The following is a 142,132-nucleotide window of genomic DNA, read 5'->3' as shown; positions in this document are numbered from 1 at the left end:
TCAGTTAGTGGGGATGCTCCAGACAGTGTGAAAGTAACGTGACGACGTTCCCACTGGCACTCACGAAACAACAGAGAATTCAGATTCACTCCTCAAAGAAAGGAGGTTCGGAGGGACAACGGGCACAGAAAGAACCAAGCAAACAGTGTCTCGTTCGGAGCAGGGCTTGGGCTGAAGGCCAGGAATGGCAGTAGGTGCAAGCTTGTCTACAGAGATGCTGCCTGTCAGTAATATTTATGAGAAGGCAGTACGAGGGAAGACGAGACCTCATGTGAAAGCGTGATGACATGCCCAGAAGCTCAGAAAGACAGATTCCAGAAAATTCTTAAAGTGATTAGAGAATATATTGAGTATAATCTATAACAAATTTTTGAATCATTATATGGTACAACTGAAACTAATAAATATTATACATCAATAAAAGAACTTTTAAATAACCTAAAATGAATATTTTGCAAGTCAAAAAAGAGAATACATTGGAATTTACTCTTCCCTCCGTAAGAATTATGTATTGGGTGATGTTGCAAAAGATTTAAACTTAATAATAGATTGATCCGATTAAATATAAAAATGAGCCTTGAATACTTACTTGGAAGAGCTAAGATGAAAATGAAATTTTTAGAGTGAGGATTGAGTTACAATTACCTTTTTCTCCTTAATACAAACTGGCTGTGATATGACGTCAGGACTTTTTTCTTCACACTGTTTTTTCTGGTAATGTGGGACATCTTTCCCTTTATAAACAGTGGTTTAATTTTGTTTTCTTTTTTTATTGCGTCAAGGACATTTTTAGTGGGAAATTTCAGACTTTTAAATAACAACTGCAAAGTAGTTGCTTAGGTGCCTTCATACAAGTGAGTCCAAGGGGAAGGAAATCTGTCAGCACACGAAAAATCACCCCTCTCGCCGCTGGGTCTGACATGACCAGCAGTGCTTTCGAGGGTCAGCGGTGACAGGGCCACATTCGCTCAGGGGAGCCCCGACGCCCCTCACCACATCTGCAGCTGCCCCTCGGGGTCCATCCCCGTGGTCGGCTCGTCCAGAAGCAGCACAGCCGGGCTCCCCAGGATGCTCAGCGCGAAGCTCAGCTGCAACAGAGAGGAGCTGGGTCGGCGCCGGCCTGGGGGCGCACAGGGGAGCCCAGCCCGGTCCTACCTTTCTCTTGGCCCCCTCGGGTAAGGCCTTGGCGGGGAGTGCCATCTGGTCTTGCAGCTTCAGCGCGTCCGCCAGCCTGCGGGAAGCAGGGGGAGTCAAACCCACAGCACCCTGCTCAGGGTGGGGGATGCGTTGGAGAGAACCGGCAAGTCAGAACAGATGCAGAGAGTTTAAATGAGGCTCACAGTGAACCTAAAATTGAAACCACCTAGGGTGTTTTATGAACCCTTCTTGGCAGCCAGACTCATTTCTGCAGTAACTTCTTTCTGTACTGAGAACAGTGAGTATATGATCCTATACGATCCTGCAAAGATCCTGCAATCCCACACTAGGGCAGACATCCAGAAAAGACGAAACTCTCCATCTGAAACCGCACGTGCACCTCAGCGTTCACGGTGGCTCTGTTTACAGTAGCCAGGATATGGAAACCACCCAAATGCCCATCAGTGGTCAACTGGTTTAAGAAGGGGTGGTGCACAGAAGCAATGGGAGATTACTCAGCCGCAAGGAAGAATGAAATATCGTCGCTTTCAGCAATGCGGATAGATCGAGAGAATATTACACACCGTGAAGTTAGTGCGAAGGAAGTCAGACAAAGGCAAGTAGTATATGATGTCACTTATACGTAGAATCTAAAAATATAATACAAGTGATTCTATATACAAAACAGAAATAGGCTCACAGAGCTAGAGAAACAAGCTTGCAGTTACCAAAGGGGAAAGGGGTGAGGGGCAGGATAAATTAGAACTTTGGGTTTAACAGATACAAACTACTATACATAAAATAGCTATGCAACAAGGATTTCCTGCAGAACACAGGGGACTGTATTCAGTGTCTTGTAATAGCCCGTGATGGAAAAGAATCTGGAAAAAATATGACTGAGTCGCTCTGTTGCACACGTGAATCTAACGCCATATTGTAAGTCAACTATATATCAGTTAAGAAATCATAACACATGGCCTTTTTCTCTCCAGGCGTAAGGCTAGCGAAAACACTGAACTGGGGTCTAGACGGTCCGCAGCATGGAGCTATCAGCACCGCCCGCCTCATTCTGTGTGAAGGTGTCTCAGCCCAGGTGGGGAGCAGGTGAGGCCCCCCCCCCCCACGCACCTGGTGATAGCGGCCGCGGCATCCGCCCTCCGCAGCCCTTTCACAGCAGCCGACACCTCGAGGTGCTCCCTCACGGTCAGGCTGGGCCACAGCGCGCTCTCCTGGGGGCAGTACCCCAGGAACCCCGGGGGCGCCCCTCCGCTGCCCCCTGCGAGCAGCACCTGCAGAGACAAGGCCATTCTCACCTTCCCTCCAAAATCACGCGTGTAGGCGCTGAGCATTATTTCAGCGGTGTCCTCCTGCTCACTCGGGGCCAGGAGCCCAGAAGTGCGTGGGTGGTCGCCAGCTCTGGGGAAAAGACGCAGACACTCCACGCGGTGACAGGACAGCTGCTCTCACAGTTTGGACTTCGGTGTCAAGTCCATGAAAGAGTCCAGGGTCGCGTACTTGGTTGTCTAACTGTTGTTGTTTAGTCACTATGTGGTGTCTGACTCTTTGTGACCCCAGGCACTGTAGCCCTCCAGGCTCCTCTGTCCCTGGGATTTCCCAGGCAAGAATCCTGGGGTGGGTTGCCATGTCCTCCCCCAGGGGCTCGTCCCGATCCAGGCAGCCAACCCGAGTCTGCCTCCTGCACTGGCTGGCAGATTCTTTACCACTGAGCCACCTGGTAAGCCTGGTTGTCCAATGCTTGACTTCGTTTACTGATCCAAGCATCCCTAGGAACAGGTATTTGTTGAAGATTCCGTTTTTCCAAAGTTAAAACCGTTACAATTACGGGATATTTCACAAGTATTTTGTGAAGATTAAATAAGCTAGTTTTTTCCAGCCCTCCTGCCAGGGGACATCTGGCCTGTACGGAGACACTTGGGTTGTCCTGGTTGAGAATCTAGTGGGCCGAGGCCAAGGATGCTGCTAAGTACCCCGCAATGCACAGGAGAGCCCTTCACAACAGGGATGATCTGGTCCAAAGTGACACTGGTGCCACACTGTTGATCACCTAACGTGACAATATGGGATAAAAAGCTTAAGAACATGGATGGACCTAGACACGGTCATACTGAGTGAAGGAAGACAGAGAAGGAGATATATCGTATGACATTATGTGTAGAATCTAAAAAGAAATGATACAAATGAGCTTCTTTAAAAACAGAAACCTCAGATACACAGAGGACAACACCCTTATGGCAGAAAGCGAAGAAGAACTAAAGAGCCTCTTGATGAAAGTGAAAGAGGAGAGTGAAAAAGCTGGCTTAAAACTCAGCATTCAGAAAACTAAGATCATGGCATCCGGTCCCATCACTTCATGGCAAATAGATGGGGAAACAATGGGAACAGTGAGAGACTATTTTTTTAAGCTCCAAAATCACTGCAGATGGTGACTGCAGCCATGAAATTAAAAGACGCTTGCTCCTTGGAAGAAAACCTGTGACCAACCTAGACAGCATATTAAAAAGTAGAGACATTACTTTGCCAACAAAGGTCCATCTAGTCAAGGCTATGGTTTTTCCAGTGGTTATGTATGGATATGAGAGTTGGACTGTAAAGAAAGCTGAGCGCTGAAGAATTGATGCTTTTGAACTGTGGTGTTGGAGAAGACTCTAGAGAGTCCCTTGGACTGCAAGGAGATCCAACCAGTCCATCCTAAAGGAAATCATTCCTGAATATTCACTGGAAGGACTGATGCTGAAGCTAAAACTCCAATAACTTGGCCACCTGATGCGAAGAACTTACTCCTTGGAAAAGACCCTGATGCTGGGAAAGATTGAAGGTGGGAGAAGGGGACGACAGAGGATGAGATGGTTGGATGAAATCACCGACCCAATGGAAATGAGTCTGAGTAAACTTGGGGAGTTGGTGATGGACAGGGAGGCCTGACGTGCTGCAGTCCATGGGGTCACAAAGAGTCGGACACGACTGAGTGACTGCAGTGAACTGATAAACAGAAACAGACCCACAGATGCAGAAAAACACTCATGGTTGCCAGGGGGATGGGCTGGGGGAAGGGATAGTTAGGGAGTTTGGGATGGACACATACACGTGGCTCTATTTAAAATGGATAACCAGCAAGGACCTGCTGTCCAACACAGGGAACACTGTTCAGTGTTACGGAGCAGCCTGGGTGGGAGGGGAGTCTGGGGGAGAATGGACACAGGTGTGTGCATGGCTGGGTCCCTTAGCTGTCCACTTGGAACTATCACAACACTGTTAATTGGCAATGTGAAATAAAAGACATTTTTTAAGTTAAAAAAAAGAGAAGATAAACAACAAAAACAAGCATCCTCGCCCCCCAAACCCCAACATGTCCCCAGGGCCAAACCTGAGAAATCCTGAGCTAAGGCAAATGGAAGCTTCTCAGCACTAGTCTGGCACATAGGAATCTATTAATACATGCATTTATAATTTTTTACGAGCCAGAGAGGGTGCCATATAATAATAATAACAGGTATGTATGTTTATCAGCGCTTACACTTTCTGTGTTTTAAATTATTTTAAAATAATAACACCCGACCTGACTGGGGCATTAGCTGGATAGGCCTGCTTCACACGTGAGGAAACAGACGAGCCTCGTTTGTTGGAATCGTGCAGGGGGCCGCTCGAGGTAGAGCTGGGAGTGGGAACCGGGGCCTGCCCCGGGTCGGCAAGCCCTTGACGTCGGGGCTGTATCGTCTCTGCCCAGGACAGAGGAGGAGAGCCCTCGCTAACCTGGCCTCCGAGGGCTTTCAGTCTAGACAGAGAAACAGGAAGCACACCAGCGAGCACACGCGCGAGTGAGTCACGGCGCCCGCCGAGCACACGCGCGAGTGAATCCAGATCCCGCCGAGCACACGCGGGGTGAGTCACGGCGCCCGCCGAGCACACGCGTGAGCCCGCCCAGCACACGCGTGAGTGAATCCAGATCCCGCCGAGCACACGCTCAAGTGAGTCACGGCGCCTGCCGAGCACATGCGTGAGCCCGCCGAGCACACGCGTGAGTGAATCCAGATCCCGCCGAGCACACGCGCGAGTGAGTCACGGCGCCCGCCGAGCACACGCGTGAGTGAATCCAGATGCCGCCGAGCACACGCGCGGGTGAGTCGCGGCGCCCGCCGAACGGCCACACAGGTGTTAGCCCCGAGGGTCACAGGGGAAGGCCTCTGGGGACGTGGATTTTAAAGTGACGAGAAGGAGATGAGCGGACACTTGAAGAGCCGAGGGCGGAGCACTCCAGCCCCCGGGAGAGCACACCCGAGGGTCTCGCAGTGGGAAGACCACCGAAAGCTAGCTGGAGGCAGGGTCATCAACGGAGCCCAGACCCTACAGGGCCTTTTGCGGCCCCGGTGAAGGTTCTGCACGCGCTCCAGCCGCGAGGTTATAAGAGGGCGATGGTATGAGCACTTCTGCGTTTTCCTAAGGACCGCTCTGGCTGCCGTGGAGTGAGAGGGGGAGGGAGACCAAGAGCGCCATCAGCTTCTCGTGGTGAGCGCGCCCTCCCGCCTTCACCTTCTGACCAGTGCTAGCAGCGTCTGCCCTGCAAATGTGCGACACTGTGGGACTTCCTTGGTGGCCTGGGGGCTGAGACTCTGTGCTCCTAACGCGGGGGCCCAGGTTCAATCGCTGAACCTGGGATTGAGCCCTGTAACTGCAGGTTCAGTGCCTGAATCCCAGTTCAATGCTGTGACTAAGACCCATTGCAGATAAATAAATAAATATTATTTTTAAAAAGAACAATGGAAAAGACAAAGTTGCAATACTTCAGTCCTCTGTCCATTACTTTCCACAACTTGGCCCAGACATAGCACCTCACTGTATTTATATACTATTGTGGTTTTTTGCTTTGGAACTTGGAAAGTTTTTCACTAATCTAAGATTTCTATTTTCTGAATAAATCCTGGATCTTGGCAGTCCAGTTCAACAAGTTCTCAGGATATATAACTAAAAAAAAAAAAAAAGAAAGAAAGAAAAGAAAGACCATGAACAAAGCTACTGTTTAGCTTTACTTTCCCAAACGTTTCCTGCGAATGTGTCTATTTTTCACTCAGTAAAAGGCATCGTATAGATAACACGTAGGCTTCAGTGCCTAACTGTTTTCGGAATTAAGGGGAGACAGTTTTCATTAATCCTCTTCATTCAGTGCATAAATCACACTGATTAACAAGAAAGGACCAGATATATATTTTTAAGATTGGCCCCTGTGGCCACTGGAAAACGTTTGCTCTGGGCAGCACCGATTAGCGCATTTCCACGTGTTCACTGACCTGCCCTGCGGTTGGCCGCGCGTCTCCGGTTATCATCTTGACGGCTGTGCTTTTGCCTGCTCCGTTGTGTCCCAAGAGCCCTATAACTTCACCTGAAGGAAACAGGTACACTCAGAATTTCACCTTACAATGCAAGTCACACAAATGCTGTTCCATGGCTCACCGCGTGCCAAGCCACAGGCATTATTTCACTTCTTCTTCACACACAGGCCTGAGTGTTGCCACTAGCTTCATTTTGCAGGCAAGGAAACGGAGATGCAAAGAGAATGAAGAGGAAAATGACCAAGGTCATGCAGCCAATCTGAGATTGAGCTGGAATCTGAAGCGCTTTTTTTTTTTTTTTTGGCATTTAACCAATACGCTGCAAAGCCTGCTGTTTGTGAGGAAGGATGCACTGCGGTACCCCAGGGGGTTCCTTCCTGGGAACTAATCCCTGTTGTAAAATTCATTATATCACTTAAAAAAGAAGTCCATCCTTCTTAACAGAAGGACCGCCTCCTTTTTGGTCATTGTTCTTACCATTGCTCTTTTCTGTGTGTCTGTCTGAATGGAACAGAACTGTCTTCCTATGCAAGGAAACACCATTATAATTATAGCTGAGATTTTCCATAGCCTGGCTCAGCTGTAGCCTGTGGAGGAGGGCTGGCTGCCCTCTGGGTTCCTCTGCAGATGGCCCCAGATTCAGACCCTCCCAGGCCTTTCAGGAGACCTCACGGTCCCGGGTCAAGATGGCTCTGCCAGCAGAATGAGTGGTTCCCACCTTTTCTCACGCAGAAGGAGACATTTCTTATGGCTACTTTTTTCTTCCTCTTGGCAAAACAGTTTCTCTTTCTGCCTGCATATTCCTTCCGTAGACAGCTGGCCACAATGGCAGGTTTCTGGAAAAGCAAGGGGAGTCCGATGCAGCTTCATGCTCACTGTGAAACGAGCGTGTGTCCCCTCCTCCCCGGGTCCAGATCTCTCCTGCTCGATACCATGAGTCAGACCAGCCCTCCCCTCTAGAAACGGCCATTTTCCAGCAAACTCCCCCAGTCTTATACATTCCTTCAGGGAAAAGACATCTGTACTGTATCATATGATTCCTGCTTGCTCTTCCTCTGAAGACTGGAATAGAGACATCCACTCAACCAGTAGGTCTGTGAAGATGTGTGTTCACGCACACAAATATACACAGAGACACACAGACACACCCAGGCACACAAACACACACACACCTCAGATGAACTATCTCCCCTGAACTGCTTGCAGTAAACTTTACTCAGTGTAGAAAACTTACAAAGCCTCGCTTTGGTTCTGTGATGATAAGCTTTACTTGCCAAAACTATGACTCTGAAAAAGGCATGAAGAATTCAGTGTGTGTGTTCCTCGGTTCTCTCATCTTTGTGGGCACTGCATATTCACAGAAGTCAAACGATGGGCTCCACATGTAAGAACTAAAGAGCCTCGCGTGTTTTCGGAAAAGTAAGACTGCACACTGGCCCCCTTGCCCCTACAGAGTCAAGCATCCGACGCGCGATTCCACGGCTCTACCTCCTCCGAGTCCGGGGCGGCCACGGCGTCTGCTGTTCTCCTTCTTTCCATCTGGACGTCTTCATCCTCTCCTTCGGGTTTCTCTGGGTTTGCAAAAACAGCACTGCTCCTTGGCGAAATTCTACAAGCAAAACAGTGCGAATCTAAGAGGTTTCCAGCTGAAAACTGTGTACCAAAGTGGTGAATTCTGCATGTACTGCGATCAATTATTTGGACAGATTGAGTAGCTGTGGGGCTTTCCTTGTGGCTCAGCTGGTAAAGAATCCACAGCAAAATCTCTAAGTTTCCAGTCGACACTGTTCTCCTTTCAAACAGCCTTGCTCCCATCGATGATGCTTTCACATCATCCTGGCTTTCTGCCTGAGCGTAACGCTCCTTACTGGTCGCGACTTCTTTTTAAATAATAAAACAGTCCGCACTTCTCTGGAAAAGGCTTTTGAGGCAGGGTTGCACGTGGAAGGAACCTAGGAACTATAATTTTAGCACAGATACTTCAGAATTCTGAAGGCTTTGGGGCAACAGTGGACCAAAATGCTTATCATCGGAGGCATGACCTTCAGAGCCCAGGACTCGCACTCACCAGTAACTGAGCACCGTCGCTTCTTGGGAATGTGTTTCAGAATCACCCTTTTCTGATTGCTACCCACCGAATTCTCTCCTCCATCGTCCCACACCCCTGGTTACGGCTGCTCCCTCTCTCCCAAACTTCCGCTGGCAGCCAATGCCCTAAAACAGAGCTGTCTCCCCGCCCCCTCCTACTCTGCTCACTTAAGCTGGACTTGAGCTTGATTCCTCTTCTGAGTAAGGCAAGGTTTTCAAAGCACATCTGTCCTCATCTTCCATCGTGTAACTTTCAAAACCCTCCTTAAGCGTCTCTACCCAAGACCCTTCAGTACCGAGCTTCAGGTTAGGTTTTCATGGTCCTGCACCACAGGCCTCTAAGTTAGTTCCAGCGGCCTTCTCAAATCTGCAGGAAGCTGGTGTTTATTCCAACTTTCCTCCTTTTGCTCAGCTACTCCTCCTTCCTGGATGCCTAGACTTATCCAGCTGCTTACATAGATGCGCCCAGGAGTTGGTGATAGACGGGGAAGCCTGGCGTGCTGCAGTCCACGGGGTCACAAAGGTCGGACATGACTGAGTGACTGAACAACTCTACACAGTCCCTTCAAAACAACCTTACACAAGACTTTCTGTGCAACTAATTAGACGTATTAAAATGTCTTTAAACAATGAGTATTAAAATAAGACTCGAAATAGTATTTGAATTTTCTTAACCTGAACACAGGATCCTTTCTCATTGGTTTCTTCCTAAATTTCATTTCCAGACATCGTAAGATAAAGAGGAAAATGAAGAAATGAAGGTAAGGCTGGGGAGAGAAAGACAATCGCAGTGAGCATCAATATAAAAGCAACTTCCACACTGGAACTGATTTAAGGAGCTTGATCATGTTCAAGGTTTTTAAGGATTCATAACATTTTCACAAGATTGAAAGATACTACAGTTAATATTTTACGAAGCTCCCCTAGTCTGTGTTACTGTGCTTGAGAGATCATGACAGAAATAGTAAGCTGGGCTTCCCTGGTGACTCAGTGCTGAGGAATCGGCTGGCCAGTGCAGGGGACGTGGGTTCGATCCCCGATTTGGGAAGATCCCACGCGCCACAGGGCAACTGAGCCCGGGAGCCGCAGCTACACAGTCCTGAGCACCCTGAGCCCGTGGTCCACGAGAGAAGCCGGGGCAGCGAGGAGGCCACGCGGCCCAGCTAGAGCGCGGCCCAGCTCTCTGCAACCAGAGAGAGCCCATGCAGGCTTCTCTGTTTATTTTTAAGTAAATGAATTAAATTGTTGTAAGAAAAGAAATAGTAATGCGTTGATACTAGCACTACCGACACTACTGAGAGTTCGGGCTTCCCACTCAGTATCAGGAGATGAGTGTTAACCAGTGGCCAGATGCCGGAAGTGAGGAATTAAAACTGAAGTGGCGAAATCAAAACTGTTCATTTAACATAGAGCATACAAAGCTGTCCCCTCAGGCAAGAACATTTAAATGAAAGCATCTTCTTACGATCAGCAAGGTCAGAAATGCAACCTGCTGTTCTGAAGCCCCCAGGTAATCCACCGAGTCGGGAGAAATCTGTGAAAGGAAGAGAAAGGGGTGTTTACATGCACCTTGACCTCTGTGTGAATCTCTTCCCACAAAAAATGATGCCCGTTAAGTGGCTCATCTACCTGAGTCCTCTTCTGCATCAAGTAAGAGTCAGTTCCTAACTGCGCCTTCCTTGCTTCCAAGGTCACTTGGCGACCTACCTGCTAACCTGAGTTTGGCTGTAGCTCAGGTGCGTCTGGGCAGGGGTGAGCAGGATTTGCTCTGCTGGCGGAAACCTGGTGTTGTGGGACCCACTGAAGCCAAGGGCAAGACGTGCCTGGACTTGCCCCCGGCCTGCTGCTTTTCTCGCCACGCCTGAGCTATAGAGCCGGCGCGCTGCCCCGCCACCCGCTGCCCTGCTCTGGAGGACGCCTGTGACCGTCCCTCGGCCAGGAGACAAAGTTCTTCACCTGGCCTTTCACCTGCACACACTCAAAGGCGTGGTTTTCATCAGGACTATTTAAAAGGTCTCCCAACTCTTTTGTGAATGAGGGCCAAAGGATCTGTTTTGTTTCTCAAGCTGTATCTCCCAAGACTTCTTTTCTGAGCATCTTTAATCCGATGTAGTAAATCTCTAACCACCACAGCCATCCAGCGTCTAAGATGATTGTTTTCATATTGGATGACCTGCCAGGATCCTGACGTCATCTTGCTCAGGTCCAAGGACTGGGTCATATCCAAAATCGACTTCAGGCCCCCTGGTCTTTGCCCTGTCTGCCACCAGTTTTATTCCGAGCATCCTTTCTCTATAACTTGGAGTTGGTGACGCTCCACCCACCACTCCTCTGTCCACAGACCCCCTCGTCTCCTCCCTTTCCTCATTCCCGAGCTTAGACGCCACGGTCCGTTGTCCTGACCCCTCTTTATACAGAAACGCTGCCTCTGACCCTTTGCTTCATCAACTCATCTGGCAAAACCCTATCCCTGGTCAAACCTAACTCTCCGCTTCTCCTGAGTTACACAGGAGCAGCAGACAAGATTACAGAAACAACTGCTGACTTCACTTAAAAGTAGGGTTGGGGTGGGGGGTCCTCTACTGCTGTCTCCGTTCTGCTGACCTGCCCTCTGAAACAATTTTTCACATCTTTCTTCTACCTTCAAAGTCCCAAGACCTCCCTTCGCTTCACTCAGATGACAATGTACCCTTTCTCCTAAGAAAGGAGAACATTTCAGTTTCCATATGCTCTGGTCATGATCTTTTTTTTTCCTGTGGCATCTTTTTTTAAATTGGACCGGGCCAAGATCAGTACAATCTCTTTCCAACGTTGTGTTGGTTTCTGCTGGCCAATGGAGCGAATCAGTTACGCGAATATGCATACCTCTGCTCCCTGTTGAACTGCCCCCCTCCCCAGCCCACCCTCTAGGTCATCACAGGGCGCTGAGCCGCCGTCCTGTGCTACACAGCAGCTTCCCGCCAGCTCGCTGTCCTACACGCACTGGTGTGTACGTTGTCAACGCTACTCTCTCGACTTGCCTCACCCTTCTCGTCCCACAGCCCCGCCCTGGGTGCACACGTCCATCCTCTCCATCTGCGTCTGGAAGACTCCAGCTTTAGCGACGGGACCCCTCCCACCCCCGGCAGCTTGTGCTCTCTATGCCATCTTTTCCCAGATCGTCAAGGACTTGGCTTCCATCTAAAATTTCTCTCAAAGCAGCACAGCATCTCCTTTCTTAAACCTAAATCTATTCTCGCTCATCCACGCTTCCATCTCACTGGTGCTCGTTTTAGCAAAGCTCCTAGAACTATGCGTCTATAACCACCTCACTAGCTCTTCACTCTGCATTCTGCACTAAGCTCGCTCCTTCTGAGCTTTCGTGTCCACCCTTCCACTGACACCTGTCTTGTGAACATCACCAAGGACTCTAATCTGGTCCAGCCCAGCAGTTTCTTCTCAATTATCATCTTTCTAGACCGCTCACTAGATGACTCCCTCCGTCCTTCTTGAAGCATGCTTTGTTGCCATCCGACACACATCCTTATTTATCCCAAGTGTTCAGGGGGTTTCAGAGATGAGATTCTGGTGCACAAATCTCCTTTTTTTCTCCTCCCTCACAGGCTCCTTCTTAAACTGGTTTGTGGAGTCCTCTTCCCAATCTTTAAAGTTTGTAGTTCAAAGTCAAATGCTTCATCTTCTTTTCAATCTATTAATGCTTACTCTGTAGATTATACAAGCTAGTCCTGTGGCTTTAAACATCACTCATAAGCATGTGAATCTCAGGGGTTCAGCTTTTGTTTTGAACGCACACACTGAATTTTAGGCTCCTATGTCAAGTGACCACTCGCCATTTCCCACTGCACATCCCTTAGGAAACTTAAACTTCATGTGTCCGGAATGAGTAGAAAAAGGGCATCTCTGGCACCTCCCAGTAGGTCCTTTGCCCCCAGGTGTGAGTGATCAAGAGAACTGCAAAATTCCACCACCGAGCCTTTGCCTCTGACCTTGATAAAGCATGGCGGGGCTTCCTCCTGGAGACTGTGACCCTCGCCTGTGGGAAGTGAAGTGACCTTCTGAAGACAGGCATCGAACGCTGACCGGCTGAGGGCTCTACATACATTGTATCATATCCAAGGTTTTCTCCAACGACAGCAAATTTCATGATCCCAGAACAGACGTGAAATTACTCACCTCAGAAAAAATGAGTAGAACACCAATCAGTGTGAAGGGTGGTATTAATATGGTGCAGAGAAACAGCCCTAGGAATCCGTGTTCATTCAGATAACTAGCAATAATGGCGAAGAGGGTGACCTAAAATAAAAAGAGCATAGTTTCACCAAAGTATAACATCCTGAAAGCAATATTAATTTACCACCATGCTTACTACAAAGATTGAAATATATATTCTCAGAATTATTAAAAATAGTTTAAAAATAAAATCACACGCACCATATACATACTTACAAGTAAGAAGAAGAATGACCAAATGCCACTATTTTTCCTCCCATGGCGAAAGATGAATGAAATCACATATGTCAAGAAAACAAGAGATGAGACATAGCCAATTATACACAGGGTCTGAAAATAGAAATATTACAGTCACCTAAGGTAAATGCTATCTAAATACAAATTTATTTTTAAACCCTAGGACACAAGGAGATCAAACCAGTCCATCCTAAATGAAATCAACCCTGAATATTCCCTGGAAGGACTGTTGCTGAAGCTCTAATACTTGGGCGACCTGATGTGAAGGGTTGACTCATTGGAAAAAATCCTGATGCTGGGAAAGATTGAAGGCAGGAGAAGGGGACGACAGAGGATGAGATGGTTGGATGGTATCCCTGACTCAATGGACATGAATCTAAGCAAACTCCTGGAGATAATGAAGGACAGGGAAGCCTTGCATGCTGCAGTCCATGGGGTTGCAAAGAGTTGGACACGACTTAGGGACTGAACAACAACTTAAAGTCAGCTTTCCAGAACTAAGCTATAACAAACAGAATGGGACGTTCTTTGGTTGAAGATGAATAATGTAACTGCATTCATGAAAAGCAGTCTAGGAAAGCCTTTTGATAACTTTTGCCACTTACCTGAACTGCCAGGTTTTGAATGATAAACACAAACTCATCTGGACTAAAAATGTAATCCATTATTTGCATTAGAAGGAGGATCGAGAGGTACAGGGGAACATCCACCAGCGCCTGCCCAAACCAGTAAGCGGAAGGGTAGAGGCCTGAAATCCGCAGCTGGGAGTGAACTTTTTTCTGATAAAGAAGCAGAAGAATCGTCAAAAGTTTTTGAATAGTTTAGGCTGGAGAAATCGCAAATATGCAGCCCAAAAGCATTCGTTTCTATGTCTCTCTTATATATTATGCTAATTTAGCAAATGACACTGTGACTTGCCGGGTTCCTATTTCAGGGGCATTGATAATGCTGTATGCCAGCTTGTCTCTAGGAAGAAGGGATCTACACAGCACTGTGGCGGTGAGAAGATTCTTATTCTTTTCTTGTAAAGCTACTGATGCCTCTGACACTGTGGAGCTTTGCAAGCTGCACAGAGTTTCAAGAGAAGAAGGTGCACAATTTCCCGGAAGATTCTTAAGCTTTATGCCGAATGTAAACAGCACACTTATAATTGGCATCTTGCTTTGCTTCTTATGGGAGAAATTGCTCAAGAGAAGGATAGTTTAAGAGCAGGGTAAGTGAAAATTGATTTGAGTCCACCAGCAGCACCTGCTGAACTTTCACAAGGCTCAGCGGTGCAGAGGGAACCCCAGCGGAGGACGCTAAGGACGTGGAAACGCGAGGAGGGAACTTCTTTGGCACGGAAGCACCGTGGATGCAGAGGAAGTCTATCGTGGGTTCCTGACATTTTTATAGAATCTTCGCAAAAAGAAGCTTTAATGGGACACTCTTTTCCAGCAATAAGCCAAAGTACTCTGGTGCATTGCTTAGGGCTGTTACACCGGAGAACCTCGCCTCCGGTCTGGAACGGGGGATGGTGTCAGCAGGGAAGTAGAACCCGCCAGACAGAATCCGCGGTTCCCAGCCAGCTAATGGTACCTTCTGAGCTACCCTTCCTGAGGTCTCTCATTGAAGGCAAATAGCGTCTTCCGTATATTCGCCAAGCTTTTATTCAAATGGTTGACCCTCCATTGTTTCAAGCATTGTTTAAATTAGGTGCACGATGCACGTATACGTGCGTGGTCATAAGATGGGGGCGGGGTCGCGGGGTGCTAAGAACAGAGCAATTGGGAGAGTAGCGCTGACCCATATAGCTACCGTGTGAGGCAGAGAGCCGGCGGGAGCTGCTGCGCGGCGCACCGAGCTCAGCTCGGGGCTCTGGGGTGACCCAGGGGAGGGGGGGAGGGGTGGGGGGAGGGGTGGGGGGAGGGGTGGGGGGGGGGAGGGGTGGTGGGGGGGGAGGGGTGGGGGGGAGGGGTGGGGGAGGGTGGGGGGGGAGAGGAGAGGGGTTGTGTGGGGAGGGGGAGGTTCAGGAAGGAGGGGATATATGTGTACATACGGCTGAATCACCTTGTACAGCAGAAACCAACACGACGTGGTGAAGCGGTTATACTCCAATAAAAAAATATAAAAGAACAAATAAGGACTTTTGCTTTTTATTATCATTACTACTTAGTATAGGAAACTTTTTTTCCCTCAGGGAGGAAACTTTGAGAAATTTTACTTAATCCCTTTTGTTGCATTTTTTCTTATTTCTCGGCTTTTATTAATGTTTATTTTATACAGGGGTATAGTTGATTGACAATGTCGTGTTGGTTTCAGGCATGCGGCGGAGCGACTCAGTCGTCTGCATGCATATGTCCCGTCTCACTCTTTCCGTGTGGGTGTTACAGGGCATGGAGCAGGGCGCGGCCAGATAGCTGCTCTTACTTTGTAGTCACCGATGCTGCCCATGGCGATGTACGGAGCGAAGCAGGCCACCCCGGGGATCCAGAAGAAGGCCATGCCCAGGTACCCGTGCTCGTAAGACTCGTGCTCCTGAAATCATGCCGGACACGTCAGCCGACGGCGGTCAGATACAGACGTCATTTATACTATCTCTAAACCAAATCATTTCAATGCGTGAAGCGGTCTAACTACCCAGAGCACTTCTCAAGGTCCTGTTTGCAACTTTGCTTCTTTAGTCGTGTGTTACAGCGGCTGGGACATTTGAACATGCATCCTGATTGATTCACGAAGAAGCAAACTCCATTGCATCGAATGAACTGACTAGACTCCCATGGTTAACAAAGGGAGACGTAATCACACAACCTCTTCTCCCCAGCTCTACGCTGACTGCATTGAGGCTGACATTTTAATAGACAGAGGTTGTGGGCTGTCAACAGGGGAGCTACTCTGCTATGTTCAGAACCTGAGACCAAGTCAGTTCAGCTCAACATATAGGAGGAATCATTTCTCTCGTTCAACACAACTGAGAAAGCTCAAATGCCTTCAAAGTGCCGGGGGGTATGAATGATTGAGTAGGTAGGTGTCTGGGCTTGGAGAAAAATGGTCAGCCCACACTCCACATAAAAGCATTGAGTTAAAGTGACTCAAAGTCCTGTACAGGTTAAAGAGGGCTTTGGGTCTGGCTCGAAGCCTTGCTCTCATTGGTGACTGGTTGCCTCACTGCTTTGCTCATCGTCTGAGGTCGGGACCCTGAGCCTTGAGAGCTGCTTACACTCTCTCAGCCCCTCCTAAAAGGAGGGCCCCTCTGAGCTCTTGCAGCAGGTCAGCACTGCCTGAATAGGGATGCACATGCGGAGATAAGGGGAAGAAAGTGCACCCAGGTCCGCCTCAGCGTCTCTGATCTCTGCCTGTGGTCACCCCTGCTGGCTTGCCAGATCTGGAATATCTTCAGTGTGTGTTAGTCGCTCAGTCATGTCTGACTATTTGCGCCCCATGAACTCTAGCCCACCAGGCTCCTCTACCCATGGGATTCTTCAGGCAAGAATACTGGAGTGGGTTGCCATGCCCTCCTCCAGGGGATCTTCCTGACCCAGGGATCGAACCCAGGTCTCCTGCATTGCATCAGGTTCTTTACCCTCTGAGCAACCAAGGATGCTCTTTGGGAATGGAAAATTCACAATTAGTCTCAATGGCTGACCCCTCACTCGAAACTTGGTTCATAAACATCACATTCTGTCTGTGTTAGAGGACGTGGATCCGCGGGCAGGGTGTGTAGAGCTCGGCCTGGAGGAGCCCACGGAGACTCCTGATGCCAGTTGGGTGGTTGGTCAGGTGGGGGCATGCACGGTGGCCAGTGGGGGACCCTTCAGGACACTCTGATGGATGGTTAAAGGCATGAGTGGGGTCGGAAGCGAGCTCTGTGCCTTAGACTCAAGGCAGATGGGCTTGTAGAATTGAAGCAGACCAGGAGTGGGGGCGGGGAGGAGTCGACAGGGTTCACGCTAAGAGAAATTATCTGCACAGGTACCCAAGGCCAGCTAGGCGGGTAGGTAGCAGACATTTTGTAGTAAACCCATTTTTTAAAGTTACCACATAATTTAATGCCGAAACTAAGACACTGCAGTGATAAAACTGTTACTAAATATAACTTCTTTAAAGTTTCACAATATTTATTTGAAGATTAATGCATTTTCTTTATTACTGGTAAATTCAAACTATTTACATTTTAAATTACCGGCAAATTTAAACTATTTTAACATTAAAATGTATTCTAAGAAATGAAAGCAAGTTATATTTTACTTATATTTGTATATTACAAAGTGTTCTTAAGTAGCTGAATTTTATGGGGTAAACCCTAACTTAGAGGTTCTAGACCCACGAGACACAGTTGTCCCGCTACCTGACCGACGGCACATTAAACAGTAAAAACCCGTCGGAAGCAGGATGGTGTGCAGGTCTCTCCCGCAGCCCGCGAGGACTTCTGTTCTGCAAGGCTGAGTGGGTCTTCATCTCCAGGAGGGCTGGGGGTCCAAGCTAAACCCTCCCCTAGACACCACACAGGTCCCCGCGGCGGGGGCCACCACGCGAGCAGAGGGGACCGGGGCAGCCACAGCCCGACGGCCGGGTAGCCCTCAGCACCTCGTCCTTGTCCGTCTACACGGCCAGCACCCGCCGCATTTTACTCAGGAGGGGCAAGGCGTGCTCCAGACCGAGGCCACTCTCCTCTCGGCTCCAAGAGGGTAGACTGCTGAAGGGGAGGAACGCGCGCCTCTCACCCGGGCCGCGCCCGCAAGGCTGCTGCTGACTAAGTCTTTGAACCGGACAAGAACTTGAGGTTTTGGACAGCACTGGAGTAGTTTTTGACAACAGAAAGTGACCCGTGAGCTACAGAGTATGCCCGAGGCGTCATTTAAAGGAGGCAAAGGGCGACTCACCAGAGAGGGACGTAAGGGGTGGCGCGCAGATGCGGACCTGCACACCGTCACCCCCTGTGCGCGTCTGACTCGGGATCCGAGCATGGCCGGCCAGTCGTGTTTTACACAAGCGCGTCTTCTAGTTCTAATTCAGCCGGTCCCTGGTCTAGTCACAGCTGAACATTCTTTAATGGAAACTTGAAGAATTCCCAAGAAAAACAGCACTAACCTCAATAATGAGAGTACGTGCAGCTACCGAGCGCCTCTGGTTTTCCGTGTGCCCTGTCACTTGTCTTTATAGCAACCCAGCCCCAACACCTCCTGCCTTGTTTCCTTCTTAAGGGAGCTTTGTGATCGAGTTTCGGTCTTCCCTTATCATTCTCCCTGTCTGCTTTTATCTGTGGCTGTGCCTGGTCTTTGCTGCTGCCTGGGCGCCTCTCTGTTTGCCGCGCACGGGCTTCTCACTGCGGTGGCTTCTGCTGTGGAGCTCGGGCGCGTGGGCTCAGGGCTCGCAGCTCCCGGCTCTAAAGCACAGGCTCAGTACTTGTGGCCACAGACTCAGTGGCTCTGTGGCCTGTGGGATCTTCCCAGACCAGAGGTCGAACCCATGTCTCCTGCATTGCAGGCAGATTCTTACCCACTGAGCCACCAGGGAAGCCCCAGGATAAGCTTTTTATCTGCACTTTTTGGTGGATTGTGGAACCTAGAGCTACAAAAGTTCAGTTGTTACAAGGTCACAAAGCCTGGGATTTAAGATGCTGGCTGTTTAACTAGGTCCCACTACTGAGGGCCACAGATGGTAACAGATCTAAGCCCAAAATGCATCATTTTTTCCCAGTTAATTGTATTTCTGTTGTTCATTGGCCTTGTTATCCAATTAAAGTTATAGTGCTTTGAAATGATTGCTAAATATTGCATGTGTATGTATACACGTGTGTACATATATATATGTAATTTAGTTGCATATAAAACATAAACATTCAAGAATAAGTTCATAAAAACTACCCTGTTATTTCAGCATTTCAAGTATTTTCCTGAAAACGTCTCAGTTCAGTTCAGTTCAGTCGCTCAGTCGTGTCCGACTCTTTGCGACCCCATGAATCGCAGCACACCAGGCCTCCCTGTCCATCACCAACTCCCGGAGTTCACTCAGACTCATGTCCATCGAGTCCGTGATGCCATCCAGCCATCTCATCCTCTGTCGTCCCCTTCTCTTCCTGCCCCCAATCCCTCCCAGCATCAGAGTCTCATGACCTACGAAAGTGAGATAATACTATGCTTACCTCAGAATACGTGCTTCTGTCCGTCTGAATGTGTTCTGAAGAATTAAGCATTCCAAGTAGCCCATTGCTAATGATGTCCATGAGTACAGGAAAGCAATTCAGCCTTTTGGTGTTACATGCTATTGAAAATCTGGGATCCTAAAGCATAGCAAATATGCATTCTAAGTCCTCAGAAAGCAAACATAAAATTTAATGAAAGTACATGGTAGAAAAGCTTTCAAATTATGGACAACACAGGAAGGCTAAAGCACTGAGTGTCATGAACAGTCACTCATATTATTCAATCAACTCCCAACATACGGCAAGGAGTTCAATATTTAGATCCCTACCAACTGCAACAGCATTAGCTGTGTGACTATTTATGCCTAAACTAAAACAAAACACATCATATGATTTTTAGCAGCAACACTTGTGGCTCAGCTGGTAAAGAATCTGCCTGCAATGCGGGAGACCTGGGTTCAATCCCTGGGTTGGGAGGATCCCCAGGAGAAGGGAAAGGCTACCCACTCCAGTACTCTGGCCTGGAGAATTTCATGTAGGGTCGCAAACAGTTAGACATGAGAGAGTGACTTTCACTTTAAGCACTCACTATAAAACTCCATAATGCAACCTCACTTAAACACAACGGTAGGCTTTGTTTCAGGATGTGATACGTTCAGTTTACAAATAAAGAATGTGCAGAATGAATTACCCTCTAAAAATGAGAACTGTCCCGTCTGCTTGTGTCAGTGGGTATGTATTGTTCAAACCCCACGCTCCTGCCTGTCCTCGATGAGCTGGGCGGCAGAGCCCGGCATACCTTGCCATCTCCTGTCACAGTGATGGCCCCGTTGTACGATGACTCATTGGGGCCATTTCTTGTTCCAAAGGCGTCCACTTCTAAATCGATGTTTTGGTGCCTCAGTGAATGTATGAAGTCATCAATGCTTGACCCTATCATGCAGGCAAGATCAAAAGAAGCAAAAATGAAGTAAAACACAAAAAGGAATATTTTTTAAAACACTAAATGATGTCACTCAAAGCATATCATAATAAGGACGCTTAAGGATTTCCTTACAAGGGCAGAACCAATGCCGTGGGACTAAAATCCATTCTGGCGTCAAGGAAACGTCAAACTTACTTTACCTACAGCTGAAGCATTTACCTATCATTTCTGTTTGTGTGCAACTGCTACTTAAAATTAACGTTCAAATCCTCGACCATATTAAACTTCCATCTTAGAAATGTGGAAAATATTTCTTTTCTCCAAAGCTCACAACTGCATAGTACTTAAAAAATGTTATAGGACGACCTCAGAAACCAGTCAGTAACCCCTTTCCTAAATTCCCCTGGGCTGCTGTGTGCAACATGCTTTAGGGTTTGAGTAAACTTGCAAAATGTGTTTTTAAAAACACACTCCCTACCTTGCATTTTTCACTCTGGAATTCGTTTCCTGTTTGGCCTCACCTACACCTTTCTAAAACATACAGAACTCCTTTTCCCCTCGTGGGTCCTATGGTCTAGGGGAGTCTCTCAACACGAATCAGCATTGAGCCGGTGTGCCCAGCCCCACGTTCACCTGTTCTGTTGATGACCAGTAAGCGGGTCAGCGGGGCTCGAGGTGGTTGTCCCGGGGAGAGGAAGTACATGTTCGGAGACAGTCCCCAAGAATAGCTTTTTTGGTGTAACCGATAGGACACATGCTCCAAAAGCTGAGGACCAAAGGTAATGCCGAAAAGCAGAAATCTGCAAGGAGGAAATGGAGAAGAGAACAATTCATCTGCAGCAGCCATTGCAGATTTTCCAGTTCAAGCAGGTAACAGTGCGAAAATAGAAATAAGTCACGAACACTGGTGAGCACATGAACGCGCTCCCACGCTCCTGCCTCTCTTCTGACGTGAGGTGGCTCGTGTGGGCCCGTTCTGGGTCTCCCTGCATCTCTAAACCACCTCCCCTCCACCTCCGAACACTTCTTTCCAGTTGACGAAGTCGTCTGCGGACGACTCTGAAATCTCTCTCTAGTGCCCGCTTCTTCGTCCTGCTTCAGCCCTGCTTGCCATTTTTTCTGGAACGCTGCAAGCTGGCACGAGGCCAGCGCCCAGGCGTCCTACGGCCTGAACCTCCTCCCCTTCCTGTTCCCAGTTTCTGTAAATGACGTTTTCTCATTTGCTCAAGCTTGAACTTCAGCCTGTTTCTGCTTATTTCTCTCCCTTATGTCCCTTTTCCGAATGGCTGAAATTTTCTGCTTATCATATCTTCATTACTGCTTGCCTCCAAAACCTCTCTCCTACTTTGCAAATTTGGACCTGAATGAGCCCTTTCCTGACCTCTTTCCAACTGCCCTCAAAGTCTCTCTTCCTTGTCTCCAGTGCCTACTGTTTCCAGATCTTTTTGCACGCTTGCGCAATTACGTTTCTTGGCATTCTGTCCTAGTTATACCAATCACCCATTCAAAGATAATAAAGGAGCCTCATTAGTTCCTTACTTTGTATAAAGCCCAACTCCTTAGCTCTATTTAGTGTATTTTCAACATTATTCTTACTCTTTCGTAAATCCCGTGCTGCAGGATGTCAACTACCTGAAATTAATTCCAGTTCTTCCTCTCTCCTCACGTATCTCCATGCTCCAAACTGCTTTTTCTGCCGGCTTTTTCATCCTCCTTTCTTTCCTTAGCTGCATGCTCCATTTTCTTACGCCAAATTCAAATTCTCCCTCATGTAAGATTCTCCTTTGGGAAGCCCCATTTGGACATCATTTCTCTTGTACCAGTGAAGGAAATGGCAGCCCACTCCAGTACTCTTGTCTGGAAAATTCCATGGGCTGAGGAGCCTGGTAGGCTACAGTCCATGGGATCACAAAGAGTCGGACATGACTGAGCAGCTTCAGTTTCAGAGCTGCAGCTGACGACATTGTCTAACTGTGCACCTGCGCTTTTTTTTTAATTGGAAGATAATTGCTTTACAATGTTGTGTTGGTTTCTGCTGTACAACACCGTGAAGCAGCCATGAGTATACACAGGTCCTATCCCTCTGCAGCCTCCCTCTCCCCGCTCCCCACCCCACCCCGCTAGGTTGTCACAGGGCACCGGGCGGAGGTCCCCGGGTCACGCAGCAGCTCCTACCAGCTCTCTATCTCACACGCGGCGGGGGTATGTGTCAGAGCTGTTCTCAGTTCATCTTGCCCTCTCCTTCCTATGTCTGTGTCTCCATTCCTCCTCTGCGAACAGGTTTTCCATAGATATACATATACATTAATAGACAGTATCTCTTTTTCTCTTTTTGACTTACTTCACTCTGCATAAAGGACCTAAGTTCATCCACCTCGCTAGCACAGCCTCAGATTCATTCCTGTCTATGGCTGAGTGATATTCCATCGTATGTAGGGACCACAGCTTCTTCATCCATTCATCTGTTGACGGACATCTAGGCTGCCTCCATCTCCTGGCTGTGTTGTGTTATGCTTCTTTAGTGTACTTCTAATCACCCTCCAAAGCCAAATCTCATGTCTGGTTTATTCGATAAGTGTTTATTCGATAAGACATTCAGCAGAGAGTGTTATGCAGGAGTACTCACAAATATTTTTTTAATGAATATGTGTCCTGGGTAGAGAGAGGACTCATGCAAGGAATTACTTAACAAACGGCCTGGAGCTCTCTACAGGTAAGTTCCAGGAAATGACTTGAATTTTGTGCTAAAATAAAAACAGCCACAGAGCCGCTCTAGGGAAAGAGGCAAGTCCTTAGAACCTAGGGCCTGACTTCCAAGCTTCTGAAAAACTACTTCAACCCTTTGATCAGAGCAGATTCTGTCAAAATTAAAAGAAAAATCCCACACTTTATCTGGTTTAATTACATATCCACCAAAGCAATTAAAATTGATTTCTGTGTGAACTTATGGTTGCCAGAGGGGAGGAAGAAGGGGAGGGATGCTTGGTTGTTTGGGGTGGACACGAGCACACTGCTCTGTTTACAATGGATAACCAACAAGGACCCGCTGTACAGCACAGGGGACTCTGCTCAGGGTTACCTGGCAGCCTGGGTGGGAGGGGAGTTGGGGGAGAGTGGACACGTGTGTGTGCGTGGCTGAGTCCCTTCACTGCCCACCGGAAGCTGTCACAGTGCTGTTGACGGGCTACATCCCCCGGGCAGAGGAGCCTGGCTTCTGTCCACGGGGTCACAGAAGAACTGGGCTCAACTTAGCGACACAACAGCACGCTCCAATATGAGATGAAAAGCTGAAGAAACCCTGGCTTCTGTGTTACAAAGGCCAGATGCAGCTGCGGGAGCTTCTCTCACGGCAGCTCGTCTCTCCTGATGCTGTTGACAGCGCACGGCTCACGTGAGCCTGAAACTCGCAGGTACTCACATGGCGAGCAGGGCTCTCTTTTCGCTCTTCAACTTCAGGAAGCGGACTTTGGCTACCGCACAGAGCTGCTGCCTCCAGAGGGCCAGGCCGCTGACCAAGCTGTTTGCTTCACTGAAGGACGACACGACCTGTTCCGGCTCAGCAAGGCTGCCTGTGGCATTGGTCCTGCCACTCTGCAACTGCTCCCGAACTCCAGGTCCTACAAAGGATGAAAGCAACCATTTATAAACAGCCGTTTGCTGTGGTTCAGTCGCTCAGTCGTATCCGACTCTCCGCGACCCCGTGGGCTGCGGCACACCAGGCTCCCTGTCCGTCACTGTCTCTCGGAGTTTGCTCAAACTCACGTCCATTGAATCAGTGATGCCAACGTGCATCATTTAGACTTTCCTGGGATCTTCGTTTCAACAATTGTTGTCAGAGGAGAGAGTCTTGGGCAAAGATGCAAATAATCTAATTCAGGGCACCACTAGAGAAACTGCTAAGGAAACAGGAACATAGGAAAAGAATAAAAAGATACAAAGACAACAATACAGGAACAAGAAATAATGACTTAATAAAAGGAAATCTTGTATTTTCTGGAAAAAAAAAAAAGCTCTGTATCCAGAGCTTTAAAGGACTGAATTCATTCCAGAGAACACAATGGACAGAAATCCATCTTTAGCCTGGAAAAATCTATTGCCAGAGATAAACTATCTTAGTATTTTTGACCAAGGGGAATATGAAGGAATATGAGGAACAGAAGAATAGGAAATTGGTTGAGACAATACTTGTAACAGCCATAGCTGAAAACGAGGTAAGTGAACATCGCTTATTCATGTCTGACTCTTCGTGACCCCGCGGACTGTAGCCCGCCAGGCTCCTCTGTCCGTGTGAGCCTGGGAGTATTCTCCTGGCAAGAACACTGCAGTGGGTTGCCAGTCCCTTCTCCAGTGGATCTTCCCAACCCAGGGGTCAAACCCGGGTCCCCTGCATTGCAGCTGGATTCTCTACCATCTGAGCCACAAAGGGAAGCCTGAAAACTAGATAAGTTACCTCTTTTGGAAGAGAAGCCTAGCGAAATTGATCCAACTCTAGATGCTTTGAATGTATGTTCCCTAAAAGTGAATTACACCACTTAAAAAAGTTATCAAGTATATAAATAAGACTTCCCACCTGATCAATCAAAAATGGAAAGAAGACGAGAGCATAGGCAAGACGAAACCCAGAGGGATGAAGGCAAACCAGACAAACGAAACGTCTTGGAGCAGCTAGAGAAGAAAGGCAGAGAGCTTTCCAAGGAGTAACAACTAGCCTGGCAGCGAACCGTTCAACGGCAGCAGTGAAGTTCCCGAGGGCTGCCATTCCCTTCTCCAGGGCTTCTTCCTGACCCAGGGATCGGACCCGGGCCTCCTGCATTGCAGGAGGACCCTTTACCACTGAGCCACCAGAGAAGGCCAATAGTGAAATAATATCCTCAAATATGTCAAGAAAACGACTTTCAACTTACAATTCTAATTTTCTTTTATCCATAGCAGTTACATTCAAAACGCACTATACTGCATATTTACGTCTGCCGCATAAAGACCTACTCTGTACACGGCTGTGTTCCATGGGCTTAGTAAAATGTCCGGGACAAAATACAGAATTCAAGAGATGAGACCAGTGTTGAGAGAAGAGGGAAGAAACCAAGAAATAGACTTCTCATCTGCTCTAACTTTTTCCAAGATCATATTGAATCATAACACCTCAAAAATCATGTCACTTCATCATTCCAAGTGTGTTTTCAGGACAAAATATAGCACCGAAAGAGAAATTTCAAGTTAAAAATTATTTATTACCTGATTCATCAATAGCTGATCTTCCTTCTAATTTCAAGAACACTTCATTCAGTGTTGTCATGGAAACACCGTAATTCTCAATGCCCTGGTTGGAACAGCTTTCAAGATCCCTGTAGAGGTCTAAAAATAGGCATAAAAATGTACTAAGTTAATATCAGTTGTAATGAGATTGATAATAGCTCTGTTTTTCAAAGTAGAAAACACTTGTGATAGGACAGATACGCTCGTTAGAAACAAACCTATGCTACAGACGGCCCCTCACTTCTGAGATAAACGACACAGTGCGTTAATTTCCAGATATTCTTGGGTATAAGAATCTAGAAATTTCTGTTTTCATGCCTAGAACACTACACATGTGGGGGGTTTTGGGAAAAAAACATATTCTGTTTTATTTAATGTGTTTTTTTTTTTAATGCAATTGTTAGGCTTCCCAGGTGGCTCAGTGGTAAAGAATCCACCTGCCAATGCAGGAGACATAGGTCCCATCCTTGGGTCCAGAAGATCCCCTGGAGAAGGAAACTGCAACCCACTCCAGCATTCTTGCCTGGGAACTCCCATAGAGAGAGGAGCCTGGTGGGCCACACTCCACAGGGTTGCAGAAGAGTTGGACACAGCTTAACACGTATGCACACAAATCATGCAAGTATCAAAGGCATTGCATGAGTTAATAGGATCATTATCTCACTGATTCTAAAATGAATACATTTCATCAACTTTTAATGCATCTGAAATGAGCATCCGTCATAAACGCTAAGAGGTCATGTTTTAAATGCCAGCATTGTTTCTTTCTGTTTCTTCCCTGGTAGCACATTCTGAAATTGAGGGTGTCTGAAACTTGCTGAAGTACCATAGGTGCTACCTGTCAGATATTTTCCAGGTGCTTGATTTATAGTTAATATTTTTATAATAAATGTAAATGAATTAAAGCTTCATAAAACCCTATAAAGTTCATACTAAAATGAACCACTTTTTACAAATGGTCAAACTGAGGTGGAGTACACTAATATAGCCTGTTTGGGGTGACAGGGCGAGTACCCGCAGAGCCGGGCTTTGAATCTAGCCAGCCTGGCTCTGCCAGCCGAGCTTGCCTAGTGCTGTATCAGTCACAGTTGTTGCAGGCTTATTAATTCAAGCATGCAGATTGGTCCCAAGACCTTCCATTAACAGTTGGCAAGTTCTTGGAACGCAATAAAGTAAACACATTTTTCTGGGTTATACTTTTTAGTGCAATCCAGCTCAGAGTGCTTGGGGAATGAAACAGCGTATTGGGAAATCAGACAGAAGAGGGGTAAAGGCGATGCCTCTCCAGCCGTTCGCATTTGCAGCAAAGCTCTTGATTTTCATACAGGCTGATCATAATTACTGTTGAATTGTGGAGATTATAACGTTATGTTGTGGTGTCTATGACGCCTTCAACCTTCAGTGCACGCTCCCTCGGCTCCCATCCGATTTCCCGCCAGGGTTTGGCCAGATCTCTCCCTGCTTGGACCTCCGTCTCACGAATTCCCGACGCAAATTTCCCTAATGCTTCTCATTGTAGCTTGATGTCGCCCTGTATCTCTTGACTGCACATGTAACTTGAAACATAATTAGCATTTTCCTGGCCTCAGTGTGCTCATAAGTGCTGTTGAAATATTAAACAATATTCATAAATAATAATAGTCATAAATAATTCACAGTGCTATGTACTTTGCAAGCAGCAGAATGTCAGCCATCATTCTAAACACCACAGTGATCGTACACAAACTTATCACAAACAATTCTGAGGTCTCTCGCATTCTGTTACCTGGAAATTTGTTTGTCCTTTCCAAAGGCAGAATATACGCCAGCTTTTCTTCACTTTGGGCTGTTAATTTGGCATCGGGGATGTGGTGTTTAACAATCGACGTTACACTGTCTGGATCACACGTCTCATTCAGATGCAAACTGATGTTTAAAAAGAGTAGGTTAAGGCTGTTCTTATCCAACGCGACCTATACAAAGAATCCTAGCATGTGTTTGTTGCTTCATTAACACTTATGAGACAAACCAGTATAATCTAACCGAGGAAGCAAGACTTAAACATATCAGTGTAGCCCAAGCTGTATAATCTACAGAGCCTGCAGAGGGAGGAACATTAGGGATGCTTAAGGACAGGTAAGGAGACTCAAGGTTTGTTATTCGGCAGAAAGAGATGACCGGCTCCATCTTGACTGGGGTTAGACGGGGGAATGGCGATTTTGTCTCCATCTGTTCAAAATCTCAACTTTTGAATTCTCTCTTTGCAGTAAAGTATGAGTTCTACAAAACAGGGAGGAGGAAGTAGGAACGGAGAGTGTTAATTTGCTACGGTCATTAAGAACACCACTCTCGTGCCCTATGGGTCCATATTCCAGATTCAGGCCTCTGAGCATCTATTTTCTACTCTGTGATTGGAAATAACACTCAGGTCTCCAAGAATTTTGGAAGACATAACAAAACACAGTATGTGTGGAATCATATAGGTCTTGGCAACACGTAAACCTCAAAATATGTTAGCTGATTTTATCTTTTGGGGGGGCAAAATTCATTCAAGTCAAAGTTGGTCCATCTTCTTGATGAGAACATATAAAGTTTCTTATGAAATCATTAGCTTTAAGAAACCCTATTATTGGTCACATCCACTGACATTTACCGAGGCTGGGACTTGCCTAGAGGTCCAGTGGCTGGGACTCCATGCTCCCTCCCAATGCAGGGGGCCCAGGTTCAATCCACGGTCAGGGAACTAGACCTCACGTGCAGCAACTAAGACCCGGAGCAGCCAAGGAAATAAGTAAATACTAAAAGAAGAAGTCAGAGACTTTATCTGACACTAAAAAGAAAAAGAACCGCACTGAGGTTGTGCAATGACAAGGCATCGTAATGGACTTTGGTGAGACCAACCCCCAAAAATCAATTGCAGCTGAAAGTATTCTGAGTTTATAAAACCCCGTGTGACTCGCTCTTCAGGATACCAAACAGGGAGAATGTGGTGCCTTCCCTAAAGGCGCTGGGGGCATGACAGAGATACGAGCGGGTAACGGGAGGAAGAGGGAGGGACGCTGAGCTAAACCGGCTGAGCAGCTGGTTCCTCGTCAGGTAGTCTTTCAATATTTTTATTCTTCACTGCAAAGTAAGTATTGTTGTTTCGCCTTTTTAATTGAGGATCAAAGAAGTTAATTAAGATGCCTCAGGCAACAATTCAAAATAGTGCTTTCAGGGTTGTAGTCAAGAGGATGCTTATTGTTCAAGAGAAGGCATTCAGAGAAGACCTTCAAGAGCAGGTAAGATTTGAACACTGTTAAAATGTGATGGAGGAAGAATCAGCACACAGACGTCCCACCTTAAGCAGACTCAGGACACTTCAGTGTGGGGCCCCCTGAGGACAGCCTGTGTTGGTTTTAGTTGAGGCATTTATTCAATCAAGTCTTGCCCCCAAATCATGGTGGATCATAAATTAGGTCAAGTTAAACACTTGAGAGTGAATGATGTGAGATCCATTTAACCACTATGCAGTGGTTAATCACTATCCGGTCAAGCTGTGGTTTTTCCAGTAGTCATGTACCGATGCGAAATTTGGACCACAAAGGAGGCTGAGCACCGAAGCACCGATGCTTTTGAATTGTGTTGTTGGCGAAGACTCTTGAGAGTCCCTTGGACTGCAAGGAGATCCAACCAGTCCATCCTAAAGGAAACCAGTCCTGAATATTCACTGGAAGGATTGATGCTGAAGCTGAAGCTCCAATATTTTGGGCACCTGATGTGAAAAGCCGACTCATTGGAAAAGACCCTGATGCTGGGAAAGATTGAAGGTAGGAGGAGAAGGGGAAGACAGAGGATGAGATGGTTGGATGGCATCAGCGACTTGATGGACATGAGCTAGAGCAAACTGCGGGAGATGGTGAAGGACAGGGAAGCCCGGCGTGCTGCAGTCCATGGGGTCACAAAGAGTCAGTCCCGACTCAGGGCAACAGTAAAGCGCTCGGAGAGAACAATGTGGGGTCCAGGTAGCCGCTGGGGATGGAATGACTTGAATTACTTTTTAAGAAACATTACACTTTACTGGGAAGTATAGGGAGTGATTTACATCACATCTATAACCTTGGTCCAAATTGCAATGTGGGAGACTGGGTTTGATCCCTGGGTTGGGAAGATCCCCTGGAGGAGGGCATGGCAACCCACTCCAGTATTCTTGTCTGGAGAATCCCTTGGACAGAGGAGCCTGCTGGGCTATAGTCCATGGGGTCCCAGAGAGTTGGACAAGACTGAGTGACTAATCACAGTATAAATGACGTGAGAGTGGGCAGATTATTAAAATTCTTTGACTTGTCAAAGAAGCATAATAATACCATCTTTCCAAAGTTATTTGGAGAATTACGTATGGTTATATGAGGAGCCTGGCATGCTGCGATTCATGGGGTTGCAAAGACTTGGACACGACTGAGCAACTGAACTAACTAACTATATGAGTATTGCATATGTGAACATCTTTGGACGTGCCTAAAATATAGCCCACGCTTAGTAAGTGATAGACATCCCCTAATAGTGCTAAAAGGAGACAGGACAAAACGGCAGGGAATGAAGTCAGGGAGAACAGAGAAGAAGCTACTGAAACGGCTGTGACTGGCAAAAATAAGCATGAGAAACAGGATGAGAGAGAGGCTGGAGTGTCAGTAAATTTCTCTTAGCAAACACTGGGTTGTGAACATATTTTCCAGATACTATTTAAATCTCACTGGTGGTTGTTATTTCGTTGCTAAGTTATGTCCAACTCTTTGCGACCCCATGGACGGTGGCCCACCAGGCTCCTCTGTCTGTGGGATTCTCCAGGCAAGAACGCTGGAGTGGGTTGCCATGCCCTCCTCCAGGGGATCTTCCTGACCCAGGGACCCAATTGCGTCTCGTGCATTGGAGCCGGGTTCTTTACCACTGAGCCACGAGAGAAACCCACAGACTTGATTTAATCATTCGTATATTCTCAAGTCTGCAATCCCATAAGTCATTCATTCTAGCTAAGAAAGAAAGCAGTTGTTTTAACACAGCTCTCTCGAAATGGTCTTACTAATGGAGCAACCTACGTTAACATGCTACCAGTGATGTCACGCCCCTGACATTTCCAGCACATTCTAACATACAGCAAGGGCTATACCTTAGATGGTAGCCGATGCCCCATCTCTTCTTCAGGAATAGAGAAGAGCCCGCACACTTCAGCCTTCCGTTGGACATAAACACCTTTCTATCTAAGTTGGAAGAATGAAATAAATTGTATTCAGAGGTTGTTTTTTCACTATTTATTAAAAAAAAACACCCAAATTCATGAACAAACAGTGTATTTTAGGAGCACCACTTGCTAACACAGGCACATCCTAATTCTGGCCATAAGTAAGCCACGTTCTTCGACATCTGATAAATCAAGTGATATGTTAGTTTATTCTTGAGTAAACTAAATTCTTCTAATATCTTCTAAGAATTTTTCTAAATTCTTAGAAAAACTGTCATACACTAAAAGGATGTTTTTCAAGTCAACTGTTGTTCCAAATATACTGAATGTGTGTATGCACGCTCCATTGTATCCAACTCTTTGGGACCCCATGGACTGTAGCCCGCCAGGCTCCTCTGTCCATGGGGATTTTCCGGTCAAGAATGTTGGAGTGGATTGCCATTTCCTTCTCAGGGGATCTTCCCAACCCAGGGATTGAGCCCACGCTTCTCGCGTCTCTACACTGCAGGCAGACTCTTTATCACCGAGCCACCTGGGAAGTCCCCTTCATGCAGGATGAATCATAACGCATCTTCGGGAGCATGCTTTGTATTTTACATCAGGTGAGGTGCTTTGCAATAGGATCAGAATCCTTTCTGGGACGATGCCCTCTGGGATGAAGACACTCAGATCGGTCAGAGGACCGTCCTCCCCCTTGGCTCGAGGGAGCCACATGCTCGGAGCTGGCCGGGAGCCTCGCTACACAGGTTCCGCCCCGGTCCCTAAGTCGTCATTGAGATACACGAAGGAAACCCAAGGCTCACCAGCCAGGATGTCAGCCTCATCCATGAACGGGGTGCTGAAGAGGACCACGTGGTCTGCCTTCCTCTCTCGCAGGAGGTTCCACACCCGGTGTCTCGAAAGAGGATCTGACCCCGCAGTCGGCTCGTCCAACAGCAAAACCTGCCCGGCAGGAAAGCCCCTGAAATCGCTTTCCCAGTTCGTGCGGGATTCTTTTAAAAAGCAATGTACAGTGAGTCAGGAGATCAGGATGGACTCTATACACACCAGGTGTGAAACAGACAGCTAGCAGGAAGCTGCTGCACAGCTCGAGGAGCTCAGCTCTGTGCTTGGTGATAGTCTAGGGGGCGGGGGTTGGCGGGGAGGGAGCTCCCGGGGGAGGGCATGCAGGTATGCACACGGCTGATGGACACAGTTGCAAAGTAGAGACTAACACCGCATTGGAAAGCAACTATATCTCACTAAATAAGAACACCCCAAACCAATTAATAAAAAAGAAGAAGAACAAAAAATGAGCAATATACCGCGAACTGGTGAGCACACAGCTTTGGACTGCGAGGGCCTGCGTATTCGTGGATGGCTTTCACTGCACACCACAGCGCACGCAGTCCCAGGCTGGATGCACTTGCAGAGGCGGGACCATGTGTGCTGACGGCCGACTGGAAGGTTCTACTAGGATTTCCCACCATGCAGAGGGTTGCTCAACACCCCCCACCCCCGGCCCCCACCCCGAACCCTGCACTGTTCAAGACTCAACCGTACTTGCAAAATTATTTAGGAGAAATATTTTAGCAGTTAACTCTTCATTGGAACAGTTCTCTTCCACTTATCAATTGCAAATTCCGTGTGATTGCACGCCACAGATTCGCAGCCCTCCACCTGATTTCACCAGTAATTTCAGGTCGACTTACCCGGGGATCTCCTAAAATGGCAGTCCCAAACGTCAGTTTCCTTTTTTGTCCACCGCTTAGATTTTGAGCAAGAACATCTTGAATGTTTCCCATCTCCAGATCCTGTAAAACCCGTTGGACCTAACAAAGGATATTGAGTCCAAATTTAGACCGTTTCTCTTAAAGACACTATCACTTTGCTGTTCATTGCAAAGGGCCTTTTGGATCTTTTGACAATGAATTATGTAGAAATAACACAAACACATTTAGGATTTTCTAGGTAAGCAGTTTCATTCTCGTGGCTGTTGCAGCTAGCACAGGCATCTACCTGTTGCTCCACTTCATGCGGCTGAATCCCTTTTATCTTAGCAAAGAGCCTGAGGTTTTCTCTCACGGTGAGGAAGCCAAATTGCACGTTGGCTTGTGGACAGAAGCCAGTGAGCTTGCGGATGTATTCTAGGTCAGCCGCTTCTGAAAGTGAGTGATTGTAGATGGTGACGGACCCTGGAAGGGAAACAGTCAGCCTCAGGATAAAGATCCAGGTCTCGTGTGAGAGATTTTAAAATGGAAAGCAACATGTGTCAATACTAAAGTCCTTTAAACATTATAACAAGATTATTACAAGGCTTTTAAGTTTACTTGGAAGAATCAATAATGTGCTCAAATAAAAATAATGTGCTCAAATACAGGCAAGGCATAATGTCTGGAATATCTGTTCTTAATAGCGACCAGGACAGCCTCCCAGTGAGGCGCCATTGCTAAATCACACTAGGCTACATGTGAGCCCATTCCATCACCTTCCGAAGCTTCTACTTTCTCAGACTTTCTTTATCCATATTCCTTTCACCTAAAAGGAGTACTGTACACTCTTGATGAATTAAAACTTAATGTTCACCATACATCCAAGCCCATTAGGGAGCAGAAGAGCTACTTCTCATGACCTATTTAAGCCACAAAGATTTTCCTAAATAAGTTCAACATAAATCTGTCAAATAATAACTTGGAGGGCCTTCTGAGGATCCTGTCTCAAGTGCCTGAGTGCGGCTATTAGCCGATGAGACTGCTTGCTGGAGCTCGTGAATGGAACAGTGAGTGGATGAAAACACAGTGGGCTCACTTGCCCGCCCTCCTGTCGTGCCGTGACTGTCTTCTCACCTGACGTTGGGGCCGACAGTCCGCTGAGTATATTTAACAGCGTGGTTTTCCCAGCTCCACTGTGTCCGAGGATGCCCGTGATCTGGCCTTCGTATATGTCCAATACCAGGCCTGGCGTTATTCCAAGAAGATGACACTCAGGGCCTACACGGTAACTTTACAGTCTCTGAAATTTTTATAAATTCTCACAGCATCTGTATATTTGGCTAGCAATACTCAAAATAAAACACACCCCCAAATTCATTCCTTTAAAATTGCATCTTCTGGGACTTCCCTGGCAGTTCAGTGGTGAACTCTGCCTTCCAATGTGGGAGGTGTGGGTTCAATCCCAGGTCAGGGAGCTAGGTTCCCACATGGACTCCCAGCAGAAAAACCAAAAGGTCACACAGAAGCAATATGTAACAAACTCAAAAAAGACTTTAAAAATGGTCCACATCAAAAAAATCTTAAAAAGTAAAACTGCACATTCTATGATACACATTGGACACATGCAGTATCGTCATGATATATATTATTACCTGATTAACAATTCTTTTCAGTGAAAGCAATCTTGTCATTAAAGACAGGCTGACTATAATAAAGACAGCTTTAGGGTTAATACCATGAGTTGAAAATAAACAGTATCACGCTATCCTGTATCCTTCAAACCCATAAGATATCAGTGGTGTATCTGACTTCCTAAAATTATTGTAAGATTTTGAAATTTACTTGGAAGAAACCATAATGTGCTCAAATAAAGGCAATTCACGGCATCTGAATATCTGTTCTTAATCGTGACTGAGACAGTGTAAAGTAAGGTACCATCACTAACTCACGTCACTAGGTTACATAGGAGGCTATTTCATTACCTTCCAAAGCTTCTACTTTCTCGTGCTTGCCTCTTCCATATGCTTTTTTGAGATTTCTTATTCTGAAAAGAGAGGAAGACGTTTTGAGCAAATAGTAGAGGTGGACAGAGAATCCATGAGTCAAGCTGCCGAGGCTGTCAGGAAAGCTGGAGGTCCTTTTCCTTCACGGAGGTCCTTTTCCTTCACGCAGGTCCGCGGGCGGACAGAAACCTCTCGGCACCTCATCAGAGCCTTCCTTCTGGTCTTATTAATCAGGAAGCAAAAGACGAGAGATAAAGTGAACTGCAGAGAGAAGGGGGCTCAGAATAACAAAGATGAGGACTGCGTCTGTCGTAAAGGGAAAGGACAGAGAAAAGGCAAAAGAAAAGAGAGGGGGTGACGAAAGCGGGGATGTGGAGGTTATCACTTCGCTGATGGATGCCGGCCTGTCGTAAGACATTAGTAAAAGCAAACGCGGACAAGATGAGGAGGTGGAGTGCTGTTAGGAGCCAGGCTAGCCTTGGGAATCCCTGGGTAGTCCAGTGGTTAGGACTTGGAGCTTTCCCTGCCGAGTTCCCCTGCTCCATGAGGAACTAAGGTCTTGTAAGCTGCATAGCGGTGTGGCCCCCCAAAAAACGAGTGTAGGCTTTCACGAGTGTAGCATCCTGGGATGGTGGGCACACAGAGGCACTGAGAGAAACCTCTGTCCCTACCCCGATCTTGCTGGATAGAGCTCTGCTCTCGGACCTGCTCTCCATTTCAGCCCCACGTGATATTTTCATTACCTGATGGCTTCTTTCCCGTGGAATTCGGGAGACATTGGTTCAAAAGAGTCATTGGATGGAGAATCTGGACCGATGTCATTCTCGAGGGCCGCACAATCAGCCCTTCGGCGTTGGAACCAAGAAGAGGACTTGAGGAAAAACCAGGGAGGCTGCTGACGTCCGTATTCGGCTACATGGACAGGCGGTAAAGATGCACTGGGTCAGTCACCTCCTTGAGCGCTAGAGCCGCCGGAAGACGGTCCCAGCAACCCGTCTGGGAAGGTTTAGAGATTCCTCAGACCCAGCATCAGCAACTAGCATTCTCTGGCCAGTTCTGAGACAAGCACTAACAGTGTAGTTATCCTGAATCCGTTATCCTTAATCTATAAATTATCCTTAATCTATAAGTACCTTTTTCTTAAAGAAACCATCTAAAATGTTATGGTAGAACAAGATCTTAGCAAGTGATATTAAATGCAGAATACCGCTGAGGCTTATTTTAGAAACTTTGGTGGTGGGGGGGGGGAATGCTTGATAATTTATATCTAATATGCTGCAGACAGTTATTTTAAAGAAATAGAAATGAATGAAATTGTGTTGAATCACAATCATGCTACTACTTACTGGGCAAAATTTTGTCCAAATACAACGTCAGTACCAAATAGAGAAGAGCATCGAACGCCAGCATGAAAATAGTAGCTATTATGAGGTACTGGTCGTTTGGAGAATCTGAAGGGATGTTAGAATTCACATCGTAGTCCAAGTGGATAAGCTGGAAAGAAAAAAAGATACATGTGTGGAATCGGAAAAGGATGACCAGGGCATTAAAAGTTATATTGTCTTATTTCTGCTAGACATTGGAGTTGAAACAATAAATGAAACATGATTCTGCCTTCATAGAGCTCTAATCTCTTGGAAGATACAGGAAGGGAACTAACCACAGGCAATTCAGGGAGTAAGTGCAGGTGGTACTCAGGGTTTAGAAGGCCACGGTCTGCAGTAGGGAAGTCTTCCAGGCAGAGGTGAAAACCAGGAAGCTGCTACTGGAGCTGGGCTGCCTGGGGGCTTCATCAGTTCTAGAGGGGGGACACTGTTTGAGAGTGAAAGGGAGAGGGCTGGAGTACTTTTGTAGTCGGGCAGAAGACAGAGAGTAATTTCTTAGTAGAGGTGTTTGTGACCCCATGGACTGGAGCCCACCAGGCTCCTCTGTCCATGGAATTTTCCAGGCAAGAATACTAGAGTGGGTTGCCATTTCCTCCTCCAGGGGATCTTCCCAAGCCAGGAATCAAACCCAAGTCTCTTGTGTCTCCTGCAGTACAGACCGATTCTGTATCACTGTGCCACCTGGGAAGGTTTTCAGATTCCCCCTAGGTAATTCACACAACACTTACCAAAGGTTAAAATGCCCCTTTGCTTTTGTAAAGGTGCACACTGAAAAGACAGGAAAGGTTTTTCTTTCTCTCTCTCAGCATTATCCGTTTTCTTTTAGATCTGATTAATATAGACTGATACCCCATTACTGGTGTGGTCAGCTTTTACTTTTATAGGGCTGTCCCCCCAAAAAACATGTATTTCATTTAATGCTCAGGAAACATGACCCTTCCTGTTATCAGCTGTATTCCAGTTCCCTAGAGACGTTGTTAAGATTCACTTATTTACGTATTCACGGCTGTGCTGGGTCTTCACTGCTGCAGCAGGCTTTTTCTAGTCGCGGCGAGAGCAGGGTCTACTCTTCACCGCCGCGCAGGAGCCTCCACGTCGCTGAGCGCCGGCTCTGGAGCACAGGCCCAGCAGCTGTGGTTCCCGGGCTTAGTCACTCTGCGGCGTGGGGAACCTTCCCAGGCCAGGGATCGAATCCGTGTCCTCTGCGTTGGCAGGCGGATTCTTAACCACTGGACCCCAGCGATATCCTAGAGCACATTTTTCTTTCTTGACTGGCCAGTTCTATACGAGACTGACCTCCTCTCAGAAAATTTAATTCTAGTTACAACATCGTAACTTGTGCTTAGTCGCTTCCCTGGTGGCTCAGACGGTAAAGAATCCGCCTGCAAAGTGGGAGACCTGGCTTTAATCCCTGGGTTGGGAAGATCCCCTGGAGAAGAGAACGGCTCCCCACTCCAGTATTCTGGCCTGGAGAATTCCACGACAGAGGAGCTGGACGTGGCTGAGTGACTAACACACGCAATAAGTGAAATGGTGAAGCAGTTTCATGAACTCTTACCTGGGCCATTCCAGCAGTGAAAGCAAAGGGGCTGAGAAGACATAAGATCCACTCCAAAGCCGCAGGAAGGCGTCTGTACAAAGCTGTGAATCCCAGGCTCCCCCAGAAGACAGTGAGGAGGAAGACCACCAGCCCCGTAAGGAAGGGCTTCTTCACCAACACGCTCGTCAGGAAAGCTAACGTTATCTGAAAGGAGAGGAAGGCTCCAGGTGGTCCACAATCCGCTGGGAATCACCAGAGGCATTATAGAAAAGAATTTCACCACGTAGAAGTGTATTTCATCATTGCCCCCAACCGCTAGATACTGTCTCATGCAAAGACTCAAATATTGCAAACAGAACAGAGGCCATGTGAGCAGAATCAGTGAGAAATGGCTGGTAGTCTTCTCTGAGCAAGAGTTCAGAGAGAGAGAGAATTCACCAACTCACCAAGGACAGGCCGTAGAGGAGAAAGAGGGTGAAGACCGCCGTGAAGCCCGTCAGGACAACCACTGGGGCACATGCCACTATCAGAGCCATCAGAGCGGCCGTGACGGAGATGAAGCCGGCGTACATCAGACCCCAGGACAGCCTGGCGGAGAAAGAAAGCGCCAGTTCAAAGCGCCGCTATTCCATCCATCGATCCATTAATTTCTCAGCAGCTGTCTTGTGAAGCTCGCCATATACCAAGAGCAAAGGAACAGACCATCTCGTAAGTCAGAAAACTTCTCTGCCCCTGAGCTTCATCTTCTACTGGAGAAGGTAGCAATTAAACAAGTTAATGGGTAAAATAGGTCGCTAATTTCAAAATAAGACAAATAAACTGAGATCAAACCAGCCCATCCTAAAGGTGATTCAACCCTGAGCATTCATTGGAAGGACTGATGCTGAAGCTAAAGCCCCAGTACTTTGGCCACCTGATGCGAAGAGCCAACTCAGGGGAAAAGACCCTGGTGCTGGGAAAGATTGAGGGCAGGAAGAGAAGGGGGCGACAGAGGATGAGATGGTTGGATGGCATCACCTACTCAATGGACAAGACTTTGAGCAAACTCTGGGAGAGAGTAGAGGACAGAGGAGCCTGGTGTGTTGCAGTCCATGAGGTCACAGAGAGTCGGACACGGCTGAGCGACTGAACAACGAAGCTGGACATTGTAACAAGAGTAAATGGGAGAGGTTTCCATGGAAGACATTTATGATGATTGATTTGCCAGTTCTGGACCTCCTCTCTCAGTAATTACATAAACATCATGGAACAGAGACCAAAACAAACAAAGCGGATGATGAAGCAGGGATCAGCAAACTTTCTCTCTGAAGAGCCAGATAGTAAATATTTCAGGCTTTTTAGACCATAGTCTCTGCGGCTACTACTCAGCACTGCCTTCGGAAGACAGAAGCAGTCACAGACAACACAACCGTTTGACCGTGGCTGTGTTCCACTGAACATGTATTTGTAGATGCTGACGTTTGAATTTCATATAAAAATTTGGTGCCATAAAATATTGTTGTTCTTATGTAAAAGCCATTCCTAGCTTTTGTTGTCGCTGTTCAGTGGCTAAGTTATGATGGACTCTGTGACCCCCTGGATGGCAGCACGCCAGGCTCCCCCCTGCTTCACCAGCTCCTGGAGTTTGCTCAGACTCACATCCGCTGAGTCGGTGATGCCATCCAACCACCTCACCCTCTGCCGCCCTCTTCTCCTTTTGCCTCCAATCACTCCTAGATTTGTAAAAACAAATGGCCCACTCAGTCTGCCAACCCCTGACGCAGATGACTAGGTCTAGACTGAACATAGACACATTTATACACTGGATACAGATAGACACACATGTTTAGATGGAAATGAAGATAAGTTTTGTCTTTTTATTTTATTTTTTGAGATTGATTTCAAAGAATCAGGAAGAAAGCTTCTTAATAAGGGAAAGAATAAGCTCTCCCCTTCTATGAAGCTGGTTTAAGCTTTCTCTGCTATACTGTACCTATCTGACCCTGAGGGTAGTTACTTATTCTGTTTAAACTTCCTTATCCTCTGCTGAAAAATGATGAGACAATTAAATGAAGTGCTGTGTTTTATGCGTTTAATGTGGCCACTGGTTTGTAAAGGAACCTACAGGCCCATTCACTCCATTCCTACACAAGGCACTATTTTATGACAGCATCAGGTTTAGATAGGAGACTTTACAGGTCTAGGGGGTCCCACCAGCTAACTTGCTCTCTCTAGGTTGCAGGATGGAGCGTAGCCATGGGGTTTACCAGAAGGCTGACTCTCGAAGTCCCATCACTGCCATGACTGGCTTCATGAATTGTCTTTCTTGGGTCACACTGACTGATACGTAGCATACGGAGGCAGAAAAAGAAATAACGCAGAAGAAAATGAAAAAATCAGTCATAACTCCTGCTTGGGCAACAAAAGGTAGTATCTTCATGTTTATACCAGTCACTGCCATCAGTTTTTCCATCACCGAATGATTCGTTGTGATCTAAAGGCAGACATCAATGAACACAGTGTTAGCATTTAGCTAATTATAGGCTCATGCGTGTTGTGTCAATTATGGAAGCGACGTGCATTCACTCCACATTTGATCTTACGTCCGTCGTGAGTCGTCCCCTTGTAAATCCTGGAATATACTAGATTTTGTCTCAATTTCTTAGAATATCCTTACTTAGCATCTCCAGTGGGTAAAACTCTACACACGTGTGAAGTCACTTCTGAAGCGTCACTTCGGTTAGTCACTCTTCTCCGACACATCTCGCCAGAGGATCCTCTGCCTGTGGCCTGCCTCGCCATCACTCCACTCCATGACAGAGCCGGAACTCTCACTACAACTGTTTATCCATGTCTCTGTCCCCCACGATCCAGGATCCCTGGAGAACGGTGCCGGCGTGCTACGTCTTCCTTAACCCTCAGTGCTCGGTGTGAGGTTTGGGTAGAGTAATAACTCACTGTGCTGTTCCGTATTAAGTGACTAAATTAATTAAATGACAAATCCATTCCATCGCCCTCCATGAAAGCCAGATTTTCAAAGCAGTTAGTTTCCTTGGTCTCAGTACTCACTTCTATGATGGCAGCATTAATAGCGGCTTGGAAAGCTACAAAGCCTTTCTCCCAGAATAAAGAACCTTCACACATGACACTTTCATCCATTACTTGACAATGAGCTTTAGGGGAAAAAACGAAAAAAGAAAACACCTATTATGATGAGATGGTGCAGACTGGGATACAGGGAAAGTCAGAATTTCAAAAGTTCCAAAATACAGTCCTGGTCCACAATAATACAACGGATGGTACGGGTTCTCAGGGGAGTTCACCCAAGGAGAATAGACCAGGCATGCTTTATCAGTGTTCTTAAGACCCGCTCTCGACAGCTTTTCATTAAATCGTATCACCCTTTCTCTCCATTAGTTGAGGATGTTTTGTTGAGTTTTGTTCTTCCGTTGCTTAAGCATGACTCTTTTAATGACTGGAAATCATTAAGCAAGAGCCTTTTCTTGAGGTTTTATTTAGGAGAAACATAGGAATGATAGCAACATGATTTCTTAAAAAATACACTTAAGATCACAGGCTTGATTTAATAAGGATGACTCTCACGTATGTTTAGAAATTAAACTTTATGCTGCGTATGTTTGTAGCGAGCAGATATCTGCTGTCACACAGGCCCCCTTGTGGCTAGTGACGATATAGCAAAAAATAGATTTTGTTTCCAATAGGAAGGTTACCTGAATGGTCTCCGTGCTCCTTCATCGTGGGGATTCGATGTCCCCACAGAAACTTCAAATGGTATGAGAAGGCGTCATTAAAGATGACTCTCACTGCGTCTGCAGAGTAGTTTAGCTCCAGCTCGCCCATGCTCTGCTCATCAGGCCAGCCCGAGATGGGCCTTCCTGCCGAGCGAGAGGAGGGGACAGGGGTGAGATCTCTGTGTGGTCCAGAGACAGCGCTGTGGCTGCGGTTCGGGGCAGCCTCACTGTCCCAGCCTTGGCCCCTCTGCTCTGCAGGGACCGCTGCTGTCCTCTGACAGGGTCCCTGTTCTCTCCTCGGGTCCGCCAGAGACCCTACTCCCACCCCTGACGTTCTGAGGTCGCAGGAGGCGCCTCGTCAGCTAGTTTTGTTGGACACGCTGCCCTTGGTTTTGAGGCAGGAGATGGATGGGCCCCCGCTGGAGCAGCGGAGACAGCCGCTGCAAAGCAGCAGGAGGGAGGAGAAGCGGAGTCCTGTCTGCGTACGAGACAAGAGACCGCAGATTCCTCTCCTGGGAGGTCAAAAGGGAGTGATGTCAGCCTTCCCGTAGGCCTCATCACCAGGCTCCGTCTTGGCCGACAGAGGCGGGCACGCGTGGGGGCACCAGAGACAGACCAACCCGACTCAGGCTCGTGCGGAGTCATGTCCAACTCTGTGTGACCTTGTGGACCGAGGCCTCCAGCTCCTCTGCCCGTGGGATTCTCCAGGCAAGAAGCCTGGGGTGGGTTGCCATGCCCTCCTCCAGGGGATCTTCCTGACCCGGGGATCTCCCTGACCCGGGGATCTCCCTGACCCAGGCATCTAGCCCGTGCCTCCTAGACTTCCTGCACTGCAGGCAGACTCTTTAACCACTGAGCCATGGAGGAAGCCGAATACAGACTCAGAACCAGGCAAAGCAAGGTGATCGGCCAGAGGAAACCCAGGAGTATCTGAAGAGATTACAAGGCCACGCTGTCACCACCTCCCAATCTTCCCAGAGTCTTCTCACAAGCATATGTCTGAGTGGTCCTGGACTGTCTCATTTTGATAAGGACTACAACGAGGATCACCTTTTTAATATAAAATTTCTTCAACAGAAGACTAGTAAACAATAAGAAAATCTCCTTGATACTCAAGAGGAATATGAATTAATGTTAACTAAATCTAGATACTTGAACGTTGAACAGTTTATCAAAGAAATTGCAAATGAATTGGTGTATTTTGCAAATAAGGAAATTACCACGAACTGCCTAAAACGTACCTTTTATGAAAGGGGCAGAAGCCAACTTGTTCATTATCTCCTGGGTGGTCTTGGATTCAGGAGCAAAGGCGATAACATAATCAGAATCATTAAAATTATCTACACGACCCAAGTCCACAGCGGGCAGTTGAGGGAAGTCATTAACTTGGTGCAAACTAGAGGACAACAGGTGAGCAAACAGCACCAGAAGGCAGGAGAAGAGCGATTCCTACAGAGCAGAGAGAAAAAGGAAGCAAGTCAGCAGCTGTTCCGCTGTGGGCTGATCGGAGACGAGCGCGCTGAAAGCTGGTGATTCTGTTGCGTTGCTCGGGCACTGTTTTTTCCTCTCTTCCAGTGTTTAAGTGTTTCGACTTTCTTCTGTCCTTTAATCTGTGTATTTTGAAATATGCACATCATCCATCAAGACAGAGTTGCAGTGTCAATTCCAATCATAACTAATAATTTAAGTTTATTTACTTTAATGCAAGTGTTAAAGGCTGGATTGCTTCATGAATGGTCGTGTTGACCCCTGAGTGAGAATGACAAAGAAATGTTCATTGGAATGAAATAGACAATCCGCCTCCATAATCAGGAATGAAGCAGTATATTTATTTTCTGCTGCCCCAATGCAAAAGAAGACAGCTCCAAAAACGTTGCTTCATGAAAACAATTTTGAAAGCCTTTGTCATTGTGATGGCATTCTGGAATTGGAAATGTACTCCAAAACATTGCTTCCCGAACAGACTTTTAAAAGCCTTTGTCATTGTGATAGCATTCTGGAGTTGGAAATGTACCAGAATTTAAAATGCATTTGAAATCTGATAAGAACACACTTTATTGTTCAGTTATAGGGATAAAACCCAGGTCTTCTGCATTGCAAGTGGATTCTTTACTGTCTGAGCTACGAGCTGCTGCTGTTGCTGCTGCTAAATCACTTCAGGCGTGTCCGACTCTGTGCGACCCCACAGATGGCAGCCCACCAGGCTCCCCCATCCCTGGGATTCTCCAGGCAAGAACACTGGAGTGGGCTGCCATTGTGTTCTCCATGAGCTACAAGGGAAGCCCATACATGGCCTTTAAAAGAGGTATATATCTTATTCACCAGATGATCATACTTTAACTCATATGTTGGCTTGTTTTTACACCTATTCTGTTTAGATAAATAAATTGACAGATATAATCCTTATACTGAAAGAAATAAAAAGACGTACAACATCTCTATAGCATAGACTCCAGCTGTTATACATACATAATCCTTCCTCCATACAGGGATCTTCGTGAGCTTTCATCACTGCCGATTTACACACTCAGTGCATATTTGTTGGGAGAACGCGGGCACACTCGCAATGTTCAGACAGTGAAATGTTAATACATCCACGCTTGAAACATAGGCATTTCACAAGTGACTTTAAATTATATTTTTCTGAATTTATTAAAGTCCCTACATGAATAGCATGTGATCTTCCTTACAAAGCTTACTACAAGCAAGAGTTCAAATGCCATTTTCCTTCCCTCTTTGTTTTTCTGCTCTTGATTTCTTTCAAATCGACATCCTCTCTGTCCATAGTACAATGGTGTGCAAATGCTACACTTTGTCCTTGGAGTTATTTTTTTTAAATTTTGTATTACTTTCTGGATTAAGTTCTGATTACTTTCTGGGTTAAGCAAATTTGTTTCACTTTCCTGTTGAATTTCTGTACTTATTCCTTTATGAGATTCAAATGAATTCAGATGTAATTGGTACCTCAGTAGGATAAATTTTCAGGCTTTATTTTTATGGGAGTTTATTTTCACAGCTCTATTTTTCTTCCCTGGTGGCTCAGACGGTAAAACGTCTGTCTACAATGCGGGAGACCCAGGTTCGATCCCTGGGTTGGGAAGATCTACTGGAGAAGGAAATGGCAGCCCACTCCAGGACTATTGCCTGGAAAATCCCATGGACAAAGGAGCCTGATAGGCTACGGTCCCCGGGGTCGCAAAGAGTCGGACACGACTGAGCAACTTCATTCATTCATTTTTCATGGAGTTTCTGAATATAAATTATTTACAAAATGCTTCCAATAAGATGTGTCGTAATGACATATTTGAAAGGAATCTCACTTGAAATAATAGCAAAACTCAGAATTTGGGAAAAAAAAAATCCAGCCTGCTAATTAGAAATAGAATATCTATGAAAGAGTAAAGAAAACAGATAAAGTGTTTGTGCCCAAGAAAGTACTGTGTCCTGTTTTAAATATAAGATGACATAGACTCCAAACCGTACCGACAAGGTCTCTCTTTTCATCCTCCATTTCTTAAGAAAATTCTTGCCAAGAAGCGCCCTCGTCTGCTGGCCCACGCTGAAGTGCCTCTTGCTCATCCTGACCTGTTTATTTTAAAAGGAGAAAGTGAAGGGAGAAAATGTGAGGGTTGGAAATAGAAAGCATTGAGCAACCCAGGCAGAGAGGGGCATCACAACAGCTGCTCCCGGTCGCGCGAGGAGCAAAGGGGCCGGGAGAGCTGAAGAACACGCGGAGGGATGACGGCGCTCGGGGTGGAACAGAAGAAGCCTCCAAACAAGCGTGCGCGCGGATTCCTCATCAGACCGAGAAAACTAGACAAAGCAACGGAGTCAAGGGTTCAGTTCTTTAACAGGGATGAAGGAACGCCACTGCCAGCGGGAGGAGGCCGCACAGCCCTTCTAGTGATCCATCACCAGCTCATTACTACTTAGCAACACCCCGCCGCCAGTCAGTACCGCTCCGGGCGTGTGTACCAAGGAAATCCCCACACGCGGCCGCGCGGGGACCTGTACCAGGATGCTCTTCGTAATGTAGAGTATCGGGGTGCAATGTCGTCAGATTCGAATGGATACAGTTCACAGAGTACCAGGTAGGATTCAGAGGCAGTAAATCAGTACCCACTGATCTGCGAGAAGAGATTTTAAAACACACGGCCAGTTTAAAAACTGGAAGAGAAGGTTGAAAGCGATGCCGCTACGTCCCTCATATTGATTAACGCATGCATGCTCAGTTGCTCTGTCCTATCTGACTCTTTTGCGCCCCCATGAACTATGGCTCGCCAGGCTCCTCTGTCCTTGGGATTTCCCAGGACTACTGGAGTCAGTCGTCATTCCCTGCTCTAGGGGATCTTCCTGACCCGGGGACTGAACCTGCATCTCCTACACTGGCAGGTGGGGTCTTACCGATGAGCCACCTGGGAAGTCCGTATTAAGTAATACTGCAAAAAGGACATCCAGGACAATGAAAAGGTGACCAATCGCATCCAACATATATAACCAGCACCTACAACTCAACCCCCCCAAAACAAACAGCCCTATTACAAAGTGGGCAGAGGAGCCGAACAAACATTTCTCCAAAGAGGAGAGGCAGAGGCACAAGAAAAGACGCTCAGCATCACATCGGCATCGTCGGGGAAAGGCAAGCCCAAACCCGAGGAGATGCCACCGCGCAGCGGTCAGAATGGCGTCATCAGGAACGCCGCAGCCTGCAGACGCAGGTGGGGGTGTGGAGAAAAGGGAACCCCTGAGCGCTGCGCGTGGGAACGCACACGCCTGCAGCCCGTGCGGAGAGCCGTGCTAAGGCTTCTCGCAGAACTGGAAACAGCACTACCGTGTGGCTGAGCAGTGCCGCTCCGCGTGTGCATCTGAAAACAAGAACACTAATTTGAAAAGATAGAGGCACCCCAATGTTCGGGCTTCCCCTGTGGCTCAGCTGGTAAGGAATCGGCTTGTAATGTGGGAGACCTGGCTTGGGAAGTTCCCCTGGAGAAGGGAAAGGCTACCCGCTCCAGTATTCCGGCCTGGAGAATTCCACGGACTGTGTAGTCCATGGGTCGCAAAGAGTCGGACACGACTGAGCGGCTTTCCCTGTCACTTCGCCAGTGTTGATAGTAGCGTCAGTTACAATCGCCAGCGTGTGGAAGCAACCCAGTGTCCACCAACAGACAATGGCTAAAGAAGATGGAATATTACTCAGCTACAAAAAATGAAAAGTTTCCATTCGCAACAACATGGATGGACTTGGAGAGCATTACGCTAAGTAAAATAAGGCAGATAGAGAAAGACCAATACTTTATGACGTCACGTATATGTGGAATCTAAAAAATATTACAAACTAGTGAACAGAACAAGAAAGACAGACTCTCAAACACAGAGAACAAGCCAGTGGTTGCCAGTGGGGAGAGGGGAGGGAGACCCAGGGCTGGGTAGGGGAAGGGGTGGTCATGGGGTCATATGAATTCACATGTGTGAAACTTTTGAAAGCTGTAAAGTACCTGATGCAGAGAGCCGACGCCCTGGAAAAGACCCTGAAGCTGGGAAAAACTGAGGGCGGGAGGAGAAGGGGACGACAGACCATGAGATGGTTGGGTGGCATCGCCGACTCAATGGACATGAGTTTGAGCAAGCTCCAGGAGACAGTGAAGGACAGGGAGGCCTGGTGTGCTGCAGTCCATGGGGTCGAAAAGAGTTGGACACGGCTGAGCGACTGAACAACAACAACTGAATTTAAAGAATCTTTCATTCACTTAGAAAAGGGATGGGCGTGGAGGTAGCACATGAAACAGGAGTTTTAAACTCAGGAAAATAAATGATCAAACAGGCAGGAGCCTAGTTTGCGCCAATCATTCAGTCATTCAGCTGAAACAATGAGCGGGTGGAGGTCGTTTGAATATAAGAGATTGGGAAGGAAATAATACTAACTATATTTAATGATGCTATTTTTATGTTCCAGGTAGTGCCAAGTATTTTATTAAAATTAGTTCAACTCTTCCAATAGATCTTTGGGATATTATTCTCCCCATTCCACAGATGAGGAAACTGAGGCACAAACAGGTTCACAAGGCCACGGATTTAACCCAGGTTGCCAAGTTCTGGAGACCTTGCTGCTAAGCGATGCACCCGGGGCACAGGAGGGTAAAGGCAGCAGCCTGTCGTAAGGTTGGTAGCCAGCTGACTTCTAATCAGGGAGATAAGCTTGGATCATCAGGGCAGACCCAGCGTCACCACAAGGGGCCTTAGACGTGCAAAGGGAGGCAGAAGAGGAGGTCAGAGAAGCGATGTGGTGAGTGTACTCAGTCACTCTGTCGTGTCCGACTCTTTGTAGACCCGTAGACTGTAGCCCACCAGGCTCCTCTGCCAATGGAATTTTCCAGGCTAGAATACTGGAGTGATTGTCATTTCCTCCCCCAGGGGATCTTCCCCACCCAGGGATCGAACCCGCATCTCTTGTGTCTCCTGCATTGGCAGGCGGATTGTTTACCACTGCACCAGCTGGGAAATCCCTAAAGTGCTGTTTCAAGGACTCAACCTGTTGTTTGCTTCCAAGATGGAGAAAGAAGGGCATGAGCCAGGGACACAGATGCATCTAGAAGCCAAGAAAGATAAGAAAACGGAATTCTCTCCTACGGAGAATTGTATGTATGTATCCGTACAGTGATGATACATCCTCTAGAAAGGAGCACAGCCTGGCTGGTCCAGTGACACCCAGCTCCCACTTCTTACCTCCCGAGCTGTACCGTGATGATACATCCTCCAGAAAGTAGCACAGCCTGGCCAACGCCTTGATTTTGGTCCAGTGACACCCAGGTCCCACTTCTTACCTCTGAGCTGTACAGTGATACATCCTCCAGAAAGGAGCACAGCCTGGCTGGTCCAGTGACACCCAGCTCCCACTTCTTACCTCCAAGCTGTACAGTGATACAGCTCTTTATGAGTTAAGCCATTAAGTGTGTGGCCATTTGTTTATAGCAGCGATTGAAACCTAACACCAGGAGCAAAAGAGGAGTCTGAGCACATGCAGTCAGGGAACAAGATGGAAGAGGCCCTGCAGTCGGTCGGTCCAGAACGAGGGCCTCGGGGCACACAAAGAAGATGACTGGAGAGTCCGTCTGGGCTGTACCTCGTTGGAGGAACACAAGAGGGCATGGATTCAGGTTTAGAACCTGTCCAGGAAGGAAGGGTTTAGAAGCTGCGTGGATGAGCTCCTGATGATAACGTCATCCTCAGAGCAGACTGCGGCAGCTGAGGCTCTGACTGAAACCGAACCAGAATCCTTCCAGGGCTTCTCGGGTGCCCCGGTCGCTACGAACCTGCTTTGCAATGCAAGGGCCACCCTGGTCTGGGAAGATCCCGGTCGTGCAGAGCCACTGAGCCCATGAGTCTGAGCCTGTGTCTAGAGCCTGCAAGCCGCAAGCACTGAAGCCCGAGGGCCCTGGAGCCCGTGATCCGCAACAGCAGACGCCAGCGCGGTGAGAAGCCCCGGCCGCAGCTCGGCTGAAGCCTGCACGGCAATAGGACCCGGTGCACCAGAGGCAAACAAGAAAGGAAACTCGGATAGTAAACATTTCCAGTTAGGAAACCAGAGCTCCCGGAGACCGTGGTGTCTAGAAGGGTTAACACACTGCTGGGGTCTCCTCTGCTTTCTTGCTGTGGATGGATGCGTGTGCTGGAGAATATTTTAAAGAATAATGAACATGATCTAGTCATGATTGTGGTGTTTCTAACTGTTAAGGCTGATTTTTTGTTTTTTTTTTTCCACAGCATGTCCTGATCGGAAATAAAAATACCATTCACTGTAGTTGCACAAAACATCTATTTAGCTTAAATTGCTCTGAATAGGAGCCCGTGTGATCTGGAAATAATAACTTGGCTATAAAAGCCAGTCATTCCCTATTCAGACAGAATTCCCAGTATTCAGAGAATAAACATGTCACACAATAAATTTCACAAAAATTGAGGATGATAAACAAAGTCAATGAAAATATAGCCTTAAGATTTCTTGATGAAGCCATTTAAATCATTTAAATACTCAGAACCGTAGGTCTCTGGTTAAAAAAAAAATTAATACTCAGAAAATCATGTATCACCCCAATGCATGTAAAGCCTCTGGCAACAAAATTGAAAATGAACAAAAAAGAATAAGTAATTCTTACAGTTTGAGAAATACAGCTCATCCTTGTAAAGAGGCAACATAAAGTCACATTCCTTTCAGCTTATCCAATAGTCTCTTAGATAAAACATGCTATTTGTCCAAACATGCTTTAGTCATTGGGTAAAAATTTAAATAAATCTTGGTTCTCTAAATGGTTATTTAGCAATACAATATGAAATACTCAGATAATTTGAAAAATCAAAATGACTTGCTAACACCATCCTGCATCTAATAGTTTTCATCCAAGTGTTTGGCATTCCCTGTTTGAAGTCACACGTTATATTTTCATATGCAAAACCACGATTTCAGAGGTTAACTTACTCTCAGGAAAGCTGGAGCAAGACTCCAGAAACAGTTCATCCACGGGTCTCCGCGGGTCTTGGAGAACAATTCACATTCCTTTTGGGTCACTACTACATCACGCTTTTAATTTCATGTTTATTGTGAATAGTTCCGTGTAGAATGATTTCCGAAAAGGATTATGGTCTTAATTCAGCCAGACTGCCAAAAACTCTGTGCTCACATCACATGGTGACTTCTTTGCAGTTTTCCATTTCTCTGTCTCCCTGCCAGCTCCTGAGCAGGGCGTTTGCGGCTGCAGATGGCTGGCTGGACACAGCGAGCGTAAGTACTATCGATTCAAAGAGAAGCTAGTCTCTCCAATTAGCTTTTTCATAAAGGCCCTCATGGGAGAGCTGACTCCCAACACAGTCTTTTAAAGAAACATAAGTAAAGAAACAGTTTGGAACAGAGCAGAAACAAGTAAAAAAGAAAAAAAAATGACATGGAGAAGGGAACGGCAACCCACTCCAGTATTCTTGGGAGAATCCCATGGACAGAGAAGCCAGGCGGGCTATTGTCCATGGGGTCTCAAAGAGTTGGGCACGACTGAGCAGCTCACACACACACACACACACACACACACACACACACACACTCTGTGCTGAGCCCGGGGGATGCCTGTGAGAAGCACTCATGCACCCATTCAAAAAAAAAAAAAAAAGAAAAGAAAAGAAAAATACAGAAACGGGCCAGAAAGCAACTCGAAAGTCTCCATTGAAATTTAGTTCTTAAAATCTGGATATAGAAATATGGCGATGAAGAATGTAATTTTTTTTAAGGGAATAAAATGAACTGAATTTTCATCTTCATCTGAGTTGGGTTGCATGCCAGCTACCTGCAGTACCCTTCTTGCAATGGGCAACAGGAGGGTCCTTAGAGCAACAGCGCCTAAAAGCACCTGCCCTCCCAAGGTGGACAAGCTTGTTATTTCTGCAGAAGTGCCAGAAGGCAGACTACTTTCTCCGTTAGCAGCCGCTGGTTCCTGCTGTGTATTGGTTTCATATTTTACTGAAGAAACATTTTTAACAGGTAAGAGCTGCCATTCCATCTTTTTTTGGGCATTTCAGGTAAATCAAAGACGAGGCAATTCTAAAAAAAAGTGAAAAAGTTGCTCATGAAATTGCGTGAAATTGTAACTTCATGAAAGTATAATTCATGGAGAAGAAAGGTGAGTAGGGGCCAGCGTCTCTCTGCTCGCTGCGGGGGTCTGTTACGGTCCCCTGTACTGTAACTACTTTCTGAAAACGCCCCTGAGGGCATATGCTGTTCGGGTAATTCTCAAACCAAGTAGACTCATCCGTTTCCTACAGGCTGTGGTAATCGCGTGAGGTCGTCCTCATTCACCTCCCATTCTCTCATATTTGTTCCCTTGCAAATTGTATGAGTCCAGAAATTGCTAGGCTAGCAAAATAGAGGCAGGTTGAACTCACTAAGGCCTACGACTGTCAAACAAAGACAGGCTCTGATTGTTTCTGTATGTCTGCTGTCTCCTCCAGAAGATACGAAATTATCATACTCAATAACACCTGCCAGAGAATGTAACGTGGACATTTTGTTTTCAGCTGAACTTTGTATCTAGGAGAGAGATTATGTCTTCTGACCCCAGCTGGCTTCTGGACTGGATTCTTTCCTTTCAACACCCTGGCCTCTTCCCTGACCATGTGGCAATCTTTATAGTGTCGTAACACAGCAAGCACACCCGCATGAATCCTCTTTTTCAACATTTTCTTGATCAAGTCATGTCTGCACTCTCCTAAATAAGCTTTAGTTTCAGCTTCCCAATTTTAAAAAATTGTCCTGTTGGGATTTCAAAAGTGGAATAGCGCTAATTTTGGAGCAGAATGCCCTTATGAAGCAATCACATATGGTATTTATCATGTGCAAGGGACAGTGAAATATTGCCACACTGAATAAACATGAGACTCTCATGAGGTGGGCATTACCATGCCTGCTCATTTGTGTCTGGCTCTTTCGAGACGCTTTGGCTTGTAACCCACCAGGCTCCTCTGTCCATGGGATTCTCCAGAGAGATTCTCCAGTGTTCTCCAGGCAAGAACACTGGAGTGGTTGCCATGTCCTCCTCCAGGGGATCTTCCTGACCCGTGGATGGAACCCAGGGCTGTGTCTCCTGCATTGGCAGGCAGATTCCTAACCTCTGAGCCACCTGGATGTCGGGATCAGCCCAACAACGAACCAACCCGAGGGAGCGGTGCTGCAGAAGAATAAAGAAAAAGAAGACTCAGAAATAAAGTGGGGACCAGGGGGCTGACGCCACTTGCAGGCAACGTGAGAGTGAGGTTGCTCAGTCGTGTCCGACTGTTTGCGACCCGTGGACTGCAGCCCACCAGGCTTCTCCGTTCACGGGATTCTCCAGGCAAGAATACTGGAGTGGGTTGCCATTCCCTTCTCCTGTCTTTTGCAGGCAGAACCCAGATCCCAGTTCTCGCGTGTCTTCTATTGTTAACTTCTGCTTCCTTGTTCATGCTCTAGAGCTATCTGTTCTTTACAATCTCAGATCGGGGATAAAGATAAACAAGGCACAGGCCTCAGTGTCAAACCTGCAGGCCTTTCATGACTGTTCAGCTTTTGGGCTAGTGACGCCCTTTCTCAGCAGCTCCCTCAAGGCTCTGGTTACGGGAACAGTCACTAAGGGTTTTCCTTCAGTCACATCAGTACCTCAACACCTTGTTTTCAAGATCTTTCCATGATGTACTTTTTACTGCTCCCAGCCCTTCGCCTGGGGGCGATGAGAAAGTCATTCTTATTTTTCAAAGAAGCCTCGTTAATTATAGTACAGGGCTATGCATAGCATATCCCCTTCACTGGAAAGCCCAGGCATTCGTATAATCACTCCTATTTCACAGATGAGTAAAATGAGTCCCTGAGCTCAAATAACTTGCACAAAATCAAACAGCTGGCGAGCAACAGAACCTGGGTTAAACCCCACCCTCAGCCTGGGAGCTCCGATGACAATGCTGTGCCGTGAGCCCTCTGCGAGCCTCACGGGAGGTGCTTGGTTTGACAGCTCTCCTTGACTTTGCCTCCCGTGATTTGCAGCAGCATCCTCTGGTGCCGGAAGTCAGATGCTGTCCTTTGGAGCTGATGCATCCTCCTGGACGCTCTCCTGGCGATTTGTGCAGAGTACCTGGGGCCGTGGGGCTTGTGTGCAGCCCTCAAAGCTGCACCAGGTCAAAGTGTAAGGCCCTGAACTGCCAAGAGAGCACGCAGCAGCCCAGAAGCCTGACAGAGGCGGGGACGCTGCTCTTTCCCAGTCTTCGCTGCTCTCGCCCTTCACCCTTCCTGACCTAGCCTACATTTGGGTTTTGGTAGATTCTCTCCCAAAATTTCCTTGTTTCTTAAAAATATAATAAGGATATTTCACTTGGTCCTGCTTTATGAACTTCTTTTTTGTCTTGCCACACCCTTTGTATGACATATTACTGTCCTCCAGTCTTATCTGCAGGCCCATTTCTTGGGCATCTTTTAGCCTCTCTCCATGACCTGCCTGGGCTTCCCAAGTGGCTCAGAGGTAGAGAACCTGCCTGCCAATTCAAGAGACACAGGAGACACAGGTGAATCCCTCGGTTGGGAAGATCCCCTGGAGAAAGGAATGGCTACACACTCCAGTATTCTTGCCTAGACAATCCCATGGACAGAGGAGCTTGGCTGCCGGGGGCCAGCATGAGGAGCTCCACCCATGGCAAAGGTCACGAGGAAGGAGGCTTGGCATACGCAAAGGTGTGATCAAGCCTCAGGAAACCCCCTGTTCCCGAGCATCTACCCCCAAAACCAGAGTCTGTTTTATGCTCTCACCTACACCTCTGACTTTACGGGGGGCTCTCCCCCATAACCGTTCCTCTCGGAGAAGAAGTAAACGTGCAGCTCCAAGGCAATAAAAATTCCTGGGTGTGACAAGAGTGTTTCAGCTTACGGACTCCTCTGAAGGTTATCTAGCCCGCCTGTATAGGTTCGTCCAGCCACAGGTGATTGTTTACAGCCTCCCAATCTGAGAGGCACAAGATGTTTTAGACTTACTAAAGGCAAATTCTTTCGGGGAGTTGGAAATTATTAGTATAGTGGGTTGGTTAGGAATTATATTGGTGAAGGGTTCTTCATTTGTTGTGTCAATAATTGCTGCTAATTCCCTCCCCTGGATGGGACAAGGATGTCTCAGCAGATGTCTCTGCTGACAGACTAGCTTGTGTGACAGGATTATCCATACTCCTGCCACTACCTCTCAACCATAAACAGCACAGAGAGTTTTGGAGTATTTTGAGAGTCTTAATTAGCATAGGGCTTTTTCTTCTTGTTGAGTCAATGATTGCCGCCAGGCCTCCATATCCTTAGGCACCTGGGAATATATTAATCAATGTATTTGGAATATAGAAAAGGAAATATAGTAGTTTTTAAGGTTAGTAATACTAGACTTTTTGAGTTAATGAATTTTCTCTTTTGTAATAGATCACTGTGCTTTGTTATAAATCACTGTGTCCTTGCTATGTAAAAATGTAACTTTATCACTATCTTAAGACTAAATAGATCTTAAGGGGAGCATTGGTGAAAGGATTTTCATTTGTTTCATTCATTTTCATCTGTTGTTACTAACTTTAAATGATTTCCAAAGAAAAAAAAGGTCTTAGGGATATTACATCATCTTCTGGCCTCAAGTGAGACCTGCTGACATTTTATGATCCTTTCTTTCTGATAACCAAAAAACTTATTTCTTCCAAGGGTGTTTTTTCTTAAACCAGGCACCACCCTCCAAATAAAGTTACATTCCTATAGGGTGAGGGTGTAGTGAGTTACAATCAAGAAAGGAATTTATTTAACCCAAGGTTAACATGATTAATCTTAAAGGTTAATGCTTATTTCTCCTATATGCTAATTATATTCATTATAAGGGCAGGGAACATGGAGATTTAGCAGCAAACAGCCCAGCAAATGAAACCCTTTCACCGGTGCTCCCCTTAAGTCTGTTTAGCTTGCCGGTGGTTTTCCACTTCCCCATTCCTACCTACACAGGCTGTGTTTTTCCCTCTGTTCCCCTCCTTGCTCTTTTTCTCTCTTCTCATCTGGAGAGTTCTGAGTGAGAACCTCCCGGTATGTTGTTCTACTGGTGCTCACCTTTAAACACTGGCCGATGTATCTGAGCCTACGCTCTTTGGGAGATGTGAACACTCAGCGTCTCCACCATCTTCCCTCCACGGCCTGATCTGGACACACATGCTGCCTTCCCACCCCCGAGGATGTCGTTCAGCACATTTGACCTTGAAACCTTAGCCTTGCTTCTTACGGGCTGTGCAGTTCTGACAGGTAATTTTTCTCTGGAGACTTCACTTTCCTCACCTGTAAGTGTCAAAGAACACAACAGCATCCAACGGGGTCATACAGAATTTTTAAATCTAGGGTTTGTTGGGCAGGGGAGTAACGGGTGAATATGTGATCACTTATGTGTGGAATCCAAAAAATAAATGACGGAATAAAGCAAGTCAGAAATAGACTCACGGATATAGAGAGCAAACCAGTGGTTACCAGTGATTTACCAGTGGTTTACCAGTGGTTACCAGTGGGCTGAGGGAAGCAGGGAAGGAAAAGGGGTTAAGAGGTAAAAGCTGTGTGCATAAACGTGCTGCAAGGATACACTAGACAGCCCAGGGAAAGAGCCAAGGTTTTGCAATAACTTTAAATGAGGTATAATCTGTAACAATTTCGATCTCTACATTGTATACATGACACTAACATTATATACCAGCTATAAGGAAGTGAAAGTCGCTCAGTCGTGTCTGACTGTATAGTCCATGGACTTCTCCAGGCCAGAATACTGGAGTGGGTAGCCTTTCCCTTCTCCAGGGGATCTTCCCAACCCAGGGATCAAACCCAGGCCTCCTGCATTGCAGGCAGATTCATTACCAGCTAAGCTACAAGGGAAGCCCAAGAATACTGGAGTGGGTAGCTTTTCCCTTCTCCAGATCTTCCTGACCCAGGAATTGAATGGGGGTCTCCTGCATTGAAGGCAGGTTTTTTAGCAACTGAGCTATCAGAGAAGCGCCATATATCAACTATACTTCCATTAAAAAAAATGTCAAAGAACTTGTATCTGTTTTTAAGCTCTAGGAAATTTTCAGCTAATACATTGGTCAAATATGGCCTGCCTTCTAGTCAATTTTTTTTTACTGGAAGTTTACTAGGTCTTTGAGATATATTTTCCCTGTCTTACCTTTTGCCTAACCACCATCTTGAAATTGGAAAGCAATCTGTTTCACACCGCACATAAACAACCTTTCCACTACATAATTTAAAATTTTTTATTTTTTTACTTTATAAAATCTATGTCTGTTATTCATGTTTATTGAAGTATAGTTGCTTTACAATGTTGTGAGAGTTTCCACAGTACAGCAAAGAGAGTTAGTTACACATATACATACAACTCCTCCTTTTTGGATTTCCTTCCCATTCAGGTCACCACAGAGCCCTGAGCACAGGTTCCCTGTGCTATTCACCAGGCCCCTCTGGCCAGGGGGTTCTCCAGGCAAGAACACTGGAGTGGGTTGCCGTGCCCTCCTCCAAGGGATCTTCCCAACCCAGGGATGGAACCCATGTCTCTTGTGTCTCTTGCATTGGCAGGCAAGTTCTTTACCACTAGCACCAACTGGGAAGCCGTTTTAAAACTATATATGCTGCTAATTGTTACATATGACATGAGCTTAAATCACATCAACAGAGAATGATCAGGCTGGAGGCTTCACGGGCCCTCTGAGGGGCAGAGGAGTTTCCATCTCATGGTTGTATCAACCTCTTCATCGACATTTCCCAGCTCCTGCTCCTTAGAAAGTTCTATGAACACCTGAATGGGAGGCGAAGAAGAAGGAAAAACAATAAGCAAGCTGTTGATTGGCTTCAAAAGAAACAGGGGATATACATGGGACTTTTATGTGAAATTTACAGAAACGAGACGCCAGATCACACGGGGCGACTCACCTTTTCCAAGGTGCACTGAGAGAGGCTGTATTCTTCCAGGTTAAAGTTACGTTTCACTGAAAAAAAAAAAAAAGACTGGTAGTAGATGCTTGCAGTTTATTTATTACCAACCATCTTTTCAAAGTCATCTGAAATAAAAGTGCCAGTAATGAATATAAATGGGACACAGAACGGAATGAACAAATGCTCGGTGAAAGAATGAAAGTGAAAAGTCATAGTGTCGGTATAAATACAAATTAAACTCATCTTGATATTAGAATTTTCTCACGTTACTTACCGATAATATGGTTTACTACTGGGTGGGCCACAGAGTTCTTTCGTAACATCTTATGGAAAAACTCAAACGAACTTCATAGCCAACCTATTACTTAGGAGGTGTATCTTGGGGAGCCAGCTAAGTTCCTTGAGGGGCTGAGGAATTCACCGATACATTCTTACACACGAGGAAGGTTGCAGTTCCATCACATTCCCTTTAAAAAGATCTCAAAGTCCTGCATCACTGTGCTACGGCCAGCTCCTCTGAAGGCCTGTCTCTCTGCCGGGCTTCCCCACCAGGAAATCGGCGTGAGACCGGCCATCAGATGCACTCCACACTCACGGGTGCACGGCTCACCGTTTACACACTGAGGCTCCTCTGTGCACGAGCCACCCCTGGGTGCCAGGGACGGAGCAGTAGAGATGAGGCAAAGCCTGAACCTCTGCCTTCATGCCGTTCGCATTCTAAAGAGGCACTTACATGTGTAATAAAGTAAATAATAGTAGCCACTCTGGAGAAAAGATATATCTAGGAAATAAGGGATGTTGGTGCTCTTTTTCCAGGATGGTTTTAAGGAAGGCCACAGCAGTAAGGTGATAATTGAGCAGAAACCTAAAAGGAGCGAGGAACAGCCTGGGTATTTAAGGAGCAGAATTCCGGGAAGAAGGATTGGAGTGTGAAGCCTGGCGCAGGAGTAGGCAGGCGTGTCTGGAGTGTTGGGAAGAGCAAGAAAGCAAGCCAGAGAGTTCTTTCGTCTCAAACATGAGGCGTCGGGCACCGTCCTGGGCTCTTCCAGATGAACTTACTCAAGTCCTCCTGGTAATTCTGCCAAGTGGCCACTGATACTACCTTTCACTTAGAGACGAGCCATCTAGACACACAGGGGTTACGTAGCTTTACCAATGTCTCCTAGCTTGCAGCTTGTTCTAAAAATAGAATTACTCTGTGATCTAGAAATCCCACTCCTGGATATATAGCTAAAGAAAGTGAAAACACCAATTCAAGAAGATTCATACACTCCAATGTTCAAAAACAGTGCTGTCTACAATAGCTAAGATAGGGACGCAAACTAAGTGTCCGTCGACAGATGCACGGATAAAGAAGGTAAGCTGTGTTATAAATATCTCACATAGAGTAAAAACTACAGGGATATACTGTGCAGCCCAGGGGATACAGCCAGTATTCTACACTAATTTTAAAGCGAGTATAATCTACAAAAGCTTTGAACCACTACTTTGTAGGCCTGAAACAAATATAATAGTGTAAATCAACTGTACATCAATTGAAGGATGAACATAATTAAGGTAAGAACTAATTCTTCAAAGGTTTTACTTAAAAATGGCCATTCTTACCTGTCTCTAACTTGTGAAAGGCCTGGGAGAGGGGCTGAACGTCCTGCACAGGCAGTCTGTAAGCCGAGAAAGAGGAGTACCTGGAGGCAGAAACAGTGTCACACTTGATCTTGAGTTTCAAGGGGGAAAATGACCATCAAAAAAAAAATGCTGATGTTAAAAGTTAGTAAATAAATTTTATTATTTAAAAAATTTATTAACAGATAAAATGAATGCAAATTAACACTTGGCTTCAATATGAAACAATAAGATAAATTTCAATAGCTATTTCTTGCAGTGGCTTTGTTGGCTGGCGGCTGGAGATAATTCTCCTGGAAATGACCCAGTATAATTACATTTATGCTCCAGTTCTTCGACCATCTGATGCAAAGAGCTGACTCACTGGAAAAGACTCTGATGCGGGGAAAGATGGAGGGCAGGAGAAGAGGGCAACGGAGGATGAGACGGTTGGATGGCATCACCAACTCGATGGACATGAATTTGAGCAAACTCCAGGAAACCGTGAAGGACAGGGGAGTCTGGCATGCTGCAGCCCACAGGGTTGCAAAGAGTCAGACACCATTTAGCAACTGAACAACAACGCTCAGTTTAGTTTATTCAAACCTTTTTCTCGTGCAACACAGGCATTCTGAATGAATCCCTTTGATGAGTTTGAGTAATTTAGAACTAATCCCAACATGTCATCCTCGTAACCAGAAAGCAAAGGCAAGAGACACATGGTTGAGAGTGAGGGTCGTAACAGTGAGGGGACTGAGACGGCTTTACATGTGAAAAACAAAAGCACGACATGAGAGTTGTGAGTCAAGTTTGATTTGGGGCAAAATGGGGACTATCGCCTGAGAGGCAGCGCCTGAGGTCGCTCGGAGACACTGCTCCGAAGAGGCACGGGGCAAGGTCGGCATGGAGGTGATTCTGGTGGAGGGGGGGTACGTGCAATCAGGAACGGGTTTTTTTTGGCAGAGGATTCTGCTGGTCTCGTGACGGTTGCTGCTGACCACGAGGAGCCGTCATCACCATAAAGGAGGTTAGTGCTTTTCTAGATGTGGGGAGGTGCAAGAGCTGGGCTTGTAAAATGGGCTCCTGAGAACATCTAACCATCTGAGGACCGGAGCTGTTTCCCCGGAGCACAGATGCCTCATGCCTGCCCTCCCCTGGAATGCTCTCGGGGTCGTTGGAGGGCCGCAGCTGCGGCAGCAATCCTTGTAGAGGGAGGCAGGCCGACGGCTTGTGCCAACCTGCAGTTGACCCAGCTCGAAGGAGAGGAAGTGCCGGGGCTGATTTCTGCCCCCGTCACCTCAGGCCCATGCACGGCTCCTTCCAGACAGACTGTGAAGCCCCCGGCCGCTCAGACCCTGCTCTCCGCCCAGCCCGCCTCTCCTGCCTCTCCATCTGCATCAAAGCTGTAGCTCGAGGGTCTGGGAATGGGGCTGAGTCTGCGTCCCCGCACCCCGCTAGATAATTCCGTGACTTTGTACTCGGTGTTACGCCCTGCTTTTTCCGTGGCTTCTCCCCACAAGGAATTTCAAATTCAGCTCCTGCTCCAGCTCCCTGCCCTCCCCTTAAAAAACCACACCCCTCTGCCTCTATGCTCACAAACACGCTCTCCTCTGTTCTTCACTGTGAGGCAGGAAAACTCCACTAAAGGGACATGCTTTGATGATCCCAACTGCTGTTTCCGATGGGGCCGATTCACCCTGAACAGTTGTGTCTTTAAAATGGTAAATATTTACATCTTTTAAATATTTACAGGGAAGCCTGGGGAAGGTGTCCCAGGCTGGCTGTGCTTCTGTGAAGATTCAGGTCAGCAGAACTGCCTCTCCGGTTTTTCCAAGTCCCGCTCCAGACCTGGGGATCAGCCTTGGGTGGCCGCGGAGGCCCAGGCCAGTGTCCCCAGGCCTCCCTGTGGGGGAGGGGGGCACATCTTTCTGGGGACTCTCACAAATCTCCTATGATCGGGAAGGCTTAAATCTGTTTCTGAGGTCCCTCCCTTGATGCTGAACTCTCATCGCCCTGAAGTGCTCACGGAGCAGAGAAGGAACCATGGATGGGAAAAGCCAACCTGCTCCTCCACAACCAAGAGCGCCTTCACCTTTCCTGCTGGGCGGCCTGAGGGAAAAGCCGCAGGACCTCCGTGTGGACTGACATCCCCTGGGAAGCCTCCTTCAGCTTTAATTCCAGAATGTAATCCTTGCCGAGGCTGTTTTTCAGGTGTTGGATGGAGCCGATGCATCTGTAAACGAGAAGGAAGACGTGCTGGGAAAACCTCGCCCCGGGGTTTTGTCCTGTTATTCCTAAATTTCAGGCCTAGGGAAAGGGGTCCCTGAGGGAGGGGGGAAGAGTGTCAGCTGGTTACAGTGGTTTTGCCCTTTTCATGTTGTTGCTGGGTTAGTGGCTAAGTTGCGTTCAGGTGTTTGCGACCCCGTGGACTGTAGCCCGCCAGGCTCTTCTGCTCATGGGATTCTCCAGGCAAGAACACTGGAGAGGGCTGCCATTTCTTTCTCCAGAGGATCACCCAGAACCAGGGATCCAACCTGCATCTCGGATTCTTTACCGCTGAGCCACTGGGCAAGCCTGGCCCTTTCATAGCAAGCCTCGTTTAGAAATCCAGGGCAGGCTTGGCCGGCACCCACCTCAGCCTGCCGGACACCATGACGGCCACACGGTCGCACACGGCCTCCGCCTCGGCCATGGAGTGGGTGGTCAGCAGGGCCCCCCGCGCCGTGTTTCTGACGGCCCTCTGGATCGTCTGCCTGAATGAGCCCCAACAGTAACGCCGTATTTTAAAAGGGAGAGAATAGAGACGGAAGGGAAATTTTACGGATAAAATACAATTCATGAATCATATTTAAATTCTAAACTTAAAAAAACAAACAGGAAAATGTGATTACATACAAGGTTTTGATAAAAGTTTTTAGGTGTTTTTAGGTGTGTTAATGGCATTCTGGTTAAGCTAAAAAAAAGAAAATTTCATTTCTTTAGCAGACGTTAACTGAAATGTTTATAAATGAAGGATATGCTGCCTAGTATTTGCTTCAAAATAATTGGAAAGCAGCAAAAGGAAGTGGGTGGAGGCAAAGACGAAGAAAGATGGGCCTTACATGGAGAGCATTTGGCTAATAGATTCATATATGATTCTCTTTCCATTTGTATAAAATTTCCATAACAAAGTTCTTTTAAAAGGTTGGGAAAATACTGGACAGGCACAAATATGAACGTGGATTGGAGGGTTTTATAACTCCAAATATAAAGTCCTCGATAGGAACATAAGAAGAATTTAAAAACTATTAAAAGAAAATCTAGATCAACAAATTTAACAGGTTAGGTAAAGGCGGGGCGGGGGGAAGTAAAGGAGGAAAATGTATAAGCAAGCTAATAGTTTCTAAGAAAAAAGTTACAGACATCTCAATAATTGGCAAAATTAATCTACATTCCAAATCGCAAGACCTAAAATGCCAGAAAGATCTTGAGAGGTTTTCTAACCCCACGTGAACGCCGCTTGAAGCTGGTGCCCTACAAGGGCTGCTCAGCTGCTCGGTCGTGCCTGAGCCCGCCAGGCTCCCCGTCCACGGGGCTCCCCAGGCAAGAACACTGGAACAGGTTGCCATGCCCTCCTCCAGGGATCTTCCCGACCCAGGGACCGAACTCCTGTCCCCTTTGTCGGCAGGCGGGTTCCTTACTGCTGAGCCACCAGGGAAGCCCCTGGGAGAATCTACTTGTTAAACACTGGTTTTCCTGGTCCTGCGAGTTGTCTCCACTCAGCTAGGGGTCAGTGGATCTGCATTTCCAAGGTCAGCTTAAAAATGCTCCTTTCATGGAAGGCCCCTCCTCCTGGCCCTTCGGGCACTGCTCACCACAGCTGCTTCTGCTCCGTGGGGTCCAAGCCCGTGGACGGCTCATCCAGAAGCAGGATGGGTGGGTCTCCCAGGAGGCTCAGCACAAAACACAGCTGCAAGGCAGAGACACGGGGCTGTTCCTGCCACCACCCGCCACCCGCAGAGGAAGCCCGCGGGACACACGCACCTTTCTGGCGGCCCCTCCCGGTAACTTCTGCACGGGAACGTTCAGCTGTTCGTGCAGCTTGAAGGCGTCCACCAGCCTGGCGGGAAACAGGGTCAGACGGTGAGATCAGGAGGCGATGTGGAGAGAAGGTAAACCATACACAAGGGTTACGGCCCCGGGTCCCCTCCTTGGCGCCATCACTCTCAGAACTAACCATCAATGCGACACTGCAAAGCAATTCTCCTCCAATTAAAAAAAAAATTAAAAATCTAACCATCAAAGAATAAAGTTTATTCTGAATACGAAAGATTTACCTCTCATAAAAAAATTTTTAAACTAACTTGAATTCTCATGAAATAGGTGATTATTCATGATCATTCATTCAGTCAACATTTTTTCAATTTATTTTGTTTAAGCGTAGCTGATTTACAATGTCGTGTTAACTTCTGCGGCACAGCACAGTGAGTCAGCTACACGAATGCACGGCCTTTTCCATATTCTTTTCCCTTACGGTCTAACCCAGGATACTGACTAGAGTCCCCTGGGCTGTACAGCAGGGCTTTGTTATTCATCCATTCTGTGTGTGAGAGCTGGCACCCGCCAAGCCCAGGCTCTCTCTCCATCCCTCCATATCTCCGGGTCCCTGGGCAAGCACAAGTCTGTTCTCTGTGAGTCTATTCCTGTGTCTTCGAGAAGTTCGTTTGTGCCACAGTTTAGATTCCACGTGTTAGTGATACCCTACGTTTCATTGAACACTGACAACTACTCTATGCCGTTTAGTGTTAAATGCCCCCCAGCCAGGGATGCAGGGTTTGGCCCCTGGCCTCCATCCCCGCTCCACCCCTGCTGCTCCCGGAAGATGGAGATGGCCCCCTACTCCCCGCTCCTTCTCAGCCTCGGCAAAGAGGAGCCTCACAGGCCTGCAGTACCGTGAGATGGCCACTCGGGCGTCTGCTCGCTGCAGCCCTTTCACGGCGGTAAACACCTCCAGATGGTCGCGCGTGGTCAGGCTGGGCCACAGCACGTTCTCCTGGGGACAGTAGCCCAGGAACCGGATGCTGGCGTCCCCCTGCTGACCCGGATCCGAACCGTACCCCGTCAGCTCCACCTGAGAAAGTGCGCTGGTTTCAGAAACGTGCAAGCCTGTCTTCAGCCACGTGATTCCTCAAGAAACTGACCTGCGGCTAACGAATGCCTCAAGTTTTGGAACATCGAAGAAATACTACAGAAGTCACCCCGTGTATTTATTACAGGAAGCTATTAAACGACTCCCAGCACAGCCTCACAAGGACGTCACCTCCGTTACAGCATGTCTACTTGGGGAGCGGAAATCGCATCTTCATTTGCGCTACGCTACCTCTCCAGCCGTTGGCGTCGTCATCCCAGATATCATTCTGACAGACGAGCTTTTACCAGCACCGCTAGGTCCCAGCAACCCCAAAATTTCTCCTGAAAGAGAGGCACCCGCCATCAGGACTGGAAGTCAAACAATAACATAAATCTGCTTCTTCAGCAGCTTTCTGAGATACATGTTCAGCTCCATTGCCATTTTGAAATTTACATCATATGTGTAATTCATGTCACCAAAACATGTTCTGTAACCCCTATAATTAGATAAAACATTTTGAAAAAAAAGCTTAGAGACTGACATTTGCTGTCCATATATGGGTCTTTTTTCAGATTACTTTTCCAGTGGAAAAAGGTGCCCATAATTTTTTATACGGCTGACGGCTGACCTGCTGAGGACCTAAGCAATTCCCAAACCTGGGGAGCCAGGCACCTTTCCTCCGTCTCAAACTCCACCACCTGTGTCTGAGTCATTATCATCTTTCATCTGTGATGGTACAATGATATGAAAGCCTCTTAACTTGTCCACCACCCAAATTCATGGACAAATAATAGCCAGGGTGAAATATTTTTCAAAGTATCAATTAAATGGTGACAAAAACCCTCTAGGGGCATTCTGCTCAACTGGCCTGAAATCTAAACTCCGCTGTTGTTCACGCTGGACCGCGTGGGCACTGCTCACCTCTGAGAGCATCCCTTCTGATCACAGAGCATCTGCTGGCCCCTCTGAGCGCCTTACCCACTCCAAAGGCACGCCTGGGTCTGAGCCCTCGCTGTTTCCTCTGTCTGGGATGCTCTTATCTCTGCACGCGAACATCGCTGGTACCTTCTTATCACCTAGTGCTGAGCTGTGCCAAGTCATTTCAGTCGTGTCTGACCCTGTGTGACCCCCATGGACTGCAGCCCACCAGGCTCCTCTGTCCATGGGTTTCTCCAGGCAAGAATACTGGAATGGGTTGCCATGCCCTCCTCCGGGGATCTTCCCGACCCGGGGACTGAACCCAGGTCTCTCATGTCTCCTGTGCTGGCAGGTGGGTTCTTTATCACTACACCGACCTGAAGCCTGTCATCACCTGGATTTGGCCTAACTGTCTCTGCTCAAGAAAAGTCTTCCCTAACCCTAAGCTACGGAAACCACTAGACCATTCAGGTATGATCTAAATCAAATCCCTTAAGATTATACAGTGGAAGTGAGAAATAGATTTAAGGGACTAGATTTGATAGATAGAGTGCCTGATGAACTATGGAATGAGGTTCATGACATTGTATAGGAGACAGGGATCAAGACCATCCCCATGGAAAAGAAATGCAAAAAAGCAAAATGGCTGTCTGAGGAGGCCTTACAAATAGCTGTGAAAAGAAGAGAGGCGAAAAGCAAAGGAGAAAAGGAAAGATATAAGCATCTGAATGCAGAGTTCCAAAGAATAGCAAGAAGAGATAAGAAAGCCTTCCTCAGTGATCAATGCAAATAAATAGAGGAAAACAACAGAATGGGAAAGACTAGAGATCTCTTCAAGAAAATTAGAGATACCAAGGGAACATTTCATGCAAAGATGGGCTCGATAAAAGACAGAAATGGTACGGACCTAACAGAAGCAGAAGATATTAAGAAGAGGTGGCAAGAATACACAGAAGAACTGTACAAAAAAGATCTTCACGACTAAAATAATCACGATGGTGTGATCACTCATCTAGACCCAGACATCCTGGAATGTGAAGTCAAGTGGGCCTTAGAAAGCATCACTACAAACAAAGCTAGTGGAGGTGATGGAATTCCAGTTGAGCTGTTTCAAATCCTGAAAGACAATGCTGTGAAAGTGCTGCACTCAATATGCCAGCAAATTTGGAAAACTCAGCAGTGGCCACAGGACTGGAAAAGGTCAGTTTTCATTCCAATCCCAAAGAAAGGCAATGCCAAAGAATGCTCAAACTACCGCACAATTGCACTCATCTCACATGCTAGTAAAGTAATGCTCAAAATTCTCCAAGCCAGGCTTCAGCAATATGTGAACCGTGAACTTCCTGATGTTCAAGCTGGTTTTAGAAAAGGCAAAGGAACAAGAGAGCAAATTGCCAACATCTGCTGGATCATGGAAAAAGCAAAAGAGTTCCAGAAAAACATCTATTTCTGCTCTATTGACTATGTCAAAGCCTTTGACTGCACGGATCACAATAAACTGTGGAAAATTCTGAAAGAGATGGGAATAGCAGACCACCTGACCTACCTCTTGAGAAATCTGTATGCAGGTCAGGAAGCCACAGTTAGAACTGGACATGGAACAACAGACTGCTTCCAAATAGGAAAAGAAATATGTCAGGGCTGTATATTGTCACCCTCCTTATTTAACTTCTATGCAGAGTACATCTTCAGCTGGGCTGGAAGAAGCACAAGCTGGAATCAAGATTGCCAGGAGAAATATCAATAACCTCAGACATGCAGATGACACCACCCTTATGGCAGAAAGTGAAGAAGAACTAAAAAGCCTCTTGATGAAAGTGAAAGAGGAGAGTGAAAAAGTTGGCTTAAAGCTCAACATTCAGAAAACGAAGATCATGGCATCTGGTCCCATCGCTTCATGGGAAATAGATGGGCAAACAGTGGAAATAGTGTCAGACTTTATTATTTGGGCTCCAAAATCACTGCAGATGGTGACTGCAGCCATGAAATTAAAAGACAGTTACTCCTTGGAAGGAAAGTTATGACCAACCTAGACAGCATATTAAAAAGCGGAGACATTACTTTGCCAACAAAGGTCCATCTAGCCAAGGCTATGGTTTTTCCAGTGGTCATGTATAGATGTGAGAGTTGGACTGTGAAGAAAGCTGAGCGCTGAAGAATTGATGCTTTTGAACTGTGGTGTTGGAGAAGACTCTTGAGAATCCCTTGGACTGCAAGGAAATCCAACCAGTCCATTCTAAAGGAGATCAGTCCTAGGTGTTCATTGGAAGGACTGATGCTAAAGCTGAAACTCCGATACTTTGGCCACCTCATGCAAAGAGATGACTCCTTTGAAAAGACTCTGATGCTGGGAAGGATTGGGGGCAGGTGCAGAAGGGGACGACAGAGGATGAGATGGCTGGGTGGCATCACGGACTCGATGGACGTGGTTTTGGGTGAACTCCGGGAGTTGGTGATGGACAGGGAGGCCTGGCGTGCTGCGATTCACGGGGTCACAAAGAGTCAGACAGGACTGAGCGACTGAACTGACTGACTGAACCCTAAGCTTCCCTGGTGGCTCAGATGGTAAAGAATCCACGTGCAGTGCATGAGACCTGGGTTCAATCCACGTGTTGGGGGGATCCCTGGGGAAGGGAATGGCAAGCCTCTCCAGTATTCTTGCCTGGAGACTCCATGGACAGAGGAGCCTGGTGGGCCACAGTCCATGGGGTCGCAAAGAGTCGGACACGACTGAGCGACTGAGGCTTTCCGCCTCCAGCCCTAAGTGAGCGTGGCCCCGAGTCACTCAGGTCATTTCTCAGGTTTGAATGTTCCCCGTAGAGCCTGCCAGTGTGGCATCTGAAACTTCTCTTGAAAAGTCATTTTTGTCTAGTGAGCCCTCTGGGGATGCAAAAGCTAAGAGGTCATGCATTTGTCTCTTTGTTTCATAATTATCTTTCCGGATTCTTAAACAGCCCCTGGCACACTCAAAAAAACATATGCTGAATGAGTGAATGAACACTTCAGCGAATACAGCGGCGTCGACAGCCTCGATGTTCAGGGGGTATTATTTCTAAAAATAAAGGCGAATTTGAACAGTGACTGTTCCGAACCTTTTTTAACACAGAAGGAGATGTTTCTCACTGCTGTCTTCTTCCTCCTTCTTGAAAAGCACCTTTTCTTCTGGCCTGCATATTCTTTGTGCAGACAGCTAGCAATTATGACCGGTTTCTGGAACAGAGAACAGCGTGAGTTTCTTCTTAAGCAGCAGTCACTTTTCATTTCTGTGCTCTGCCTCCTGGAACCTCTCTTGCCCTCTGTCATGAACCAAAGCATGTTTGCGTCGAGGGCAATCCACATTGCTTGTCTCAAATGTAACATGCATTCGTGGGTGCTGACAATACTTCTTGCTAAAAGCAGATGAATGAGTAAAGAATATAAATATTACTCAGTTATAAAAAGAATGAAATCACGGTGTTTGCAGCAACATGGGTGGATCCAGAGATGGTCACACTAAGTGAAGGTGAGTCAGAAAGATACAGACAAATGTCACATGAAATCACTTCTACGTGGAATCTAAACTATATCACAAATAAACTTATCTACGAGACAAACAAACAAAAAATCAGTGGACTGAGTATCATTAGTATCAAATGAGTATCAAACAGCATCATTTCAGGCTGGCTGCTTGCCTTTCAATAACAGAAGTATCTAAACTCATGTGAATACCTCCCACATCAAAATCAAAGAGTAATCCTTAAAATCTTAATCTCTACCCGGCATTCTATAACAAATCTCACGTAAATTCTTTGACTCATGAAACTGGGGGTTTGAAATTGCAGCTCTACACATCCAAGGCCATTTTTCTCAAACAAACAAACAAAAAAAGATGAAACCAGTGTGATTGGCATTCTTCTTGGAGCATCAAGGACTTCGAAAGAAGTGCCTGCATATTGAGGCGTTACATAAATGCATGGATTCCCTGGTGGTTCAGTGGTAAAGAACCCGCCTGCAGTGCAGGAGATGCAAGCCACGCGTGTTCAGTCCCTGGGTTGGGAAGATTCCCCCGGAGGCGGGCATGGCAGCGCGCTCCAGTGTTCTTGCCCGGAGAATCCCAGGGACGGGGGAGCCTGGCGGGCTGCCGTCTCTACAGTCACACAGTCAGACACCGCTGAGCACGACACACACCCAACTCCAGACTTTCTCAACAAAACCCAGCACATCAACCTCTACTCCTGAGCTGCTGAGCACTCCACTAACACCCATTCTGCCGCTTGCGTCCCCACCTCCTCTATTGACGTGTTCAGGGCGGTGGCTGTTCTTATTCTTTCTGCTTGGACATCTTCGTCTTCAGCTACAGGTTTTTCTGTGTTTGAACGAGCATCTCTGCTTTGGGGGGAAATTCTACAGAAAAGATGAAATAGACAGCATGCGATTTTTTTGGTAGGTGTCAAAGATGCCTCAAATATCAGCTTCTCTAACTAACCCTTCCACGCGCCCCCACAGACTTGCACACCCAGCTATAGTTAAAGCGGGTAACCAACGAGCTCCTGCTGCACGTCCAGGGAGCTCAGCATCGTGCGGCAGCCTGGACGGGCGGGGAGCCTGAGGGGAACGGATACAGGCATATGCCGGCTGGAGTTGCTTTGCTGCTCACCTGAAACTATAGCACTGGGGTCGGCCGCACCATCATACAAAGCAAAAAGCTAAAAGAAGTCAGCTTCTCTGTGACTTCCCCGTGGTCCTTTCAACAAGCTGGTGATGAGGCTGACTATGGCCAGCAAGTCTTCTTTTGCCAGGAAGGTCCACCCCTGCAGTCGAATCCCCTTCTCTGTGTTGCTGTGGTTCTCCTAACGAGTGTCTCTGACCCTTTCAAATTTCTCAGCTTTGAAAATCAGCTGAATTTCTGAATTCTTCTCTGCTGACTCTGAGCCCATGTTACTCACACCCAGTATCTGCCTGGTATCCTTCACTGTTTGGTGCTTCCCTGGTGGCTCAGAAGCTGCCTGCAGTGCCGGAGACCTGAGTTCGATCCCTGGGTCAGGAAGATCCCTGGAGAAGGGAATGGCAGCCCCCCCACCCCAGTGTTCCTGTCTTGACTGTGACCCTTGCTAGAGTCCCTCCCCTGCTGGAACACTCTGAGTTGTGCTGCCGAACCAACTCCATCCTAACCCTCTGGTCGGGCATGTGTGAGCCTCTTGAGTGGGAAAAGGGCATATTTGAGTTCTCATTAAAATGCTTTTCTCAGTATATATATTCTATTGAAGTAGAGTTGACTTACAATGTTTCAGGCGCACGGCAAGGTGATTCAGTTACACGTACATAGATTTATTATTTTTCAGATTATTTTCCTTTGTTCCTTATGATAAGATATTGACCACAGGTCCCTGTGCTATACAGTAACCCTTTCTTGCTTACAGGATATCTATTTTTTTTTTTTAGTCAGAACTCTAGCATTCTATGCATATTAAGTCAAACAAGTATTTGAGTTCTCATTCAATTTTTGAGAGCTTGAAAGCTCCCTTCAGCTGACTAATGGCAGAACTCTGCCTGGTGGGGGGTGATTCAGTCACTCAGTCGTGTCCGACTCTCGCCACCCCATAGACTGTAGCCCGCCAGGCTCCTCTGTCCTTGGGATTCTCCAGGCAAGAATACTGGAGTGGGTTGCCATTTCCTTCTCCAGGAATTCTTCTCGACCCAGGGATCAAACCCAGCTTTCCTGCATTGCAGGAAGATTCTTTTACCGACTGAGCTACAAGGGAAGCCCCTGCCTAGGTGTCCCGTTTCCTGGCAGTTCAGCCAGAAACCCATCGGCCATGCCGAAAATCAGCATGCTATTCATACTGTCATACGAATCAGCATTAAGAGGCTGGGGGTGCAGCCACTCCCTAGGAATATTAAAATGCAATATGAAGTATGAAATTAACTTTTATCCCAACCTGAAAACAGGATCCTTTTGCATTATTTTCTTTCCACACTTTGCTTCTAGGCATCGCAGGACAAACATGAAGAGCAAAGCCTGAAAGTAAGGCTAGGAGCAAAGAAACAATTACACTGAGGGGTGAGTTCACATCAGAAGCATCTGAATCATAGTTTGGGTCTTTTGTCTTCAGATAAAACAGGTGTGAGGCATGCGTACAGATCAGTTCTATAGTGGCAATCCAGCTCGGGGAACCTGACTTCTTTCCTTCTTCCTGTTGTACAACTGACATCCGGTCTGTCAGCACGGGTGACCTGCCTCTCCTTTCAAAGTTACCGGGAACCCAGGGCTGCCCCCCACCCTGCCGGGCCGTAATCGCAGACAGTAACACCGCAGCCCCTGGCTGTGGGTCTCTCTTCTTCCCTTGCCCCAAACATCTACTCTCAACACAGCAACGGGAGGGAGCTGTATTTTGAGCATAGACCAGATCACGGCACTTCCCTGAAAACTCCACTGGCTCCTCGCCCTCACAAAGGAAGATCAAAGTCCTGGACGTGACCCAGGATCGACAAGCCACCCTCTCTGTTCACCCTCACTCAGCTCGGTTACCTCTGTGACCTTCACTCTCCCCTGTGGCTACCTAGTTCCACCCACCTGGCCACCCACCTGCATCAAGCCAGGGTCACTCTCCCGCCTCCTCCCCGTGATGTCCTCACAGCTCACTTCCTTGCCTCCTGTGGGCTTTTATTTTTGAAGTCCATCCTTTCGCACAGCATGTTATTTACTTAGTTTATTATCAGCCTCCTTCCACCAGAATTGAAGCCCCATGAGGTCAAGGACTACTAGTTTTGATCTATGCCTAGAAAAGTACTGCCATATATGCAAAGACACTAATTTTCTTCAGCCCACATACACTGGTATAATCATTTTCCCTTTTCATTTTTATTTTTTACTTTTGCTTTGTTTATCTCTAACTGCAAAGGATTTAAGTTGTATTGCATGGATTTCTTTACAAACTCTCAGATTTGAGAGGCAGTAGACAGGATAAGCAAGAAAATCTAATTTTATATGGCATTCTGGATTTACACAGTCCATTTATGCATGTAAGAAGTAACTACAACGTAAAATCGTATCTGAATGTGATTGCTTTTCAAAGACTATCTTAAAAACACTTTCAAAGTTGGCACACTTCAGACAAGATCAAAGAGTTACTACAGTAAATGATAACCCCCCCAAAAAAAGTGGGCAGTGAGGTAGAAAAGCCGACTTACTATTAGGCACACTAGAAAGTCAGCTGCACTCAGGTCATAATTTGCCTCTTGATATTTTATCCAGTATTGAGAGATTCTCTGCAAAGACCAAAAAAAAAAAAAAAAGGCTCAATGGAAATTCATCAGCATTCTTACTTGCATTTAATTAACAGGGAATTTTACATATTGGAGATTTCCCTCATTCAGTCTGACTCCCTCTTTGTGCCCTGGCGACAAGCAATTCCCCACAGAGAAAAGAGAGGACCCCTACCCAACCCTGCCTGCCTCTCCAGGGAGGTGACCTAAGTCTGTCCATCTCTTCCTTCTATTTTTCCTTGATATTTTGGTTTAATGTTTGCTGACCGTCTACTCAAGCATAACAGACAGAGGGGTCTACACGGTGAATGATTCTAGGGCTCCACCTTTGCCCTAAATGGCCCCAGGAGCCGTCCTGGGTCCCAGGGGCGACTGTTTCCACCACAATAATTAGTCCCATCCTGTGGTTCTTTCTTCATCAGCAACGCGTTCAGAAAGTCACTCACTCCGCCCCAGCCGTGTGCGTGACACACGTGGGTTGGGGTACTTCACCTCACAGGGCGACTTGCACCTTAGGAGAGAAACGCTCCGCGTGAAGCAGTGAGTTTGCAGTAGGGAATTCCAGGCAGTGCCAGTGAGGGAAAGGACAGTCTGCAGCGGACTTCCCGGGCCCCTGGGAGCACACGGGGTCGGGGGGCCCTCGAGACTCCCTGTAAGCCACCACCTCCTGGCAGACGGCGTGCTCCTGGCCGAGCTCTCCCGCTCGCCTCGCCGTCCGGCTCTTCCTGTGTGAAGCGCCTCTGCCTCCTCAGCGCCCCATGCACCCTCTCCTGCGCCCCTGCCTTGGCCTCCCGCACCTGCCTCCCCCACCTTCGCATCAGGTGGCCAAAGTGTTGGCGCTTCAGCATCAGCTCACTTCTATTTCTCAATGAGTAAGTGGTATTGTGTGGGAGTATATGCTCACACTGGATAATGAATACCCAAGGAATCAGGCGATGTGTTTCTATCTGGCATTCGTTTTCAATACATTTGACAATGCTTACGTTTTGTAAAGTGCACATGGCAGAAGCTTTCATTTTTAGTTTTTGGCTGCCTGGTATGCTTTTTGGGATCTTAGTTCTCTGACCAGGGATTGAACCTGGGCCCTCCACCGTAGAAGTGCTGAGTCTTAACTGCTGCCCGCCGGTAATTCCTGGCAAAGCTTTCAGAATGGCTTTATTGTGGTTAAATTCTCATGCCATAAAATTCATTCATTTTAAGTGTACGATTCAAAGCTTTTTAGTAGATTCGCAGAGCTGCAAGAGCATCACTGCAAGTCGGCTTAGGAACATCTCCACCACCCCAAAGAGACACCTACTCCTTTCCCACCTCAGCTCCCAGGAAAACACCAGCCTGCTGTCTGTTTTTGTAGAGTCAGGCAAAGGACTTTAATAGGCTGCACATTCAAAATTAATGGCACATTTGATAACATTTCTTACCTGTTGCAAGAAAGCTGTAAATCCACTCAAGGTTGCCGAGGGAACTAAAGTCATGCAGGTTATCAGGACAGGGACGTCGGGCGCAAATAGTATGATGATGCCGAATGTGATCACCGTGACCTGCGAGGCAAGGGGAACACGCTAGTGCCGCCACACACACTCCGCGCACTGATACTTGAGGAAATGCGTGAGGAGGCCGGCGCGCTGATCAAACACAAGGGAGCGCTCCCTCGTGCAGGCACAGTCCTTCCAGGGGGAGGAGGGAAGGGAGGCGATTTTGTTATGAGAAAGTGGATGACCTTCCGCTCCTAACAGGAAATTCTTAGAGGGAAAATCTGGAGACGAAGGTGAGAGCTAAATTGTCCAGACTCGCTGAGACCTCAGTTTTATCCCGAGTCGGTCACTAATTTTTGTGTGACTTTAAATAGGCTACTTGATACAAACTATTATGTACAGGACGGATAAACAAGGTCCTGCTACAGCGCACAGGGAGCGACGCTCCATGTCCTGCGATAAACCACGACGGGAAAGAAAGTATATATTTTACAGCCACTTTGCCGAACAGCAGAAATTAAGCTCAACACTGCAAATGAGCTACACTTTAATAAAAAAAATTTAAGAAAAGAAATTATAAAGGATTAAAGCATCAAAGAAAAACAATCCAAAAGCCGAATAATTTTTTCCTTCCATAAAATGAGGAGAATTATGTTAGATAATCGTCATTATTTTTCAAATCTGACATTTCAATCTTCCATAAATATGTGGTTACTTTTCAGTGGTATAAAAAGTGAAACTGACAATGTAAAGAAAAAGGGAAATAATCAGAAAGTATGACACTGTAACACTGTGGTGTATTTTTCATATTGTGAGGAAAGAAATTTTTAGTTTGCAAAATTTACTTTGTTTTTGCAATACTGCTTTGCCTTATTTTCATCCATAATAAATTTACAATGAATTGGCAATAAATGGGAAAAAAAGATCTCCAATCATTTGTAGATACATTTCGATTGGAAAAAATATAGTTTTTCGGTGTCAAAAGTTCAGTTCTTTGCTGTGGTTCTTTATTTGCTAAGGCTCACTTATTCACACGATAGTGAGAAGGTCTTAGTCATCGTATTAATCCACAAACCTAACAGGAAAGGCCTTGGTATCATCATGCCTCTCCTTAGAAACAACAAAGACAAATTTCCTTGTTTGTTCGTTTATTCACTTGCCGCTGAGGAATTCACGGTAAGACAGTGCAGACTCCAGCCCGCTTCTACCAGGCGCTGGAGGAAGCCTGTCCTCACCAGCCCTGCATCCCTTACTATGTCCAGAACTGGCCGAGGGGCGGGGGGAGACAGGGGACGGTCTCTGCTCTCTAAGTGGAGAGACACGGAAGCTCCACTCTGGCAACGTCTGATGTTTCGAGTTCTGGAAGCGCTGTCATACGCTGCTGTAGTTGACACACTTTGGAATCTGCTGAGAAAACTCTTTCTCATTTTTCCCAACTGAAAGCATCACTGCAGAGGCCCGCTGCTGCAGCAAAAGCCAAGGGGGAGGCGCGGTTCTACCGGAGAAGCTGAGTGAGTCCTCATCTGAGAGGCTGTTGCATCTGTGCAGACAGGGTGAGTGGTGAGTGCCTGGCAACCCGACGGCTGCCTTCTCCCTCGACACACCGCAGCGGGCATTCGTCTAGAAGCGCATTTACTAAGTCTCAGCCTGGAGCGGTTTCTGCTCAACGAGAGCCAACAGAGTGACTGGGCAAAGACATAAAGAAAAAGGAAGCGCGACTCTGGGCTGCTGGTGACTTAGGACTGAAGACCAGTAAGCTCAAAGAGCGGCTCCGAGGCTGCTCACACTAGGATGGCTGAGTCCTCACTCACTCTGCAGGGGCAGACCTGTCAGAGGCCCTGCTGGCCAAGAACCCTGATGCCGCCTGAACGCCAGCCCCGAAAGAGACTTTGTTCACAGCCGAAACGACGAGAAAACACAGAGTGTGCGCAGATGTTTTGTCCACCTTTTCTGGACGTGTGCAAACCAAGAGTACGGGCTGGAAAGAAAGCACCTGTCAGTCAGACTGACATCTGTTCCGCTTGCCCAGCTTCTGGGTTTACACTGTGCAGTATTATTAAGTCTGTTGGCTGGAAAAAGAAAAAAAAAGTTCTCACGGCAAAGCACAAATGGAAAGACTTTGGTGTACCAAATTTTCATGACTGTCTCAAAATCAGTCTTTCAAATAAAGTATCTCTATAGACACTACCAGCTGAATACCGAGAAATACTGGGTTGGCCAAAAAGGTTCGCTTGGGTGCTTCCATAACATCTTAACTTTTTGGCCAACCCAATACCACCTAGAGATGTCTGCTGAGAAAGGGTGAGTCAACAGCTAGCTGCTGACCAGGACAATCCACTGCCAACGTCTTACAGAAATCAGTGCATGACACCATATGCATTTTCTTAGCGGGTAGACTTTGGTTGGGTTCCTCTCGTGGTTTCAAGACTCCTACTCCAAGAACTGAGAGCTGTGTATGCAAGACAGACATTCAGCCAGCAGCTGAGGAGTTCAGCTAAAAGGCACCTGAAATGCTGGGATCAGGCAGCCCCAGAGTTTTGATAAAACCTTTCCGTCCAAGTTTTCTGCGACCTTACGTGCTTAGTCGCTCAGTCACGTCCAGCTCTTCTGCAACCCCAGGGGCTTCCCAGGTGGCGCTACTAAAGAACCCGCCTGCCAGTGCAGATGCAAGAAAGTTTAAAAAAGAACTGTTTGTGTAAATACTTACTACATAGAAGCAAAATGACCAAAGGCCGCTATTTTTTCTCCTCTTACGAAAAATAAATGCTATCACGTATGTCAGGAAGATAAGTGAAGCCGCATAACCAAGCGTCATGACAACCTGAAGATAATATAAAGAAACAGCATAGTCAAAAAAATGAAATACCAACTGCGGGAGAGGTTACAAGCATTGCTTACGTTTCTCATTACACACGCACTCTGCAGGGTTCTGTTTGGGTGTATGACAAACTAAAAATGGAAACGTCGTGACTGTATGAAACTACATCAGTGCGAAAGTTTACTAGGAATTGCTGTGTAAGATATTGTCTGTGCCATTGTTACTTACCAAAGCAAATATAACTCGACTTGTGAGATAAATGTACACCATGTTTGCTAGGTAGAAAATCAAATACATGGAAAGGAGAATGAGACTGTAGAGGCTGACATCCACCAGCGCCTGCCCACACCAGTACGCAGAGGGGAAGAGGCCAGAGACCCACAGCTGGGACTTGGTTCTCTTCTGATGGAAAACCAAAGAAGAAACATGGATTCAGTTGAAATTCAAATCGCAAAAAAAAGCACATCAGGTGATTTTCAACGGTAAATATAATCTAATATTCTAACACATTTAAAAAAAGATTTAAGTGTCTTGAAGTGAACCATTTTGTGAAGACTGTGTTGAACTTGTCACAACACCACTTCTGTTTTATTTTGTTTTTTCGCTGTCAGGCACACGGGATCTTAGCTTCCTGACCAGATACTGAACCTGCACCCCATGCACTGGAAGGCGAAGACTTAACCACTTGGACCACTAGGGAAGTCCCTAAATTTTTTAAAAAATCTAATATTTTTAAAATTTTAATGTTTTAATCTGCTTCCCTGCTAGCTCAGTTGGTAAAGGATCTGCCTGCAAGGCAGGAGACTCCAGTTAAATTCCTGGGTTGGGAAGATCCACGGGAGAAGGGACAGGCTGCCCACTCCAGTATTCTTGGGCTTTCCTTCTGCCTCAGCTGGTAGAGAACCCACCTGCAATGCTGGAGACCTGGGTTCGATCCCTGGGTTGGGAAGATCGCCTGGAGAAGGGAAAGGCTTCCCACTCCAGCATTCTGGCCTGAAGAATTCCATGGACTATATAGTCCATGGGGTCACAAGAGTCGGACACGACTGAGCGACTTTCACTTTCACTTTTTCAATATCTTAATTACGTGTGCACCGCTTTTAGGGAGCCAATGACAGAAGAGCCAGTTGCATCAAGGTGGACGTTTAAACACGAGAATTGTTTTATCTGGCAGGTTCGAAGAATAAATAGAACAGTAGCCTCCTAATGATCAAAGTCTGAATCAGTCTCCTTCAAAAGAAATGCTATTTTGTCATCCCGAGAACAGTAAATTCTCCATTATCTAAATATACTCCTGGATAATTACTGACTCAGATGGTAAGAGATGACCTGTTTAAATCTGATAGGACTGTCTTGCCTCCATAATGGGTGTGACTCAACACAAATACAACCAAAAAACTGTATTCTGCACAATGGCAAGCGGATTAAAGTCTTAACTGTGGTCCTCAATTTCAGTATCAATGATTTCTTCCGTGTGGTTAGGAAATAATGTGGTTGAAAGTTTTATCACATTCCCCTTTGAAGGTTTAGATTAATTTGAGTGCCCGCCAGACTGTTTCCCTTTTCCTATCATTTTGAAGTCACAAGCGCTTTGTGTTTTTAGAAGTAACTTCTCTGCTGCTGCTGCTAAGTCGCTTCAGTCGTGTCCGACTCTGTGCGACCCCATAGATGGCAGCCCACCAGGCTCCCCCGTCCCTGGGATTCTCCAGGCAAAAACACTGGAGTGGGTTGCCATTTCCTTCTCCGATGCATGAAAGTGAAAAGTGAAAGTGAAAAGTGAAAGTGAAGTCGCTCAGTCGTGTCCGACTCTGTGCGACCCCAGAGATGGCAGCCCACCAGGCTCCTCTGTCCATGGGATTCTCCAGGCAAGAGTACTGGAGTGGGGTGCCATTGCCTTCTCTGAACTTTTCTGACTTGATAGAAATAATATTGAACTGCATTATCCGAGTTAAACACGTTACAGTGTTTTCCTGTGAGAAAACCCATGGCATTGAACACAGAATGACTGGGGCCCCGGTGTTTTTCTGCCCTCCTCCCTCTTCTTACTTTGTAATCGCTGACACTGCTCATGGCGATGTAAGGAGACAGGCTGCACGTGACGAAAAACAAGAAGAACGAGCCTTGGGGGAGCCCCGTCCAGAGCAGCACGTGGCCCTGCGAACAGAAGGCACGCTTGGTGGGCACACGAGCAGAAGCACAGTCACACCAGGAAGCCGTGGCGTGACGGTGCGAGTCGATGCCACCTCAACAAAACAATTCATTAACCACATCCATACAGTGCAGTGCTTAAAGCCAGTGAGCATTTGTAAAAAAGGAAAGAAATACCGATCTTCACAAAAGCCCGTGCTTCTGGAGGTACTGAAAAATCAAACACGCACAGCTAGTTCCTCGATCTCCACCCACAGAGGCCGGGGGCAGGGGCGGGGAGAAGCTCCTGGTCACTCAACGTGAAGCTTCAACTCCGAGGGAAAAAACAGAAGTGAAAAATGACTCAGAACCATTTCAGGGCATGTATCGGAAGAACGGAAAGTAGAGACCCATGCGCACTGTTCACAGCAGCGCTGTTCACACGAGCCAAGGGGACAGAAGCAGCCACGAGTCCTCAGGCAGATGAACGGATGTGCACGAGCAGAACTGTTCACCCTTAGAGGAGGACGTCCTGTCGCATGCTGCAACACGCGTGAACTGAGGGGGTGTCAGGGAAGCGGGACGGAAGCCAGGCACGAGACACGCGTGCTGGTCAGATTCCCAGAAAGAGCCGCAGAATGGGGGTCAGGAGGGGCCGCGAGGGGCGGGGAGCAGGGAGTCTTGTTTGGCGGAGATAAAGCGCTAATTCCGCAGGACAGAAGAGTTCCGGAGATCTGACCCACGACGGTGTGAACATACTGAGCACTTCCGAAGCGCACCCTTAAAAACGCCTAGATGAAATGATAGCTGGTGGAATCTGCTGTGCGGCTCAGGGAGCTGAAACAGAGGTGACAGCCTCGGGGGTGCGGTGCGGTGGGAGACGGGGGGTTTCAGGAGGGAGGGGTCTATGTATGCCGATGGCTGGTCCGTGTTGACACCAACACTATACCGGAAAGCGATTATCCTTCAATCAAAAATAAAGACATTTTAAGACATGACTAGATGGTAAGGTTTTGTGTTACGGGACTTCTTTTAAACCACAATACAAAAAATAATAATTGAGGAACAATGAGAGAAGTTGATCATTCAGGCCCGAGCAACCGTCTTCCCCAGCAAACCTAGTGATGAGGAGGTGAAGATACCGGTAGCTGAGTGGGAGCTTCTGAAGCACAGACTTGAAAGGAAACCCCTCTGCACTAAGCCCACCATCAAAGAGAGAAACTTGAACTCACTTCCCCCAAACCAGTGTCTGAGTCTGGCCTTCAGCTCGGGGCGGGGGCTTCCCTGGTGGTGCTAGTGGTAAAGAGCCCGCCTGCCAGAGCAGGAGCGCTAAAGAGATTTGGGTTTGATCCCTGGGTCCAGAAGATCCCCTGGAGGAGGGCACAGCAGCCCACTGCAGTATCAGCCTGGAGAATCCCATGGACAGAGGAGCCTGGTGGGCTACAGTCCTTGGGGTCACAAAGAGTCAGACACGACTGAGCGACTTAGCACACACAGGTACAGGGCTGCCTCCAGGATTAATTACAGGAGGCCAGGGCAGTAGTAGCCTATCTCAAAACCATTCTCAAACCTTCCTTCAGGCTTTGGAAGCTACATCTACAAATTCTAATGTTTCAGCAGATGGGAGAACACGTCACTGTCTTTCTGTGAATGGCTGGAAGGAGAAAGGTATGCACCTCCGGGGATGTCTAAGAGAATAACCTTGAGGCCTTGGTCCGTTTTGATCCTGAACAAATACGCAATAAAATGAGGAGACTCAATGACCAAGAGGGGCTGTGGCCCCCTCGGTCTACCTGGTGGCTCCCCTGTCTGCAGGGTCCCTTCAGACCCCCTGGTCCGGCCACTGCCCAGCGCTCACGGCCAGCGGCGGCTTCAGCTCAGCTCAGTCTGCCCCGTCTGTGTGTGCACCCAGCGCCGTAAGGCAGCGGAGGCCCAGACTGAGCTCAGCCCTCCGCCACAGACCGGGCTCACGCCTCGGACGGCTCCATTTCCAATCGCGTTTCTCGCTCTCCCAACCTCCTGGTTTGGAACAGGCAGGTCCGCTTCGGGAGATCCCTCCAGGGCACCGGTCGGGGTCTAATCAGAAAGCCTTCACCCCCTTCAGTACTTAAAACAGAGGGAAGTCAATCACGCAAGGGTTACACGGGTGGGGAGAGTGGAGGAAACAAGGGTAAGGAAGCCGTTGTCCCTTCCGGGTTAGAAGGCGAAGGGGAGGTGATGTGACCGGAGCCCACGGTGTGTGGCCTTTCTGCCCTCCTGGCTCCGATCCCTGCTTTCTGCTGTGTAAATCCAGGCTACAGCTGGCTGACAAAGACCCCTGAGAACGTGGCTCTGGGTATCAGACACCCTTGCGATGCAGAGCAATGATGGGTGAGTAAAGGGACGGATCCGAAGGAAGATGGCCCCAAAGCCAGCAGATTCGCCTTCATTTCAGTCAACCCACTAGCCGCGGAGTCAATGAAGGGTCCACCACTGAGTGATACTGGCTTTACAAGATTGTAAAGCTGGTTACCAGGGCTCCCAACTTCCAACCTGTTGTACACACACACACACACACACACACACACACACACGCTCTCTGTCTCCAAGACACTTCTGCAGTCAAGCTTGTAGTTTTTCAGAAGATTCCCTAGGAGACTATCACAGAATACTGGGAAATATCCCTCCTGCAAACCCTTTAGTAATAACTTGGGAAAAATCATATGTTGCCAAGTATAGCCTGATTGAAAGATTAAGACGAAATGGTTTTTAGGACTGATGCCCCAGAGGACCCGTAGCAATTCCTCAACAGCCCAAGAAGGTAAACGAGGAAGCCCAGCACTTACCAACGGGTACGCGCTTCTCTCGGTCCGAATGCGCCGCGTTTGATTGAACATCCGAAGCAGCGCGTTGCTGACGACGCTCACGAGGACGGGAAAGCAGTGCAGCCTCTTGGTGTTGCACACGACTGAGAACCGATAGTCCTTCCCAGGAAACAAAGACAAACAGCGTCACGCTGGTTCCATGCCACTGAAGAAGAGAGCGCTCGGCAGTGGCGCTTCTGGGCTGTGTGCCCACCTCTGGGTGAGCTGGCCTTTCTGAGCATCGCTCTTCTCTTTTGTCGGGGGGGCGGGGGGACAGTGAATGGGCTGTTCTCTTTTGTGGGGAGGACAGTGAATGGGCTGGGATATGGCTTAAATGAGGTCATGTACAGCAGGTTCTGGTGGAGCGGACAGCACAGCTGGCAATACGCATTTTTATCAGCACTACTGATTTGAAACCATTCATCCTCATTTTGCTTACGAGGAAGTTTCATTAACCAGGATTCAACAGTGGTCCTGACAAGGGGCACTGAGCTTTCGGAGAGCAAGCAAAGGAACCCTGACTTTCTGGGTAGGAAAATCATGGAATCTGGCCCCAGCTTTCCACTGGGATGTAAACTCAGTTTTACTTAAGATTGGGATGTATTTTCAACAGTCTTATTCCTGTGAAAGGGTTTCCATTATCACTTGCACTCTTTTACCCAAATTGAAACATATTGAACAAAAAAACTGAGAGCGCTTTCCTCCCAGAGATTTCATGTGATTATTATAGTATTTGATGTATTTTCTCAATATATAAAAATATCACTTGGGTAGTTCGTCATTAAATGGGATTTCTTAAATTCATAATTATAGGGGTTGGTACTCAGAAGGTCTAATATTTTACTGAGTCTGAATAATGTAATGATATCTAGGTACCTTCAAATGTAAAAAATCTTATAATTCAAAATTTAAGATAAAAATGTTTTACGACAACTTATTTAAACGTCACGGTTTATTCAGTGATAACCCCACGTGTTTCTGAGTTGTCACTGTATACTAGCCGGGTTGACTTTTCACAGTGTTTACATCAGCTAAAACGTAGCGCTTTAACTGTTTTTCATAAAAGCAAACACAAGAGGCAAGCGGCACGCATACCTTTTGTTTGCCAGAAACGATGATGGCCCCGTTGTAAGACGGATCTTCGGTGCCATTTCTATTTTCAAAGTCATCTACCTCCAAAAGTATATTTTGATGCTTCAGTGACTGTATGAAGTCTTCAATGTTTGATTCTAGCATGAAATCCAGAACAGAAGGCCACAGAAAGCAAGAACACGCGTGACCATTTTTTAAAAATAAACCACACACACAGTCAAGATTTGTAGAATGCCGTGTAAACGTCTCTGTGGGCAGCAGAAGAATAACAGTGCCGGCCCGCAAAGGAGAAGCCTTTGCTTCTGTCTGCCGTTATCAAATCTTACGCTTCACCACTGAGCCACCGAAGAAGCCTGAAGTGAGCAGTCAGGCAAAACCAACTGCCCATCATTTAGGGGAACAAGATCATGGGTTCTAATCGGTCTTGAATCTTCCTAGATTTTGCTGGAGGGGCATAGGGTATAGCAATGCCATCGTCACGCTATCAGTCGGCGTGTACAGCCTTTCGGGTGTGGTTAGGCTGCTGTGACACAGAGACCTGGACACCGAGTGCTTCTGTGAGCACAGAAACCCGTCTCCATCTCCCAGAAGAGCTGAGGATCCTCAGGCGGATAGACTGGCAGGTCAGATGAGTTACAGGGAGACTCAGGCTCCCTCCGGCTGTCCCAGCAGCTCCAGAGTCACACAGACACGCACCGCCCCTCACAAGCTCTTTTCCATAAGTGAGGTTTAAACGCACATTTTACCCTCTTATAACTTGCTTCCCTGCTCCCTGTGCTATTTAACAATAAAAATCACTATTTTCTGGATTTAAAATTTGTCTTTCTGTTTACCTGTGTTATTGATGATCAATAAGCTGGTACGGGGGTCTTGGGGAAGTTGTCCCGGAGAGAGGAAATACAACTCAGGTTTAAATTCCCAATTAGTGGTTTCATTCAACACAGCATAGAATATGCTTTCCACAATCAAAGGGAACACTGCAACTCCAAACACGAACAGTCTATCAATAAAGAAATATCACCGTATGACTGCCTCTGTGACAGGACAGCGTTATTTTTATTAGTTAGTTTATTCAGCCGGACATTTCACAAGCGTTTGCTGGGTGCCATCCATAATCAGTGCTAACGTTTTGAAAGTCACACCTTCACGTGCCACGCGTGGGCGCATGCTCAGTCCTACGTCGTGTCTGACTCTCTGTGACCCCGTGGACTGTACCCATGGGATTCTCTAGGCAAGAATACTGGAGTGGGTTGCCATGCCTTCCTCCAGGGGATCTTCCCAGCCCAGGGACTGAACCCGAGTCTGTAGCACTGGCAGGCGGGTTCCTAACTGCTGAGCCCCCAGGGAAGCCTGGCACTGGGATACAAGCACAGGCTATCACACTATGAAAGTTAAACAGACGTGCGGAGAAGGCTGCTCAGGCCCTCACATCGGGCGTCCCCGCTGTTGGTGCAATCAAACGCCACATTTATTCATCCTCTGGCAGGAACGCTGCTGGGGGTATTGTGTTCCAGGCTTCTCGTTGGCTTGTCTGCTTTTGTCTTTTTTAGATCCACAATAGCAACTTAATTTTTGCTCTTTTTGAAATTCTTTTCCAGTCTGGGTTACTGTAGAGAGGCGCTCCCTTGCTGCATGGCAGGCCCTGATTGGTTTTCTAGTTTTCACGTAGTACGTGTGCGTGTTCATCCCAGGCCCCAGCCCACCTGCCACCCCCAGCCTTTCTCCTTTGCCAGCTGTGAGCTTTTCCTGCTTCTGCGACTCTGCACTCTGCTTCTGTTTTGTAAATAAGTTCGTTTGCACCTTTTTAGCAGATTCCACATGTAAGCAACATGCTCTGACTGTCTTTCACTTTCTCCCCTCACTAGACAGCCCCTGGGTTCACCTGCTGCTGTCAACGACGTCATTCAGGTTTTTATGGCTGAGTAGTACTTAGTCGTATTCTAGTTTCAGATTCCCTCCCGTTTAACCCTCTCTTGACACTCACTGTCTAAGAAGCCGCGTGCCCCGATACTCACAGGGTCAGAAGCCCTTTCTTTCCTCTTCTTAACTGTAAGAAACGGAGCCGTGCCATCGCCCAGAACTGCAGCCTCCAGAGGCCCGCGACGCTCACAGCCTTCTGCGTTTCGGGGGCAGAAGGGCAAGGTGGATCCATCTCATGCAGCCGACCCGTGTCCCTGCTCATCTCCTCTTGTTCAAAATCTACACACACGTGCACACACAGAATACACGCACATTACTAACGGCATCACGGGCACCACAGCTTTCTCTTTGTAACAATATTAAACGTGGTTTTAGAATGTTCCCGGTTACAAAGCAAAGAAGGTCGGAAACAAATGAGGTACGTGATGCACACATTCAATAAACACGGTGAATTCATACCAAACGTGGAGCTCAGGAAAGATGATCACATTATGCCCAGTCTTTGGAAAGACAGAGAAGGTCTCATATGTGACAATATTCTGAGGATTTCAAGAAATCTCTTCCACAGGAACACCCAATCATGGATGCCTAAATATCTACTTAGAATTTTATGCGGAAAAATTGTCAGATCTGAAACCACTAGATCGGTACCCGATTCCCAAGTACATGCCGTACGGGCAGCATGATTTGGGACGAAGCATCTAACTGCTGTCGGCCTGATTCTCTGGGGTGAAAACGTGTGTCCAGGGCGTCTGTTACAAAGGCTATTCTGTTGCTTGTTAGTCGCTCAGCCGTCTCCGACTCGGCAACCCCAAGGACGGTAGCCCACCAGGCTCCTCTGTCCCTGGGGTTTCTGGGCAAGAATGCGGGAGTGGGTTGCCATTTCCTTCTCCAGGGGATCTTCCCGGCCGGGGCTGAACCCACACATCCTGCACTGCGGGAGGATTCTTGGCGACTGAGCCACCTGAAAAGCCCATAAAGGTCATCATAGGAAGGTAGTTGCAACACAGCCACACGTGGATCCAAGCGTCTGCCACGAAGGCTGAAGCGGCAGCTCTTTCCATCATCACCCATTAAACACACGCTGGGCTTCCCTGGTGGCGCAGCGGTAAGGGATCTGCCTGTCAATGCGAGAGGCCCACTGATTGAGGCCAGGGTTCAGTCCCTGGGTCGGGAAGATCCCTTGGAGAAGGAAATCACAACCCACTCCAGTATTCTTGTCTGGGAAATCCCATGGACAGAGGAGCCTGGCGGTTTACATAAAGGAGAGTCGCAAAGAGTCGGACATGGCTTAGCAACTAAATGACCACCACCACCACCAAAACACACCTCAGGAGATTATTGAACCCTTTTCCCCATTAAGGGCTCGGTGGAATTCTGCATATGAACAAGGCAAGGGCAATCTTGACGAGAAACATCTGCTCAGACCTCATGACCCTGTTGGAGAGCCTCTGACATCCTCAGAGCATCCATGAAGCAGGGATTCTCTGGGAGAGGAGACAGCCGCTAAAAGAGGAAGTGAATCGTTTCTGAAGGGACGTCTGGGACGTGCCAAGAAGGGACCTGTGTTTAGTCCTAGTGACGACGTGAGGAAAAGGTTGACAGTCCTTCCCAAACAGCACAATCAGATCTGGAATGTGTCTCGTTCCCTGGCGAGAGCCACACACAAGACACTCTAGATACTAAGCTGGCACATGACCCTTTGGACATTGGTCTTCCATGATGCATACAAACGGATGTACCTTGCTCAGCCACTGAGTTTCCTTCCAGTTTCGTGACGACTTCATTCAGAGTTGATGTGGAAACCTCATAACTCATCACACCCAGGCTGCAACCCTCATCAAGGTCACCGAAAAGGTCTAAGACAACAGGAGGGGACAGAGACATCTGAATACCACGTCAACAGCTAAGCCTAGTGAACGGACCCCTGTCCGAACGATGATGCCGAATGTTGTGCAGAAGCCCCTTCTTTGGAGGCAAAATTTCACCAGGGTGCACTCCCTCTGAGACATGAAGCGGGAGGCCTCCCCACCCGCCCACCCTCATGCACAAACCCTCTGCCTCCATCGTCTGCCTACAGCTCACGACGTGCCCGCAAACCTCTTTGAGGAAAGACGAGTGATCAGAGAGAGAGCCACCTTCTCACCAACACCCCATAAATCAACTGTCACCCCACAAATCACCATCGCCCCTCAAACCACCATCACCCCACAAATCACCATCGCCCCTCAAGTCGCTGTCGCCCCACAAACCACCGTCACCCCTCAAACTGCTGTCGCCCCTCAAACCGCCATCGCCCCTCAAATCACCATGGCCCCTCAAATCTCTGTCACCCCACAATCACTGTGCGTTTCTGCTTCTATTGCTGACTTTCCTTCCGGGTGATCTGCAGCTCTGCCACCCAAGGCCGCCTCTTTGATTTGGGTCCTGACCCCCTCCCCCTCTGGGGCTCTCAGGGACGTCCCCAATTACCTCCTCCTTTTATCTCCTGCATCATCAGCGTCTGCAAGTACCCGGTCATCCCAGGTCACGTGCCAAAATGCTGTAAGGTCACCCACTGGGCAAAGACGTGTGCGCGCGCACACGACAAGCACCAGCAAAGAAAGGGAGACCCTGCTCCTCCCACCAAAAGCGCCCACCGCTCCCAAGATCCGTCTCTTCTGCTCTCTCACTGGCCACTCCTATCCACACCTAACCTACACAGACCCAAAGGCTGCCCTCATCCCCCCGCCACCTGCCCAGAAGCTACTGTTCGCAAGCACCAGTGATTCCAATTTTCTTAATTCAATGAATACGTTTTCTTGGCTGGGGGGGAGTAGTTTGTTTTTATTCTTTAAACTTGGTCTCTCTCTTTTTAAAATTTAGTGACATTCAAAGCTGTCGACTATACCCTTCTTCTGGAAACATTTTCTCCCTTGAGTTAATAAGAGCAAACTCTCGTTTCTCCTCCAACTGCCCCGGGGGCTGCGGATCTCCACCGCGCTCTGACCCGTCCTCCACTCTCTCTTGGGGATTCAGTCCTATACCACCTGCTCATTAATCCAGTCCCTTGCATTAAGTCCATCTAATACACAGATTCAATAGACTCAACCCGAATCACTGAGTGAGTGATTCCCAGATTCAGCTCTCACTCTGCTCTCCGAATTCCTGTATCCCATAGCCAACTATCCACTTGGCCGTTGGACAGCTCCACTTGGAAGTTCTCATCTCAGCTTCAGCTCCTTGAGAAACTCAACCCCAACAAAATCCAAATCCCCCACATATGAAAGCTGCAATAATGGTGTGAACACTTGTTCCCAAGTTCGTCCCCTTGTACTTGTACTTAAATTACCTGGAAATTTATTTGTCTTTTCCACAGGCAATGTATACACAAGCTTTTCTTTGCTTTCCGTTTTCAATTTAGCATCAGGGATGTGGTGATTAATGAGAGATGTTATTTTTTCTGGATCACACGTTTCATTTCTGTACAAACTAATATATAAAAGGAAAGACAGTTCATTTGTGTTTTCTCTGCCGCTGCCACAAAAACAGAGCTCTTATCAGATTTCTAGCCTTTGTGTATTAGTTTACTTGGCTTTAGGGAGCAAACAAATAGGAAAGAATAACAGTAATAATGATGTCATCAGTTTGGAAAATCTTGGGATCTATACAGAGATGTATCAGCTCAAAACAACTCCAAGTACACAAAAATAAGTAATGCGATTAAAATGATATGTCAAGTATGAAGAGAAACACAGGCAGGCAGGAACATTAGGCAGAAGAGATTTCTTAGGGAAAATAATTATTACATCAGACTGTGCCGATGGTAAAAAATTAGTGTCTAATAGGGAAATCTGCCCTTCACCCATGCTTTGTTTCATCATCAAGGTTTTTTCCAAAAAGTATTGGTTTGGCCTGGATACACTCGCTGGTTAGACACAGTCCTCCGCTCTTTGTCTCCAGATTGACTGCCTGTTGGTGGTAGCTTCTGGAAGGACTTGACTTCGTGTCCTGTGAAAGGATGGCCATCTACCGGAGTTCTGCATGGGTCAGCTGAGGAGATTCAGGGCAGGAAAAGGTCGAGGCCTGTCAGACCACCCACGGCCTCAGCCTGGACGGGGGTCCATGAGGTCAGACCACACACGGCCTCAGCCTGGATGGGGGTCCGGGAGGCCATCATCAGTCCGCCAGGGCCTCTCCCTTTGAAGCCTGCCCCATCCTCAGCGCTGGGGAAGATGCAGGCAACAAGAATACAGAGGAGCACGCGGCAGACCTGGACCAACCCAGCTGAGCGAGCTGAAGCGTGAGGTCCCAGTCTCTCTCAGGGCGGCCCACCTGGGAGACAGCCCATCACTGAAGATGTGTCTACAGAGCCAGGCCACCCTCGGTGCCTTTACCTTAGGTGATAGCCGAGACCCCATCTTCGCTTCAGAAAGACAGAGGAGCCCACACACTTCAGCCTCCCGTTGGACAGGATCACTTTCCTATCTGGGCAGAAAGAAGCGAGAGAGGGAAGACGGGGTCATCACCTCCTCACTGTGTGGAAAACATGGGGTGGGGGGGTGCCAGGACTCAGATTTCCAAAGAAGTGTCCTGCGAGGGCCTAACTCCATCTCATGAGCTTTTAAAAGCATGAGACATGCACCGAAATGGACGCATTTAAAATGAGCTTCTGCCAGCCTAGAAGGGAGGGGCGTTTGGGGGAGAAAGGATACACGTGTATGTAAGGCTGAGTCCCTTTGCCTTTTGCCTGAAACTATTGCAACACTGTTAATCAACTATACCCCAACACAAAATGATTTTAATGTTTAAAAAATATTTTTAAATGTTATTGTGTATAAAATAAAGTTAAAAGTAAATAAAATAAACTTCTGCATGGGAGAATGGATAAATGTATGTTTTGAACTGTGATGTTGGAGGAGACTCTTGAGAGTCCCTTGGACTGCAAGGAGATCCAACCAGTCCATCCTAAAGGAAATCAGTCCTGAATATTCAATGGAAGGACTGATGTTGAAGCTGAAACTCTAATACTTTGGCCACCTGATGCAAAGAGCTGACTCATTAGAAAAGACCCTGATGCAGGGAAAGATTGAAGGCAGGAGGAAATGGGGAAGACAGAAGATGAGATGGTTGAATGGCATCACAAACTCAATGGACATAAGTCTGAGCAAGCTCCAGGAGTTGGTGATGGACAGGGAGGCCTGGCGTGCTGCAGTCCATGGGGTTGCAAAGAGTCAGACACGACTGAGCGACTGAACTGAACTGATATGTTTAGCTGAATTTCTCTGCTGTGCAACTGGAACTATTACAAAACTGCTCATCGACTATACTCCAACAGAAGATAAAAAGTTAAAAAATTAAATTAATAAAAAAAATGAGCTTCTGCATTCCAGTCTACCTCAGTGGCCTCTGATACTTCTTGAAAAAAAATAAACAAACCATAAATTCCATAAGCATATTTTCTACTCTGGATGATACAAAATGAGGGGACATTTTCAACCAAACAGGCATGAAAGGAGATTGGGATGCTGAAACTAATCGGAGCTGATCTGAGAAGCTGTCGGCACGGGTTCATTAGCGCCCACAGCCCAGCATACGCAGAGCCGGTGAGGAGTGCTACAGTGGGGCGAGACCGCAGTCATTCCCCGGATTCCTGTGCCGTATAGACACACTGAGGGAGCAAGAGCAGCAGTCTTGCCCTGGGAATCCACGCCTCCCGAATTCTTCACTGTCAGACTGAGACAGAAGCTGCAGTTACCAGCCAGGATGTCCGCTTCATCCGTCAGGTTGGTGCTCAGGAGGATCACGCGGCCTGCCTTGCGCTCCCTGAGGAAGCTCCACACTCGATGTCTTGAGAAAGGGTCCAATCCCGCAGTTGGCTCATCTAATAGCAAAACCTACGGTGGATGAAGATATAGACACCATTTCTCTCGACCGAAAACCGTGCCAAACAATGACTGCCCAGCACTTGTGTCCAATATACTAACACTCACGATGACCCATCCTGTGTTCTCTCTGGATACATTGTAACAAAAACTGGACCACTTTCAGGGGTGAAAGAAGAGCTTCATTCTTTGACATTGGTCTTAGCAGTATTTTTTTGGATAGGCCTCCTCAGGCAAGGGAAGCCAAAGCAGAAATAAATGGATGGGGCTGCACCAAGCTCACAAGCTTTTGCAGGGGCCTCCCTGGCAGTCCAGTGGCTAAGACTCTGCATTTCCAATGCAGGGGATGCAGGTTGGATCCCTGCTTGGGAACCAAGCTCTCTCAGGCCATGTGGTGTGGCCAAAAGATTAAAAAACAAATAAGAATAAATTCTAAAGTAAAATAGATAACTGAAATAACTATAAAACCAAAATAAAGCGTTTTTGCAGGGGGATGGAAACTATCAAAAAACCCAAAAGGCTGCCTACCACGTGGGAAAAGGTGCTTGCAAATGATTTGACCAATAAGGAATTAACATCCAAAATATACAAAGGACTCACAGGACTCTCTATAAAAAAAAAACCTGATTACAAAATGGTCAAGGTATCTGAACAGACATTTTTAAAAGAAGACATATTTATAGCCAACAGACACATGAGCTAGTCAACATCACTAACCATCAGGGGGAAAAAATGCACATCAAAATCACAAGGATATATCACTCACACCTGTCCGAATGGCTCTCATCCGAAAGACAATGAATAGCACATATTGGTAAGGATGCGGGAAAAATAGGACCCTTGTACACTGTTGCTGGGAATGTGCAGTCACTACGGAAAACAGTATGGGGTTTCCTCAAAAGCTGAAATTGAAAATTGAACTACCATACAACCCAGAAAGTTTACTCCTGTATTTAAAAAAAAAAAATCCACAAAAACAACCCAAAACAGTAATTCAAAAAGACACATGGGTCCTTATGTTCACTGCAGTGCTATTCATAGTGTCCAAGATATGGAAGCCACCTAAACGTCCATCGGCAGGGAATGGATAAAGAAGACGTGGCGTCTATATGTGTCTATAGTGGAATATCACTCAGCCAAACACAGAATTAACGCTTGCATTTGTGACGACAGGGATAGACCTGGAGCGTATTGCGCTCTAGGTATTAAGCAGAAGTCAGAGAGAGACAAATGCTGCATGACCCCATTTCCATGCGGAATCTAAAAATCAAAGCAAACTAGCAAGCAGAGCAAATCAGAAACAAGCTCACAGGCAGAGAGAAGGACCAGGTGTTGCCAGAAGGGAGCGGGGTGGGAGGATGGTGAAATAGGTGAGGGGGACTGAGAGGCAGCAACGTCCAGTTGCAGGTAAACGAGCCCCGTCCAGTGTGCTGCACGGGGCAGAGTCAGCAGTATTCCAGCTACTTTGCGCGATGGCAGATGGCTAGATTGATGGTGGAGGTCATTCTGTAACGCACAGGAATATTAAATCACGGCGCCGCGCACCTGGAGGTCACATAGTGCTGTAGGTCAGTTATGTTTCAAGAAGGATGAGAGAAAGAAGAGGGAGGAAGAGGAAGAATCATCTGTGTTTACAGTAAAATGTTTTATTACACACACACACACACACACACACACACACGAGCTGGACCTTGTCCTGACGCTCACTCCGCAATCCTCCTCCTGTATAATCTCACTTACTTGAGGATCTCCTAAAAGGGCAATCCCAATGGTCAGCTTTCTTTTTTGACCTTCACTTAAAAGTGTAGCAAGATTATCCTGAATGTTCTCTATGTCCAATTCCAGTAAAACTCTTTGTACCTAGACAAGAAATAAACAAAGCTTGACATCCAAGATGATTCATATTATGTGGAATCGGTAGCCATTCCCTTCTCCAGGGGTTCTTCCTAACCCAGGGATCAAACCCAGGTCTCCCACATTGCATGTGGATTCTTCACCAGCTGACCCACCAGAGAAGGCCATATGTATATATATAATATATATTTAAGGATCTCACTGCCTGCATTTCATTTACAAGAGAGCAGTAAATCACTGATTTAACTTGGCAAATGTGCGGCAGTTCAGAGACTCTGAGCACACCCGTGTACCTCTTGTTCCACGTCCTTTGGCTGAATTCCTTTTATTTTTGCAAACAGCCTGAGGTTCTCCTTTACAGTGAGCGTGTCAAAGTGAACATTGAATTGAGGACAAACACCAGTTATCTTTTGGATTTCCTCCAAGTCTTGCATTTCAGAGAGATTTTTATTATAGATGGTAACTGATCCTAAGAATAGAAGTTAAAATAATTTAATATTGGTCAGATAATACATTTTATTAATGTCTGTAGATCTTATTTAGGAAAATATTGGCATATATTCAGAAGCATCTAAAATGATGATTTTATTATTTATTAGCAACCACTAACTACTCTCAGCATAGATGTTGAGAATAGCGTATACACAGTATCTCCCCTGAAATATCACACAGCAACAAAGATTTTTTTCATGAAAATTTGGGAAATCGAAAATATCTATAAAATCCTGTAGCTCTGGTAAACAGCTTTAGATAAACGAACATCACTTCCTCTAAGGCGGTTAAATTACAACCTGAAAATGAAAAGGCACACACGGCCCCATCCCGTACTCAGGCTGCTCGCCTTTGGGAAGCGTCTTTTGCTCACCTTCTGTTGGAACAGACGACCCGCTAAGGACGCGCAGCAACGCCGATTTGCCAGCCCCACTGTGACCCAGAATTGCCGTGATCTGACCTTCATAGACGTCAAAGCACAAGCCTATTTTCAGAACAAAACATCAGCATTATAAATAAGAGGGCAATAGATAGGGCCATTTCTAAAAACAGAACAAGACACTTTATGTTAATTGTGTTTTTGAAGCATTTCAACAGTTTAAAATACATAATATTCAGTATTTTCCTGGTTGCTAAAATAACATCTTTACTGTAGAATATTTGAGAAATAAGCGCAATCACTTAAGATAAAAATCAACCATAATTCCCAATAGCCTCATTATAATACATTTGTATCATGTGTATATTTGCACATATGACTATGTAAATATACTTATAAACTTTGTCTATATTTTTTTCTAGGCTGCCTTTTCAAATATTTAATCATAAACCTTTTTCATGGCATTAACTATCTTTTAAAACACATTCACCAAAAATCTGTATTTCACCTTAATTCCATTTTTGTATTCTTTTGTTAAAAAAGAAAAATCATTGAGCTAAAAATTCTTTGAGATATTATTTTCTCTTTATTTGCTTTACCACCATGTGAAATCCAAACTTCATTACAGAAAGTTGTTGAACAGAACAAGATGAAATTCTTAAGAATCTTGTAAAACCATCGTATCTAAATGATCAAGGTCTTTCAGGTAAAATAAGTGCCCTGCTTTCTAATAATATTGAATTTAATGGCTGGACTGAACTTTCAGTTCATCTATTTTCTATCTGGATGATAGACAAAACTTTATAAGGCTGGTTTACACAGTTATTAAATATACTAGTAAAAAATAATTATAAGAGAAAATGCTTCCTGTTGTAATCTAATCCATTAAACCCTCACTTGCAATCTGACTGAAAGATTCTAAAAGGTCATTGGAAGAACAGACTCAAATGATTAGGAAAATCTGCAGAATAGTAAGAGATCAGTCTTGGCTGCAAGATATTAAAATATATTTGAGAACCATAATAATTAAGATATTAGTAATACAGTTATACAGTGGAGAAAATCTAATAGATAATATATTATCGGTCTAGAATACACTGACCAATAGAATCAGAAACAAACCTAAAATGGACCAAAGTCAAGATAAGAAATTATAATCAATGAAACAAGCTTTCGAATCTGTTACAAATACGAGTTAATTAATAAACAATATGGAGAAAACTAAAGAAGCGCACTGACACATCTTATGCTCATTGTTTTTAAAGGGAAAGATCAGTGTTTTCAAGGATAAAAGGGACGCTAGTTATCCGGAAAATTACACAAACGATCTGAAAAAAGAAACGGAAGCCTCAGTTTCCTCATATGTAAAGTGGAAGAGGAGTCAGGATCTCCTGGGTTAAAGGAAACGTCCAGGCGGGTCCCTGAGCATTCTTCTCAGCACACACTAGGTGCTCAATAAGCCTTGAGTGTTCGTTGCTACTATTATTTTTGTTGTTAATAACTGCTTGTGGGAGTATGAATTTTTATAATCTTGGAAGGAAATGATTTGGTACTTCAACCAAGAATCTTAAAAATATGGACCCATTTGAATAATTCTGTTTCTAGAAATTTTTATTCAGGAAGTTATTAGCAATCTTTACAAAGACTGAGCAAGAATGTTCACGATAGTGTTTTTATGACAGGGTAAAAACTGAAAACAAACTGAATTTCATACACCATTGTGTGAGTTAAGTAAGTCATGGTATCCCTAGAAGGGAGTGCTATTTAACTCCATTCAGCTATTAGACTGTTGTTATTATTCACTCGCTAAGCCGTGTCTGACTCTTCGCGACCCCATGAACTGCAGCACACCAGGCTTCCCTGTCCTTCACTACAGACAAGTTATTTCAAGGGCATGTTTTCAAAGGCGTTCCCAGTGGCCGCATGAACCAGCTGCCTCGGGGGGAGAAAGATAAGAGGGACAGCCACCACCTTTACTTCCCGAAGAGCAACTCCAGTGGGTTGTTTCATATATTTTTACACCTATTGATGTTCGATGCTTTAAAATTGTTTAAGGTTCTGCTACTTTTAAAAATAGAACACACCCTTGCAGAAGCTGGAACTATTTAGACATATTGGTGAGGGCAAAAGTGGTTCATACTGGGCTCTGAAAATGGAAATGAGATATTTAAAAATACTTTAACGTGTCTTCGGCTATAATTTAAAAGAGAAACCACAGGTCTAGATGCTTTCGGATAAAAATAAAATTCGACTGTCAGGAAGAAATACTTTGGGAGTCTTTCCATTTATCCATCTTAAATGCATAATATAAGGAGACATTTTTAAAAGATGCAGAAGGGAATGTGAATAACAGCAATTTTTATCAACTAGGAAAAAACCCAAAATGTTTACACAGGTACATTAAATTTTCAAAGGGAAGACATACTCTCAAAGGAAGAAGCAAAATTGAGCTAAGGGATCTGCATTTGTTTGCATGTAACGTAAGCAAAGTGGACCGAGAACTTGCAACCTTGGGAGGGCTGACGGCTCTTCCTTTTTTAGCTGTTAAGGCTTCTGTCTCTTCTAAAAAGATATTCCTCCTAAAAATAATTATCTATACAGCAAGCTGTCCTCTATGAAATGTCACCACTAACTTTGATGCTTCCTACAAACGTTTGTTTGTCATAGAAATATATTTGTGAGAATACTCAGTTTCAAATATGTCAGTTCACTAGGAATCGTAAACTATGGTTATTGTAGGGTACTGACTTGTGGCTCAGGGGTAAAGCATCTGCCTGCAGCGCAGGAGAGCCAGGTTCAACCCCTGAGTCGGGAAGATGCCCTGGAGGAGGGACTGGCAGCCCACTCCAGTATTCTTGCCTGGGAAATTCCACGGACAGAGGAGCCTGGTGGGCTACAGTCCGTGGGTCACAAAGAGTCAGACACAGCTTAGCAACTAAACAAGAACAGCAACAAAGGTGTTTATTTCTCTTATGTTAATCTTGCAGTACTCTGGCCACCTCATGCGATGAGTGACTCATTGGAAAAGACTCTGATGCTGGGAGGGATTGGGGGCAGGAGGAGGAGGGGCGACAGAGGATGAGGTGGCTGGATGGCATCACCGACTCGACGGACGTGAGTCTGAGTGAACTCCGGGAGTTGGTGATGGACAGGGAAGCCTGGCGTGCTGCAATTCATGGGGTTGAAAAGAGTCGGACACGACTGAGCGACTGAACTGAACTGAACTGAATCTTGCCAATACATATGGACTATGTATATTCCTTGACTAATATAAAAATTTATCCATTTTAAGTCTCAATATTCTTTCCTTACAGTGCAAATACAATAAAGTATCGCTAATGGCAAAGTCATCTTTTAAAATAGTGACATTTTTCTTTGTATGCTTCCATTTTCGTAGATAAGTAGATCCATGAGACATCTGGAAGGGTTTTACATCCAATTCTTAATTGCGGTGAGTCTCCAGGTAGTGGAGGTGGGCTGTTTATACTTTTTTCTGTTTTGCTTATCTATAATCTGTAATTTTTTACACTGAACTTTTTCCATTTGTTTAAAAAGTCAATGAAACAATGCAAGTTTTTCTTTACCTTTCAGTACTTCCACTTTCCCAGTCTTTTCTTTATATACTTTTTTAACATTTCTGATTCTGAAATGAAAAAAAAATGGGTGCTTAGGTAGCCAATAGAAAAGTTACAATTGTACAGATCACGAATAACTTGAGTTACAGAGAGGCAGCCAACTTTATGTGAAAAAAGATGACATAACAGTCTACTCAGAAAGACCAAGACTTATATCTGACTAAACGCTTCCCCTAAGGGGGAAGATTAAAGAGCCCCTTTAGAAAGTTACAGTTAGGGTGAGAGAGGAGCCTGGTGGGCTACAGTCCATGGGACTGCAAAGAGTCAGATGTGACTTAGCGACTGAGCGTGCACGGGTGGTCCAGTGGATAAGACTCCAGGTTCCCAATGCAGGGAGCCTGGGTTTGATCCCTGGTCATCGAACCAGATCCCACAGCCACAACTAAGGGTTCACACGCCACAGCAATAGATCCCACATGCATCAAAGAAGGTCAGAAAGATCCTGCACGCCACGACCAAGACCCAGTACAGCCAAGTAAATGTGTGTGCTCAATCATGTCGGATCTATGCAGCCCCGTGGACGCAGCCCACCAGGCCCCTCTGCCCATTCAGTTCTCCAGGCAAGAATACTGGATGGCTTGCCATTTCCTCCTCCAGAGGACCTTCCAGGGATCAAACCTGTGTCCCTGTTATTGCCTACACTGGCAGGCGGATTCTTTAGTACTGTGTCACCTGGGATTGCTTCATCAAACACACACACACACACACACACACACACACACACACACACACACTTCTAGATCAGTGATCACCAAGCTTGAATACACACTAAAATTTCAAAGGAAACAGATATAGGGCAAAGCAAGAATCAAGCTCAGACAGATGAGCAATGTCACGACCTCATAAGACCACATATAATGCATCTTTGAGTTCAAAGGGAAACTTCACCCTCCTTTCTGACCCTGAATGAGAATAAAGGTAAGGACATTTATCAACCAGGAATGCTGGCGGTGGGCAGGTTAGAGCAAAGAGTCTGGAGATTTAAAAGAAAAGGCGTCAAAGCTGCTGAATCCAAGAGGACACTTTATTTCTGCCTTTCTGGGTATAGTGAGACCCCATGGGTGTGGGACCTCAGCATTTTAATACATAAACTTCCCCTTGGGAGAGGCTGCTTGATTTTGGATTTCAAGATGACAAACCACGGTGTTTAGAGCAGACACGCTGATTCAAAATTTCTTACTTCTTCCATTAGACAGTAGAAGCCAGTCAAAAGTACAGAGGAAAGGATTCAGAGACCCTAAGACCAGCATGGGAAACAGACGGGGAAACAGTGGAAACAGTGTCAGACTTTATTTTGGGGGGCTCCAGAATCACTGCAGGTGGTGACTTTGAAATTAAAAGACGCTTACTCCTTGGAAGAAAAGTTATGACCAACCTAGATAGCAGGCAAGAGCACTGGAGTGGGGTTGCCATTTCCTCCTCCAGGGGATCTCCCCGACCCAGGGACTGAACCCAGGCCTGAGCCACCAGGGAGGCCCTAAACAGTAGGCAATCTTCCTCAATAAACTAAACACAGAGTTGCCATACGATGCAGCAGTGCCATTCCTGGGCTCATATCCGGAGAAGACTCTAATCCGAAAGGATGCGTACACCCAGTGTCCACAGCAGCACTGTCGACCGCAGGCGAGCCACGGAAACAGCCTCAGCGCCCATCGACGGACGAGCGGACGCAGAGGCTGCGGCGGACGCTCGCACGGAGCGCCACTCGGCCCCGAAAGAGGAGGGAACGACCGCCCTTGGCAGCAACGGGGATGCAGCTAGAGACGATCGTGCCGAGTGCAGAGAGGCAGAAAGAGGAAGACGGACGGCGTGCGGCATCTCTCACGTGTGGGGTCTCAAGCACGACACAGGTGAACGAACCCACGAGCCAGGAACAGACTCACAAACGGAAACACGCGGTTGCCAAGGAGTGGGGGGAGGGACCGGGAGTTCGGGGTTAGCAGAGGCAAACTGTTACAAACAGGACGGATACGCGGCAGGGCCCTGCTGTGCAGAACAGGGAACTGTCAGCATCCCGTGACAGACCACGGGGGAAAAGAATATGCAACTGAGCCACCCGACGTGCGGCAGAAATCAAAGGACACCATCAACCAGCGACGCTTAAATGAACTTTTTCAGTGAGCTCATTTCCTGCGCCCTCATATCAGTACACGAGTGACTACCTGACGGCTTCTCTGCCCTGGAATTCTGGGGCTACGGGCTCACAGTGATCATCAGAGCGGGGCTCAGGGTCCACGTCTTTCTCATCGACATGACTACCAGTTCTCCGGTGTTGGATGCAAGATGAGGAGTTCAGGAAAAACAATGGCGAATAATGGGACTCGTTTCCATCTAATCAAGAGGTGGTAAAACATTTGTTCAGTACCATGAAAACAGTGAGCACATAAGCCTTCTTTAGAGCAGTGCAGAATGTCTTGGACTTTTAAGCATCACAAATATTGCTTTCTAACTCCCTATTATCGAGAAGAAGTCTTGAGAGTGAAGGAAACAATGAAAATTAAAAAGAAAGGACATTATTACGAAAAGTAAACAGTATAACAGAACCCTTGATAAGGTATAAATTAAAGACTTGAATAAATTGCTTTCTAAAATGTGTTTAGGATAATGATTAAATCACATATTGAGTGGGAAAAGCCTTCACATGGCACATAAAAATAATTTTAAATATGCTTGTGAACTTAAGAAATCATGTGACTCAACAGGATGATTGAGCGAAATACTGAAATCTATATGGTACATCGATGATATGGTACATGGAGAACTTAATTTATTCAGGATGAACCCATGGTCATTCTCTAGATTTTAAAAAATGGAACTGCATTTGCTACTAAGAGCCTTCAGATGTTAACCAGAAGTGACAGACAGACAGACAGATAAACATGTAGGAATATACAGATCAAATTTAAATCCAGTCAAAGTGGAAGAAACATAAAAAATAAAATAGATAAGTAGGATCATTCAGGTAAAAAAGCACGCTGATTCTAGTATGTGTTAGGAAGTCTAGACTTATGTGAAATTTTTAGTTGTTTTCAAGATAAAGAAAGTCTAACTGGGTAATAAAGTGAAGTCTGACTTTTTGTGATCCCATGGACTGTAGCCTGCCAGGTTCCTCCATCCATGGGATTTTCCAGGCACGCATACTGGAGTGGAGTGCCCTGCCCTCCTCCAGGGGATCACTGCTGTAAATACGAGCAACGTATGACAAAGGTGAGGAGGCACTTTCACTATGCAGTGTCCCTGTGCCAAGCAAAACCATCTAAAGAACCAATTTATTCCCGCCTGTCCTGATTCAAACCCTCAATATCATTCTTTGAGAACACTTTCAGTGATCTTTGAAAAGTGTAACATTATTTAAAATATAATATTTGAATTATAATTATAAAATATAATTATTATATTATAATAATACATGGTTGTAATTATAATGTAATTTAATCATATTACAATTACAATTAAAGTATAATTATAATAATTAAATATATTTAATTAAAATATAATTAAAATGATCGTCATTGTATATTTAGAATGTGTATCACTATATCATATTCGGAAGAATAATTATTTTTGGGTAGCAATTCCTTTAGACCATTAAAGCTATGAAGTAGAGGAAAAGAAATCATTCAGTCTTTTATGGGAAATGCTTGCATTCCTTATGTCTTAAAATATATAACTTTAAGAAAAACATCTTCAATGTGAGCAGTACCGGTAGAGGTCAGGAAAAAACCGTAATTACTTACAGGGTAGGATTTTGTCAAAGTATAATGCCAACACCAAGTATAAAAGGGCATCCAAAGTCAACATGGAAAAAGTAGCTATCATTATATATGAGTCTCCAGAAGCGTCAGGAAAAACGACACCATTCATAGTATAATCCAGGTGGATAATCTAAGATTCAAACAAAAATAATAATAAATACTTAAATATAATTCAGTGTAGCAGCAAGAACCACCACTTTATTACGAAGTTTCTCTAAGAAGCCCTCCTAATGAGGCTCTTAGGGGAACTTTCTATTTTACAGCAATCAAAGCAATATTAGAAGGAAACAGTGACTTTTAAAAATATAATGTTTTAATAATAGGAATTTAAGTTGTAATTGTTTTTCAAGAGAGTCTTTTCTAGGTTCTTAGAAATGATGACAGTGTTAGAATTAGCTGTGATCTCACCTGGTTAAGACCAGCGCTGAAGGCAAAGGGGCTGCAGATACTGAAAACCCACTTCAAAGGTGAAGGAAGTTGTTGGTGAAACGCAGTGAATCCCACACTCCCCCAGAAGAGGGTGAGCAGAAACACGAGCAAACTGGTGAGGAAGGTTTTCTTTAGCAGCACAGTCATCAGGAACGCCAGAGCGATCTGCAAGAGCCGAGACATGGCACAGACTGACGGTCAGCGGTCCCACCTCAAAATAAGGACTTTTGTACCATAACATAAATGTTCATCACAGACATAGCGATGAACGGCATTAACGGGCAATTATACTCAATCCATCTCTCAACCTCCCTGTAAGGAGAATCTTTATTTGCCTACTTAAATGCTGGGCTTGAAAGGCTGCAGGAAGAGCTGTTGTTGCTGTATAGTAGCTAAGTTCTGTTCCGACTCTTTGCGACCCCGTGGACTGTAGCCCACCAGGCTCCTCTGTCCACGGGATTCTCTAGGCAAGAACACTGGAGTGGGTTGCCATGCCCTCCTCCAAGGGATCTTTCTGACCCAGGGATGGAACCCGACTCCTGCACTGGCAGGCAGGTTCTTAACCACTTATCTACTTGGAAAGCCTGCAGGAAGAGCTGAGAAAAGGATAAAAGTGCAGCCTTGGAAAGAGGGAAAGAAATTAATATATTAACAAAGAGCGTCTACTGTGTTTTGCAGAAAACCCCCTGGAAGGTGGAAGAAGTCAGAGGAGCCTGTTCAGAGAAGGAAGAGAGGGTGACATGGCCGGTCAGACGAGGGTGGGATGTTACAAGGAGAAGAGATGCAAAAAGCTACCATCCAACAGGGAACCTTTGGGGAAAAAAAGGTGGGTTCAGCCAGTACTATTGCCTGGGAAATCCCATGTACAAAGGAGCCTGGTAGGCTGCAGTCCACGAGGTCGCTAAGAGTCAGGAATGACTGAGCGACTTCCCTTTCACTTTTCACTTTCCTGCATTGGAGAAGGAAATGGCAGCCCACTCCAGTGTTCTTGCCTGGAGAATCCCAGGGACGGCGGAGCCTGGTGGGCTGACGTCTATGGGGTTGCACAGAGTCGGACACGACTGAAGCGACTCAGCAGCAGCAGTAGCCCTTAAGAACATTCTCATCAATCTATAAAAATCTTAGCTATTTTTAGAGTCAAAACAATTTTCTTTCTTTTTGATGCATCATTTCATTAATTCAGACCTTTATGCAAAAAAAAAAAAAGTTTCAATTTTATTTACATTACATCATTTTCTCATAAAGACTTCTCAAGCAAACGCACACATACACGCTCACGTACACACACGCACACAGCGTGAAAGAAGTGGCTACAGGAGCCTGCTCAGACATTGTTTCTGTTACCTATAACCAAGACCAAAAGCAGAGACAATGGTAGCAAATGTACGAACTTACCAAGGATAAGCCATACAAGAAAAAGAGAGTAAATATGACCGTGAAGCCTGTCAGGATGATAATTTCAGTAGATGTTATGATGACTGTGATGATTACGGAAGCGACAAAGATGAAGGTAGCATAGATTAAACCCCAGGAGAGCCTAAAAAAGACAAACAATATTTCAGTTGCTTTAACTTCATTATGAAATATTTAAAACATACAAAAATACTTAAAGAATACACCATGGCTCCCTTTGTACCTGCCACCTATTAACAGATCCTTGCTCCTTGGAAGAAAAGCTATGACAAACCTAGACAGAATATTAAAGAGCAGGGGCATCACTTTGCCAACAAACGTCTGTTTAGAAAAGCTATGGTTTTCCCAGTAGTCACATATGCATGTGAGAGTTGGACTGTGAAGAAAGCTGAGCGCCAAAGAATTGATGCTTTTGAACTGTGGTGTTGGAGGAGACTCTTGAGAGTCCCTTGGATTGCAAGGAGATCCAACCAGTCCATCCTAAAGGAAGTTAGTCCTGAATGTTCATTGGAAGGACTGATGCTGAAACTGAAACTCCAATATTTTGGCCACCTGATGCAAAGAACTGACTTATTGGAAAAGCCCCTGATGCTGGGAAAGACTGAGGGCAGGAGGAGGAGGGGTGACAGAGGATGAGATAATTGCATGGCATCATTGACTCAATGGACATGAGTTTGAGCAAATTCCTGGAGAGAGTGAAGGACAGAGAAGCTTGGTGTGCTGCGGTCCGTAGGATGGAAAAGAGTCACACACAGTTAAGCGACTGAACAACAAGCTAAAGCACTACGCTGGCTGCGCTGGTGTCAGGCTGCACACTGCCTCGGCGTTCGCACTGCACGACTAACGTGGACGGGCTTCGGCAGCGTCACCTTGCCTGTGTTCTTCCGCAACTCGCCTTCACTCACAGCACGTGACTGTCACAGACTCTGCATAGCATCTCACTGGGCGAACACGACTCAGAGTTCTCCTGCCCGTGGCTGTCTAGGCTGTTTCCAGGCCGTCTTTCTAATGCAACGTTGCTAAGAATGTTCTTGCACTTGCCTTTTTTGGGCAAAGTGCACACAATTTTTCTTGAAGGTGAAATTGCTGAATTCCAGGAGATAAGCATTTTGTGTTTCCAGCTTTGTTATATATTACCAAAGTGTTCTCATTATAAAACTGGAAGGAAACAACAGCTGCTGATCCATCAGTGACCGTGGATGTACCGGGAGCCAACTGATGATGTGGTCGTCCCTGAGAACCGCAGCCAGCAGCAGCCCCGCCTTCCCTCCAGTAGAAAGTTGGAATCTCATAACCACACTGAGCCCAGTGCATGCTTGCTGCTCCTGTTCAGCATTTCTTTCTGAAAACGGATGCCGATCATGGTGGGTTTCCCAGGTGGCTCCAGGGTGAAGAATCCCCTGGCAATGCAGGAGACACGGGTTTGATCCCTGGGTCTGGAAGATCGCCTGGAGAAGGGAATGACAACCCACTCCAGTGTTCTTGCCTGGAGAATCCCATGGTCAGAGGAGCCTGGGGGGTTACAAGTCCATGGGGGTCACAAAAGGAGTTGGACACGGTGGAACATAGATTATGGCAACACCCTTATGTGTTCACACTGTTTTGCTATAGATGTGCTGGGGTTCACATTTTTATGAAGTGAGTATTAGAAATAGCAGTCAGTCTTAGATCTATGAAACCTGGAGAGTGTTTTAGCCCAAGCTTCTCATTTTACAGATGAGTAAATGGCAGTTCTTCCTGGTTAAAGGGTCCTACTCAAGGTCACCACAGTAAATCAGTAACAGAACTGAGAGAGCAGCTGTAGGCTTTCTGTCAGTTCAGAGCTCTTCCTTGTACATAAAACTGCTTAATAAGAAATGGCTGGAGAAAACAGTGAACTTATTAAAATCGGGAATTTGCATGAACATATCCCAATAGAGCATGTTTCAGTTCAGTCGCTCAGTCGTGTCTGACTCTGTGGCCCCATGGACTGCAGCACGCCAGGCCTCCCTGTCCAACACCAACTCCCGGAGTTTACTCAAACTCATGTCCGTTGAGTCGGTGATGCCATCCAGCCATCTCATCCTCTATCATCCCCTTCTCCTCCCACCTTTAATCTTTCCCAGCATCAGGGTCTTTTCAAATGGGGTCAGTTCTTCGAATCAGGTGGCCAAAGTGTTTGGAGTTTCAGCTTCAGCATCAGTCCTTCCAATGAACACTCAGGACTGATCTCCCTTAGGATGGACTGGTTGGATCTCCTTGCTGTCCAAGGGATTCTCAAGAGTCTTCTCCAACACCACAGTTCAAAAGCATCAATTCTTTGGCACTCAGCTTTCTTTATAGTTCAACTCTCACATCTATACATGACCACTGGAAAAACCATAGCCTTGACTAGACAGACCTTTGTTGACAAAGTAATGTCTCTGCTTTTTAATATGCTGTCTAGGCTGGTCATAACTTTCCTTCCAAGGGGTAAGCATCTTTTAATTTCATGGCTGCAATCACCATCTGCAGTGATTTTGGAGCCCCCAAAAATAAAGTCAGCCACTATTGCCACTGTTTCTCCATCTATTTGCCATGAAGTGGTGGGACCAGTTGCCATGATCTTTGTTTTCTGAATGTTGAGCTTTAAGCTGACTTTTTCACTCTCCTCTTTCACTTTCATCAAGAGGCTTTTTAGTTCTTCTTCACTTTCTGCCATAAGGGTGATGTTTGTCATCTGCATCTGAGGTGATTGATATTTCTCCCGGCAATCTTGATTCCAGCTTGTGCTTCTTCCAGCCCAGCATTTCTCATGATGTACTCTGCATATAAGTTAAATAAGAAGGGTGATAATATATAGCCTTGACATACTCCTTTTCCTTCTTGGAACCAGTCTGTTGTTCCATGTCCAGTTCTAACTGTTGCTTCCTGACCTGTATATAGGTTAGGTCAGGTGGTCTGGTATTCCCATCTCTTCCAGAATTTTCCACAGTTTATTGTGATCCACACAGTCAAAGGCTTTGGCATAGTTAACAAAGCAGAAATAGATGTTTTTCTGGAACTCTCTTGCTTTTTCCATGATCCAGCGGATGTTGGCAATTTGATCTCTGGTTCCTCTGCCTTTTCTTGAAGAGATCTACAGTCTTTCCCATTCTATTGTTTTTCTCTATTTCTTTGCGTTGATCGCTGAAGAAGGCTTTCTTATCTCTTCTTGCTATTCTTTGGAACTCTGCATTCAAATGGGTACATTTTTCCTTTTCTCCTTTGCTTTTGGCTTCTCTTCCTTTCACAGCTATTTGTAAGGCCTCCTCAGACAGCCATTTTGCTTTTTTGCATTTCTTTTTTTGGGGGGATGGTCTTGATTCCTGTCTCCTATACAATGTCACGAACCTCCATCCATAGTTCATCAGGCACTCTGTGTATCAGAGCATGTTTAATTATTGCTTATTCAACTGGTTTTTAAACTTTTATGTCATTACAAGGACCCGGACTGCACTAGACGATCAGCATTTTTGGAGAGGCACGCCTCATTCTACAGAATTCACCTCCTGAGTACAGAAGGGAACTGCTCTAGGTAGGAACTGAAAAGCCATAGGGTGTGGGGACTATGGATGAAGGAAGTTAAACCTTTCTAGAAAAGGAATCTATAGCAGGGAGTTGTGGGTGGAGTTGGGGGGATGTTAATATATCTATGAAAAGCTTCATGATAAAACAAAGCAATTTCAGATATCACTACAGTAAATATTGACTGCTTTTCACATTTATTGCTTTAGTTAAAAAAAAGTGGTAGTGTTGTAAAACTTATTACCACTAGACATTCTGTTCTTAATAAGAACATTTCAGGTTTTTCTTTTCCTTGTTAGTTTTAACATATACCCATTTTGCTAAATTTTCGGTTACATGCATACTAAGAAGCATTTACCCTGAGAATGAAGCCTCATCTAAATAACCAGCACCTTCCTGATTTTAATCTAGAGTTGGCTTGTGCCTACCTGTCCTAAAATGGCTGCAGGGATACTGTCATTTGTACAGAGTTCCTCTCTCTCTTTCCTCCTGACAAACACCATTTACTTCTTTGTATTTCCCAAGGTTTCACTGAACAAACATTACTTTCCTTTTTTAAATTTCAAGACCCACTTTCCCCTTTTACTATTTCATAATTCAGTTATATTAGAATTAAAACTCTTACTGTTAATAAAATATACTTTATAGGAAACTTAAAACTTCCTAGACCTTAATTTTGTTTCAGCAAATAAGTTTCTTATAAAGAGCTGTTCAATAAGTAGTCCTTAATCCATTCCAGATAAGTACTATACCCATAAACAGCATTTTGTTGCTAGGGGGAGTATACAGAGAAATATCTCCCAGGACTCAACACTGAAAAATGCACAATTTCTTTTAGGGTAAAGCAAACAGATTATTTTTCTTTTTTTTTCTTTTCCTAGACAGTATGAATTTTGTAACTGATGCTATCACAGAATTCTCTAAGAGCCTTGGCCTCTTCGAGGTTTAGAGATTATATTCACTCGTTAAGTTGTGTCTAGCTCTTCATGACCCCCTGCAGCACGCCAGGCCTCCATGTCCTTCACCGTCTCCCAGAGCTCGCTCAGACTCATGTCTATCGAGTCACTTATGCCATCCAGCCATCTCATCCTCTGTCATCCCCTTCTCCTCCTGCCTTCAGTCTTTCCCAGCATCAGAGTCTTTTCCAATGAGTCAGTTCTTTGCATTAGGTGGCCAAAGTATTGGAGCTTCAGCTTCAGCACCAGTCCTTCCAATGAATATTCAGGACTGATTTCCTTTAGATTAGACTGGTTGGATCTCCTTGCTGTCCAAGGGACTTTCAAGAGTCTTCTCCAGCACTAGTTCAAAAGTATCCATTCTTGGGTGCTCAGCCTTCTTTATGGTCCAGCTCTCACATCTGTACATGAATACCGAAGAATCCATAGCTTTGACTATACGGACCTTTGTCAGCAAAGCGATGTCTCTGCTTTTTAATATGCAGATCATATGATTTGCATATTTATCTGTTAATCTTATCTACTCATTATTTTGCTCAACCTCTGTTTCTACTCAATTATTATTTGTTATAATATACACACACAGAGACATACATACATATATGATAATCATGTTGAAATAAAAATGTTAAAATCACATTAAATCATTTGTGAAATGGGGTAAGATATGATCTAAGTATATCAATGTAAGAAGCAAGTGCTCTTATAAAGTGCTTCCTACCTGCCAACCTCTGGACTGGGCACCCTTATAGGCCATCTCAACTCCAATACACGGCATTTAGTTGCCCAAAAAAAATATATCCTTGGTACTCAATCTCTGAACAGAAACTAGCCATTATAAGCCTGTACTTTCTTCAACAGGAGGAAGTGGGGAGAAACCAAGCGATAACCCTGGGTGGGCCAGGTGGGAGGGCACTGGAAAAGATGTCCAGCATCACCCGTTATTAGAGGAAGGCAAATCAGAACTATAACCAGGTATCACCTGCCACTGGTCAGAACAGCCACCCTCAGAGCATCCACACACAAAACATGTTGGAGAGGGTGTGGAGAAAGGGCCTCTCCTACCCTTCCCACAGGAACGTCAGTCGGTGCCGCCACCATGGAGGGCAGTGCGGAGATTCTTTTAAACAACTAAAAACGGAACTACCATACGGCCCCGGGCCGTAACGGAAAACGATGCAGAGAAAACGGAAAATGATGCACGCCCCCCCACGTGCACTGCAGCCCCCCACGTGCACTGCAGCGCCCCCCCACGTGCCCTGCAGCGCCCCCCACGTGCACTGCAGCCCCCCACGTGCACTGCAGCGCCCCCCCACGTGCCCTGCAGCGCCCCCCCACGTGCCCTGCAGTGCCCCCCCACGTGCCCTGCAGCGCCCCCCACGTGCCCTGCAGCGCCCCCCACGTGCCCTGCAGCGCCCCCCCACGTGCACTGCAGCCCCCCCACGTACACTGCAGCGCCCCCCCCAAGTGCACTGCAGCGCCACCACGGGACCCAGGAAACGGCAGCGACCCACGTGCCCATGCGCAGAGGAGCGGATGAGGAAGGCGGGGCACGCATTCACAGTGAAGGATTCTCAGTTACACACAAAGAAGGGAATCACGCCAAGATGGACCTAGAGATTGTCGGGCTGAGTGAAGTCAGTCAGAGAGGGAAAGACAACGATCGTACGATATCGCTTATATGTGGACTCTAAAAACAAATGTGGACTCTAAAAATAAATGGGACAAAGGAACTTACTTACAAAACAGAAAGAGTCACAGGCGCAGGAAACAAACCTACCTGCCCAGAAGGGAAGGCAGATGGGGAGGGGGTGGTGGGAAGATGTAAGTCGGGAGGCTGGGATTGACATATACACACTACATATAAAATAGACCGCGAATAAGGACCTTCTGTATAGGACGGGAAACTCTACCCAAGACTCTGTAATGACCTATATTGGGAAAGAATCAAAAAAAGAGTGGACATGTGCACATGTATAATCTGATGCACCGCGTGGTCCCGCAGAGACTAACACAACACTGTTTTGGATTTTCCAGGCAAGAGTGCTGGAGTGGGGTGCCATTTCCTTCTCCAGGGGATCTTCCCGACCCAGGAATTGAACCCGGGTCTCCCGCACTGCAGGCAGGCGCTTTACCGTCTGAGCCACCAGGGAAGCCCTGTAAATCAACTACCCTCCAATAAAAATTTTTTAAAAATTACACCACCTGGTCTGGTACACATCTTCTTTTTGACACTAGGTGATTCTTTTTTATTCTCTGTGATCTTAACGGTACCTCTATCGTTCCACTGGCTTAATATATGATGGCACAGAAATACAGCCCAGAAAAATATAATCACTATCTTGCATAGCAAAATTTAATAAGAACTAAATAAAAAAGTCCCAACAACAACAAAGTAGGCTGTGCATCGAGTTTAAGTGGTTGTGTTCTAAAACAGTAATACTCTTCCGCTGCTCCGGAATGTCTCTGTTTATTCACTTGCACTGCTTGAATCAGTCACTTACCAGAAGGCTGAATCTTGCAGACCCATCAAGTTCATCAAATCCTTATACTTTTTTCTCTCTCTTGTAACATTGAGTGATAGGAAATATAGAAACGGGGAGAAGTAAAGCAAGCAGTAAAAAATGAACATCTCATTTTGAAGGTTCTCCTTAAAGATAAAGGGTGGCGTCTTCATATTTACAGCAGTAACTGACATCAACTCCTCCATCACATAGTGATTTGCTGCCGTCTAAAGAAGAAGGCACATGAACACAATCATTAAAGTATAGACACGTGAATAAGCTATGGGGCTCGGACCCTGGTACATTTCCTGTTTTAAATACTGTTCTGTGGTTATGCAAGATGTTACTTTCAGGAGAAACTAGATGAAGAACAGGTGGGTGCCTCCCTGTATATTGTTTTTGAAACTTTCTAAAACTACTTGAAAATTTAAAGTTAAAAAAAAAAAAGTACTCCTTCACCTAAATGTCAGTTTTACCATTTGGATACCCAGTTCATTATGTAAACACATGAAGACCTGAGTAGACACCATCTTTTATCAAACCTTGATGCCTCTGGAATTAGCTCACTTCAACTACTAGCGCTTTTCTTACTTGTATAATAGCAGCATTAATGGCAGCTTGTAGAGGCACGAATCCTCCTTTCCAGTATTTCTCCAGTGCACAGGAAAAGTCATTGATATTCGTACGCCGGCAGTAAGCTATAATCACACACAAGGGAAGCAGAACCAACATTATGGAAGGAAAAGTCATTAATATCTGTACTCTAGCAATGAGCTAAGGACATGGCAACCCACGCCAGTGTTCTTGCCTGAAGAATCCCATGGATGGAGGAGCCTGGTGGGCTACGGTCCATGGGGGTCACAAGAGTCGGACATGACTGAGCAAAATGAGAAGGAGGGGGGGCAATGAGCTATTGGCTCAAAATAAATAAATAAATAAATAAATAAAAGGAAAAAGCAGAACCAACAGTACGGGAGTAAGGCGGTTGGAAAATAAGATACAAGAATCCAAGAGAAGCTGCTCTAGAGGAGCCTTCACCAGGCAGGACTTTTTTGGGGGTTCTATTTTTTAAATTAATTTATTTAGTTTAATTGGAGGCTAATTACTTTACAATATTGTAGTGGTTTTTTGCCATACCTTCATATGAATTGTGCATGGGTGTACATGCGTACCCCATCCTGAGTGGGAATGCAAACTAGTACAGCAACTACGGAGAACAGTGTGGAGATTCCTTAAAAAACTGGAAATAGAACTGCCATACAACCCAGCAATCCCACTGCTGCGCATACACACTGAGGAAACCAGAATTGAAAGAGACACGTGTACCCCAATGTTCAACAGGCAGGACTTGTAACCACAGGAAAAAGGAGCAAATGTAAGTTCTAAATAAGGCGGCTTTACTCGGGGAAACTGTGGCATGCACAGGATGTCTCAGAAAATGAAGAGAAGATGGAAGCAAACACTCTGTTTGGCCCATCCTGGGCGTCTCATTGCGCCTCAAGACGCCAAAGGCGCTGCAGCACCAGAGCTGGCTTGGTGCCCAAACGCTCTCCCTGCAGGAGGGTCTGGGGCGCACGCCTTCCTGTCCTCTGCTCTCTCTACAAAGGTAAACTCGTCACACAGGCCCTTCCTGGCCGCCAGAATGAGAACATCTCCACTCTGGTCTAGGGAACGTGTGGAGTTCAAATCACGGTTGTTCTGAAGCAGTAAGAATCCCCCCGGCTTCAGAATTCCTCTGTTTATTCACTGCTTGTAACAGTCACCCACCAGAAGGCTGACCCTTGCAGACGCATCCTGTCCATCCAATCCTACGCTTTGCTGTCTCTTTTGTGCCACCGAGTGTTCTATCACTCAGCATGTGAGCGGAGAGGAGCAGAGCAGGCAGTGGCCAGTGAACATCTCATTGTGAAGCAGAACTAGTACATTTCACTCATTCTCCCCGAGGGGCCAGTGCTCCCTCAGGCCTGGAAACCTAACCGCGTCTGCCCTGATCAAAGCACCCTGATGCCTCTCCGCCGCCTCAGCCCTCGAGCAGGGCCAGCCTCCTCCTCCCGCCGCGGCCCCTTTTGTGAGCTCTGCCCACTTAAACACAGGACGGCTCCTCTGCCGAGTGGCATACCACATGCTCTTCCCCACCCCAGCGCCCCCGTCCACAACCCCCTTTACTCTCTGGAAGGTGAAGTCCTTGGCTCCCCACGTACGCCACCCAGTCCAGGGTTCACTGAACCATCACTTCTCCAGGCAGAGCTTCTCTCATCACAGGGCTTCTCGGGAGCCCCCGGTCTAACTGCCCCGAGCACCTCTCCTGGCGCTGGTCATTAACTGCTCACCTGCGGCCTGTCCTGCTGACCCTGGACGCTCACCTGAGGCTGGGACTTCAGTCTCGATCACCTCTGCGTCCTTTCCAGCATGCCCTTGGGAATTCACTACATATCTGCTGGATGACTCACTGGGCTTTTGAGAGCCATCCTCAGAGGGGAAGAGACGACTGAGCTTGGAACAAGGTCAGCAGAGTGTGTGTCGAATCTGGTGCTCGCACGGGTACCTCTGCCGCCTGTCCCATCCTAGCGCTTGTGTTAAAAACATGCAAAACGCAACAGTAACACTTTACACGGAAAGTCACCTGTGAAAAAATCCTCCTTCAAAATGGGAACGTAATATCTCCGATAAAATTTTAACTTATAAGAGAAAGAGTCGTTAAAGATGACGCCCACGCTGTATGAGAAAGTGTCTAGCATTATTTCATCCATGGATTTCTCATCTGGTACCCCAATGATTCTTCTTCCTGTGAATTGTATGGTTAAAAAAAAAAAAAAAAAACATAGAGGATTGTTAGAGTTTCACCAAAACAGAATGTGATATTCAACTTGGCCATCACCTATTTTCCATTGTAATCAACTAAAATCATTCTACCTTTAAATTAAATATAACCCCCCCCCAAAAAAGGGAATTTTTTGGTTGTCATTTTAGATTCTAAAATCAAGAGATATGCATGAGAATTAACAGTTTTCCTTTAATAATGACAGGCATTAGGGAAAATTTTAGGTATATAAAATGGTTATGCCAAGAAAGAAGTATATATTAGAGAATCAGGGTACCAAAATAGAGGTAACTGTGGCAGTTACAATGTGGTCAAAGGACTCCAGATTTTAGCTTTACTAAGCAAATGAACTTCATATAGTCTTTGCCTTATATGGTGACCAAGAACACAAAGGGACTTTAACAGCAAGCAATTTTACCTGTTCAAATCCAGAATTTAAGAGTAGGTAACCAGACTGCACCCAGCCTGCCCATGAGTGAAAAGCACATTGTGGTCCTCTCAGTTACCCAGAGGCCTCATTTAGAACGAACGCCCTTAGGGACATCCCTGGCAGTCCAGGGGTGAGGGCTCCGTGCTTCCACTCAGGGGCATGGGATTGATCCCTGGCTGGGAACTAAGATCCCACAAGCTGCATGGTGTAGCCAAACAGCAAAAATCTAGAATGAAGGACTTTAAAGATGTTTACAAATTATACCATATGCAGACAGAATATCCTTAGGTTATTCACCCTTAATTTTCACAGTTCTGAAATTAACGTTATAATAACCATACCTAATTTCTTTTATTTATATGTTTTTTCCTAAATTATACATATTAATCATTATATTTCCATGTTAAAAACACCTACACTCACCAATAACATATTCCTCCTAGGCAGTATTCAGCAAATCTGAAACTATAAAGCTATTCCTTTATTTAAATTCCAATAGAAATGGAGGCCGGCCCGAAGTAGATTCTCATTAAGCCAGAAGGGTTTGAAAGGCTAATAGCTCAGGCTAAATGAGAGAAAGAACTGACAAAGCTCTGCTATCTTGCTATCTAGATAATCAGCATCACAGTTAACTGTGGCTTCACATTAAAAACGCACACATTTTAGCAAAAAACCATAAAGAAATGTGGCACGTATATACAGCGGAATGCAGACCAGCCGTAAAAAGAATGAATGCCGTTTGCAGCAATGTGGACGCAACAGAGATGATCCTACTGGGTGAGTCTGAAAGGGAAAGGCACGCGCCATGTGACGCTGCTTATATGCGGAATATGAAAAAGGGCACAAATGGACCTTCTATGAAGCAGAAACTGACTCACAGACAGAGGGCAGACCTGGGGCTGCCAAGGAGGAAGGGGATGGAGCAGAGGCAGGCCGGGAGTGTGGGATGGACCGACGCAAACTCTTATGTACAGGGTGGATACTCAACAAGGTCCACTATACTGCTATATTCAAAATCCTGTGATAAACCATAATGGGAAAGAATAGGAAAAAGGAACGATTCTGTGTGTATGAGTCAGTGTGCTGTGCAGCAGAGACTGACGACACTGTAAGTCAACTGTACTTCAACTCAAAAATAAACTAATAAAATCGGTAATACTTTTTGGCCAGTGGCACACCTACCTTTCATAACGGGGGCAAATGCCGTCGTATTCATTATCTGCTGGGTCAAGTTGGAGACTGGTGTGTAAACAACATCCATAAAAGACCTGTTATATTTATCTACCCTTCCCAGGTTCTGGGGAGGCATTCCAGGAAAATGGACATTTTGATTTAAATGTGAAAGTATGCACATATGAAGGGCTAAAAGTATCAGGAACCCCCATTCCTATATTAAAAAAGAGAGAGAACAAATTTAGATTGTCATCCCTTGAGGAGCTCAGTCAACAGAAGAGAGCGGTTGAAGACAAATTCCAATTTCACCGCGCAGGCGGCTTCCCGTCGCCGTCACTCTTCAGAGCAATGGGACCCAAACACAGACCCACACCACGACAGCCGCCACACAGCGCACGCTCTACCGCTGGAGCTGAACTCCTGCGGGAAATCATGAGCTCCCGCGGAAGCCATTCCAGGGCCCACCAGGATGGCGAACAGGCCCACAGTCCTTATGTGCACGGCAGGTGGTCCCAGAGCCCACAAGACACAGGGCACCCCAGGGGGCGTTCAGCAGGGCACAGAGCACCATTCCGTCAGCTGTCCTATCCACGGGCTCAGCGGTAAAGAATCCGCCCTCCAGGACAAGGGGATGCAGGTCTGATCCCTGGGCTGGGAAGATCCCCTGGAGAAGCAAACGGCCACCCACTCCAGTACTCCTGCCTGGGAAAGCACACGGACAGAGAGGCCTGGTGGGCTACAGTCCCGCGGGGGTCGCAAAGAGCCAGACTCGCCATAGCAGCTAAACCATTACCACCCCCGCCGCATCCGTGAGAAGGGGCGGAGTGGTGGAGAGTGTCGAGTGCCTCATCGGCATCCATCAGCTCCTGTTTGGCACGATGCTAGACAGCCTTCCCCGCCTCTGCAAACGAAGCGGGACCAAATGCTCGAGTTCTGGCAGTGGGATGTGGGCCCAGGCCCGGTTAACGGAGCCCTGCGCAAGCTTCCTTCTTCTGTCTCAGGCCTTCCGCGTCCTGAGGGTCCAGGGAGAATCTCCAAAGTCTCGCACGATCGCTGGCGGAGTCGCTCCGTGAAGGAGCCTGGGGCCCTGCGTGTCTGTGCGGAGATCCCTCCACCGAGCCAACCTGCGTCCCTTTCCCTGCCGACCTGACTTAGACTGCAAAGAGTGACAAGCAAACCTTTGCTGCCTTGAGCTATTGAGATTCGGGGCTCTAATGCACACAGACAATCAGTGGGGTCACTTGGTCATAGTTCTTGGAAATAATCTCTGGGTAGAAAATGTATGGCCTTGAAAATAAATGCCCCCAATTAAAATTCCTCTATTTTTGCAGATGCTGTGGTTAGTATTTCTTGACTCTAAATTTACTACCCATGATGGCAGCCTTAATAGTTGCTATGTGCTCAGTCGTGTCTGACTCTTTGTGACCCCATGGACTGTAGCCCACCAGGCTCCTCTGTCCATGGAGTTTCCCAGGCAAGAAGACTGGAGTGGGCGGTCACTTCCTTCTCCAGGGGATCTTCCTGACCCAGGGATCAAACCCAGGTCTCCTGCATCGGCAGGCAGATTCTTTATTACTGAGCCACCTAGGAAGCTCAATAATTGCTTATAATCTAATTACCACATAATTAGATTTTAGTTACTTTCCTTTTTTAAAAAAAAATATGAGGAAAACTTTGTCTTTGCAGTTCTGGGTTGTTTTTCAGAGACAACTGTGAGTCTCTCAATTCCAATAACTGGAGAGAAATTCAAAGTCAATAAATGCAGTTTTCACAGATACAGAGAACAACCTGGTGGTTTCCAGCGGGGAGAGGAAAGGGGTAGGGGCAATATAGGGGTGAGAGAAAAAAAGGGTTATTATAGGAGCCGACTCATTGGAAAAGACCCTGGTGCTGGGAATGATCAAGGGCAAAAGGAGAAGGGACAACAGAAGATGAGACGGTTGGACAGCATCACCGACTCGACGGACAAGAATCTGAGCAAACTCCGGGAAGTGGTGAAGGACAGGGAAGCCACACCACAGCCCAGGGGTCGCAAAGAGTCAGACACGATTCAGCAACTGAACAACGGCAAATAGGCTTATATGAAATTGTGTGTGTGAACCTTTTGAAAATTGTAAAGCACTATAGAATTGAAAGAATCTTTCATTCAATAAAACAAAATACATCCTTACAGCTCCTCAGAAAACAAAATAAATGCAGTCTGCTACTTAAAATATAAGAGAACCACGAGGCAACGAAATAAAAGAATACTGCTAACTGAAAGGGATCAAATGGTCAAACATACCAGCAGGTTCTCCCTTTTCATCCTCCATTTCTTCAGGAGATTCTTGCACAGAAGTGCTTGAGTTTGCTGGTATACACTTTTCTGTTTCATATGCATTTAGCCTGTTCATTAAATAAAGAGAAAGTAGATACGGTGGAGTATAAGCTAGAAAAAAAAAGTGTAATAAGAAAAAAGCCTTGGTCACATTTTGAGGGAAAATATTACCTACCTTTAGGAACTGCAAAAAAGGGCTTTAAAATATTAGTTCAATAATCATGATTATAAAATTTCACATCAAATATATGCTGTTTGGGAGATGAGTACTGGTAAGGAAGTAGAGCGGACCATTTACACAATTTTACAATAACATTCAGTATTACAATGGAAAACATAGGATTAAATTCTGAATCTGTAAGATACATCCCATTTTGACATTTTATAAAAGAAATTCAATTATATGAATAGAACAATTGAATAGTATCTCATCTGAATTATAATCTTTGTTATTTACTTTTAAAAAGAAAAGCCATAGCTAATTAACAAAAATTCTGCTAATGTAAATTCATCTAAATAATTAATCATGTCCATTAGAAGCAATCCCAAGGAAGTACTTTCTTTTGATATTTACCTTCCTGATTGAATCGAGCAACTTTTATCCAAAGAGCTTTGCCATGGAATAATTATCCGGACTCAAATGACTTGAAGCTTGATTCTGATAAACAGGAAGCATAAAACAATTTACCTCAATTTTCAGAATTCAAAAGTTCCTGAATAACTGACCAAAAAAAAAAAAAAACCCAACTATAAAGCAAGTGGAAAAAAGAAAGAAAGAGAAAAGAGAAAAGAAAAAAAGAGAGAAAGAGAAAAAAGAAACAGAAAGAGGAAAGAAATCACACAAAGTAATTTTGCCCAAATGTTTGCAAATAAAATGTCTTTCGGATTTCACATCGAAATACTCAGACGCGCCTCCCTTAGCTGGCACAGAAGCAAGCTCTGCTCTTTTCCTATGTTCTGTTACTGTTCCTACACACTGAAAGTTGGCTGGGAAAAAACAAACGTTTTGTTGTTAGGTCTTCAGTACAGAACACGCAAGTGTTTGGAAACATCTGGAAAATTGATTTTCGCAGCGTCCACCCGAATATTTGTCACAACACAACAAAACAGAGCTCTACTTACTGTCAGGATAATGAGAGAAAAAGTGCCCGGAAAGAGGGTCAAAGCACACTTCTTTTTGCCTGAGGCAACAGGTAAAGTGTCTTTCTGGCCTTCTTCCTATATGCCTTCAATGAGGGCTCACTCCAGCAGCTCTCGCCCAGGCTGGTTTCTGAGAAGGGGCGGAGCCAGACCAAGCTGCCCTTGATGAGCTTGTTTTGTTTTGTCTTTTCTTCCCCCAAAGCCAGTTATCCTGCAGGGAAATGACTGTTCCGTGGCTGGTTAGGAATTAAACAAGCCCCGTGTTTGTTCACTCGGCCTTTCGACTCCAGGGATCGGGGGAGACAGTAAACAAGGAACAGAAAATCAGCTCTGCTACTGTGATGAGACCGAGATGGCAGGGAAGGCAGTGGATGAGCAACTGACCGAACAAGACGGTTAAATCTGTATGAGAAACCTTCAGCCGTTTTATTTATTTATTTTTCTTTTCACTACTAATGCCTAAACACAGTTGCCATGGACATATCTGACTAACACGCACTACAGAACGTGCGGGAGCTGAGTTGTTTTGTTTTTTCTTTTTCTTTTTCCCTGAAACACAATTGGATTGCTAAGCAATCCATAGCCTGCCTTGGAGAGACATCTAAGTTGGACTAGGGGAGAATTATGAACGAATTCCTTTCTCCTGCTCCTTGCATCATGGATACAGGATTTCATAAGGCATCTGAGCAAAACAAAAGTAGGTGGATTGCTAAGGACTGAAAAAAAAATTAGGAGAAGATGCAGGTCAATTTTTACACGGGACGACTAGGGGAAAAACTGAAATATGTTCAATTCCCGTTATATCGTCTATCTTTGTAAAGAGTGACAAACTTTTCTTGACCCGCCAAAGTAAACCACGAAACAAGAGACCAAAGTCTGTGAATTGGGAAATCTCAAATATTTGACATAGCTCCCAAGGCACAGATGTTAATATTCACGAAGCTGAGATACGTTCTGGAGAAAAGAGGTATAATTTTAAGACAAACATTTAAAGTCATGATATTTTGTATAGACATTTCTCTCCTTGGTAATTAGCTCTGGTTTTGAAAATAGTCAACAGTGAAATAGCACGTGTCTTTTACACTAAAAACTGGCAAAAACTTAGAAATGCTGATGTTCTAAATGTCTCAGGGAAAGGGGATGGGGCAGAAGTTTGTAAACACTGGTAAAAGTTCTGTATCAATGAAAGATCAATGACCCACAAAAAAAAAATCTAAGTTTCCTTTAAATCGCCTGAAATATATTTTGGATTTTTACTAATTTTGTTGTTAAACTTGTTTTAGATCCTATAGACTCCCTGTGGCTCGGCTGGTGAAGAACCCACCTGCAATGTGGGAGACCTGGGTTCGATCCCTGAACTGGGAAGATTCCCTGGAGATGGGAACAGCTACCCACTGGAGAGCTCCATGGACTGTGTAGTCCATGGGGTCACAAAGAGTCGGACACGCCTGAGCAACTTTCACTTCACTTCTTACAGTTATGTTGAGAGTCACAACTGCAGTGTCAATAATTAGTGACATGTATTTCGCTTGTTTCAGTTCTTATCATTGCTTCTTGAGTGTTCTTTCTATTCCTCTTTCTTGACATCCTTATTCTGATTTATTTTTATTTGGGGCGGGGGTGCTATTTTCCTTACTAAAACCTAAGGCAGTCACCATCAATATGACCTTCTGTGATGAGGAAAGGCCCGACTTCCAGCTAGAAACACACTGAAATAGAGAGTAAAATATGGAAGTTCAGATGTGTAACCAAACTTTAAAAAGGGAGAAGAAAAAACAGAAGAAAATAAGGAAGAATCATTGGAAGAACCAGAAAGAAATGGAGGCGCATCGTTACAGACCAAAAACAAGAAAACTTAAGGCCAACACTGTGACTGCTCTGTCAGAAATACAAGAGTCCAGAGAGGTGCATCCATACCCCCCAACCTTGACTCTGTCCGCCACAGGTTATAGAGCTGGACCTCACACCTCTGCACGAATCTAGAAGCTTCACAGGATTGTGCAGTGCTCAACGGGCATTTTATAACAGGGAACATACAGGGAATAAATAAGCAAAGGTATGATATTTTTGTGGAACTGAAGATGTGAGTCCTCAGATTAGAACATCAGCGTATCCTATGCAGAACTAAAAACAAATAAAAATTCAGCAACTATTTTGCTGTGAGTTTTCAAAACATGTGCTGTGCTGCGCTAAGTTGCTTCAGTCACGTCCGCCTCTCTTCGACCCCATGGACTGTGGCCCGCCAGGCTCCTCTGTCCATGGGCTTCTCCAGGCAAGAACACTGGAGTGGGCTGCCATGCTCTCCCGCAGGGGATCTTCCCAACCCATGAAACTAAAAGATGCTTGCTCCTTGGAAGGAAAGCTATGAAAACCCTAGACAGCATATTAAAAAGCAGAGACATCACTTTGCCAACAAAGGTCTGTACAGTTAAAGCTATGGTTTTTCCAATAGTCATGTACAGATGTGAGAGTTGGACCATAAAAGAGGCTGAGTGCTGAAGAACTGATGCATTCAAACTGTGATGCTGGAGAAAACTCTTGAAAGTCCCTTGGATAGCAAGGAGATCAAACCAGTCAATCCTAAAAGAAATCCACCCTGAATATTCATTGGAAGGACTGATGCTGAAGCTGAAGCTCCAATACTCTGGCTACCTGATGAGGAGAGCTGACTCATTGGAAAGACCCTGATGCTGGGAAAGACTGAAGGCAGGAGGAGAAGGGGACAACAGAGGATGGGATGGTTGGATGGCATCACCGACTCCATGGACATGAGTTTTAGCAAGCTCAGGGAGACAGAGAAGGATGGGGAAGTCTGGCGTGCTGCAGTCCACGAGGTCGCGATGAGTCAGACATCACTTAGCGACCTCGAAACAACAACAAAGTGCTCATTTACAGTCTTGTGAAAGAGGAAGCAGAGCTTTCGGCCCACTCCACATTTCTTCAGATCTGCTGAATCTTAGCAATTTAGAATCTTAGAGAATTCTTAGAGATTTAGGAATCTTAGAGATTTCTATGACTTGGTAGAGTTATAATTGCTAGTTGGGACCACAGATGAACCTGACGTGGGAACGGATAATAACAGGATTTCACGAGAGCATCGTGCCATTGTTTTCCCCTGAGGTTGTCTCGGGGACCCAGAGTTATTTGGGTTATGGCCCTCCACTGGGAACCTCCATGCCACCTAACAGGCAGCCCTTGTGGGTGGGCAGGCATTTGAATGTGCTTGAACGAGGGGGATAGTGGCGATGGTGGTGGAACCAGGAGCGCAGGTGTGGATCTCGGCCTTACGCAGAGGAATGTTGTTCCGTCACACGAATGGGAATGGGAAGAAAGCCAGTGCGCTGTGCAACCCTATGGACTGTAGCCCCGCAGGCTCCTCTGACCATGGAGTTCTCCAGGCAAGATACTGGAGTGGGGTGCCATGCCCTCCTCCACGGGATCTTCCCAACCCAGGGACTGAACCCAGGTCTCCGGTATTGGAGGCGGGTTCTTTACCATCTGGGCCACCAGGGAAGCCCAAGGCAGCCTGGCTGGATGCTGAGGCTGTGAAAGCATGTGAAGATGCTCTCTTGTAATTGCTTTCATTTCACAGTCAAGAGGAAGGCAATGTCTCCTCCTAAGAGTTTAAGAAAAGAATGAGGTGTTCGAGTCTGAGAAGCAGTGTATTTGACTGAGTTGGTTATCCAATTCAGTGAAAGAGTGACTATGTCGGGGGGTGCAGTGGAGTGGGCAGGCAGAACTGTGGCTCCACGGAAGGCAAGTTCATTCACTTAAAGTGAGACTTTTGGGGGACTTCCCTGGTGCCCAGTGGTTGAGAATCCGCCTTGCAATGCAGGGGACACCAGTTCGATCCCTGGTGGGCGACTAAGATCTCACATGCTGTAGAGCTACAGAGTTCGTGCCCTCCGGAGCCCATGAGCCGCTGCAGAGAACCCACTCACTGCAACCACTGAGCCTGGGCACCGCACCTAGAGAAGTCACGCGCGGCAGCGAAAGATCCAGCCTGCTGCAACCGAGATGCAACGTGGCCAAATGAATGAATAAATAGGTAAGTACAAAGAATAGAGCCCTTTGAATCATTTTGTTCATGTATGTCTTCTCCCAGTGCTGATCTCCGTCCTGCAGGTTTAACCAAAACTGGGGTGTTGCCTGGCAACTGTGATAGAGCGAGAGGCCAGGCACTGAAAGTCTATGTGAGGAAGGGTCTCCTCCCGGAGGACCCCTAGTGGAACGGTCGGTACCGCTTCTTTCTTACCAGCGTGGCTGGGTCCGCTGGCTCCTAGACTAAGCTTTCAGGTTCACGGCAGAGAGCGATCTCCGTGTGTTCAGAAAGAGGGTGAGCTTTGGGTGGCTTGGTTGTCCAAGATTATAAACAAACCTGAATGAAGCAAAACCAAGTACGTGGTCATGACTCACTTTCTAAATAAAGACGCTTTCGAGTAAACTAGAGCTTAGCATCCTGGCGGCTTGTTAGCCACTAGCCACGAGATTTCTGGAATTTTAGCTGCAGCAGTCGCTGTTGGCATCCATCTGCTGCTTCTCCTTTTTTGCCTTTTCTCGTACAAGCTTCCACATCTTGCTTAACTGCTTTATGAGGAACATATACAGACACCTACCTGTGGCCGGAATCTCTAGCATCAAGTGTCAGAATTGTAACAGCATTGCCCGAGGACAGAATTTCAGCACGAGGAGTTTGTGGATGTGTCTGTGAAGTTTCCCCAGCTGCCGGCACTCACTCGGACCTCGGGCGGGCCCTGGCTGGGCTTGGCAGTGCTCCAGGCTGCCGTCATCCTCGGTTTGGAGTCACACGGGAGAGGTGCAGCTGCTCCGGGCCCAGCCCGTGAGCCTGACGAGAGGAGATAAGCTGGCCCCGCAGAAGGGGAAACTGACATGTCTCAGCCAGCTCTTCTGAATGTGACTCACGCAGAGTTCGAAACAGCAGTTTTTAAGAATGTCCCTGATTCTGGAATTCGTGTTACTCTCTGTAGAGAGCTTTGCTGACCATTCTACTAAGGCTCAATCTTCCTCTAGTCAATTTCTCCTCTTCCCGCCAATAACTTTTTCCGTATCACAGAGATCACACAGAGATCACTCAGCATAACAGTCAGTGTCGTGGACCCTCTTGGAAGCCGATCTGGTCACTGTTCTTTTTTTCCGCAGCTTCCATTACGTCCTATGTGGTCATTGCAGGGATGGTGTTCGCTGATGAGACGCTTTTTTTCACTCCGTGTGATCCTCCTTCTTCTCCTTCTTCTCAGGCTGGCTCTGAGGAGGGAGAAATGTAATATCACGTCCCTAGGAGAATGAACATTCTTTTCCTAGGATCTCGCTTCAGTGCCAGGTGGGACGTCCCCATAGCTTGCTCATGCATCCAGGAACCTCCCCCCCCACCCCCCTCGAGGAGGGAGAACAGAACAGGGGTTTCAGATTCCACTCCCCTTCCACCGATCACACTGCTCATCCATCGGAGACGGCGATCCATGTCTGCCGTCTTTTTTGGTTTCCTTTTGTCATTTTATCGAGAGCAAATAGAATACAGGTCTGCGGCTCAGTGGTAAAGAACCTGTCTGCCAGTGCAAGAGACTTGAGTTCGATCCCTGGGTCAGGAAGATCTCCTGGAGAAGGGAATGGCAACCCACTCCAGTATTCTTGCCTGGGGAATCCCGTGGGCAGAGGAGCCTGGCGGGCTGCAGACCATGGGGTCGCAGAGAGTCAGACACGCCTGAGCGACTAGACAATAACAGCAAACACAGCAAAGTGAGCTCCGGAAGTGGGCATTTGAGCGGTCCTGGTTGCCGGCAGTTTCTAATCCCTTCCTTTATCGGGAGACTGCTGCTTTAGAGGGGCTGACTTCCATGGAGAGTCGGGCACCTGTCTGCAGAGTACCCAAGACACTCCGGGGAGCCTTTCAGCCTTCCTAGGCCAAAAGCCTAGGCCCGGACAAAGCCTCTGACCCAGGCATTCCAGCAACAGACTCCAAGGGAGCAGGAAGGCAGTCACCAAAGACCTACGTGCAATCGCCTTAGTTGCAGCGTTATTTCCAAAGGGAGGTTTGGAAAGAACCTAAACGTCTTTCGATCAATTTTCAACTAAATATTGTGGGCACATCCAAACACTGAAATAACACAGCCAGCACAAGCAATGCCACGCAAATATAAGCAGACGAGAAGGTGTGGTGTTCACAGTGTGTTGTTAAATAAGACAGTTTCAGAACAAGTGACTTGCTAGTATCCTACGTGTATAGGATATAAAAATGTATTAACTAAGCAGGAGAATTTCCATAGCTTAGACTGCTTTACATTGTATGATTTTTTTATAGCAACCATGTATTATGTCAGAATTATTTTAAATTATATTTTAGAAAACAGAAAGGGTTAAATGTGCCATCAGAACCATTTTTAAGTGTACAATTCCGTGACATTAATTACATTCCCAATATTGTGCAACCATCATCACTATCTGGTTCCAAAACTTTTTCATTATCCAAAACAGGAAATCTGAAACTATTAACTCCCCATTCACCCTGAGCCTTTATTATTCTTTCCACTTCTGTGAATTTGCCTATTCCAGGTTATTTCCTATAAATGTTCCTATTCCTATAATACCTGTGTCTAGTTTATTTCCAGCAAATCTTCTGCATATATTTTACAACAATTTCCAAAAACCGGATGGAGTGAGACACTGAGAATTTCTAGGCCGTAAATGTCCATTCATTTTATCTGCAGCCACTAGTTTTATATCTTGATTGGGGTAGAGCTGCTTTACGACGTCATGTCGGTGACTGCTGTACAGAGTGAGCTGCGTGAACACTCGCGCCCCCTTCCTCGTGGGGCGCCCTCCCACCCTCACCCCCAGACGTGTGAGCACTGCCAGCGGGAGCCTGCACAGCACAGGGAGCTCAGCTCAGCGCTGCCCGGAGACCGTGAGCATTTTCAGTCCATCCAGAGCCATCCTGCTGCATCATCCGAGGCACTGGCTTCTGTGCTCACCCATCAGCGTCTGCCCTGCTGCAAACGCTGCGTGTTACGAACTTCTGGGTGTTGGTAATGCCCGTGAGCTCTGCCTCTGGCCAGCCTGCCGTCTCGCTGCTGCCTCTGACTCCTTTCAGGATGGCCTCTGTGTCGGTCGGCTCTCCTGCCGCTTTGGGAACCAGCCACGTTTTGCACAGACCTTGTTGTCTGCCTAACTTTATTGTCTGCGTGACCTCCTGTGCCTCCTAGCTGTTCCCCTGGCCCCTTTTAGGCTGACTACCCCCCAGCTTTACTGAGATGTAACCGGCATACAGCATTGGGTAAGTTTTTAAGATAGACAAAGTTCTGATCTGATACACTCCTATATCAAAAAATGGTGATGTGTGTTAGCTAACACTGCTGCTGCTACTGCTAAGTCACTTCAGTCGTGTCCGACTCTGTGCGACCCCATGGACGGCAGCCCACCAGGCTCCCCCGTCCCTGGGATTCTCCAGGCAAGAGCACTGGAGTGGGTTGCCATTTCCTTCTCCAATGCAGGAAAGTGAAACGTGAAAGGGAAGTTGCTCAGTCATGTCCGACTCTTAGCGACCCCATGGAGTGCAGCCCACCAGGCTCCTCCAACCATGGGATTTTCTAGGCAAGAGCGCTGGAGTAGGTGCCATCGCCTTCTCCGTTGGCTAACACAACATCGTGCACTTGCAGTGACATCACATAATTACCGTTGCTTTTCTGTGGTGAGGCTGTTCAGGATTTACCCTCTTAGCAACTGTCAAGAATGCAATATTGTTAACGAAGCTCATCCTGAGGCATGTGAGGTCCCCAGGAGTATGCGCTTGGAGCGTGAAGTTTACATCCTTTGACCAGCGTCTCTGCACTTCTCCCACCCTCCAGCCCGGAGACCCCCGCTCCACGGCGTCTGTGAGTCTGGCTTCCCTGGACTCCACATTTAAGTGAGATCACACAGCTTTGTCTTTCTCTAAGTTCACTAGGATGATGCCCTCAAGTTCCTTCTATGCCGTTACCAGTGGCTGGATATCCCACTTTCCTGTGGTTGAGTAGTGCTCCTCTGTGTGTGTGTGTGTGTGTGTGACCTTTATCTGCCAAAGGACGCTCAGGCGGCTTCCTCGTCATTGCTCTTGTGAGTGACGCGGCAGGGAACGGGGAAGGGCAGACACCTCTTCAATATCCTGTTTTCGGTTCCTTTGGATATGCAACCACTGGTGGGCTTGCTGGATCATACGATTGTTCTGGTTTTGACTTTTTAAGGACACTCCATCCTGTTTTTCACAGCAGCTGCCGCAGCTGACGTCCCTACCACAGCGCACAGGTGCTCCAGTCTCTCCAGCTCCTCACTGATACTTGTTAGCTCGTGTTTCTGATGACACAGGTTGACTTTTTCAGCTGGGATTCCTGGACCACATGGATGGGATAAATTCTTGTCCTGCTACTTGATTACAGCTCAGACGTTTTTTCTAGCCAGTGTCTGGACCAGCTTCCCAGGTGGTGGGCATCCCCCGCCCCAGCCTGAGTGGCCTTTCACAGGAGCTGGCTTCATGCAGAATTGTTGTCCTAAGTCCTTGCTTCTCACCCACAATAAACCACCGCATCTCAGGTGGGCACACAGACCCCATTCGCACTCTTGGTGGTTGATATCCAGATTCAGTATGATGCTGGGTCCCTGTGACACAGGCTGAAGCTTATTGAACTTAAGGTATTGAAGTGGTTTTGTCTTATTTTACCTGAAATTTCATGCACCTGCAATGGAGGAAGGGCTGTGTGGAAGGACGCACACTCTATGTAGGAGCTGAACTCGGATGGGTTTTATTGAACATGAAGAACACAGTGCTTCACAGATGCCTCAGGGGAAACTGCCCTCTGGAGGGATGAGGCCAGGCGCTTCTTGCTGCTCCGGCTCTTAGCTGTGGCACTCAGAATCCTTGATCTTTGTGGTGGCGTGCAAGCTCTTGGTTCCCTGATCAGGGATGGAACCTGAGCCCCCTGCGTTGGCAGCATAGAGTCTCAGCCACTGGACCGCCAGGGAAGGCCCAGTGTCATTCTTAACGGAGGGCTGACCGTCATTTGTATGGTGGACCCACGGCCTCACATTTAGCCTGTGTGCTGTTGGTTGTAAAGATGTCCAAGTAGAAGCAAAGCCAGTCTCAAGCTTCAGCTCTCTGGAATGAGCACTGGGAACCAGAGGAAGCCAAGGACCACGGAGAGAGGCGAGGAGGCAGGAGGGACAGAGGAGGCCGTGGCGTAAGGTGAGACTTGAAGTCAACAAGGACTTTAAGGAGAAGGAGGCTGGGCACAGACGCACTGAGCTGGGCACCTGGAGGAGGAGGTCAGCCTGTCACGACACACAGCAAGGCTGGGGGTGGGGCACTGAGGCCGCACACGCTCCAGGTCAGGGGCACACGGGGGCCTCTGCCTGCAGGAAGACCTTCAGGCCGGCTCTTAGAGGCCTGCTGCTATTCTGGGCTACGCGTGGGCTTACAACAAGCCCCTCCTTACCTGAGTCAGCAAGTGAGTCCAGCTCTTGCCATTGGAGAAACCCAGGAACCCAAGAAATGCTACCAGGCGTAGAAGGACGTGAGGGTTCTAAGACATCGTGCTGGAAACACCTACTATTTCCAAACCGTGCTGTCCCGGTGGTGGTGCCCTGCCTTCTCTGTGGCCACCATTCTAAGGGCAGAAGGGATGAAGCTGAGCAGAGTTGCATGGTCCCCATTTATAGCAGCAGGAAATTCACAAAGTGGAAGTCCAGGGCGCCCTGCTCAAAGCAGCTGAAAGAAATCTGCTAGAGGAGGTGACTTTCTCTGACAGCTGACGGTGTCGGCTGGCGAAGGGCTGCGTCCGAGGACATCGCACAGCCCGCTGCGTCTCGTTTGACCATCTCCTGTTTGACTGGAGTGAGAACGTTTGTGGACAGCGGCAGGTGCTGCTTTTCGCCAAGCTCCTCTTTTAAGGAACCAGACGCCGTCCCGCCACCGTCGGGCGTGAGCGACATGCGGCTCGCGCCCCGCCTCCTGCTGCTGGCGACCCCTCAGCTCTGCCGTCCCCACCTCTGTGTCCCCCGGTCAGTGGCTCTTCCTGCCCGTCCGCTGACGGCAGCCCTGTGTGCCAGCTGTCCTGCACCGCTGCACTTTTCCATGCCCTGTACTGTACGGTGAAAAGTGCTCCACTTTTCTGTTCGTTTCAACATATTATTTGTGTGAAAAGTATTATAAACCTGCTACAGTACAGGACTGTGTAGATGACTGCGTTAGTTGGGTACCTAGGTTAACTGCGTTGGGCTTTTGAACAAACTGGACGTACGAACACGCTCTTGGAATGGAACTCATTCGTGTCTAGGGGACTAACTGTAATGTATACGAAATAACATCTGGCTTGAAATACATGTCAAATTTTCACGCACACTTCGGGCACTCTCCCGGGTCAGGAGGAAGCTGCTGCTCTTCACTGAGCTCCTGGTTTGACCAATGGTGATGATCCATCACAGCCACGAAACAAATCCCCCCAAAAGCGGCGGCAAGAGCCGTTTGTAAGCGTCTCGGTAAGGGGGCCAATCTCACCTCTGAGTCAGCGCCGAGCTGGAGACAAAGGAGCTGCCCACAGGGCAGGTAAGAGAGGTCAGCAGGCGGGCAAAGGCAGAGTCAAGAAGGAGCCGCGATGAGGAGCTCCTGCTGCTTCCTTGGCTCACAAGCCGAGGACCGACACTGACTTTTTCTACCGGTCAGAGAACAGACAGCAAAGTCTCACAGGGCAGAGAGCTAAGAGTTGCTATCTGAGCTCCGTACTCTTAAGACTATATCAAATGAGACGTCAACGCAGCGCATCCCAGCTTTATTTAGAAATGTGCATGGAACCAGACTGTCAGGGAACAGGAAAAAGGCTGACACGGTAGAACGTCAGAGGAATGCCATGAGGTTGCTACAGAACCAGAAGGGCTACAGCGACGCGGGAGGCATCCCGGAAATGTACGTGAGAAACAAAGAGTTACTAGGCTCACTGATGCCAACTTCGAAAAAGTACTCCTGAAAGCACGTTGAGCATAGGTCAGCCGAAATATTTACTGCGGTTTCACTACAGATTCCTGTTACCTTTACTCACGTAATTTCTATACACCCTGAAAGTAGCATTTATTTATTTTATAATCAGACTATATGATTAATTCTAAAAGTTACGCTGTGTCCTTTCACCTATCAGCTTTTTAGATCTTCTGACAGTCCGTGTCACATTAAGTTGGTACTAAGTAAATCACTGGGGAAGGAAACGGCAACCCACTCCAGTCCTCTTGCCTGGAAAATCCCATGGGTGGAGGAGCCTGGTAGGCTATAGTCCATGGGGTCGCAAAGAGTCGGACACGACTGAGCAATTTCACTCACTCAAGTAAATAATGCTTTAGAAAGATGATAAGCTTAAAGTCTAGGGTTTAAAAGCCTACAAGGTTTTATTTGTAACACGTGCTGAGCAGTCAGCCTTATTGAACAACACAGCACTTGTCTAACATCATGTGATTTATGAATTAAACACAAAACAGGCCTAATCTGTGTAACGTCTGATCACATTAATTTTGCCTGCTACGTTTCCCTAGCTTTGCCTCTTCTCTCCATTCTAAAATTTAAAAAGCCATTTAAAACCTTGATCATGGGGTTTCCCTGGAGATCCAGTGGTTAAGACTTCTCTTTCCAACACAGGGGGTGTGGGTTCCATCCCGGGGTCCAGGAGCGGATATCCCACGTGACACCCGGGCAAGACACCCAAACTTAAAACAGAAGCAGTACTGTAACAAATTCAATATAGTCTTTAAAAATGGTCCACATCAAATAAAAAAATCTAAAACCCTTAACCGTTATTGAATGTCTGAACTACTGAATGTTCTGTTAACTTCAGTAACATGAGCTGCTTCTGCAGTTACGGGAACTGAGGACGCAGTGAGAGCTAACATCTGACACGAGGAGGTCCAGGGTCTCAAGACTCTTCCTGCGGCAGAAGTTTCCATCTGACTGTCGTATCAATGTCATCATCCATATTCCCCAGCTCCTGCTCTTTGGAGAGTTCTAAGAATACCTAAGTCAGAGAAAATAAAGAAGGGACCGAACACGTCAGGGTGTTTCTGAAAGGTGGGAGTACCCAGAGACTCACACAAAGATTCCTGGGGTTGATGCTCGAGGGTTGAAAACCTCACCTGCTCCAAGGTGGCCTGGGAAAGGCTGTATTCTTCCAGGTCGAAGGCCTGTTTCACTGCGAGTAAAGGGGCTGACGTTAGGGCCTGCACACTTGTCAACAGAAGCACTTTCAAAGCCGGCAACATTAACAGCAGCTTCGAATCCAGGAGATACTTTAAGACATGGGCCAAGTAAACTGAATTTTCTCGAAGGATGAATTAAAGAGTGCTGATGCGGCCAGTCAAAAGAGCACTGCCTTCACGCGTAAATGCCCCGTAAGCCTCCTCCTCCTCAACGAGGACCGCGCGTCCTATTTCAGCGCACAGCGTGAGTCTCTGCCTGCGCACTCTGGCCTCCACATCACTGCTGAGCACTGCCGTGTTGCGGTTTAGCGGTTAAGTTGTGTCCAGCTCTTTGCGACCCCGTGGACCGCAGCACGCCAGGCTTCCCTGCCCCTTACTGTCTCCTGCAGTAGGCTCAGTGAGTCAGTGAGGCCATCTAACCATCTCAGCCTCTGCTCCTTCAGCCTGTATTTATAGATCCGTGGAGTATACTCCCTGCTGGTCCCCGTTCAGTAAATGCCATGCCTCTTGCATGTCAAGGTCCCATAAACACCCAGCGCGAGCTGTGATCAGTGTCTCTGAAACCAGTTCAGAACCGCCTCTCCGACCCTGACTGGCCACGTCTCACCCCTGCGTGTTTTTCAGCCGTCCCAGCGCTGACATAAACACACGGATCAATGGAGAAGGGATTCACAGCTAGACTGAATCCGTGGCGCCAGGTTTCCGCTCCTTGTGCCTCCGACTTTGATAAACATGGAGCTGCCAGAAGCTCACCTTGGTGTTCTTTGGGACAGCACAACAATAATTATGCTCCAATGGTATGCAAGAGAACCAGGACAGAGTGTTCTGACTTATTTCCTCGTGAGCAGAGGGGGAATCGGGCGGTGTGAAGCCAAGTCTATGCATTCCCTTTAAGATTTTTAAGACTATTCCAGTGGAACTTTTCCAAGGTTTGATTGATGCTATAAGTGTTGTACTTGAAGTTATCTGATATGCATTCCACATGAAACTATTTCCAGTACATTAAGTTTCAACAGTCTAAACTTACCTGCCTCTAATTTGGAAAAGGTCTGAGACAGAGGGTGAACATCCTCTATGGGTAATTTATATGCCATCACGAATGAGTATCTGGGAGGAGGAAAGAGTGAGAGTTACTATCCTTCAACATTACAATATTGGGAAGGATTTGACAGCTAAAATAACCAAAGAATTTTTAAAAAGTTTCCTTTAAATTAAAGGCAAATAGTTTAATTTGATAAAGCATGAATCTGAGCCAAAAAATTATCTTTAGTCATAAAAATCTGATCACAACAAAAATCTGCTTGCCCCTAACTTACTGTTCAAGATAAATTCTGAAAAATCACTCTGATACATTTTCGCACTCAGCCTGTGGTGTCTTTCTTTTGTATTTTATTTCTTACTCTCAAAAGCCAATCTTTCTATGCTCCCTGGAACCTTTTAATCAAATTTTCCTCTTTTCAACCTTTTGTACAAGAATTAAAACTTGTAGAGCTCTCTCCCATTAAAAAATTCTTCCTTGACCTCTAGCCTTCCCAAATATGTTCATCCAGGACCTCATGTTGCGCAATTCAGTGAACATTCTTTGGTCTTTCTCTTTTAGACTTCTCAAAAGAATTAAATAAAATTCACACACACACTTAATAACTTTCTCCTTTTTATTATTTATTATGTCTTTGTTTTGGGGTTTTTAAATTAATTTTTACTGGAGCATAGCTGCTTTACAATGTTGTGTTACTGTGTAGCAGAATGAACCAGCCTCATATAGATACACATACTGTCCCCTCTGGTTTGCATTTCTTTCCCATTAGATCACCGCAGAGCACTGAGAAGGGTTCCCCGTGATCTTCAGTAGGTTCTCACTAACTGTCTATTTTATACACACTATCAATCATCTCCCTGACTCATCCCACAGCCCCTTCCCCCTTGAAGAGAAGAGTAAATATTGCACATTAACACATGTGTGTGGGATCTAGAGAAACGGTACAGATGAACCTACTTGCAGAGCAGACACAGGGACACATGTACAGAACACATGCACAGACACCTCTTTACACATCACGGATGTGAGCGTTCTCTCCGTCTTCTGTGCACAGAGCTCACCCTTGACTTGAGTGTTCACACGTGATGTTTTCTCAGAAGAGCGACTCTTATCCCCATTCTTCCACCGGCCACCCCTGCTCAGCCTTCAAGTCCGCCCTCAACGTCCTCCTTTGCTAATACTCTTTCCTCCAAAGGACTCAAGCACCGTAAGAGCCTCGGGCAGCTTTCAGTGGAGTTCCAGTTCAGCCTGCTATTCGCCTGGGTTTGCTTATCTTTATTTGTAACTCACAGCTGGCCTCACACAACTTTAAAGGAGCCATTCCATTCTACAGGGGGATCTTCCTATCCCCGGGATCGAAACTGGATTTCCTACATGGCAGGCAGATTCTTTACCATCTGAGCCACGAGGGAAGCCCAGAGGAGGATCAAATGATTTATAATCAATTAATTTAAGATAGAGTCAGGGACGTTCCCTGTGGTCCAGGGGTTAGGAATCCACCCTGCAATGCAGGGGGGCTCAGGTTTGATCCCTGATTGGGGAACTAAGATTCCACACGCCGAGGAGCAGCTAGGCCCACAGGCCAAAGCTAGAGTCCGCGGGCCACAAGGAAGAGTCCACGTGAGTCAGAGGGGAGCCCGTGGGCTGCGACCAAGAGCTGACGGGGCCAAAGGAGTGAGAGGGAGAGAAACCCAAGCCCCGAGTGGAGCAGGAGCTGCCACCCACTCCAGTGCCCCTGCCTGCAGAGCCCCAGGACACCTCAAACCCCACGAAGGCAGGGTCAGCCTTTCCCAGGCACGTGAGTCTGTTCAAGCTCTCGGTATAATTTTGTATCTGGTGAAATGTTATAGACTGATACTGAATTTTCATTGTCTATTTTAAAAAAACCATTAAATTGGTGATCAAGCTTGTACTCCCCCCCAATCTCTCCCATTCCACAGCTCACACACACACACGCACACACCTACTGTCCACCCGTTCATACGAAGCACTCACTGGGAATAACTTCCATTGCTACCTGTCTCCTGTACGGCCTTGTTGTTGCTCAGTCGCTCAGCCGTGTCTGCCTCTCTGCGACCCCATGGACTGTAGCCTGCCGACTTCTCTGTCCATGGGGTTCCCCAGGCAAGATACTGGAGGGGGTTGCCATTTTCTCCTCCAGGGGATCTTCCCGACCCGGGGATCAAAGCCCCGTCTCCCGCATCGCAGGCGGACTCTTTATGGCTAGGCGGCCAGGGAGGCCCCCCTCCTTCCTAGTGTTCCCCCCACAGCCTGTTTGTGACCGACAGGCAGCCGGGGCCCCCCCTTCCTGCCCTCTGGATGAGCTGAGGCCGTGGGCCTGGCCCCCGCACCGGGCGGCCCTCACCTCTCCTGCCGAGCAGCCTGGGGAAAGAGCTTGAGGATCTCCGTGTGCAGAGGCTCCACCAGGGAGAGCGCCTTTACTTTCACCTCCAGTAAATAGTCTTTGCCGAACTTGCTTTTCAGATGCTGAATGGAACCGATGCACCTGGTCCAGGGAAGGGAAAGAAGAGCTGAAAGAAAAGAGTCGCCTCCTGGGTTCTCCCGCCCCTGCGGACTGCGGAGGGAGGCGTCCACGCGTCAGCCAGGCACCCACCTCAGCCTTCCGGACACCATGACGGCCACACGGTCACACACAGCCTCCGCCTCGGCCATGGAGTGGGTGGTCAGCAGGGCGCCCCGCGCCGAGCTTTTAACAATGGCCTGGATTGCCTGCCTGGAGACAGGGAAAGGGACTGTTTGCACTTCGAAAGTCATCTGGGAAAACGGATGACCAGGAACAACCAAGGCAGTCTCAACACAGGAAGCTGGGCTGCACTGCAAGAAAAAGTCTCTGGAGAGAAAAAAGAAAACTCGTCCTGTGTTAGGTAATTATACCACCACCTCAACAGGCTTCACAGAACGGAAAGCAGGTGTCTGAAAAGGGTGCCTAACTTGGTGTTTGTTCTGAAGAGCAGGAAAACACCACACTGTAGGATTTTCAACAACTGAAAAATAAAACGGAGGAAGAAAGAGGCGGCAAGGGGACTAGTAAGAGAAAGGAGAGTCAACCGAGAGCCTTCGAGAGTCCACTTGATTCTTAACATGTCGATTTTTGCCTTCCTTGAGGAAATCTGAGTGAGTGAGTGGTAGTTGCTCAGCTGGGTCTGACTCTTTGCGATCCCATGGACCGTAGCCCACCAGGCCCCTCTGTCTGTGGGATTCCCCAGGCAAGAACACTGGAGTGGGTTGCCATTCCCTTCTCCAGGGGATCTTCCCGACCCAGGGATCTCCTGTACTGCAGGCAGATTCTTTACTGTCTGAGCCATCAATATATTGAGTTTCAGTGAATCAAACAATAGAGGGTCTGAGCCTCAAAGGTTAGTGGAGAAAACGTGAAAACTCAATGAGCCCCACTCTAGACCTGGGAGGCCGCCCCGACACCCCTCACCACATCTGCAGCTGCCCCTCGGCGTCCATCCCCGTGGTTGGCTCGTCCAGGAGCAGCACGGCCGGGCTCCCCAGGATGCTCAGCGCGAAGCTCAGCTGCAAGAGAGAGGAGCCACTTTGGCGCCGGCGTGGGGGTGCGCGTGGAGAAGGGGGAGCCCGGCCCGGTCCTACCTTTCTCTTGGCCCCCTCAGGTAAGGCCTTGGTGGGGAGTGCCATCTGGTCCTGCAGCTGTAGCGCGTCTGCCAGCCTGCGGGAAGCACTCGGATTACGTCCGTGCCTAAAACGTCTAGGGCACCCCAGCACTTTCAGTCGGAGAGGCGTGCACGAAGCCTCATTCACAGGGCCCCAAACAATACATGTCATGACTTGGTTCTTGTTCAGATTTTCAGTCATTTTATTTGCATGAAAGTTAGAGGAACGGTTCATCATCTCCTTTCCACATTTCCTGAGTAAGTTCTGTGTCCCCCCCTCCTCCAGCCACAAACCACTGCTGGAGACTTCGCGCCGCACCTTGAAACGCTGAGAGCAGCCTCGTCTTTGGCCAGGCCCCTCACGGCCGCGTACAGGTCCAAGTGTTCCCGGACCGTGAGGCTGGGCCAGAGCGCATCCTCCTGCGGACAGTACCCCAGATCCCCAGGGCCGCCGCCTGCCTGTCGCGCCGGAGACGTTCCGCTGCCACCGAACACCACCTGCAGCGAACAGCGAAGATCAGCGTCACCGGCCTGCCACTGCGGCCCTCCCGCTGCTGCCCTCCCGCTGCTGAACGAGGGAGAAACGGGCCCTCCCGCTGCTGAACGAGGGAGAAACGGCTGTTCAGTCATAGCCCCTCTCCAGCACGCAAGAGGGGTTTTAGAAATTCATCTGTTTATTCTTTATTTTTCAATCATTTGATGCTGGAGAGGGTGTGGAGAAAAGGGAACCTTCGTACACTGCTGGTGGGAATGCAAGCTGGTGCAGCCACTACGGAAAAGAGCATGGAGGCTCCTCGGAAACATGAAAGACAATTGCCATGTGGTCCAGCAAGCCCAGTCCTGGGCGTACACCCAGATGCAACTGTCACCCCCAAAAAACACACGCAGCCGTGTGTTCAGAGCAGCACTAGTCACAACAGCCAAGACGTGGAGACAACCTCCGTGCCCATCGACAGAGGAGCAGACAGAGGGGATGAGGCCACGATGGACTGTGCAACCACGAGAAGGCACGAAAGAACGCCATCCGCAGCAGCGCGGACGTGACTGCAGAGTATTTCACCAAGTGAAGTCAGAGAGAGGAAAACAGATACCGCACATTAGCACATATGTGTGGAGTCTAAAATACGGCACAAATAAACCTATCTAGAGAGCTCACGGAGAAGGCGATGGCACCCCACTCCAGTACTGTTGCCTGGAAAATCCCATGGACGGAGGAGCCTGGAAGGCTGCAGTCCATGGGGTCGCTAAGAGTCAGACATGACTGAGCGACTTCACTTTCACTTTTCACTTTCATGCATTGGAGAAGGAAATGGCAACCCACTCCAGTGTTCTTGCCTGGAGAATCCCAGGGACGGGGGAGCCTAGTGGGCTGCCGTCTATGGGGTCACACAGAGCTGGACTTAGCAGCAGCAGCAGACAACTCACAGACGTACAGGTCAGACTTGTGGTTGTCAAGGCGGACGTGGGGAGGGAGGGGGTGAACTGGGAGTTTGGGGTTGGTATAAGCAAGCTATATACAGATATATAAATATATACATGGGATGGATAAACAACGAGCTCCTACTGGAGCACAGGGGACTGTGTGCAACATCTTGTGATAAACCATAATGGAAAAGAATGTCAAGAAATAAAGAATGTATAAATCTGTAGAACTGAGTGACTCTGCTGGAGAGGGGAGCTTGGCGTGCTGCGGTCCACGGGGGAGCAAAGGGACGGACCTGACCGAGCGACTGAACTGAACTGCTGTATGGCAGATATTGGCACAACTCTAAATCAACTATACTTCAATAAAACAGAGCTCGTCTGACTGACTGATGAGAAGAGCGTGAAGAGGCCACTGACACTGAACAGGACGTTCCCCGGCTGTGAGCTGGGCTGCCCCCCACGCCACGTACCACTCCCGCGGTCGGCGTTGTGTCCCCAGTTACCATCTTGACAGAAGTGCTCTTCCCAGCCCCACTGTGCCCCAGCAGTCCCAACACTTCACCTGGAAAGAGGGTCACCGTCACTTTTTGTGCTTGAAAAGTCGGCTAACCTAAAATCACTTAGCTCAGGAACGTTTGAAATAAAGTAGCGTTTGTAGACAGCACCTGTGTCATCTGCATACTGATGAAAAGTCTGCGGATTTACATGAGAAGAATTCGGACATCTGGATCCAAGATCAGTTGGCTTTCTTGACATTTGATCTGGGACAGGGTTTTGAAATAAAAACGTCTCTCTGCCCGCAGGTCAAGTATTTTTATAATTACGTGTTAACTGAGATATGCGAACAGACTGAGAGAATGGAAAATCCTTCCCTTCATAGTGCTAAACCTAGAGAATAAGGAACATCCTAATAAACAAAACAGTATCCAAACCTTTGTTAATACAGAAGGAAACGTTCCGAACGGCTGTTTTCGTCCTTCTTGCTGAAAAGCACCTTTTCCTTTTCTGTGTATATTCCTTGCGTAAACAGCTTGCCAATATTACCGGCTTCTAGAAAGCATGGGAGAGCGTGACTTTCCTCTGAAACATTGCACATTTTGTGATTCATGTTCCACCTTTCATTTCCTAGGCTGTGCATTTAACCAGGTTTCTGTGCCAATAGTAATTTAGCCTCTTGTTTCAAATAAAACTCTCAAATGTACATTTACGATTGAGGACTTCTTTATCAACTTATGAAACTAACTCCTAAGCAAATATATTTCCTTTGTGTTACGCTAACCTTGCCTTTTGCATTAATTGCCCTTCTTGTTAATTTTAATGCAGTATAAATTCACCTACTCCTTTCTCATACGCTATTTAGATTTATTGACACGACAATTTCAATATATAGCAAAACGGAATTTAAACTCTTCAAGATGTGGGATTTTGTTAAAAATTGATAAAGAATATCAGAATTCTTGAATTGCTCTGATGAATGAAGATTAAAATCCACCAAAAAGATGGAAGGAGAGAAAATTAAGAGTGATAACTGGATAAATTCTTCAAAAGATAATGACCTCAATATGAACTACAAATGGGAGGATTAAGGATGCAATGGCAAGTTTTCACAGTAAAAGCCAACCCTCTGTCCACTCTACAAGACAAGCCGACTGCTTCAGTCCTTCCCCAGAGGCTCAGTCGCGTGTTTTCACCTCATCCGAGCCGGACGCAGCGAGCACGTTCGCCGTTTTCACCCTTTCCCTGTGAACGTCTTCATCCTCTTCTTCCAGTTCTTCTGGGTTTGGACGATATTCCCTTCTTCTTGGAAAGATTCTGCAGAGAAAATAAAGTAACATTAAAATGAAATGCTAACTGTACAACCACTACCAGGAGAATACGGCTTCAATGATTTGAGTCTTTTTCTCTGTTTTACAAGAATATAAATGATTACTTAAGGACATACAAGATTCTCCTTGACAGTAACAACTCTCTCAAGTAGCCAAGTCCCATTAAATACTCTTTGACTATTTCTTCTCTTTAAAACTTTTTATCCCATACATCGACCAGCTCTCTAAATCCTCTCGAATACAGACTTAGTCTTTTTGGTCTGTTGCCATCTAGGTCATCATCACGTTGCGTCATAAATGACCACCATAACTGGCAAGAGCCTTTTCAAAACATTTCACAATGAACTCATTTTTCATTCCTGCGTCTTCTACTCAGAGAGCTGTTCTTCTCATAAGCAGGAGAAAAACAATGCTTGATGCTTAACCACTGCGTGTGCAGCTCACAAGACAAACACCCAACTTGCCTAAAATCACAAGACCTGTGTCTTAGAAACTGTGTATTACTGCATTCAAAGTAATTCTCGTTTTTTTTGTTTTTGTTCTATTTTTTCAGAATAATATTCCCCAGTGGGCCTAGCCAAGAGCTTGGATAGTAAATCCATACTAATAAAATGATGTTAAAAGAACTGCTATACACATTAAATGTTTAAATTACATTCAGATGTTAATGTTCTCCCAACCTGAAAAATGGATCTTTCCTCATTGTTTCTTTTCCATACTTCATTTCCAGGCACCGTATAATAAAAAGAAAAATGATGCTCTGAAGGTACGGCTAAAGGCAATGAAAAATGATGAGAACATTAGTATCATCTTGGGATTCAAGCTCCATGGGTAATATATGCCTTCTACCATAGGAGATTTGGTCATTTCCTTATAAATTTGATAAAAACCTTATAAAATGCTTCTCACATGGGAAAGTTTATCTAGCCAACCTATATACATGCTGCCTACGAGAGACTCACTTCAGATCTAGAGACAGACACACGCTGGAATGGAAAAAGGTACTCCCTGCAACGCAGACGACAAGACGGCTCACGCGCAAATGCAGCAACGCTCAGATCAGACGAAACAGACTTTAAGCAAAGACTGTGACACGAGACAAGGAAGGACGTTCAGGACTTAGGGGTCAATCAGACAAGAAGAGACGCCAGCTGCAAATACGCAGGCATCCAAGCGGAAGCGCCTAAACAAAGCGAATGTTAACAGACACGCAAGGGGAAGCGGACAGCGACGCAGAAACAGCGGCGCGTGAGGCACGCGTGCTCAGCCTGACCCTCTGCCACCCCGTGGGCTGTAGCCCGCCAGGCTCCTCTGTCTGTCCATGGGAGTTCCCAGGCAAGAATCCCGGAGCGGGTCGACTGCTGCCTTGGCAGGCAGATTCCTTACCAGCGCGCCCCCAGGGAGGCCCGCAGAAAGAGCAGGAGCGGGTGTTTGGGGGGTATTTCAATCTGCCGTTCTTTGAATAAGAGCAAGTGCATCATGCGGCTATAAATCCTATGCAGTATGTATCCAGATAGAAATATTTTCTTACTATGAAGACTGCTAGGAGCATGATTTCATCAACTGCACTTTCCTCAGAGTCCTGACTTTCGGACCTTCTGTGATACATAGAGGACAGCTGTTGAAGAAAAACAAGGGCTGCATGAGATTTCTCTGCATCACGGATATGACGTTCTTATCTTAAATACACCTGTATCATATGACCTGCTGTTTCACAGCACACGAGGGAATGCTCCGTGAATTGGGACAAGACTTGTTCTATGACACTGAAATCTGTCGGGAGGTGACGCCCTTCCTTGGTTATAATCTCCAGCACTTTCTGTATTCTGACTCTGCGTGAGTGCATGCGTGCTGAGTCACTTCAGTCGTCTCCAACTCTGTGTGACCCCCATGGACTGTAGCCCGCCAGGCTCCTCTGTCCATGGGGTTTTCCAGGCAAGAATACTGGAGTGGATTGCCATGCCCTCCTCCAGGGGATCTTCCTGACCCAGGGATCAAACCCACATCTCTTATGCCTCCTGCATGAGCAGGCGAGGTCTTTACCACTAGCACCACCTGGGAAGCCCCAATTCTATGCAGCAGGGATTCACAAATTTCTTTTCAGCGGAAGCGACTAAACATACAGACGTGAAGTACTTAAGATTTGCTATCACGGCCCCAGAATTCTCAGTGGTCCTTGGATTCTCCCAGAAGTTCCTACTAGTATCTTGCTTTCCTTCCTGCACCGACCGCTCACCCCCAAAGCAATCTACTGAGACTTGGTTGTCCAAACGTAAAACAGCACATCTTCCCTGCAGTAGGGAAAGGGAGAGCCAAGCACAAAAATAATTTCAGATATTAATCAAAATTGAAACGGGGACCTTCCACGTCATGGTGAGAAGAGAGCGTTCTGTAACAGTGGGAAAAACATGATCCTTTCTTACAATCCCCCCTTGGAATTCATAAACCACAGCTGAGTTTCCGGTTGTGTTTCTTAATGGATTTACCTGCTTCCTTCCGGGTGTGAATAATGGGTTCAGGGTCTGTGCAGCTTTTAACTTCATACAATTTTCGCGTCTTCTTTTCAGAATTTACCAGCAATTGAATAATTTCTAAAATTTTATTAAACGTCCCTGCTCCCCTATCGGAAAGGATTTAATTAACGAGCTACATGGTCAAGGTGAAAAATACAGTAGGTGAAACTGCTTACCTCTATCATTCGGGCAAGAAAAAAGACTGAAGTGCATGAAGGTATTAAAATTATACATAAAATTATAATATTTTCAGCATGAGTTAGTCCCAGGAGGATGAGCATGAATAATGAGATCTAAAGGGAAAAAATCCACAGACATAATTTGCTCAGTCGTATTTAATGTAAGATGTTTTCTATAAGCAATCTATCTTCCTGGAAAGATATTCCTGTTTTCAGTTTTCACCTTACGTACAACAACATTGAGAAGACTGCCCCTTTAAGAAGCATCAAAGTGTCATTACAATTGAAACACATGATTACAATTAAAGTCTGAAACATCTAAAAGGCGCTGTACTATCTGGTAGGGATACGCAGCAACAATTTAAGAGGGAGAGTAACATTATTTTATTTTATGAACATAAATCCTTATATGCTTTCAGCACTAGCATACAGTTAACTTCTTGTCGAATGGTATATGTAGTACCATAGTTTTAGGAATAACAAAAGAATAAAGAAGGGAATAGAAACTTCTCTTAGCATCCACTGAATACTATTTACCAAGGACTTTGATGAGCAACTCACCAGCACTGTGACAGCGGATGCTCCTGGAGAGACTCAGCCCCAACCCTGCAAAGTGCTGCCGCCTTATATGCATATTCTCTGAGCTCAGAGAACCAAACCTCAAAAACCTGAAGTTAACTTCACCCAGTATCTATTTAGTGCCAGATTTAGAATCCAAACCTGGGCTGTCTGACTCCAGAGCCTAAATACTTTTATAAGCCTCCATACTTTTATAAGAAGAGATTGGACTTCCCTGGAAGTGTTAAGACACTGCTCGCAATGCAGGGGGCCCAGGTCCCATCCCTGGCCCAGGAACCAGATCCCACAGACTGCAACGTAAGATTCTGCACACTGCAAGAAGACTGACGGTACCATGCGCCTCTGGGGAAGATTCTGGAAGAGACAGGAAGACCAGACCACCCGACCCGCCTCCTGAGACACCTGCATGCAGGTCAGGAAGCAACAGTTAGAACTGGACATGGAACACCAGACTGGTTCCAAATAGGAAAAGGAGTACGTCAAGGCTGTATATTGTCACCCTGCTTATTTAACATATGCAGAGTACATCATGAGAAACGCTGGGCTGGAAGAAGCACAAGCTGGAATCAAGATTGCCGGGAGAAATATCAATCACCTCAGATATGCAGAGGACATCACGCTTGTGGCAGAAAGTGAAGAAGAACTAAAGAGCCTCTTGATGAAAGGGAAAGAGGAGAGTGAAAAAGTCAGCTTAAAGCTCAACATTCAGAAAACTAAGATCATCCAGTGGATGGGGCATCCAGTCCCATCACTTCAAATAGATGGGGAAACAGTGGAAACAGTGGCTGACTTTATTTGAGGGGGCTCCAAAATCACTGCAGGTGGTGACTGCAGCCATGAAATTAAGATGCTTACTCCTTGGAAGGAAAGTTATGACCAACCTAGATAACATATTAAAAAGCAGAGACATTACTTTGTCAACAAAGGTCTGTCTAGTCAAGGCTATGTTTTTTCCAGTGGTCATGTATGGATGTGAGAGTTGGACTGTGAAGAAAGCTGAGTGCCGAAGAATTGAACTGTGGTGTTGGAGAAGACTCTTGAGAGTCCCTTGGACTGCAAGGAGATCCAACCAGTCCATCCTAAAGGAGATCAGTCCTGGGTGTTCATTGGAAGGACTGATGTTGAAGTTGAAACTCCAATACTTTGGCCACCTGATGCAAAGAGCTGACTCACTGGAAAAGACCCTGATGCTGGGAAAGATTGAGGGCAGGAGGAGAAGGCAATGCCAGAGGATGAGATGGCTGGATGGCATCACTGACTCGATGGACATGGGTTTGAGGAAACTCCGGGAGTTGGTGATAGACAGGGAGGCCTGGTGTGCTGTGATTCATGGGGTGGCAAGAGCTGGACACAACTAAGTGACTGAACTGAAATGAAGACTTGGCATGGCAAAATAAATAAATATTTTTTAAAAATTAGAGATACCAAGGGAACATTTCACACAAAGATGGGTACAATAAAGGAGAGAAACGCTGTGGGCCTAATGGAAGCAGAAGATATTAAGAAGAGGTGGTCAAAAAAGGTCTTAATGACCTGGACAACCACAGTGGTGTGATCACTCAGCTAGAGCCAGACATGCTGGAGTGCGAAGTCAAGTGGGCCTTAGGAAGCATTACTACGAACAAAGCTAGTGGAGGTGATGGAATTCCAGCTGAGCTGTTTCAAATCCTGAAAGATGATGCTGCTAAGTGCTGCATGCAATATGCCAGCAAAATTGGGAAACTCAGCAGTGGCCACAGGACTGGAAAAGGTCAGTTTTCATTCCAATCCCAAAGAAGGGCAATGCCAAAGAATTCAAACTACCTCACAACTGCACTCATTTTGCATGATAAGCAAGGTAATCCTCAAAATACTTCAAGCTAGGCTTCAACAGTACATGAACTGAGAGCTTCCAGATGTACAAGATGGGGAACCAGAGATCAAATTACCAACATCTGTTGGATCGTAGAAAAAGGAAGAGAATTTCAGAAAAACATCTATTTCTGTTACATTGACTACACTAAATCCTTAGACTGTGTGGATCACCACAAACTATGGAAAATTCTTAAAGAGATGGGAATACCAGATCAACTCACTTGCCTCCTGACAAGCCTGTATTCAGGCCAAGAAGCAACAGTTAGAACCCGACATGGAACAATGAAGTGGTTCCAAATTGCAAAAGGAGTACGTCAAGGCCACACGTTGTCACCCTGCTTATTTAACTTACATGCAGGGTACATCATGCGAAATGCTGGGCTGGATGAAGCACAAGCTGGAATCAAGATTGCCAGGAAAAATATCAATAACCTCAGATATGCAGATGACACCACCCTTATGGCAGAAAGTGAAGAGGAGCTGAAGAGCCTCTTTTTTTAGTTTAATGGAAGGGTACCTGCTTCACCGTGTTGCGATGGTTCCTGCTGCACACCAACGTGAATCGGCCACAGGTATGCGTGTGTCCCCGCATCCTCAATCCCGACCCCCCTCCCCATCCTACCCCTCCGGGTTCTCCCAGAGCACTGGTTTGGGGGCCC

General features: G+C 46.6%; 3 protein-coding genes and 2 long non-coding RNA genes across 10 annotated transcripts in view; 1 reads left to right on the top strand and 4 right to left on the bottom strand.

Annotated features, from left to right (window-relative positions):
* The window catches only part of LOC138414574 (ATP-binding cassette sub-family A member 9-like), a 55,134-nt gene extending 5,528 nt beyond the window's left edge, over window positions 1-49,606 (bottom strand). Inside the window, exons 1-34 of the mRNA XM_069542247.1 lie at window positions 49,363-49,606; window positions 44,373-44,474; window positions 42,131-42,338; window positions 40,869-41,033; window positions 40,207-40,310; window positions 39,405-39,631; window positions 37,605-37,746; window positions 37,177-37,362; window positions 35,580-35,727; window positions 34,977-35,145; window positions 34,213-34,274; window positions 33,365-33,475; window positions 32,538-32,713; window positions 32,231-32,350; window positions 31,343-31,481; window positions 30,468-30,558; window positions 27,108-27,247; window positions 25,322-25,441; window positions 23,505-23,703; window positions 20,720-20,886; window positions 19,961-20,094; window positions 19,162-19,299; window positions 15,447-15,554; window positions 13,643-13,816; window positions 13,017-13,130; window positions 12,744-12,863; window positions 10,036-10,104; window positions 9,246-9,337; window positions 7,971-8,091; window positions 7,201-7,318; window positions 6,441-6,532; window positions 2,266-2,426; window positions 1,156-1,231; window positions 994-1,088 (exon numbers count right to left, since the gene is read on the bottom strand). Of these exons, the coding sequence (XP_069398348.1) occupies window positions 994-1,088; window positions 1,156-1,231; window positions 2,266-2,426; window positions 6,441-6,532; window positions 7,201-7,318; window positions 7,971-8,091; window positions 9,246-9,337; window positions 10,036-10,104; window positions 12,744-12,863; window positions 13,017-13,130; window positions 13,643-13,816; window positions 15,447-15,554; window positions 19,162-19,299; window positions 19,961-20,094; window positions 20,720-20,886; window positions 23,505-23,703; window positions 25,322-25,441; window positions 27,108-27,247; window positions 30,468-30,558; window positions 31,343-31,481; window positions 32,231-32,350; window positions 32,538-32,713; window positions 33,365-33,475; window positions 34,213-34,274; window positions 34,977-35,145; window positions 35,580-35,727; window positions 37,177-37,362; window positions 37,605-37,746; window positions 39,405-39,631; window positions 40,207-40,310; window positions 40,869-41,033; window positions 42,131-42,338; window positions 44,373-44,474; window positions 49,363-49,401 (4,427 nt within the window). The 5' untranslated portion in view covers window positions 49,402-49,606. The remainder of the gene's footprint in view (window positions 1-993; window positions 1,089-1,155; window positions 1,232-2,265; window positions 2,427-6,440; window positions 6,533-7,200; window positions 7,319-7,970; window positions 8,092-9,245; window positions 9,338-10,035; window positions 10,105-12,743; window positions 12,864-13,016; window positions 13,131-13,642; window positions 13,817-15,446; window positions 15,555-19,161; window positions 19,300-19,960; window positions 20,095-20,719; window positions 20,887-23,504; window positions 23,704-25,321; window positions 25,442-27,107; window positions 27,248-30,467; window positions 30,559-31,342; window positions 31,482-32,230; window positions 32,351-32,537; window positions 32,714-33,364; window positions 33,476-34,212; window positions 34,275-34,976; window positions 35,146-35,579; window positions 35,728-37,176; window positions 37,363-37,604; window positions 37,747-39,404; window positions 39,632-40,206; window positions 40,311-40,868; window positions 41,034-42,130; window positions 42,339-44,372; window positions 44,475-49,362) is intronic.
* A 6,109-nt stretch (window positions 49,607-55,715) lies between these two features.
* Window positions 55,716-116,493, bottom strand: ABCA6 (ATP binding cassette subfamily A member 6). Of its 2 annotated transcripts, none has more exons than XR_011246895.1 (40): window positions 116,181-116,493; window positions 115,633-115,716; window positions 115,026-115,126; window positions 112,751-112,955; window positions 110,941-111,102; window positions 108,909-109,015; window positions 108,318-108,544; window positions 101,315-101,456; window positions 99,899-100,084; window positions 99,473-99,620; window positions 97,898-98,066; window positions 95,685-95,743; window positions 92,095-92,205; window positions 91,523-91,698; window positions 91,116-91,235; window positions 89,249-89,387; window positions 87,888-87,978; window positions 86,843-86,982; window positions 85,254-85,370; window positions 83,607-83,790; window positions 82,425-82,591; window positions 81,595-81,728; window positions 80,482-80,619; window positions 77,576-77,683; window positions 75,758-75,931; window positions 75,419-75,532; window positions 72,658-72,777; window positions 71,165-71,242; window positions 69,913-70,004; window positions 68,260-68,377; window positions 67,087-67,204; window positions 63,326-63,417; window positions 62,898-63,076; window positions 61,990-62,065; window positions 61,821-61,915; window positions 60,600-60,719; window positions 60,029-60,199; window positions 57,970-58,049; window positions 56,362-56,417; window positions 55,716-56,227 (listed from the first exon to the last, which is right to left on the bottom strand). XR_011246895.1 is itself a non-coding variant. In XM_069542246.1 (40 exons), exons 3-40 carry the CDS (start codon window positions 115,119-115,121, stop codon window positions 56,126-56,128), a joined length of 4,881 nt encoding a protein of 1,626 aa, XP_069398347.1. In that variant the 5' UTR covers window positions 115,122-115,126; window positions 115,633-115,716; window positions 116,181-116,493; the 3' UTR covers window positions 55,716-56,125. The 2 variants fall into 2 exon arrangements, 1 of the variants encoding a protein (XP_069398347.1); XM_069542246.1 differs by having other exon boundaries at window positions 60,059-60,199.
* Window positions 116,067-117,721, top strand: LOC138414572 (uncharacterized). Its single transcript, XR_011246896.1, has 2 exons — window positions 116,067-117,165; window positions 117,482-117,721. It is a non-coding gene; the product is annotated as an uncharacterized lncRNA (long non-coding RNA).
* LOC138414573 (uncharacterized) lies at window positions 116,723-120,932 on the bottom strand. Its single transcript, XR_011246897.1, has 2 exons — window positions 120,815-120,932; window positions 116,723-120,576 (listed from the first exon to the last, which is right to left on the bottom strand). It is a non-coding gene; the product is annotated as an uncharacterized lncRNA (long non-coding RNA).
* Window positions 120,933-126,996: 6,064 nt separating this feature from the next.
* Window positions 126,997-142,132, bottom strand: part of LOC138414570 (ATP-binding cassette sub-family A member 10-like) — a 51,622-nt gene continuing 36,486 nt past the window's right edge. The window contains exons 26-39 of one of the 5 annotated variants that reach the window (XR_011246894.1): window positions 139,038-139,154; window positions 137,880-137,966; window positions 137,029-137,120; window positions 136,214-136,334; window positions 135,455-135,572; window positions 134,993-135,084; window positions 133,417-133,595; window positions 133,078-133,153; window positions 132,908-133,002; window positions 132,074-132,193; window positions 131,455-131,965; window positions 129,448-129,527; window positions 128,358-128,413; window positions 126,997-128,239 (exon numbers count right to left, since the gene is read on the bottom strand). Coding sequence is in view for 4 of the 5 variants with exons in the window: in XM_069542241.1 (XP_069398342.1) it covers window positions 128,141-128,239; window positions 128,358-128,413; window positions 129,448-129,527; window positions 131,825-131,965; window positions 132,074-132,193; window positions 132,908-133,002; window positions 133,078-133,153; window positions 133,417-133,595; window positions 134,993-135,084; window positions 135,455-135,572; window positions 136,214-136,334; window positions 137,029-137,120; window positions 137,880-137,966; window positions 139,038-139,154 (1,473 nt within the window). In the remaining variant the exon portion in view is untranslated. The remainder of the gene's footprint in view (window positions 128,240-128,357; window positions 128,414-129,447; window positions 129,528-131,454; window positions 131,966-132,073; window positions 132,194-132,907; window positions 133,003-133,077; window positions 133,154-133,416; window positions 133,596-134,992; window positions 135,085-135,454; window positions 135,573-136,213; window positions 136,335-137,028; window positions 137,121-137,879; window positions 137,967-139,037; window positions 139,155-142,132) is intronic. The other 4 variants (XM_069542241.1, XM_069542242.1, XM_069542244.1 and 1 more) reach the window with 4 other exon arrangements.

The sequence above is a fragment of the Ovis canadensis genome, chromosome 11 (assembly GCF_042477335.2).
Source record: "Ovis canadensis isolate MfBH-ARS-UI-01 breed Bighorn chromosome 11, ARS-UI_OviCan_v2, whole genome shotgun sequence".
Classification (NCBI taxonomy): domain Eukaryota; kingdom Metazoa; phylum Chordata; class Mammalia; order Artiodactyla; family Bovidae; genus Ovis; species Ovis canadensis.
This window is presented reverse-complemented; position numbering and strand designations above follow the sequence as displayed.

Coding starts and splice junctions, on each gene's coding strand:
- ABCA6 (XM_069542246.1), bottom strand. CDS start 115,121: ATGCATATGAAACAGAAAAGTGTATACCAGCAAACTCAAGCACTTCTG. Junction 111,103..112,750: donor ATTTGCCCCCGTTATGAAAG/GTAGGTGTGCCA, acceptor TACAATTCACAG/GAAGAAGAATCATTGGGGTA. Junction 63,418..67,086: donor CTCCTTCTGTGTTAAAAAAG/GTTCGGAACAGT, acceptor CCTCTCTTTCAG/GAGAAATTTTGGGGTTGCTG.